This window comes from Pelodiscus sinensis, chromosome 18, assembly GCF_049634645.1.
Source record: "Pelodiscus sinensis isolate JC-2024 chromosome 18, ASM4963464v1, whole genome shotgun sequence".
NCBI lineage: Eukaryota > Metazoa > Chordata > Testudines > Trionychidae > Pelodiscus > Pelodiscus sinensis.
Window position 1 is genome coordinate 14958349 of NC_134728.1, and position 135474 is coordinate 15093822.

A 135474-nucleotide genomic window follows, 5' to 3' on the forward strand; every position below is an offset into this window, starting at 1 on the left:
TCCGTGCCAAGCTAGATGCTCTTTTCCGCAAATGCTTTTAACGGAAAACTTTTCTGCGGAAAATCATGCCAGTCTAGACGTAGCCACTGAGTGTAACTGTAACACCAGCATATCCAATTCTGTGGACCTAGCCTTGCTGTATAGCCAGCTAAGGATCTCTGTAAAAAGCACGGCTGAGGAGAAAAAATGAGCAGTGAACCATGGAGAAAATGTCTGATCCTGGATGTAACTGGTGGATTCTGACTGATCCCCCCCTCTTTTCTTGGAGGGGAAAAAAGTAATAAGTGGAGGGGAAAGCTTGTTCACTGCCAGAGAATGTTGTGAAGTCCACTACAACAGGTTCAAAAAGAGAGTTAGATAAATAGATGAAGGATAGGTCCATCAATGGCTATTAGCCAGGATCTATAGAAATGGTGTCCCTAGCCTCTGTATGTCAGAAGCTAGGAACAGGTGACAAGGAATGTATCACATGATGATTACCTGTTCTGTACACTCCTCAGGGGAATCTGGCATTGGTTCCCTACTTTTGGAGGACAGGATACTGGGGTAGATGGACATTTGGTCTGAGCCACTATTGTCATTCTTATGGAAAGGCCTATCTGCAAGGATTCATGCTGATGCCGAAGGAATGTGACTGGTTGTTGTATAGTTATGGAAGCCAAAATAAAGTGGGATTGTTAGTGTGAAATTTCCAAACCGGATGAAATTCATTTTCTTAAAGTACAGGCAGTCCCTGGGTTATGTACAAGATAGGGACTGTAGGTTTGTTCTTAAGTTGAATCTGTATGTAAATCGGAACTGGCGTCCAGATTCAGCGGCTGCTGAAACTGACCAGCGGCTGACTACAGGAAGCCCGAGGCAGAGTTGCTCTGCCCCGGGCTTCCTGGAACCAGCCTCTGATCAGTTTCAACAGGCTGAATCTGGACGCCCGTTCCGACTTACATACAGATTCAACTTAAGAACCCCAGGCGTCCCCAAGTCAGCTGCTGCTGAAACTGATCAGCGGCTGATTCCAGGAAGCCCGGGGCAGAGCAACTCTGGTCTGGGGAGACGTGGAGCAAAGCCGCAGAGCATGCGGGCAGCGGACAGCCCAGACGTGCCGCGGCTGTCCCGCTGCCGGCGTCCTCAGAGGCTTTGCTTCCCGTCTCCCTGGTCTGCTGGCCTCCAGCAGACCAGGGAGACAGGCAGCAAACCCCGTTCGTAGCTGCGGATCCGACATAAGTCGGATCCGCGTAACTCGGGGACTGCCTGTATTGTCATTTAGTAATATCCCCGCAAAATAATTTTTTCTCTGAACAGAAGATGGAACTGGGATTATCTTTATTGATTGAAATTGCAGTCATTGAACTGTGGAAGGGGAATTTTAATCCCACATCAAATGAAAAAGCTCAATAAAATTGGAGTTGCTACCAATGCCTCCATAATATTAGTTAAATAGATGGATACTTGATATAAACCCCATTTCCAGTGACGTCAATGCCGATGGGCCAGGATATCACCCTGTGAGTTAGATCATTTTCAAACTTGATCAAGTTTAAACAGAGGCAAGAAACCACCCTAATCACACTAAAAACTAGCTATCTGGAAGTTGCATTCCATTTTACAAAAATAAAGTTTTACTCTCTAGCAATAACTTGTTTTCCATATTTGTGAAGCCTTGTAACAAAATAAAACATTGCTCATCCTAGGACATGTTGATATCAGAGCCTCTGTGGATTGAAGTGCATTGAACGCCCTTTTTATTTTTGAATGTAACTAAGAGACTATTTGGCAAGCTTGCTACAGTTCGTAATCTCAAGTGAAAATATACCAACAGCAACTGTCATCTTGGCTGCAGAACAAGCAGGCCAAGACCCTAATAACAAGGACCCACTCACCTACTCTTGACAGCAGGCAGGGGGGTGTGCACATGCAAAAGGGCAACTGCCCTGGGCCTGGTGATTCAAAAGGGCTCAGAACTCCTGACTGCCGCTGCTGCAGCCGGAGCCCCAGGCACCAGCTCTGCCTGGAACGTGAAGGGTTACAGTGGGGAGTCTAATCTCCAACCCTGCCTCTTCTGAGGCCCTGCCCCTTCCAGGAGCACAGCCAGCCCTCCCCTCCTTGCCCCCCTCCCCCACTGCTAGCAGGCAGGCTGAAACAATTTGTATAGCTGGGGGTGCTGAGAGCCATTGTACCCAACTATAAACCTCGGATATGACGGGCACCATTTGAAGCTAGGAACAGGATGCAGGTTGTACCTCCCTCCCTTAACTAGGACTTCCTGGTCCAGCAACATCTGTGGTCCGACATGGACCACAGATGTTCCTGGACCACAGAGCCCAGAAAAAGGGAGGTCTGGCAGCAGGAGAAGGGGCACTGGTGATTCAGCCAGGAGCCCAGAGTGTGTGTGGGAGGGGTGGGGGAGAGGATGAGTGGCATGGCAGGGAGTTCGGGCCTCAGCGGAGCTCCCTGGCCCCAGCTGCTGGGAAGCTCTAGCCTGGCTGCAACCATAGACCTCCGGCCCCGGCCAGGGAGCTCCAACCCCAGCAGCAGCCAAGGAGCTCTGGCCCCATTCTAGCTCCACTGACTGGGGAACTCCAGCCTCAGCCTGGAAGCTCTGGTCTGGGCAGTGAAGATCTCTCTCTGTCCCTCTGTCCTGGCTGCAGAGCTCTGGCTCCAGCTGCAGAGCCAGGCGGCTTTGGAGCTCTGCCCCTGCACAGCTCTGGCTATGGTGCTCTGGCCCCAGCAGCAGCAGGGCCAGGGAGAGCCCCGGGGGGGCTGAGGCAACAGTGGGGGAAGGCTGGAGCCCTAGCCCGGTGGCAGCATGGCCACGAGGGGAGGTACCTTCCCTGGTCCAGCAAATCCCCTTGTCCAGGACCAGTCAAGTCCAGCGAAGCCCAACCTGTATTACAAAGGAAATATGTTAATCTGACTTGCATCTTTTTACAATGCTGTGCCTGAGCTGAACTCACTTAGGTTTGCAGTTGACTTGGTGTGTTCACTTTAGTGAAGCTGAATCGAGGCCAATCCTTCATGAAGATTCAGAATGGGAATATACCAGTTTCATTTACATGAGTACAAGTATCAGTGTGCTTGGAGCTTTGTGAGCATGCTGGAGGGGAGCTAGGATGGTGAATAGAATATACAGCACTGCAATTTAAGTTCACGAGACCATATTTGGAACAGGTGAATTGTGACCATATTTGGATTGTTGGACTATGGAAAGCTAGTTGCCAGGTTTCAGTGCGGTTCCCAGTCCAGAAATGGTGCTGTTGGCAATGGATTTTTATATTTTATCTTTTGGGGGAAAAGCAGATGTGATGTGAAATGTATTACACAACTGGCACTACCTGGAGCCTTTTAGCAGTCTCAGAAGACAGGTCAAAGTTTGATCTGCATGGAAACAGAATTAACTGCTTTTGAATCCTCCTAGAACAGAGTTAAGAACATAAGAGTGGCCATACTGAATCAGACCAAAGGTCCATCTAGACCAGTATCCTGTCCGCTGACAGCGGCCAATACCAAATACCCTAGAGGAAGGGATCACAACAAATAATCCTCACGTGATCTGTCTCGTCACCCATATCCAGACAGAGGCTAGACACATCATTCCCACCCATCTTGGCTGAAAGCCAATAATGGACCTAACCTCCATGAATCTATCTAGCTCTTTTTAAAACCCTGTTAAAGTCCTAGCCTTCACCACATCCTCTGGCAAGGCGTTCCACAGGTTGACTGTGTGCTGAGTGAAGAAAAACTACCTTTTGTTTGTTTTAAACCTGCTGCCTATTAATTTTATTTGATGACCTCCTAATTCTTATATTGTGAAAATGAGTAAATAACTTTTCCTTATTCGCTTTAATACCAGTCATGATTTTATAGACCTCTATCATATCCCCCCTTAGTCTCCTCAATTCTAAGCTGAAAAGTCCAAGTCTTTTTAATCTCTCTTCATATGGGACCCGTTACAAACCTCTAATAATTTTTCTTGACTTTTTCCTGAACCTTTTTCAATGCCAATACATCTTTTTTGACATGAGGCGATCACATCTATATGCAGTATTCAAGGTGTGGGCATACCATGGTTTTATATAGAGGCAATAATATATGTTCTGTCTTATTCTCTCCCTTTTTAAATTATTCCTAACATTCTATTTGTTTTTGCTTTTTTGACTGCTGCTGCACCCTGAGTAGATGTTTTCAGAGAACTATCCACAATGACTCCAATATCTCTCTTGAGTAGTTGTAGCCAAATTAGTCCCCATCATATTGCATGGATAGTTTGGATTATTTTTTCCCTAATGTGCATTACTTTACATTTATCAACATTAAATTTCTTGTGCCATTTTGTTGCCCACTCACTTAGTTTGGTGACATCTTTTTGAAGGTCTTCACAGTCTGCTTTAGTCTTAACTATCTTGAGCAGTTTGGTATCATCTGCAAATTTTGCTACTTCACTGTTTACCCCTTTCTCTAGATCATTTATAAATACATTGAATAGGATGGGTCCCAGGACAGACCCTCCTTGGGGGACCCCACTAGTCACCTCTCTCCGCTCAGAAAACTTACCATTTATTCCTACCCTTTGATTCCTGTTTTTTAACTAGTTATCAATCCACAAAAGGACCTTCCCTTTAATCTCACGACAACTTACTTTACTTAAGAGATTTTGGTGAGGGACCTTGTCAAAGGCTTTCTGGAAATCTAAGTATACTATATCCTCTGGATCTCCCTTGTCCATGTTTGTTGACCCCCCTCAATGAATTCTAGACGATTAGCTAGGCATGATTTCCATTTACAGAAACCATGTTGACTTCCCCTAACAAATTATGTTTATCTAGGTATCTGACAATTTTATTCTTTACTATAGTTTCAACTAATTTGCCCAGTACTGATGTTAGCCTTACTGGTCTGTAATTGCCAGGATCACCTCTAGAGACCTTTTTAAATACTGGCATCACATTAGCTATCTTCCAGTCATTAGGTATGGAAGCTGATTTAAAGTATAGGTTACAAACCACAGTTAATAGTTCCGCAATTTCCCATTTGAGCTCTTTCAAAACTCTTGGATGAATGCCATTTGTTCCTGGTGACTTATTACTGTTAAGTTTATCAATTTGTTCCAAAACCTCCTCTAATGACACCTCAATCTAGGACAATTCCTCAGATTTGTCACCTAAAAAGAATGGCTCAGGTTTGGGAATTTCCCCAAAATCCTCAGCCACGAAGACTGAAGCAAAGAATTCATTTAGCTTTTTGGCTATGACTATCATATCTGAGTGCTCCTTTAGAATCTCGATCATTCTACATTTTCTTTCACGTATAGTGCCATTACCACACCAGCACGACCTGCTCTGTCCTTCTAATATATTTTGTACCCTGGTATGACTATGTCCTATTAATTGTCCTCATTCCACCAATTTTCCGTGATGCCTATTATATCAATATCCACCTTTAAGACGAGGCACTCTAGTTCACCCATTTTACTATTGTTTTACTAAGTTGAGCCATTTTACTAAGTTGAATCACTTGGAGGCAATTCTGTGGGGAGCTTGCACTGGCACTACCTATGTTGTACCTGTAATGAGAACAAAGCAGTTTTCAAACTCCAAACTTCTCCAGTCCTTCAACTTTTATTAGCATTAAAACTCAAAATAAATCAATTGCAAAGTACTAACAAATAAGCAAGCACTCTCTCAAGCAAATATTTTTGTTTAATCAGTTAAAGATATACCAACTCTAGCTTCAATGGTCTAATTCAGTCTGCTAACAGAAATGTCATTTCTTTACAATCTTTTTTACATTAAGCCTTACGTTCTATAAACCAAAATAAGTTATGATGATGGATTACATTGGATGTCACTGCCAACAATGTTCCAAATTTTTTCACACAAATTTTTGTAAAGGGGAAGAAGGGGAAAACGCTCAAAACACACTATCTACAAGCCTTTTACAACTATAATTATAAAAGGTTTAATAAATCCTTCCACTAAGTTTGGATACTAAACTACCAAACAGAATTACCTTAAAAACTGAGAGAGTATTAAAAGCAGCATTTCAACTTCAGAGTAGAACAAATCTGCAAGAAGAGCAGAATGCGAACAGCCTGGTATTTATGAATGTTGAAGAACACTTTGATCAAATTATGAAAGTCATGAGTATATTATGAAATACATTATAAAAACAGGACGAGGGAAATCACCAAAATACCTCACATGAGCAGAGTGGATTTTGTCTAAAAGAATGATTTAAACCATGGTAGGGAAATCAGTGCATTCAACAAATAGCAAAATATTGTCAAGTAAAAGGGATGCAATATTGTGTGGTGTAAGTGCTATATATTTATAGTTCTAACATCACGTGGTCTAGCAAAGAAACAAGCAAGATAAAATTATCCTATTCTCACATAGGAGTACTACATATCATAATAATGTGTGCTTGCACACACTGATACTTATTCATTATCAAAGCAGTATTAAATTGCAGATAAAAAGACTGCCATTTTCTAATATGTACCATGCTGAACTCAATGTCTGTGCTTACATAATAAAGGAAAAAATGAAGAGAAAAAATACAGAAAAGGAAAGAACAAAGCTAATTGTTAGACACATATATTCATATAAATAGTGGATAAGTACTTCCTTAAAGCTCAACTAAACCTCAAACTCACTTGATTGTAATATTAATTGTATATATCCTATGTGTTAACATTTTGGACAACTGAAATGCTTACCATTTATATTTCATGACAAACTCTTGTGGAAATAATGCTAATTATGTCTATCACAATAATTACAAAATAGTATCAATTCCACTCTACACACACGAATCTCAAAGTCCACAAAGATAAGTATAAACAAATCATCTAAACTTCTAATTATTGCAGATCATAAAGGAAGACACTTTTCAAAATACATTAGAAGGCTAATTAATTATTGTCACACAGAAAAGTAACAATGTAACATCACTGTGCACTAGTTTTAAAAGCCTAGTGCTTACTAAATTCTAGGTTGGTTAATTTGAAAAAAGGCTAGAACATTTAAAAAACCCTAAAAGTAGCTTCCAGTTTTAATTTTAATCCCTTTAATATTACTGGATAACTGAATCATGTATTGTTAGGCCACTAAGTCACTAGAAGTGGAAAGTTAACATTTAAAGATTGCTAAATAAGGTTAAAAAAGGACCAGAGGAAAGACTATGAGAATGAAAGGTGACTGATGTCTAAAAGTTGCTCTATTCAAGCACTGACATGTACGTAGGCTACCATGAAACTTTGTGATGATATGACAAAATCAACCACTTATTTCAGTCAACGTTATAGGCACAGACTTGACCAAAATAACAGCAAGTCACTGTGCCTTGGGGTACATGCCCATAGAATCACCCGATTTTATGTAGGTAATTTTGACTTCGACTGAAATTAGACTGCCTAACACAGGGTGAAATATAAGTGGCCTGCGAGCTGGATACGGTTTACCAGGGTTAATCCCTGGCAAAACACCAGGTGCTTTATTTACTTGCACATCCATAGTACGGCCATTTGCAGCTCCCATTGGCTATGGCTCACCATTCCCAGATAATGGGAGCTGCGGGAACATATGCTAGGCTTAGAAAATAGCTTTAACCAGATGAACTAAATGCTTCTCCATCTTCACAAAACATCCAAACTTATGATACTAAGTATGTTCATATTTTTCAGTTTAGCTAAAAAGATTTGCATCCATCAATTTGTTTTAATTAAAAGTAAATTGCTACTTAATTTACCCAGCCTCAGTGCTATTTCAATTGAGAAGAAGAAAGCTCCAGCACAAGTTTCAGCATATGTTGACAGTTCTCCAGCATTCTCCAACAAAAAATGGAAGCCCAGACTTGATATTGCTAATGTGGGGGTATGTCTACCTTGCACTCTCTTTTGAGAGAGGGATGCAAATGAAGACATTCGAAATTGCAAATGAAGCTGAGATTTAAATATCCCGTGCTTCATTTGCATAATTGCATTATGGCGCTATTTCGAAATACAAAATGCAGTGTAGATGCTGTTATTTTGGGAGAACACCCTTCTTCCGAAATAACTGTTAAACCTCATTTTATGAGGAATAAGGGTTATTTTGGAAGAAGGGTGTTCTCCCGAAAACCACATCTAAACAGTGTTTTGTATTTCGAAATAGCGCCATAATGCGATTATGCAAATAAAGTATGGGATATTTAAATCCCGGCTTCATTTGCAATTTCAAATGTCTTCATTTGCATCCCCCTCTTGAAACAGGGTGTAAGTGTAGACATACCCTAAGAGGGAAAAAAACTAGAACACTTTTTGGGGGGAAAAACAACCATTTTGGAGGTTTTACATTTTTTTTTTTTTTACAGTAAACAACAAAACATGCTCCCCATTGACATTCTCTTTTTAAATGGAAGATGAGACTATTGTAAAAGTTTTTACTTTATTTCTGAGATGGCACCAAGCTTTCCAAATGATTCCACCCTGACACCCAACAAAGTAATCACCAGCACCTTTGAGAGAGAAGTGTACTGGTTTTGACTACAGCCAAATTAGTTAACGTAAGAAAGAAAATATTGTGGAGTTTTTTATTGTTACTAAGCAGTGTCTTAATTAATACAAAGAGAAGTACACTGGTTATTCAGAAGTTTATAAACAACTTACAAAGTGAGTAATTCCAGATAGCTTCAGAATACAATGAAATTCCTGCATCAGAGTTATACAGAAAAAGCCTCAGGGAAGAAAAGCAGCAATGACTGTTACAATTATGCAAAGTATTGTTTCAGAAATAGTATGCTGTGTGAGTAATCCAATTGGAAGACTCTTCCTTTGAGCGCTTTGCTGAGCTGTGTGACGTAAAAATAGACTTGTACGCCTCTGATTTCTCCTCACGGTCGGCAATGGATCTCTTGGTGGTGCCAGCTAACACTTTACTGACTTTTCCTGATGTTGAAGAACTTCCATTAGCTGTTAGGGAAGGAAAAAAATATATAGTTTTCTCTAATTTGCAAACCTAAAACATACCTAAGAGATAAAAAATCATTTTTGCACCTCTGAAAGATAAATTTATTGATGGCTTGATTCAGAAATCTGACCTGAATGTATAAGATAGCATACAAGATTCTAGTTTATGTAATTTGTAGGGAAGGAAGCTGTTTTTTAACAAATAGGGAGGAACTGGTTGAAAATTTGAAAGTGAAAGGCAGCTTGGGTGAAAGTGATCATGAAATCACAGAGTTCACAATTCTAAGTAATTATAGAAGGGAGAATAGCAAAATAGAGACAATGGATTTCAGGAAGGCAGATTTCAGTAAACTCAGGATATGTCTAGACTGCAAGCTTCTTTCAGAAGAAGCTTTTCCAGAAGAGATCTTCAGGAAAAACTTTTTTTGAAAGAGAACATCTACACAGCAAAAGCGCAATGAAAAAGTAATGTGCTTTTTCGAAAGACAGCATCCACATTGACTGGAAGCTCTCTCGCATTTCAGCTGTGAGTACTGTGGATGGAGTGGCCACCAGGGCACCTGTGCTTTTTCCTGGGGGCTCTTCTTTCGAAAAAACACTCTCTTCCACATCCACACATGCCTTTTTCCGAAAAAGCTTTTTCCAAAAAAAGCTTCTTCCTCATAGAAAAAGATTTACTGCTGTTGGAAAAACCCCTCCATTCATTCTACTTTGAGTCAAAAGAATGCTACAGCAGTATGGACGTAAGTGTAGTTTTTCCAGAAAAACTCTGCAGTGTAGACATATCCTCAGAGACCTGGTAGGAAAGATCCCATAGAAAGCAAGACTAAGAGGACAAACAACTGAAGAGAGCTGGCAGTTTTATAAAAGGGCCCAAAAGCAAATTATTCCACTGCATAGGAAAGAGAGAAAGTATGGCAGGAAACCACCTTGGATCAAACAGGAGATCTTGTATGATCTAAAAATAAAAAAGGAGTTGTATAAAAAGTGGAAACTAGATCAAATTACAGAGAATGAATATAAGCAAATAACACAGGTATGCAGAGGAAAGGTTAGAAAGGCAAAGGCATAAAATGAGCTCAGTCTAGCTAGAGATATAAAGGGTAACAAGAAGACATTCTACAAATATATTAGAAGCAAGAGGAAGACCAAGGACAGGGTAGGCCCATTGCTCAGTGAAAAAGGAGAAACAATAAGAGGAAACTTGGAAATGGCAGAGGTGCATAACTTCGTTTCAATTTTCGTCAAGAAGATTGATGGTGACAGGATGCCTAACATTGAATGATCATGGAAATGGGTTTGGTTTAGAAATTAAAATTTAAAAAAAGAACAAGTTAAAAATAACTTAGAAAAGTTAGATGTCTTCAAATTACCAGGACCTGATGAAATGTATCCTAGAATACTCAAGGAGCTGATAGAGGAGGTTTCTGAAGCTTTAGCTATCATATTTGAAAAATCATGGAAGGGAGAAGAGATTCCAGAAGACTGGAAAAGGGCAAATATAGTGCCCATCTATAAAAAGGGAAATAAGAACAACATAGGAAATTACAGACCATTCAGTTTAATATCTGTGTCAGGGAAGATAATGAAGCAAGTAACTAAGGAATTAATCTGCAAACATCTGGAAGATAATAAGGTGATAGGAAACAGCCAGGATGGATTTGTAAAGAATAAATCATGTCAAACCAAAGTGACAGCTTTCTTTGATAGGATATTAAGCCTTGTGGATAAGGGAGAAGCAGTGGACCTGGTATAACTAGACTTAGTAAGGCATTTGACATGGTCTCTCATGACCTTCTTATCAATAAACTAGGGAAATACAACCTAGATGGGGCTGCTATAAGGTGGGTGCATAACTGGCTGGATAACTGTTCTCAGAGAGTAGTTATTAACCATTCAAAATCATGCTGGAAGAGCATAACAAGTGTGGTTCCGCAGGGGTCTGTTTTGGGACCAGTTCTGTTCAATATCTTCATCAATGATTGAGATGATGGCATAGAGAGTACGATTATTAAATGTGCAGATGACACCAAGATGGGAGGGTTGCAAGTGCTTTGGAGGATAGGTTCATAATTCAAAATGATCTGGACAAACTAGAGAAATGGTCTAGGTAAATAGGATGAAGTTTAATAAGGACAAATGCAAAGTACTCCTCTTAAAAAGGAATAATCAGTTTCAGACATACAGAATAAGAAGTGACTATCTAGGAAGGAGTACTGCACAAAGGGATTTAGGGGTTATAGTGGACTGCAAGCTAAATATGAGTCAACAGTGTGACACTGTTGAAAAAAAAAAAGGCAAAAAAGCAGCAAAGATTATTTTGGGATGGATTAACAGGAGTGTTGTGTGCAAGACACGAGAAGTCATTCGCTCTACTCTGCACTGATTAGGCCTCAACTGAAGTATTGTGTCCAGTTTCAAGAAAGATGTGGAGAAACTGGAGAAGGTCCAGAGAAGAGAAACAAAAATCATTAAAGGTCTAGAGAACATGACCTATGAGGGAAGACAGAGAATTGGGCTTGTTTAGTTTCAGAAAAAGAAGACAGAGAGGACATGATAGCTGTTTTCAAGCATCTAAAGGGGTGTTACAAGGAGGAGAGAGAAAAATTGTTCTCCCTGGCCTCTGAGGACAGGACAAGAAGCAACAGGCTTAAATTGCAGCAAGGGAGGTTTAGATTGGACATTAGGAAAAACTTCCTGTCAGGGTGGTTAAACACAGGGAATAAATTGCCTAGGGAGGTTGTGGACTCTCTCTCACTGAAGATATGTAAGAGCAGGTTGGATAGACATCTATCAGGGATGATCTAACTGGTGCTTGGAAAATGCCCTCTTAAATATATGGAGAGGATTAATGGACGAAACAATGCTATCCAAATCCCAGTACCCATCCCTCCCCTGAAAAACAACTCCATGAAGTGATTTATCCTCATCTTGGAGAGCAAGAACTCCAAGATACCCACCAAGAATGACTACTGCACCAGGATATATAAAAGAATCAAAATGCGTCCTATAAATCCATGGAAATTTTAGGGTCCAACAGTAAGAAAATTAATTTCAACCCTACTCCTAACCTACTCAGGTTTTCTTCTCTCTTATTGGATTTTTTTCAATTCATTAATGCAATCTAGCCTACAGACATATAAAAAAATGACTTATTTCAAATAGGTCAAACAATTATTCCTTTACATAATGTGCACTGTGAAATTATTTTAAACAATGTTAGAGTTAGTATACTACTACATGTCTATTAGCAATAATAATAATTTGGGCTAAAATATTAATTTAAGAATAATCATTTATAAACTGAAGTGCTCAGTAGTTTTTTAGGAAGAGGCAGGGGTTAGACACTTGTAATGAAAATACTCTGCATACTTCACAGAGGCACTATTACTCATGATTTAGCTGACAATCTTGTAAATATCTCTGGATTCATCCAACATTAGATGACTTTCTCTTCAAAGTGTTTTCTCTTGAAACTTACATGATTCTGAGTCTCATTACTAACCTTTAAAATATGATCATTTTTATAGCTCTGGTTAAAAAGTCAATATGAATTAGAGACATTACATTATGCCATATGTATTACCTAAACTCTTACTGCTACTCTCTGGACTAATGGGTAGCCAAATATAATCTTAACTGCATGACTGCTGCTGAATACATTAGGTAGGTCCTTAAAGTTACTTTGCAGTGATCTGACATGTGGCAGAACAGCAGTAAAGTTATTAATATATCCAAAGCTGGTTAGTTTTAGTTTTATCGGAATGTCAAAAGATTTAATAGGAAATAAACAAATTTTCTGCAAATGTTAAAGATCCCGCATACACTTTGAATATTTATAATATGTTTACCAACAAGATAAATCCTAAAAAACTGGAATTGGAAATGAAAACCATGTATATTATTGTATATTAAGACCCCCTCTTCTAATGACACATTAAGCAAATATCTCAGACGGTCATATATTTTGAGAAGTGTTTTTACATTACTTTTAGCATAACAGATGTTTTTATGGTTTGAAAAGAAATATTTTCATTTGCTTGGTGAACTTTTTGGTAGTAAACAATCCTCTTCAACTCCTAAATAATGGCATTAGCACCACAAAGTGGAACTGATTGAGATATATTTGGTAAAACAGACACACAGAAAGAAAATATAGATTATACTATATACCTAATTGTCAGATTAAGGCTTCCAGTGCCCATGCAAAGACTGGATTATACTCTGCACAAACACTTGTACATTTGGAAAGTTTTAACACATCCATGTATGCACAAATGTTAGAATTTTACCTCCTACTGGGCTTCTAATACTGCACATGCTTGCATTAGAATTTTCAAGGAGTTTGAGCACACACAGGGAGACAAGGTAAAACCTAGTAGCTATTTAGGACCAAATTTCCCAAACAAAGGCGCTCTAATAATATCTGAACACAGGAAAACAGCTTATGAAAACTTTCCCAGTTAAACTGAAACACACACACCAACCTGTACTCTTTGTAAAGACAATCTGTTTCCTTTCTCCAAAATTAGTGTTCATGTCACCTTTTGCAGTCTTTACTTCTGATGGTCCTGGAGAATCTGCAGAAGAAAAAAAGCTAAAACTAAAGCTAATTTGTTAAAATATCCAGAAGCCAAATGTAAATTGTAGGTGTAACAATGTTACCTTCAGTGATGTCTTGTTGAGAGACCAATTCTGCTGATTTACATTTCTTTGATTTCTGAAATAATACAAGCAGAAAACTGAGGTTACATTTAGAATCTCCATATGTGATATCAAACAAAGGGTGCATTTGACAAAAATAAATCCCTTTGTTATGCTTATGTGTTTTATACATGAACATGCTTCTTTCCATACACTTTATGCTTTTCATACTACAGGCTAAACCTCTCAAAACCATGACTCTCTGGCACAGTAGCACCATGGATATTTCTGGACCAGGATGTCCTGGTGGCCAGGAGTCCAGCAGCAGGAAGCTGGAGGATTGGAACCCTGCAGGGGGTAGAAACTCTATCAAGCTGGCTGCAGCAGGGCTGGTGTCTGGCAGCTGATCTAGGGAGCCCAGCCAGGCCAGCGGTGACCTGCACTGGTCCAACAACCTTCCTTGTTTGGGACCGGTCAGGTCCCAAGAGTGCCAGATCAGGGAGGTTCAACCTGTATTTTAGTGTAGAAAAGTAATAATCTTTTATTAAAAAACAACAAATGGTCTGGTAGCACTTTATAGACTAACAAAACAAAGAACAATTCATAGGCTGAAAATATGCTGCCTAGAAGCAAGGCTTTTTTTGCTTATTTGGTTTCATCTTTTTTTAAAATCACAAAGACTAATTTTATGAGTAAAATGACAAGCTACTCAGTAATCTTATTCATAGACTCATAGAACTGGAAAGACCCTTGAGAGGTCATTGAGTCCTGCACTCATGACAGGACCATGCATCATTTAAACCACTCTTGACAGGTATTTGTCCAACCTGCTCTTAAAAATCTCCAATGATGGAGATTCTACCACCTCCCAAGGCAATTTATTCCAGTGTTTAACCACCCTAAACAGGAAGTTTTTCTTAATGTCCAACCTAATCCTTCCTTGCTGCAGTTTAATCTTAGTGGAAAATAAGTGACATAGCAAATGCTGCTCTTAGTCTTGTCCAGCAGGTGGTAGCAAAAGGCCACCATTATGAAGCCAGAAATAATCTACTATCATTTTGTTACATGGATGTAAACAGCACTTTCTCTTCACTATGCCTCCATCTTCACAATTATGGACAAGACAGACACTGAAATTTACAAGAATACTATCAGAGTGCTTCAGAAAAAAAACAGATTTTTATATTATAAGCTGTCTGCTTCAAACACAGAGCAGCCAGAGAGAAGGGATGATGTAAACAAAACATTTCCTCATTCACGGACAACTCTGCACACTAAATCTGATAATGGCTCACCTGACAGCAGCTGAGGCTTTCACATTTTAGTTCTTCATCCAATAAGCAGTCCGAATTTATGGATTAGAGTTAACATCTTAGAACAAACATACAGGGCTCGTCTACACTGGCCCCTTTTCCGGAAGGGGCATGCTAATTTCACAGGTCGTAATAGGGAAATCCGCGGGCGATTTAAATATCCCCCGCGGCATTTAAATAAAAATGTCCGCCGCTTTTTTCCGGCTTTTAGAAAAGCCGGAAAAGAGCGTCTACACTAGCCCCGATCCTCCGGAAAAAAGCCCTTTTCCGGAGGATCTCTTATTCCTACTTTGAAGTTGGGCAATTTTATTAATTCAAAGTAGGAATAAGAGATCCTCCGGAAAAGGGCTTTTTTCCGGAGGATCGGGGCCAGTGTAGACGCTCTTTTCCGGCTTTTCTAAAAGCCGGAAAAAAGCGGCGGACATTTTTATTTAAATGCTGCGGGGGATATTTAAATCCCCCGCGGATTTCCCTATTACAACCTGTGAAATTAGCATGCCCCTTTCGGAAAAGGGGCCAATGTAGACGTAGCCTGCATGTTCAGGGTAGGTATTAGCATTGAATATTCCTTTAGCTGCCCAACTAACAAGCTTGTCACACTTGCCTTCTTGCCAGTGAATTTTAAAAATTGCTATAAACCAGATAACCAAGTAGAGCTGTTAAACAGAAGCAGATGGAGCCATAATAATATTTACTGATACTATTGAACCAACACAGATTTGTGGGTTTGAACAACACAGAATACCTACAATAAATCAGGCATAAAACATGCTTCTCCCCTTCCACATCTCCATTTCAACAACTAGCATTATGAGGAAACTTCTTATTTCTGAAGCTATATGAGGAAGCACTACTACTGAAATGTAGATTGAAATAAGAGATTTATTAATTCAAATTTACATTACAAATTTGTATATTCTAAAGCATGTGACCCATGCAATTCTAAAGACTAAGGAGGCGCCACTTGAACCAAGGAGAAGATGCAATACAGAACACCTTATTTGTATTAAATACATCTTGTATAAAATGCTACTTTAATTCAGGCTGACAAGGATAAGAATAGGATGCAATCTACTCTCAGGAGAAAAGAACAGCAACCAAAGACTAAAATTAGATATCAGATGTTATTACTCAGATGGAATGAAAATAAGTTAAATGTAGAAACTAGTGCCAGTAAAATAAGTCTTCTTCGTTGGTATGGCTTGTAGTTGGCAACAACTACAAATTAGTAAAATATGGATTACTATAAATGGTAATAGTTTAATCTAGCATTTCTTAGCAGAATCTATTTATACCATGAGCTCAAGACATTATTGTAAAATATTGTGGAATGAAATCTGTAAAGGTTTAAAAAGCAACCACCTGTTTTAAACAACTGTTTTAAAGGATTTTCAAACTGTACCAAGTACAGTTCTGTTCCTATGTTATTAGAAACCCTTCTCTAAAGAGACACTGAAAAAGTCATCATAATAATACAAAAACAAATGCAACCAAGGATAAGTGACACACATAACTGATTAACACATTCCAAATACAAATGGCTGAACTCCAGCACAACAGCATTGAAGAAACAATCTTATTACCCTGGTTAGAGAATTAATTTTGCGTTCTGACATTTTCTTTAGCTTTTGAATAGGAAAGTTCTTTGAGGAGGGTCAATAAACATGTGGACAAGGGGGATCCAGTGAATACACTATACTTAGATTTCCAGAAAGCCTTTGACAAGGTCCCTCATCAAAAGCTCTTAAATAAAGTAAGTTGTCATGGGATAAGAGGGAAGGTCCTTTGTGGATTGGTAACTGGTTAAAAGACAGGAACCAGAGTAGGAATAAATGGTTAGTTTTCCAATGGAGAGAGGTAACTAGTGGGGTCCCCCCAAGACTCTGTCCTGGGACCCATCCTATTCAATTTATTTATAAATGATCTAGAGAAAGGGGTAAACAGTGAGGTAGCAAAATTTGCAGATGATACCAAACTGCTCAAGATAGTTAAGACTAAAGCAGATTGTGAAGACCTTCAAAAAGATCTCACCAAACTAAGTGAGTGAGCAACAAAATGGCACATGAAATTTAATGTTGATAAATGTAAAGTAATGCACATTAGGGAAAAAATGATCCAAACTATCCATGCAATATGATGGGGACTAATTTGGCTACAACTACTCGAGAGAGATATTGGAGTCATTGTGGCTAGTTCTCTGAAAACATCCACTCAGTGTGCAGCAGCAGTCAAAAAAAACCAAATAGAATGTTAGGAATCATTAAAAAAAGAGATAGAGAATAAGACAGAAAGTATCATATTGCCTCTATATAAAACCTTGGTACGCCCAGCTCTTGAATACTGTCTACAGATGTGGTTGCCTCATCTCAAAAAAAGATATATTGGCATTGGAAAAGGTTATTTATTCATCCCCACAATATAAGAACTAGGGGGTCACCAAATGAAATTAATAGGCAGCAGGTTTAAAACAAACAAAAGGTAGTTTTTTGTCACTCAGCACACAGTCAACCTCTGGAACGCCTTGCTAGAGGATGTGGTGAAGGCTAGGACTTTAACAGAGTTTTAAAAAGCTCTAGATCAGTGGTCTCCAACCTTTTTAAAGAAAAAATCACTTTTTGAATTTGTCAGTCCAAGATCTACCTCAAACCCAAATACTCCTGGCCCACCTCTTCTTCGAGGCCCTGCCTCTGCCCCATCCCTTCGCCAAGACCCCACCCTCCTCACTCTGTGAAGATAGGTTACAGGGGAGCAGGACAGGGAGACATCAATGCCCCCCTGCCTCGGTCTCCCCGACCCTACACAACAAGCTCCTAGGGGGCTCCTCTGAGGCTCTGGGTAGGAGCAACAGGGCAGTGGGGAGAAGGGCAGATGAAGTGCCTCCCAGCCAAACCAGTCAGAATCACCCGTCAGAGGCTCCAAGATCTACCGGTTGGTGACCACTGACCTAGATAGATTCATGGAGGTTAGGTCCATCAATGGCTATTAGCCAGGATGGGTAGAATGATGTCCATAGTCTCTGTTTCTCTGGAGATGGGTGACAGGGGAGGGATCACGTGAGGATTATCTATTGCAATCCCTCCCTCTGGGGCATCTGGTATTGGCCGCTGTTGGCAGACAGGATACTAGGCTAGATGGATCTTTGGTCTGACCCAGTATGTCCATTCTTATGAAAGATGACTCAAAACTAACAGCTGAAAGAAAGCAAAAACTGCACTGCAGTTAATTTCAAAATAAGCAGATGCAGCAATTTAGACTCATTAGGCCAATTATGACTTTTACTTCAGGGAGGTGGGATAGTGTTTAGGACTGAGGGTAGAAGGAAAGTATAAGTGCAAGAAGCAGCAAGCATAAAACAGCTCATATTATGGCAGATTCTAGCAGTTCTGGAGTTAAGGTTATAGAAAGATTTTGACATGACCTTTTCATTTGGATTCATTTTTGAAAAATCCTGCATTTGCATACATGCTGAATCCAAATGTAGTCACTTCCTTGCTTAAAAGCAACTACTCAAATAGGGGGGATCCAGTGAATACAGTATACTTAGATTTCCAGAAAGCCTTTGACAAGGTCCCTCAACAAAAGCTCTTAAATAAAGTGAAACGAGGAGTAACGGTAGTTCGGAGTAGGAAGCCTAGTCCGAACTACCTAGTCCATGCCGTGTGTAGCCGCGCGGCACGGAGTCCGCACTAGCGGACATTTAAAAATGGTGGCGCCCAGCGAGATGCAAATGAAGCCCGGGAAATTCAAATCCCGGGCTTCATTTGCAACTCCGGTTGCCTACATTACCACCCTAGTTCGAACTAGGGTGGTAGTGTAGACATACCCTAACAGGTGCCTGGATAGTGGGAGGCCACTTCATTGAAATTTAAATGGCTGCCGCGCTGAGCTGACAAACAGCTGATCAGCTGTTTGTCGGCTCAGCGTGCTAGTCTGGACGCTCTGCGGTTGACATCAAAGCCCTTTGTTGACCACCCCATTATTCCTCGTGGGATGAGGTTTACCGGGGTGGTCGACAAAGGGCTTTGATGTCGACCACGGAGTGTCCAGACTAGCGCACTGAGCAGAGCTGATCAGCTGTTTGTCGGCTGAGTGTGGCAGCCATTTAAATTTAAATGAAGGGGCGAATATTTAAATCGCCGCTTCATTTCCCTTTGCCCAATAAACAAATCTATATGGCTCCGTCGACGGAGCCATGTAGTCTAGACATACCCTTACATATCCAGGGGGGCTTTTTAAAACAGACTAGAATCATGAACCATGAAATCGTGCACATGTACCCAGGTAACGAGCAGTATTTTTCTCCCAGTAGCAGTGTCCCATGAGTGAGTCATGTACTTTTTTATGCAAAATGAGAATCAAGCAGTCTTTATGTAGAATTTCTGCAAATATGCTTTTCAACATATTTATTTCTATTGTGTTTTTTCCAATTATCTTTTTTATCATTTATATTGACATTACATTATGGTATGTCAAAGTGGCTGCCATATACTTGAATTGATATTGGTTGCTTTGGACTTGTAAGAATTAAAATATCTTTCTGGGACTTGGTCTGGAATAGACAGTTGAGATTACTGAACCAATTCTCCACCTTTCAGAAGTGGAAGCAGAAAATCAAAACTTTTTGCACTTGAAATGTTTTGTTGAGCTGCAGAAGAATTCTGTAGAAACACAGTCACCAGAAAACTACTAATACTTTAATTTGTTCTGGATAAAACTGAAGCACTCAGGTCAATAATCCAATGAGAACTAAAGAGATTTAGCAGCAAGAAATAAAATCTGGCTAGTTTAGAATGAATGTAGTTCACGCTGAGAATCAATGAAAAATCTTTAGTTGTACAAATTGAACTTTCATCTCTGAAATCTATTAATAGAAGATCTCACACAAAACTTCCTAGCACTTTTAAGTCTTTGTAAAATAATTACCTTTCCCACTTTACTCTTAAGTCTTCTATTCTCCATTCGTTTCTTCAGCACTTCAACATCTTCTTTATTACCATTAAGTATAATCACATCTTCCTCTTGAAAGGGAACACCACACTTTAACAGAAAAGACAAAAAGAAACAAAACTTAACTTTGCAAGAACTGAAACAGATCTGTATGCAGGATGATTCTTTTTTTAGAAAGCACAGTTTTTTTAACCCCATTTCAAAGAATTGCCAAATCCTTATCCTTCCTTCCCTCTGCCTTTTCCATGGTCATGTTCTCTCTTCATTTTCCTCTGTGTATATTTCTCTACTTTTAAACACTGATAAGCTGTAGTTTCTGCAGCAGAAATGGAATCATACTAAGTTCTTGCACAGAAGTGCTTCAACTCATGAGGGGGACTACAGAATGGAACTACATTTAGACTCTCAGACAAAGTATCTGCATGAGAATCCAGTGCTATTCTATATTTGTAGCAGATAATTGTATAGGTTGCCTTATACTCGTCAGCTAGGAAAATGGAAGCAGTTTATTGCAGGTCCATTACTTCTTATGCTTGATATTTATTCAGTACTGAATGTTAAACATTTACACATATGCAAATAAGTTTAATCTTCTAGACGAAAAGCATATATACATGTAAAGGTGACATGCAACCGAGTATGCACTAATTTTGCTTCTTTCCAATATATAAAATGAGGGCTAAAAAGATATTTAATGTTTTCCCCCTAAGCAAAGAGGAATTTTCCAGACTTCTTCTCATTCACTCTTTGTCAGGTGTTTGAGTTAAACAAGAATAGTTTTGAACAGTGCAACCAAAAATCCCTCTTCTGTCAATTGCTCCAATATTCTCTAGGTACCTGATCAGAATCCTCCTAGTTCTCCAGAGATTCATAATGTTTTCCACACAAAAAACATCTTAACAATAACTATATTTCTATTAGAAGGAAGAGAAGCTAAAATGTCAAGCCTTCTTCCTACATCAAGAAGAAAACAGAGCCTAAAAAACAGAAGTATCAAGTACTCTGAAGGTCACCTTTGAAAGACCTTTAAAAAGAGTGAATGTGGGTTTTAAAGTTTTTACTACACCAAAAGTCCCTGGGACCTTCCTGTGAGTAATCACATTATCAGAAAGAAAAACGAAAGAAAAAAAAAAAAAAGTGAGCCTTTTGTGTCAATCAGTTCAGAAACTTAGTTTAAATCAGTCAGTCCCTTGTCTATTTCACAAACAGGTTTAAGATGCCTTGTGCTGCTTTAGCTTAACTTAAACCTTTAAGGGGGACCAAACCAAAACTAAGCGACTGGTTGACAATGTACAGAACACTTGGCGGGACAGCTCATCATTGTAACAAATTAAGATTATACACACAGAACACATCTTTGAAGGGAATTTTGCTTCAGTGTTTTGACAGGTTAAAGCTTTGCTGTAGTTTATACAGATTACTCAATTAGCTTTTGGCACAAGAAGGGAGACCAAACATTTTCTAAGCTAAAAGGCAGTACTGTAATGAAAAAAAAAGTTGTGGTGGCAGTTCACTCTCCAATTTCCAAGAAATGTCAATGATTAATTGATTAGATGACGATCTTATTTTCAAGTATGGTTAAGGTTATGTCTAAGGTTACATGTAATTACCAAAAATCTTTTTCCTTTTTTTATTAATATTATAAGTATTAATATTCTTTGAAAAATAAAAAAATATTTTTTCCTTTTTAAGCTGCTCGATACATGAACGAACCATCTACTACAACACTGGATATCCCTAATCAGGGGCGGCCCATCCATATAGGCGAACTAGGCGGTCACGTAGGGAGCCAAGCTAAATGGAGTGCCAAATGGTGGCACAATATCATTGAGGGGTTTAGAGGTGGGGGCGCCGATTGCATGGTTTGCCTAGGGTACCAGTTGCTGGCAGCTAGTCTAGGCCTGCCCCTGCACCAGATCTAACATGAAGGGGAAAGAAATAAGCAGAAGAACTGGAGATTGCATGTGTGCGGATAATATACACTAACTAGACCAGAACCAACAGTGAGTATTATTGTTGTTGATTTGTATTGTCACATCATCCGTTTGCATTAGTGCCACAGTAACCACTCTGAACAGCTGACGCTCCCTCCCACGCTCCATCCAAAAAATCATTTGCTACTGGATTCTGTCCTTGCTGTCAAAAGTGTATTGTCATCACTTGGTATGTGAGTGCAATTTACATAGAAATTAGTTTTTAATTTGTATTAATAAAGCCTTCAGCATAAAGGATAGAAATGTAAACCATACCGACACAAGAGCTATAGTGGAAGGAATGTGATGCTATAGTACCAACTAGTAATTTATCTTAACAGGACAATGAGATTATTTTAATGAATTTCCACCATTTACCATAATCACAATAACCTGCTTTTCCTGTAATAGAAACTAAACTAGAAAAAACCATTGGCAATATTCCTTTGTTCCATTACATCAAAATAGGCAATTCTTATCTTACTTTCCTCCCCTCCTTTTTTTTTTTCAACTGCTAAATCAAAAGAAGAAAATCTCATTAAAAGCAGATGACAGGAAATGTTTTCTAAATACAAGAGAACGTACACAGCTATTAAACTACAGTCACCATGGTTTCTAGGACAGGATTAAACAACATTCTTTTGTTGAAACCTTTATTGTAATATATTTATTTAGCTACCCATTTAAAACTGTTTACATTCACAACTGAAGGAAATATTTCAGTATTTTGGTCTATTGCAGAAACAACTATCCCCACAGTACATCCAGTCAAATGGATAATATATATTTATGATTTCAGTGGTGAACCATGCACTTACCATAACTACATTTACAGGAAACTCAAGTATCTGTATCAATCTGTATAGCAAATTCTAAAGATATTCCAATTGTACTAGCAACAAGAAATCCGGTGGCACCTTAAAACCAACATTTTTATTATGGCATAAGCTTTTTGTGAGTTGCAACTAACTTCATCAGATGCATGAAGAAAAAAGAAACAGTAGGAATACAGAGATGGAAGTGCTACAGAGATAGTTCAGTCAGGGTGGATGTGGATAAGAATGATACATGATGGCACATATCACAGTAGCAGATGAGCCCCTTGTAATATGGCTGATGTGGTTGGGTCCTATGATGGTGTCACTAGCGTAGATGTGTGGACAGAGTTGCCAACAGGGTTTGTTGCAGGCACTGATTCCTAGATTAGCGTTTCTTTGCTGGGGTGTGTGGTTGGTAGTATGTGTTTCAGGTTTGATGGGGGAGGGAGGATGTCTGTAAGCGAGAACTGGCCAGTATCTCAAGTTCTGTGAAAACAAGGGATCGTCATTTAATAGGTCATATATCCTTGATGATGTGTTGGAGAGGTTTTAGCTGGGGCCTGCAGGTAATGCCCAGTGGCATTCTGTTGCTTTCTTTGTTGGATCTGTCATCACATCAGTCATATCATCAGAGGCTCATTCATCTATAAAACAAGTGGAAAAATTCACAGTGAGGGATGCTGTGATCCAAGTAGTGAGGGCAGTCAATACCCTTCTGCTAGGGAAGAACAGTGACTCTGGGAAATGTGCAGAACATAGTGGATGGCTTTGCTCAGATGGGGTTCCCTAACTGTGGTGGGGCAATAGATGGAAAACATATTTCTATCTTGACATCAGATCATCTTGCTAAAGCGTATATAAACCACAACAGGTATTTCTTGGTGGTGGTGTAGACATCGATGAATCACAAGGGCCATTTCACTGACAACCGCATGGGTTGGTCAGGAAAGAACATGACACATGCAACTTTAGGAACTTCCATCTCTTCAGAAAGCTGTAAGATGCAATTTCTTCCCAGGCTTGAAAATTACCATCTGTAACTGAATGTCCAAGGAGGTTAAAATGTTCTCCCACTTATTTTTGTATGTTACCATTCTTGATGTCTGATTTGTGTCCATTTATTCTGTTGTGTAGAGACAGTCTGTTTTGTACAATATACATAGCAGAGGGGTGTTGCTGGTGAATGATGGCATAGATCACAACAGTAGATGTGCAGGTAAATGGACTCCTGAAATGTTGAAATGCCGATAGTTATCCTTGGAGACCCAGCCTACCTCTTGCTTCTGTGGCTCATGAAGCTGTACACAGGCAATTTGGACAGCAGTTAAGGAGCTGAGTAAGGCTGAGCAAGTGCAGAATAGTGATGGAACATGCCTTTGGAGGCTTAAAGGGATGTTTTCAGAGTTTATTGACTAGGTCAGACCTCAGTGAAAGCAATATTTCCATTGTTGTGGCTGTTTGCTGTGTGCTCCATAATATATGTGAAAGTCTGGGGGAAAGGTCTCTGGCAGAGCGAGGGGGTTGAAGTAGATCACCCAGCTACTAATTATGAACAGCAAGATACCAGGGCAATAAGGAGAGCATGCTGAGGGGCACTGTGAATCAGAGAGGCTCTGAAAATCAGAATGACCAGACAGAGATGTGACAGTTATGTACAGGGCTCGCCGAACCGCGGTGAGCCCCACTCGCCAGCTGTGCTGTCTGGCTATCTGCGCATGCGCAGATCGCTCGAACCCGGCTCTTCCGGGTTGCCTGTAGCGAGTAGATTGTATTATTTGTTGAGCCCTGGTTATGTATGTTGCTCTTAACTAGGTACCCCCTGCAGTAAGTGTAATGGCCTGTAAACTGCCTTGCCTGCCATATGCAGTTGATATAAAGATCCTGATATTCTGAATTAGTGCATTTTTATGTAGCACATGGGGAACAGGGAGAAAAAAGGAATTCAGGGCCATGAGCTCTGATCAGGGATGGGGAGGACACAAGGGCAAGTGGCTTATTACAATCGTCCTGTGTAACAGTCATAATTGTGGGAATTACAGCCTTCTGTTCAAGGAGACATCCCTGGGAGTTGAGGGAAAGGCTATCTGTGACTTCCTTCCCCCTCTCCCATTCGAGATCACCTGGGAGAGGCAGCCATGGAATTTGGGGAGGAGGGCAAGTGGCTTATCATAGGGTGGAAGGGGACCCTGTGCTCCAGATGCTTTTCCTGCACCTCATCAGCTGTGTTTGCTCCCACATGAGCCTCAAGTTCTCATCTTGTGTTTTATGTTCATGTTCCCTGCATGCTCCCCTCTCCGCATGTTCAGTGTGTATGATCTGTTGCATCATTCTCTTCCATGCATTCAGTTTGTACTCTGTCGATGCTGGAAGGTTGCATTTGCTCATTAAATATTTCATCTTGTGTATTTTTTTCACTCTCTGATCTGTGATAACCCAAGTGCTGGAAAATCTGGGGGAATGGGTAACAGAGCCACTGTTGAAGCTGTGTTGGGGAGAGGGGGAAATCAGGGATTTAGGGAAGATAATCTTCTCTGTTTTACAGTGTAACTCTTTCACAATGAATGAAGAACTACACTGCAGAAAAGCCAAAGCTTATGTACAAGGCCAAAACTATCATTTTAAGCACCTAAAAGGCAGGTAGAATACTCTAGGGATGGTAGTGTATAGCTGTATAAATGATCAACAGTTAAGCCTAGGCTTACTGATTAATCCAAACAACTACACGGAACCCCACCCCCTTTGCTGTGTCTGTATTAGAGGCCGCAAGTGGGGGAGGCTGGAGCCAGTGCCCTCAGGGAGAAGCACGGGGGGAGGGGAAAGAGCATCAGAATGAGGGGTGAGAGGGTAGGTGGGAGCCGATATGTGTGGGGAGCCAGCTTTTAAGACAGCTCTCTGCGCATGCCAGCTCTGCACAGAGGCAGCAGGCGAAGAGGGGTGATATGTAGGCAGGAGCCAGTGCTTGGAGGGATGCCAAGCAGCCTCTGTCCACAGTGGGCCCAGGCTTGCTACAGACAATGGCTGCTCTATGGGATACTGGCGCAGCCTCTGTCTGTGGGGAGCTCGGGCCAGCCACAGACAAGGGCTGCTTCCCTGGAGCAGCCTCTGTCCACGGGTAGCCTGGGTCCCACAGACAAGGGATGCTGCTGCCCCATGCTGCTAAGTTTTCTCTATCAGGAAGGGTCTGCCTCCTGGTGCCAATATCTGTATTGGTGCTCGTCTTGATTAGCTCAAGTGTCACTATTTCCCTCCACTTTCTTTTCAGTCAGTACCATGTCCTCAGGGTTCAATGCTGATGAATATTTTGAGTCTTCTTTGCAAGATGACCCCATTTCATGCTCAGAGCTGGGCTTGTGCTCGGTGCAGATCTACTGCTCAGCACTTCTTAAAGTAGATGGCATATCTTCCAGGTCTCTTTATCCTAGAGTTGGTGCTGATGCACTCAGTACACTATCACAATGCTGAGGGTTATGGTGCTCGGTTCAGTTTCTGAGATCTTGGCACTATTATCAGTGGCTCTGGTGTCCTTTTAGAGGATTTCTTCTCCCCACTAGAACGGGGGTATACAATTGGTTACTTGGGCATTTGCCATGGGTAGTCTCCTCAATTCTGACTTGGTGCATCTCTTTTCCAGGATCAGACATGACTTTCACGGATTGCTCAAGCAGATGTAATTTGCGCCCTCATCTCTCTCAATTTTCAGATGTGGAACAAGAAAGAATGGCAAACTGCTGGGGATGTATCCTTTCCCAAGGCACAGTAAGCATCTGCCATCCCTCTCGGTTAAAGCCATAAAACATCACACAATGGACAGGCATAACCACTATGGGTTTAGATCGGGGTGGGCAATCATTTTTGACAGGGGGCCATTCCAAGATTTTGGAAAATGGTTGAGGGCCACACTCTTCCCTGACATTAATAGAGGAGATGCAGGGTCTGGAATGGAGGTTGGATTTGGAATGGAGCGTGGGGTAAGGGACTGGAGTGCGGGAGGGAGACTTCAGTCTGGGAAGGAGTTGGGATGAAGCAAGTGGTTGTGACCTAGGGCAGGGGACTGAAGTGCAGGGATTTGGGATGCGACCTAGGGTAGGAGGGGATTGTGATCTGGGGCAGGAGATTGGGGTGCTAGATTTGGTATGGATGTAAGAGGGGGACAGAGGGTTTGGGTATGTTGGGGGGGGAGGCAGAGAGTTGGGGCAGGAAAGGGCGGGGGTGCCAGAAGCAGGCTGTGGCCAAGGGACTTACTTGCCAGCTGCCAAACTAGCCTGTCTTCCTGCCTGCAGAGCTTAAAATGTTTCCCAGCCTGCCTGGCCACGTGCATCATGAATAACTAAGCCCAGGAGACTTTGGCTGGTTTCTATCAGAAACCAGCCAATGGGAATATGCTGGGGGCAGGGTGGCTCCTAAAATGTCCCTCCTCCCCTTCGGTTTCAAAACAGAAATGGAGCCTGCAGCTGCCTTCCTGCACAGTGCGCAGGGCAAGCTGGGGAGTCTGCCTGGGGTTCCCCATTGCCTCCACAGGCCAGATCCAGCCCGTGGGCCGTAATTGCCCAGGCCTGATTTAGAGTCTGCCAGGAAGGTGTTTGGGGGCAAAGAGCCTCACCTTACAGTACAGTGGCATACAGATACTACTACTCTGAAAAGATTCTAGGCTCCTGAGCATGAGGCATATGTGAATCTACAGATCTACAGCTGTATCCACAAGGACACTTAGGCCTAGCAAAATTCAACTTTTAAAATATAATTTCTAAGGACAATAAGAATGCTTATATTTTAAAGTATTTTTAAATTTTTAACTTTTTATATTTTTACAATTTCAGGAACTGTAAGGGGTCTACACAATAATTTAATGACACTACACACTGACATTCAAAAAAAATAAAGCTTTATAAATGTTAAAACACAAACTGTTATTACATGCCAAAATATACAAAGTAAACATCCTTAAATCAATAAGTTCTCAAGCAGGCTTTTCTTAATTTGCTTATCTGCTAAAGTCAAGGTATATCACACCCACTGACTTTCCCACGCCCACAGAGCCACTTACCTCATCATAGAAGCTAATCAGAGTGGTCAGGCACGACTTGCCCTTTGTGAATCCATGCTGACTCCTCCTAATCACTTTCCTCTCTTCCAAGTGCCTCAAAATGGATTCCTTAAGAATCCCTTCCATGATTTTTCCAGGAACCAAGGTAAGACTGACCGGCATATAGTTCCCTGGATTATCTTTCTTCCCTTTTTTGAAGATGGGCACTACATTTGCCTTTTTCCAATCATCTGGGATCTCTCCCGATCTCCACCACTTTTCAAAGATAATGGCCAAAGGCTCCTCAATGATATTTGCCAATTCCCTCAGTACCCTCGGATGTATTAAGTCCGGTCCCATGGATTTGTGTACGTTTAGCTTTTCTAAATAGTTCCTAACCCGTTCTTTACCCACCAAGGGCTGTCCATCTTCATCCCATCTTGCGTCACTTAGCGCATTAATCCGGGAGCGAACCTTGTCAGTGAATACAGAGGCAAAGAAAGCATTGAGTACTTCAGCTTTCCCCACATCATCTGTCACTAGGTTACCTCCTTCATCCAGTAGGGGCCCAACACCCTCTCTCATCACCTTCTTCTTGTTAACATGCCTATAGAAACCTTTCTTGTTATCCTTCACATCCTTTACCAGTCGCAATTCCAACTGCGCTTTTGCCTTGCTGATAACCCCCCGGCATTCTCGAGCTATACATATAAACCCCTCCCTGGTCATTTGTCTAAGTTTCCACTTTTTGTAAGCTTCCTTTTTGGGCTTAAGTTCACCAAGGATTTCCCCTGTAAGCCAATCCGGTCTCCTACCATGTTTGCATCTCTTGCTACGCATCGGGATGGTTTCTTTCTGTGCCTTCAATAAGGCTTCTTTAAAATACTGCCAGCTGTCCTGGACTCCTTTCCCCCTCATGTTAGCATCCCAGGGGATTCTGCCCATCAGGTCTCTGAGGGAGTCAAAATCTGCTTTTCTGAAGTCCAAGGTGTGTACTTTACTACTCTCTTTTCTTCCTTTGGTGAGGATCCTGAAATCTACCATCTCATGATCACTACTTCCCAGGTTGTCACCCATCTCTACTTCCCCTATTAGTTCCTCCCTGTTTGTGAGCAGAAGGTCAAGCTGCGCACGGCCCCTGGTTGGATCCTTCAGCACTTTAACCAAGAAGTTATCCCCAACATTCTCCAAAAACTTCCTGGATTGCCTGTGTACTGCCGTATTGGTTTCCCAACGCATGCCAGGGTGATTAAAGTCCCCCACGAGAACCAGGGCCTGCAATCTGGAAGCTTCTCTCAGTTGTCCGAAGAAAGCCTCATCTACCTCATCCACCTGATTTGGAGGCCTGTAGTAGACACCAACCACAACATCACTGATGTTGTTTGCACCTCTAAACTTAACCCATAGACTCTCAACAAGTTTTTCTCCCTCTATATACTGGAGTTCAGAGCAATCATAGTGCTCTCTTACATATAGTGCAACTCCTCTTCCTTTTCTCCCCTGCCTGTTGTTCCTGAACAGTCTATACCCCTCCATGACAGCGCTCCAGTCATGCAAGTCATCCCACCAAGTCTCTTATCCCAATTAAATCATATTTCTTGGACTGGATCAGGGCCTCCAGTTCATCCTGTTTGTTGCCCACGCTTCTCACATTAGTGTGCAAACACCTCAGAAAACCAGTTGATCGCCCTATCTTCTCCATTTGAATCAGGGGTCCTCCTTTGTTGCTTGTTCCTCTTTGCATTTCTTCCCGGTATCCGACTTTCCCATTCCCCTCAGGATTTTGGTCACCGTCCCCCAATGAACCTAGTTTAAAGCCCTCCTCACTAGGTTTGCAAGCCTGCCCGCGAAGATGCTCCTTCCTCTCTTGGTTAGGTGGATCTCATCTCTTCCTAACAATCCTTGTGCCTGGAACAGAGTCCCATGGTCAAAGAAACAAAAGCTCTCTCTGCGACACTACCTGCGCAACCACGCATTTGCTTCCTCGATTCGATGATCCCTGACCAGTCCCTTCCCTTCAACAGGGAGGATGGACGAGAACACCACTTGCGCTCCGGATTCTTGGATCCTTTTTCTCAGCGCTACATAATCCACAGTAACCTGCTCAAGGTCATTCTTGGCTGTATCGTTAGTTCCCACGTGGAGAAACAGGAAGGGTTAGCGAACTGGTTTGATCATTTTGGTAAGCCTCAGTCACATCCTGAATTAGAGCTTCTGGTAAGCAGCACAGCTCTTCAGATTCCAGGTCCAGACGGCAGATGGATGGCTCAGTCCCTCTCAGAAGGGAGTCCCCGACCACCACCATTCGTTGTCTTCTTTTGGGGGTGGTGGTCATGGAACCCCCATCTCTAGGACTATGCATCCCATGCCTTCCAGTAGATGGTGTTCCCTTGCAGTTTCTTCTTTATAAGGTCCCTTCCAAAGCATTCACCACTGCAGAGCCTGTGGAGAGAGCCTGAACGCGATTACTTACCTCTATAGCATTGGGGGATTCCTGTGCTGGCCTTTTTCCCCTTCTAGAAGTTACATGCTGCCAGTTCTCTTCCTGGTCCTGTACTGCCCTCTCAGTCTCTTCCGCCTGCCGTGTTTGCAAGATTAAACGCTGCCTTCTATTGAGGAAGTCTTCATCCTCTCTGATCAAGCGTAGGGTCGACACTTGGGCCTCCAGTCCTCTAATTTTTTCTTCCAAAATGGCGACCAGCTTGCACTTAGTGCAGATGAAATCCATTCTTTCTTCTGGGAGGAAGACAAACATGGCAGGTAACAGCAGACCTATCACCATCCATTCCTGCTGACCTGGAAAAAAGATTTAAAAGAAAGGCAAGAGAACCTCGCGCCCTTCTCTCTCAACTCCCTCTCAACTCCCTGTTAGCAAGTTCCTTGGTCGAACTAGGCTTAATCCTCGTAAAATGAGGTTTTCCTAGTTTGAACTAAGCGCTCCACTAGTTCGATTCAAATTCGAACTAGCGGGGCGCTAGTGTAGCGGCTATGAATGTTAGTTCGAACTAACGTCTGTTAGTTCGAACTAACATTGTAGTGTAGACATACCCCAAGACACTTCACGCCAACGTCAACACCACTAGGAAAATGACCTTCCAGACAAACGGGACAGGCAACAGGAGCTCAACAGCTTGAAGCTAGGAGACGACCAGATTAAGGTCCCAATGTGGAACAAGGGTCGTACTGTTGAGTAAAACCTCCGCCCAAGCCAGTATAATGTGAATGAATGACATGTAACTTTTTGTATTAAAAGTCATGTCCATTTCAGCCATTGAAAGTCATGGCTCTCTGCTACTGTATACCATACAACTCTCAGTTGTTCTAAGTTATGTCAATTTCTATTGTAAGCCATGTAGCTTTCATATGTTTCAAGTTCTGCAACTTCCTGCAAGCTTTGTAACTTCCAGATATTGTTTGTGCAATCTTTAAGCTCTGGAACATTCTATCCTGAGACAAAGGAGTGTGTACATGTGTGTAAGCGGTGTGAACTGGGTGATATCAGCACCTTTGGGGAGAGGAGCCATGGGCTAGATGGAGTCTGATGTAATCTCTGCTTGCACGTGAGAACGACAAGAAACAGAGGTGCAGCGAAGATGAGAAGGAATTAATATGCATGAGGAAAACGAAGTCTGGGTAGGCCTCTTGGTGACAGACACAGAAAAAGAACTCAGTGTGCATGACAGGGGCCTCCCAGCTCAATAAGAGAAGCGAGCACACAGACCACGGATCATGTGATTAGCTTTTGCCCAGATTGGTAACTGCAAGCAGACACACTGGACCCACTATGCTTAGCTTCTTCTGCACTCTCTGTGCAACCAGTCGTGTGTCTAAGTGAATGAGTGTCTGAATGTGTGTGTACATGTGTCCATTGAATGTGTGTGTACATGTGTCCATTCCCTTTTTGCTCTAGCCAATAGAGGCAAAGAATAAATCAATATTAGTGTAACCCTGGGTTGGTCTCCAGTGAAATTAGGTAACATTAACCAGGGGCTGAAATCTTGCAAGGTCCCCCTGTCATGTCATGAAAAAACATCCTCTGACCCTGGATCAAGCTGTAGAATACAGAGATGGCTAAAAGGTGCATTTTGACTGAAGAATGTGCTAGACCCTGGCTCTTGAGCTGCAGTAAGTAGTCCAAGATAGACTTCACTGAAGAACACGAGGGGGAGATGTCATACTCCAAAGCCCAGCAGGAAAACCTCATCCACTTGGCCAGGTAAATAAGCCTGAGGATTGATTCCTGCTTCCTAGGAGGACCAGTAGGATCTCCTCTAAGAAGGTGCACTCCTAACAGGTTCAACCACAGTACCTGGGTAGCTTGATAATCCTTCATGGTGTGAAGGACCTCATTTGTCAAGGATTTTAGCATGGTTCTTATGACTGTATTTGGTGAATAGTGCTACGTAGTTGGAGACCAGAAATTGAAGGGTAGAAGAAGCGTATACTTTTCATTTGAAAAGGGCTAAACGCTTGCTACCTCTGTTTGTAGGGATGGACCTGAAATGTTGCTGCCTGCCATGCTGTTATGCCTGCCACCTCCACTACCAGCGAGTTTGGAGCTGGGTGTGTGAAGAGGAATTCAGACCCCTTGGCATATAGTATTTACAGTTGGCTCATTTACAGGTAGGTAGGATAAAGGCAGGAATCTGCCAAACTGTTTTTGCTGGCTTCATTTTGGCAAGATTAACAGGGAGAGCTACTGAAGGATGAAGAGGCCTGCAGGATGCCGGTAAGCTTATGTTGGGATTCTGATAGAATAGCTCTAAAGTTGGGGTGGCCAACCTAAACCTGAGAAGGAGCCAGAATTTACCAATGTACGCTGCCAAAGAGCAACAGTTCAATGTCACCAGCCCTGATCATCTCTTCACCACCACTCTCAGCACATCCTGCCCACTGGCAGCCCCACCAGTCAGTGCCTCAGTCTCCTTTTCCTTCTGCCCACTGGGATCAGCTCTCTTTCAGTGGGAGACACTGGAGGGGGAGAAGCATGGGTGTGACAGGCTCAGTGAAGAGGGTAGGAAGTGGCAGATCCTAGGCGGAAAGGGGGGAGAGGAACAGTGTCTAGGGCAGAGCTGGGATTGAAGAGTGAGCACCCTCCAGCCCAGTGTAAAGTTGGTACCTCTAGCTCCAGCTCTGGATTTGGTACCTATGTAAGGAGTCGTATATTAACTTCTGAAGAGCCGCAGGTTGGCAATCCCTGCTCTAGAGGAGCTATTCTAAGTTCTGCTGCAATTCTCGTCAAAAAATCTTGGAAGTGTGAAAAATCATCTGCAGAGGGCGGAATCTGGAGCATATTTGTCTTGTCTGGAGACTAGGTCCTCTGGTATGTCACGACTGGCCCTTGAGTGTTCTCTTCCTGGTGTGCTGGTGAAAATGCACCTTCGTGTCCAACAGTTTTTCTCAAAGGGGGCCACTTTAAAGAAAACCACTAGTCGGCCCGTGCCACTTTGTTTACCTAAAGAGTCTGTAGCCACAGAGTATCGACTCCCATTGGCTCCAGTTTGCCATTTCCAGCTACGGAGAGCCACAGAAAAAGGTGTCACCCAGGCCACTAGTGGTTTTCCTACAGCAGGCCCTCAGCCCACTTTGAGAAACATTGGTGTAGAGACACCCGTGGGGAAGATCTAGGTTGGTGCCTAGGAGGTCTGGTATGCCTGACAGAATAAGCATACTCTTGATGCCAATATCTAAATTGTTGTTGAAGATATTGAACAGAACCGGTCCCAGAACAGACCCCTGCGGAACCCCACGTGTTATGCCCTTTCAGCATGACTGAGAACCGTTAATAAGTACTCTCTGAGAATGGTTATCTAGCCAATTATGCACCCACCTTATAGTAGCCCCATCTAGGTTGTGTTTCCCTAGTTTATTGATAAGAAGGTCATGCGAGACTATATCAAATGCCTTACTAAAGTCTAGGTATACCACATCCATTGCTTCTCCCTTATCCACAAGGCTTGTTATCCTAACAAAGAAAGCTATCAGATTGGTTTGACATGATTTGTTCTTTACAAATTCATGCTGGCTGTTTCCCATCATCTTATCTTCCAGATGTTTGCAGATGAATTCTTTAATAATCTGCTCCATTATCTTCCCTGGCACAGAAGTTAAACTGACCGGTCAGTAGTTTCCTGGGTTGTTCTTATTTCCCTTTTTATAGATGGGCACTATATGTGCCCTCTTCCAGTCTTCTGGAAAACGTTAGTTTTTAATGTGCTACCGGACTCCTTGTTTTCACTGACAGACAATCAGCTTTCCTGTTAAAGGCGTTGTCTGAGAACAGTAGAGGGCATGACTTCATGTAATCTAACTATGAATCAATTTATGAAACTACCTGCTTACAGCGATACTGAACATGCTCAACTGCTGCCTTTTCCTCTCTTTCCTCATTAAAACATCTTACAGAGAAGATATTCATAAATCAGAGGAAAAAATGAAGGAAATTCCCAGGGGTAAAAAAGCAGCCAATCAATTCTATACATGTGATTCAAGCTGCAACTGCTGAAAGGTAGGACATTGAATATAAGCAGAAAACAGGCCTGAAATGAGCAACATTATGGTTCAGTTGCTCACAATGTATGTTGCTTTTGTGTGAGTGCTCTCTTTATTTACAAAACATATCTAAATTGCTTTAGTCAAAATATATATTTGTGAAGTTACCTGATTTAAGATGGTTACAATAAACATTTATTTAAATGTGGGAGCAATAAACATCCCAAAACCTTCAGAGTCCAACTTTATAGATATATCAATATAAGCACACACTTTACAAAAATGGTAATTTCAGATTCTGAATAGGGATGTGAATGGTTACCCAGGAAGCAGCACCCTAATCACCTTAGTTAACCAGTACCTAGAAGGAGATTGGCCACTGCAGGCAGAGGGCTGCTCCAGCCCTGGGGGTCAAGAGCCACCTCCCCTGCTCAGCGGGATCGGGAACAGGAGCTTGGGGCTGGGGCTGGAGATGGTACTGGCATCCCAGTGCGTGGAGGAGGGGATAGCAGTGGGATCCCATTTCATTGGTTAACCAGTTAAATCTAAGGTTAACTGATTAATCTGGATTTTATATCCCTAACAGACCAAAAGCTAGATTAGGTTGTTTATGGTCTCCCTAAATGTATATACATTTAATTATTGAAAACATAAAAAGGGCCAGAATTCTCTTCCAGACAGTCTACAGCAGACCTTAAAATATACATCTCCATACCACTACCTGTTCCCACACACCGGCCACCCACTAAAAACAGAGCAAGAATTCAGAAAGGAGGACTGACCAGTGTCTTATTAGACCAGGATCAAACCATAGTTCATGTGTCAGCTAATCACAAGCTCTTTCAGGCTACAGCTACACTGCTGGTTTTTTGCGGAAGAGGATATGCAAATGGCGATCGCATTTGCATATCTTCTTCCGATTCTTTTTGTGGAAGAGGTTTTTCTGATAAAAAGCCCCATGTAGATGGGGCCATTTGTCGGAAAAAAATCCTCTTTCACAAGATCCTGTAAACCTCAATTTTTGAGGAATAAGAGATCTTGTGAAAGAGGGTTTTTTCCGACAAATGGCCCCATCTACATGGGGCTTTTTATCAGAAAAAACTCTTCCGCAAAAAGAATTGGAAGAAGATATGCAAATGTGAACGCCATTTGTATATCCTCTTCCACAACAAAACGGCAGTGTAGCCGTAGCCTCATTAACATTGTGATTCAGAAGATGATGAATAACTACTAGTTAAAAAAAACTTTTGCGAGGCCTTTATGTAAAGAAACCATTTCAAAAGACCGGTTAATTAGAAAGTAATTCAAGTACTGAAAAATTCGTTTTCCTCAGTGTGTGGGGAAGGAGAATAAGGGCAGGATGGTGGTGAAAGAAAAAGGTTAACAAAGGAAGAGGAGAAAAGACACTTTAAGCTATGAATTTGTAGAATTCAGATTTTCTAGTTCTTAAAAGTTGCTAGCAGCCTCTAACTGTGAACTAAGGTTGTAACTCTGCAGAAGACAGCTTTGGTCACTTGCTGCTGCTAAGCTTTCCAAAGCATCTACAAAGTAAAACTAACAAGAATCTTGTAAGTTTTGCAGTTGCTCTTCATAATCCTAAAGCAGTGGTTCCCAACCTTTTTTATACCACAAACCGGCAAACCCATTCACAAACTTTTGGTGGACTGGAAATATTTTATTTGCATATTCACATAGTCATTATACAAATAATGAATGTGCAAATATGTGAATAAAATGTTGCCTGTCCCCCAACCCACTCACCCACTGACCCTGTCTGGTCACTGCACATCTCTCTACCTCCAACCCCAGAACCTTCTCACCCCATCCAGCCAACCCTGGTACTCCATGTTTAAACCTGTCAAACCCATCATCTGATATCCCCTATATCTCACTAACCCCATTACCTCACAAGTCTGTTTTGCCAAGCCTGTGACCCTAGTGTCCTGCTTCCTAACACCCCCTGCTGCCAACTTCCATTTGTCAACCACCTCTGTCTTGCCTGGAGCCTGTCCTGCATTCACTGTCACTACCATCCTTGGCACGCTGTGTTCCAGTGATCCCCGACTTAAACTGACAACCTCCCATCTCCCTGGATCCTGTCCCACCACTCCCAGTGCTCCCTGATCTTGCCCCGCTACCCCAGAGCCCCTTGCTCCACAAACTCCATAACTGCCTGTGGTGCTGAGCCCTGATCCTGCCCCACTGACCCTGCAACTGCCTGTTCCACAAGCTCTGAGGCCCCTGTCCCTGCTCAGACACCCTCAGATCTGCTGCACCCTGAGACAGAAGCACGAGCTGAGCCACACCTAGCTCCATAACCAATGACCCACTGCGACCCACCCCCTCTTGCCCTTTGACCTTTAACCCATCTCCTCAGCCCCAGCCCTCTCTCTTTAACCCTGACCTAGCCCCTTGCCCCCAGTGCCTAACACCCTTTGACCCTCACCCCACACCCTGTGCCCTTTGACCTTTTAACCTGACCCCTACAGCCCATGCCAACACCCTCTTGCCCTGTGACTCCACCACACTCTCACCCAACACCCTTTTGCCCCCCCCTCCCACCGCCGCACCACCCAAAGCGATGCTGCTCCCTCTATGAAGCATGTCTGTTATTGCTGCATGGGCAGGGGGAGCAGCCATTGGTGGCGCAAGCGCTCTCTCCTCCATTGCGTCCCCTCCCTCTCCAAGCATGTCTTGCACCCCCATAGGTGGGGGGAGGGGAGCATGGAGTCCTGGCCAAGCTGCCATCTTATCTAGGTGGGAGGGAGGTTGAAGGAAGTGCCTGCTGCTCCACCTCTTCCTGCCACTACCTCGGCCCTAGCACCACTGCTCAGCAAAATCAGCCACCACGGCTGAAGCCGGCTTCAGTTCCAGCAGCCGCAGCAGCCAACAGCCAGAGGTTTGCAGCCTGGCACTGGTCCATGACCCAGTGGCTGGGAACTGCTGATCTAAAGAGTTTGTCTACACAGCCTTTTGGTGAAAACCTCACAGCGTGGGTTGACAAACTCAGCCTAGCCAGGCTCTTGCAAATGTTCTAAAAATAGCACTTTAAAGCTGGGTCTTGGGTTAGGCTCTGAAGCCTAGGGAGGCAGGTGGGGTTTTAGGCCTGAGGTCCAATCTAACGTGCAACTTTAAAGCACTGTCTACACAGCCATTTTTAAAGCTCTTAGCATGATCTACCTAGTCTAGGAGGTTTACTTGCAATTGCTCCAAGCTGCTGTACAGAGATATACAAATAGGCTTGTTAAATGTAGGATCTGTTATAGAGGCAGGCAGTGGAGATACACAAGTGGAGAAGAAACAGCTGAAACACTTCATTCCTTCTTCCAACTTTTGCAGGAGTCAGAAGGAAGGTAGGCAGAGTAGTCAATCCTTGCACACAGAATCACATGCTGTATTTTGTCTGAGGAGGGAGGAAGAAACTAGGGGGAGGCGTGAGAAAAGAGGAATTAAAGGATGATCAGAGGTTTCAAATTTGTCATAGGCTGATGCAAAAGGTCCTCAAGAAGAGTCTGCCTATAACACCCCTGTAAGAATAACAGCATCTTCCTCTTCCTGGCAGCTGGGAAGAGAAATAGGGTGTCTTCTTGGTGGGTCCCCATTTCCTCCTTTTTTTTACTGGCCCCTTTGGCTCATAGGCCTGGTAAATTGTTCAAGTCCTGCAGTAACCCTATGTCATCCAGGAGTAGATACTTCCTTTCCCATCAAGCCCCCAGATGGCTGAAGTGACCTCCAAATGAATTGTAAATACAAGCTCTTTGCTGAAATAAGAAAATATACTTGAACATAGTTGCTGAAAAAATTGTAGGGAGAAAGGCTTTCTTTGGAATGGTCTACCTCACTTTAAACCTAGGAGTAACCAGATCACCCAACAGCAACAACCAGTATAACACTCCTTCCAAGAATTCTGTGCTGAGCCAGCCAGCCTGAATGTCATCCTTATTGTGAGAAAAATAACCTGTGTATAAACCTTGCTAGGGAGGTTCCTCAGCCCTGCACAGGGCACACAGCCTTCAATTCTAGGTCAACGTAAAACAGGACCAGAAGCCATGGGAAGACTGACTGCCAGACTGTCTCAAGTAGTCTGGCATCTGTCACTTATATCATGTCCAGGACTAAATATATGACAAAAAAGTCTTAACACATAATTCTTTCAAACTGATCATCAGGAAGATTATGTGGTAAAATGATTGAATTCGATGGGTGGGGAGTGGAGACAAGAAAACCAGTAAAAACTCATGACAGAAACATACCATAGTTTAGGACACTGTCTAAATCCTGCAGTTCATTTCCATAGGATCCTTTTATGGAGCCCCATGCACATGAATTACAGATAAAACAAACTTTATTTTAGTTATGAAAGAAAAGGTCATCCAGCACATACAATATTCACTGAAGAGATGTGATAATTAACACATCTAGAATAGCACTATTGGTTATTAAGGACCCTATGCAGCAACTGTACACAGGGCTTCCTTTGAAGTCAGTACCTTTCATTTTTGGAGTGCCTGCAGCAATTTCTAGTCATCTCTAAACTTACTTCTGATCAACAGACTACTAGTTCAAAGTGACAAAAGTGCAGCTGCATGCTGACTCTCACTATTTTTAGACTGCAAATACACAAAATTCATAAAGTATTTTTTCTGTCTCTCTCAAGGCAGTTCTCATAACCAAAAGTCCTCAGTCCCTACCAGGCATATATGCCATCTTTTTACTTATTTAAAAAGTGTTACGTTTTATAAAAGCAGAAGGAAAATATTTAGAATAGGAGAAAGCAAAGAAAGGCAAGTGTTTCATCGAGGATTTTGGTTTTGTTTGTAAATGTCAAGCTGCTACGCATGTCCAAACACACCCCTCTTTTATACTCAGTTATCTGCTTGAATTGGAAAGTTTCAGCAGGCAAAGAGTTAACAAAAGCACAGAGGTTTTTCCACATTGGTGATAGCAACCCGGAGGTTAAAGCCATAGCAATACTATTTACTATCAGCTACAATGTAGTTTCTGCAGATCTCAAATCTCATTTTACTTCCTTAAAAGGCTGCATTGAGCAATGACAAACAAATTCAAGGAAGCTCAAGCGAGTCTCTTTCATTATTATACTAGAGGACATTGCTGTTTCTGAACATTAAGGAGCTACTGCAGAACAAATATATTTAAGCAGTTAAGTGAAGCTACATAAACCACTAAATGAAAACATTTCATGTTAATATTTAACTGATTTCACATGACATTTCCACATAAGGAACAAAATGAAGGATTTAGCTTGAATTTTCCCTGAAGGACAATGGATTACACATGGGATTTATTGAATTCTGCTGCAAATGTCTGGCTTCTCTTGTACAAGGTGAGTTTACATAAGCTGGGTGTTTAGATTTATTTGTTACAACTCTTAAAAATCTTTGAGAACAATAATGAATGCTTTAATTTTGACCAAAGCACAACTCAGTTTTAAGAGTGTTTTTCAATATATTATTTTTGTCTGAAAAAATACAGTTCCTGTTATGTATGTTTATGAGGAAAGGTCATCATATGTAAAAATCAGAGCTTTAAAATCTTAATAAAATTCAACATCTTGTAACTGCAATTTAACATTTCTAGCAAATAACTCATTTTCTTACAACTATGTAACCCAGTATTTTACAGCTTTTATAGTAATATTGCATTAAATTGCAGTGCTCAAAAAATTTGTGCAGTAAGAAAATGAAGAAAACCATTAAAATATTAGACTTCATAAACCTGTTTGATATTCTACTCAGTACTGATCCAATATTTCATCTTTTAGAGTTAAAAGGATTTTAACTTAAAAGAAAGGGTTTTTTGGGGAGCAGAATCTAGAAAAAATTTCATTTACCTCACTGATTGTAGGATAAGACCCATACTGGAAAATGTTTCTAAACAATTTATTTTACATACAGTTGTAAGAAGAAAGAATACAAGTGAAATGACATTCACTGCTATTACGTTCTTTCCATCTGTAGGGCATGTACTTTATAACATTTATTAGAACTTTAATCGCTCATTTCCCTATAAAACTACCACCATCTGTTGTATAACTTTCTCTTTGATCAGATAATAACCCAAGAACATATTAACAAAATATTGGAAAGGAAGCATAAGTACTTTTTAATGCCTTATTTTCTTTATAAAATATTTTCTCTTCTAATGACATTTGATTAACTGAATTATTAATATATACAAACTAAAGTTTAACTAAATTTTTACTTTAAATACATGAGTGCATATACAGTAGTTGATTTAAAGATACAGTGATATGGCACAGAATCTGAGTGAAGGGAGAGATGCTTATAAGCAAGATTGTTTTAATTGATCTGAATAAGTAATGAAATAACCAGAAGCTATGTACTGGGATTTTGATTAACTGAAACTGACTAGCACGTGGACATATGTCTGCAAGTAACGTTTTGCGATAGCTAAAAAGCAATGTGAATTTTTTTTCAAATTAAGACGCTTGAATTGTATCTTAGTCCAAAAGTTCCTCTTCCCCAATCCCATCCACACTACCCAGAAAAGTTACAATAAACAAACCTTGAAATTTTAACATATTAACCAACTTAGTACCTGAATTCAGCATCTAAAAAGTATCAGAGGTGTCAGCACCTGAAATACCCGTCTGAAAATACTGGCCAGAATATAATATGATACTCTGAATATCGGGTATGCAACCATGATAACTCTCTGCTTATGATGAATACTTGTAGATATTTTTTTCCTAGTACATGCAAATTCAAATCAAGTTCATCCAGATACAGAGGAAATGAGCAAAGGACCTCTGCATGAACTGCCAGAGGTAGAAATGGGTGGATCTACTTTGCAGGAGGTTCTCCAAAACGGCTCAGTATACTGCCTAGATATAATGGCTACAGGATATTCATATGCCCAGTGACCCAAATGTCCCACTGAGGGGCACTGAAAGAGCTACAACTTTTTTTCCAACTCCCATGCTGATGTGGTGACTCTAGAGGGCCTGTACTTTAGCCCTTTGGGCTCAAAAATAGGTGATGAGGAACTCTGTATTTTTCACACAAAGCCTACTATTCAAGTTTTCTTAAGAAAGGAGAAATTTCAACTTAATCATAAGACTTCATGCCAGTAAGTATAAGCATATTGAAAAAGTTTGCAGTACCTTTACAAAAAAGTAAATAACTGGCGCAAAAAAATGAGATTACAGAGAAGATAAACCACTGTCATCACTATAATTTAAAACTAAATACAGTCACATTCTCTAAGAGGACACTGTCAAGCTAAATACATCTACATATATTGTTAGCAGAGATTTGTGATATTTATTTTATTTAACTGATGGAAATCCTATATTCTTGTTACGGGTCTCTAGTCTTCCTACTCTCAATTCATTTGCTATAACTATTTGTTGCATTTTATTTCTTTTAGGCTGTAAACTCTGTGGATTAGGATTTTTTTTCTTCTGTACAGCACCTAGCACACCGGGTTCCTATCTGAATCCAATTAGTGCTACCATAAACGAGATTACTAGAATTTCCTTGAGAAAATGTAAAATGTGGATTTTTAATCATTTATGTTTACTTTTTACATTTAAATTTAAAATATTAACCATATTCCTACAATGTCTAATAAATACTTCTATACTGGGGAAGGAATCTTCTCTTTTTACATGTTTATGAGATGTATATATCTAGGATACTATGCAAAAAAAATTTTTTTAATAATATTTAGCTACTACAGTGCTAAACATTATAGGAAAAACCCAAGACAGATCCTAATAATCCCATAGAAAACTCCCTGGAAGATTCTACTTAATGTCTTCACTGTTTTAAAGTTGGTTTAAATCTAATAAACAGACTATAGTTTGATTCCTCAGTAACTTCCCAATTTTGAAATCTATTAAATAATATTTCAAGAAAAAAATCTTCCTCCTCCAGAGATGCTGCATTTCCTAAGCAGATTCTAAAATTATGCGCTACTGGATTTTCCAAACCTTTTAATAACTTTGCATTTCCTGTCCTTCAATGCAATTCTTATGCCGATGCCCAGCGCAGTGAATGTCCCATGTGACACATGTCCTAAAGATCCTGCCATTCACTAATTCAGAAAGACACTTCTGTTTCCTTTTCATCATTCACTCATTATAAAGCAGCTTTTTTTTGGGCTCTAATACAAAACCAGTGTCACCCTACTGTCACAAAACCCCTGCTCCATAATCCTTGCTACTGGGTTCATAATGACCATTATGTTAACTTATTCTTGGATCTGTTCATCAGTCGGCAGCAGGCTACACTTCTGGGGCCTGTCACATTTCATATCTGCTGTGAAAACGTTTGCATCTACCCTTCAAAAACATTCTTCTCCTCTTGCTTTCTCTACTACATCAAAAGGCTGATGCTGATGTGAGTGCTGAATTGTTCAGCTTCAAGAGATTAATAGGCTCACTTAAAATCAAGCTTGCATATATGTTTACGTAGTAAACATATCCCTTATGAGCTGCTAAGAAAAAATATTCTTCTGGGACTTGATTTCCTAATGTTGTTCTGAGGCCTGCGAGTTCAGTGCATACTGAAGAGCACTGCCGACTGATGCACAGTTAGGGCACAGAAGCAAAATGGATGAATCTTCCATCTAGTGTTCCAGAAAAATGAATTAATCTGCTGAAGGGGAAAAGTAAGACATTCTTGAACTTTGAAATCCTGTGCTCTCTAGTAAGGACAAGATGATAAATACATTATATGCCAAAAGTAGTAAGATTTAAAGATTATATATTATAGAAGATCTCCAATTTTCAACTTGGATTTTACTTGAGTTATGTTATCCTCTATTTGTAATGCTTTGGAAGATTAAAAACAAAATTACTGTGTTTGATCTTCTATTTGAAAGAAACTAGAAACTTTTTAACAAAAACATGAAATCTTGAGATTGTAAGAAATAACTATGGAAAGATCTAAATTAATTAAATACATCGATTTTCTGTTCTTGATCATGAGACACTGAGAAATTCTGATATCAAGTGGTGTTGACAGATGCAAAATGTTATGTTTACATGTGAAATATCAATATTTTGTTACAAGTGGTTAACTTAAATAAAGATTAAAGGTATTACATAAAGCAAAACAAAACATGAACTGTCTTTACAATTGTAAGTAAAATGGTTAGAAGTCCTAAAATAATATTTGTCATATTGTCAATTTCATTGAAAGTCTTTTCTTTCCTAGGAAGATATATATATCCTACACCAAATACTTCAGGATTGCATCTAATGGCTTTGGGAAATTGGACTACTATAATGTTCATGTTTAAGATCTGAGGTATCTGTAAAATATATTCTTTCACATAGAAAACATGAAATTCTAAACAATTTTGCTAAAACAAAACTGAAATAACTGATCTAGACACTTTAGAAAGTAAGTTACAGCTATTATCTTTTAAAGATAGGTTTAAGTAAGCTAAAAACAAAAAAATAAATTGTGCTTTCAGGTTTTGTATTCAAAAGCACTAATATAAAGACATTACAGACAAAACAAATAAATCATGTCTCACTTTTTAATTATAACGATGGTAACAAACAACAGGGATACCTTTGTAGATCATATTATGATCTTTGGCTCTTATTTTAATAGTTTTTCCACATTTAAACATTTCTCAGAGAGACAGAGAAAAAGAGAGATGAAGCTGTCAAAACATATCTGCTATGTCCTATCTACTCCTGTCAGAGGAGCATCCATTTAACAACAGCTGTCAAAAGAGATTTGAATATTTAGTAACTCTTGGCTGACATGGGAGAAAAAGCAAAACAAATATATAGTCAATGTATGTAATAACTAGACTCTAAGAATACAATAGCAGATATGTACCGCTTCTTGCTGTCAATCAAAGTGAGCAAAAGGCTGGGTAACAAAGATAAAATGTATTTTAGAATGTGACATTTATTCCTAACTGCCTTCCCATATTGGTGCTTGTGGAATTTAGCACTTCCATGCAACATTAAGAATACAATTCCTGCATCTACAAATACATTGTACCTTCATCATTTTAAAGAAATTTAACACACTATTTTCCCCCTTTTAGATATTTTCAACTATGTTTAATTGAACTATGGTCAGAAGAAAGATTCTAGAGGCAAAAAATGAACCAACTGGATGCAACAAAATCAGGATTTTTATTGTGCATTGGTGTCTGTATTTTCATCTGCACTTTTATCTATTTAAGAAACACACTTTCTAAGGAACCAAGTGAACAAAAATCCTTCCCAGATATAGCAGAATGTGGCTTTTATCCAGATGAGCTTTGTTCTGCACTTTTTGAGGGGAAAAGTGCTGCAAATCAAATTGGACATTTTTGTCAACAGATTAGTCACCAACCTGAAATGTCTGACTGCATAAGGTCTTCATGCAATTGCTCTACAGTCTTGAAAAGTCTGCATTTTATAACAAGACCGTTATCAGAAGAAGAAGGCAACTTCTCCTTGGCATACATCATCACAATTCACAAGGAGCTAGAAATGTTTGTGAAACTACTCAGAGCTATTTATCTGCCTCAGAATGTGTACTGCATACACATAGATGAAAAATCACCACAGGATTATAAGACTGCAGTGCAAACCCTGGTTAACTGCTTTGAAAATGTTTTTATTTCATCAAAAAGAGAAAATGTTGTTTATGCAGGATTTTCAAGATTACAAGCTGATATTAATTGTATGAAGGACTTAGTTAATATTAAAACTCAGTGGAATTATATTATTAATCTGTGTGGCCAGGATTATCCAATCAAAACGAACAAAGAAATTATACAATACATCAAAAGTAAATGGAATGATAAAAATATTACTCCTGGAGTGGTCCAGCCTCCTCATATGAAACACAGGACGCATGTTAGTTACAAAGAATATGTACATTCAGGAACATCCTATGTGTATCCCACCAAGAATATGAAGGATGATCCTCCACATAACTTAACTATATATTTTGGTAGTGCTTACTATGTACTCACTAGAAAGTTTGTTGAATTTACACTGACTGATGTGCGTGCAAAAGATTTGCTTGAATGGTCAAAGGATACATATAGTCCGGATGAGCACTACTGGGTTACACTGAATCGTTTAAGTGGTAAGATGCATGTTATTTATACTATGAATTGCCTACTTGTCCCACTTTATTAGACATTTCAGCCCAGGAAGGTAAAGGTAAAGAAGTTCCCTTTGGAACCTAATAGAAATGTAGCCGTGTCAGTCTGGTCTAGCTGAAACAAAAAACAGGACTATGTAGCACTTTAAAGATTAACAAGATGATTTATTAGGTGATGAGCTTTCGTGGGCCAGACCCACTTCCTCAGATCAAATAGTGGAAGAAAATTGTCATGACCATATATACCAAAGGATACAATAAAAAAAATGAGCACATATGAAAAGGACAAATCAAATTTTAGAACAGAAGGGGGATGGGGGGGGAGGTAAATGTCTGTGAGCTAATGATATTAGAGGTGATAATTGGGGTAAGATAATTAATGTCTTTGTTAAGACCTAGGCGTAAAGTGTCAAATTTAAGCATGAATGACAGTTCAGAGGATTCTCTTTCAAGTCTGGTGTTAAAATGTCTTTGAAGCAGGATGCAGGTAATCAAGTCGTTGAGACAATGCCCTTTCTGGATGAAATGGCAAGAAACTGCTTTTTTTTTGTGGTCCTAATATCTTTTTTGTGGGCATTGATTCTTTGGTGAAGTATCTGAGACGTTTGTCCAATGTACATAGCAGACGGACACTTTCGGCACATGATAGCATAAATTATATTTCTGGATGAGCTGAAATTTGATTTGTCCTTTTCATATGTGTTCATTTTTTATTGTATCCTTTGGTATATATGGTCATGCCAATTTTCTTTCACTATTTGATCTGAGGAAGTGGGCCTGGCCTACGAAAGCTCATCACCTAATAAATCATCTTGTTAGTCTTTAAAGTGCTACATAGCCCTGTTTTTAGTTCCCTTGGAACCTAGGGATGCCACTGAATATCAGCTGCGGAGGTTATTTCCTCCTACTCAGTAGATACACTGCAGTGTCCATATTCCCTGATAGTTTGGGAAACAAAAGATGGAATTCTGAAATATAACAATTCTCATGAATGGCAGTGCAGACCACTAGTTACTGAGCTAGAAAAATGCAGCTTTTAAGCATGCCTCCTATTCCCACATACAGATGACTTGCTCTGAGAGAGCAATAAATTGGGAAAACCTATTAAATATGTCTATTATCTGTTATTTTTAATATCTGTAAAATTAAGAAACAATAAGCAATACTTTTAAGAGGTAGCTTCAAAGAATCAGAATTTCTTATGTTACCCAGAAAAAAACACCTCTTTTCAACTTTCATTTAATTTTTAGATGCTCCAGCTGCCACACCAAATGCAGAGTGGGAAGGAAATATACGAGCTATTAAATGGAAAGATCAAGAAGGAGTTGTACATAATGGCTGCAAAGGTAATGTGATCACTGAAAACAGAGCTAGGCCTTTTCAAAACACACTGTATTTATGAAACACCATTAACAGATAAATTGATGCACCTGCTCCGAAATCCATTACAGAATACTCCTTATGTTTCATAATTATCCATGAAATGTCTCAGTCATGGATAATTTATTTTTAAGTATCAAATAAAAACTGTCATTTTAAATTATGCTCTTGTACCCAGTCCAAATATATTTTGACATCTTACAGACTGCAGACGGTTACAGTACCTATTTACTAAATCACTGTTTTTAGCACTAAGATTTCTGTGTGTCTATCATTGAGCTAATAATAATAATAATAATAATAGAGTTCAACATTTGACATTTCAGTAGCATTAAAGCTAAAAGCAATGTTTTTACAAGCCACAGCTCACTCCCATAATTCCCATCTATTAAATGATCATGTATCTAGTGCACTAACCTGTGTAGCCTCCTGTCCTAAACAGAAGAAAACAGATTTACTTGACTTCCATTGGAAAAATAGGCATGTTGATCAAATGAGTGTGCATGTGCCCACAAGTTAACCCAGAGTCAGCCTACATGCAGTCCAGCAATACAGGCAAAAATGAAGAAACAGAGTGATGTCTAAAGAGTAGTTTGACCCTAGCTAAGTATTCAATCACTTACTTTCATTTAAACCTGTAACTGCCATAAACGAAAACCAGAGGAAATATGGGCACAGGATAAAACAAAAAGAATGGATTGTTGTACCCCAGAGACTGGCATGGGACAGCCCACAAGTACACCTCTTTACCTAAAGTTTATAATCAGTGTGTAGTTCTTGGTTTTTATAACAGTAATAGTCTTTAAATTTACTTCAATAGTGCTTCTTCACATGCAGACATATCTATTTGTCATGTATTTTAGTAGTACCTTAAAGTATTTTAAAAAAATCTAATTCACTATTCCCCATTATGTATACCTTCTGCATTTCAGTCAGCTTGGAACTACTTACAATTTGTCTTTGCAGGTCATTACATCCGAGATATTTGTGTCTATGGACTGGGGGATTTACAGTGGATCATTGAATCACCTCATTTATTTGCCAACAAGTTTGAGCCCAAAACATACCCACTTGTTATGGACTGCCTAGAAAGACGCTACAGGCTTAAAGTACTGCAGCAAGCTGAAGTTGCACTAGAAGCCCACTGGTATTTTCAGGAAAGTAACTATTTTAATATGAAGTTGAATGTTTGAGCCTACTGAACATCTAAAATATTGAGGAGAAATAATGGGAGAAAATTATCAACATGTCTCTCAAAATAACAGACTTCTTTACTTAATATTATTTTAGGGAAGATGGCATCATCAATCCAATGCCTAATCTGTTGTTCACTTACTACCATCTCTGGGAACTTAATAACTACAGGTTGCACCTCTAAAATCCGGGATTCTCTGGTCCAGCAACATCCGTAGTCTGGCATAACCATGGATGTTCCAAGACCAAAGAGTCCCAGCGTACTGCAGGGAGGATAGGGGCCTGGAGCTGGTGATGGCTCAGTTGGGCTGCGAGGGTGGAGCCAGAAGCCAGCCCACAGATCAGCTAAGCTGCTGGGGTGGGGGGAGAAGCTGGCCCACGATTCAGCTAAGCTGCTGGGGGAGGTGGCAGGAAGCCGGCAGAGGGATCAGCTGGGTTGGGGAGAGAGTGTGCGGCTACCCCGGGCTGTGGGTGAGTGCCAGGAGCCAGCGTGTGGCTCAGCTGGACTGCGGAAGGGCCGGGAGCTGGCCAGGAAGTAGAGAGAGGGACATCAGGGAGGGCCCCTGAAATTACCTCCCCTGGTCCAGAAAAATCCCTCATCCAGGTCCAGTCAAGTCCCAAGAGTGCCAGACCAGAGAGGTCCAACCTGTATAACGTTCCTAGTGGTGTTATGAAACCCTTAGTTATCCGGCAGAGTACAACCACTGTCACTTCACTAGTGCCTGCTTTTGAGAAAGTTCAGAAGAATATGGACAAAAAGATGAGAAATAAAAGTTTTAATAGGGAAAGAAGTGACTCTTTTCTATATCTACAAAAACCATCATATGATTAAATATGAGACTTATCCAAGAAAAGCAGAAAATTCAAGCTACTCCTTAAAGTGATTGATTCAATGAGGAAATCATTGTTCCATGTGCTTCTGAAAAAAGCACCATTTATGTTTCTAAAGAAAATAAGAAGCAGAGACTGAACAAAAGACAGAATATAAAGATTTTCAAGTTGAATTAAAGTGATATCTAACTACATGACGTAGTAACATTTATTTTGAACCAAGGGAGAAGTTTACATTTTGAAGTCTTAAAGGGACAGTATAGGGTGAAAAAAATTGTGTTGGTGGTCAAGTGACACCTAGACTTCTTTCAATTTGTGAAATTAAGTATTTGACCTTATAAAAATGAGAGAGTGTGCATATGCAAGAACTATTTTCTCAGTATATTTCATGTATTTTTTGTGTGCACTGATAGCCTGTGCACTTCCTGGCTCATGCACTAGCTTTGTAACAGCACATAATCACTGCTCTGATAGATGCTTACATGCATGTTTATCAGCAACAGAGCTGCTAGTAGTTGAGTTTGGATAACTCTTTCTGGGATCTCTGAATTGAACTGAGAAATAATGGGAGCATCAACAGGGCAAGAAGATTGAGGTACAACAGACAGGTCCATTCTTCCATTCCACAGGGCATGTGCCTGGGGATACATGCAGGCAGCCCACTTCTTCCCAACACCAATCCACAGCCGTGGAGTTCAGAGAATATCTAGCATCACATGGATGTGCATACTACCCTCCAAATCCATTTGTGGACTAAATAAAGCACTGTTCTGCCTCAGGAAGGTGTTGTCCCCTTCTAGACTAGGGATGTAAAATCACAGCTAATCAATGAACCAGTTAACTGACTAAACAGGGGCAGGCAAGGGGCTTCTCCAGCCCAATTTAGCCGGAGCACTCCCTGTCTAACGCGAACAGTTGGAGTGCAACACCTCCCGTTGTGGTTAGGGGCTCTCCAACCAGATAGGAGGCTGCTCCAGCCAACCTGTTAACAATTCACATCCCTAGTCCAGACTCTATGAACAACCAAGAGACAGAAGTAATGGAGAAAGGATTCCATATGTTTGGGACAAAGACTGGTCTTCACTTCCTTGGACCCCTCAATTAGTTATGGGGAACAGAGCAGTTCTTCTCTCTTTAAGCCTGCCTAGCAGACCTTAACTCAATTCTGCTGCTGAAATGAACGATGGGAGTGTGGGGCAAAAGCAAATTTGGGTGTTGGTTGTTCTCAAATCTGCTCACACTCCCTTGAATAAGAAATCCATATACATAATCTAAGTAGTCCGTGTCCTGCAAAAAAATATGTGCAGTGGAACCTCATTCCCGTGACCCTCAATTCACTGCTATATTTCCTTAAAGTGAATTTTGATGTGATCTAATAAAATACATGCTATTATTTATACACTGCATATCTAGAGACTTCCATCTAGATACTATTTTATTCTATTACTCCAAATGGGTCCTCCTACTTGAAAATTGTAGTGGCATTCAACAAACCTTTGCCAACATCTGCCATTTATTTACATATGATATTTAATGAACTGCCATTCTTTGCCAAGCATTTTTTTATCATCTAATGCCACCACTTTCTGGCTTTCACCCAATCCCAGGCTCCCCATAATATTCTTCTGGGGAGTTTATAGGGACCACCCTTAATTTAACCCATTCTCCAGCACGGTACTAATTTCTTCACATTTAACTTCTGAAACTCTGTTAATGCCACTTCCCATGTGACCCTCCCTCCCCCAACAGCAGAGCTGACAGTTTCCACAAGCCCCTGCACAAGGTGGCTCCACACCCCCACAAGGGGCGGGGCCGAGGGCAGCCAGCTCTTGGCATGGCCCAGAGCGCCAACAGCAATTTAAAGGGCTCAGGATTCCAGTCACTGCTACTGCAGCTACAACCAGAGCCAGGAGCCCCTATGAATCACCAGGGTGGGGGAAAAGTTCTCTCTTTCCTCCTCCCCCTACCAATCAGTGGGCCCGCCCCCACACTGGAGTATACATTAAATACTCCAGATGAGCAAATCCAAGTCACAGCACCGCTATGCTGGTATTCCCCTAAGACCTCTTCCCTGGGTTTTCCAAGAAGTCAGTTCAACTCCCGTCTTGTCACTAAACTATCATACAGCAGAGCTGCACTGAGTTAATCAGACTGAGTGTCAGAGGTGGAGATAGGGCAACATCCAAAGTTACAAAGCAAAGCTCTTTTATTTAAATGCACCCATTTGCATTGCATCATACATTTTAGGATTGTTATCGTTACTTTGAAGAACGAATCCTTCCCTATACAGCACGTACTCTGTATGGACGACTTTTTACCTCATTTTATATTCTAGGCTTACCTTATCTTGTAAATGGTTCCCTGGGTGTTACCCCTTAACTTAGCTAGAACAGCCATTCTGTTTTTAGCTTGTTGATCCATATAACTCTCTAATCCTCTAATAAGACCTTATCCATATCAAGTGAGGCCTGTACTTGTGACACAGCAAAGTATTCCCCCTTTCCAGATGCAAAAAGTGAAACAGAGTAATATGTTCAAAGTGATTTCCCATCCAGGTTTTGAGTTTGGAACTGAGCCATACTATAGAACAGTTTCTTGCAGCCCAGTTTATTTGTGAAGAATTTTAACAAACACTGAGGCTATGTCTACACTGCAGGCTTCTTGCGCAAGAACTGTTTTGCGGAAGAGTTCTTTTGTTAAAGTTCTTGCACAAGAGAGAGTCCACATTGCCATGTGCTTTTGTGGAAGAGATGTGCTTTTGCGCAAGGGCATCCAGGGCAGTGTGTACGCTCTCTTGCCAAGAAAGCTCTGATAGTCACTTAAGCCATAGGGCTTACTTGCGCAAGAAACCCCTGTTGCCGATTTATACTGCCTTCTTGTGGAAGCTCTCTTGCACAAGAGGGCTTATTTCTCGTGGGAAGAGGAATAACTCTTGTGCAAGAAGCCCTGTTTTCTGACACTTTACTGTAAATTTATTTGCGCAAGAACGTGCACGCAGTGTAGACACTCTGCAAGTTTTTGTGCAAGAACACCTGTTTTTGCACAAAAAGCCTGCAGTGTAGACGTAGCCACTGTGTGTGTTTCCTTACTTATTTAGGAAGTTAAAAAATTCAACCTCAGCCTCCCTAGTTATCCATGGTATAAAACAAATTCAGAATACAACTTAATTATTTAAAAATACATTGCAGCATAAATGTAAAGAGTTTCATGGTTTAGAATCACAGGATAAACTAGCAAAATGCAGGACAATGTAGCACTTTAAAGACTAACAAGATGGTTTATTAGATGATGAGCTTTCGTGGGCCAGACCCACTTCCTCAGATCAAATAGTGGGAGAAAATAGTCACAACCATATATACCAAAGGATACAATTAAAAAAAATGAACACATATGAAAAGGACAAATCACATTTCAGAACAGGAGGGGGATGCGGGGGGGGGGGAGAGGAAGGAAGGTAAGTGTCTGTGAATTGATGATATTAGAGGTGGGGAGAGTGGGATGTCTGTGAGCTAATGGTATTAGAGGTGATAACTGGGGAAGCTATCTTGGTAATGGGTAAGATAGTTTGAGTGTTTGTTCATTCCTTCTCGGAGAGTGTCGAATTTTAACATGAATGACAGTTCAGAGGATTCCCTTTCAAGTGCAGGCGTAAAAGGTCTCTGTAGCAGAATGCAGGTGGTTAAGTCATTGAGGGTATGTCTACACTACCCCGCTAGTTCGAACTAGGAGGGTAATGTAGGCATACCGCACTTGCAAATGAAGCCCGGGATTTGAATTTCCCGGGCTTCATTTGCATAAGAGGGGAGCCGCCATTTTTAAATCCCCGCTTGTTCGAACCCCGTGTAGCGCGGCTACACGGGGCTCGAACTAGGTAGTTCGGACTAGGATTCCTATTCCGAACTACCGGTACACCTAGTCCGAACTACCTAGTTCAAGCCCCGTGTAGCCGCGCTACACGGGGTTCGAACAAGCGGGGATTTAAAAATGGCGGCTCCCCGCTTATGCAAATGAAGCCCGGGAAATTCAAATCCCGGGCTTCATTTGCAAGTGCGGTATGCCTACATTACCCCGCTAGTTCGAACTAGCGGGGTAGTGTAGACATACCCTGAGAGAGTGTCCTTTCTGGTTAAAATGGCAAGAAACTGTTTTTTCTTTGTGATCTTGTCTGATATCTGTTTTGTGGGCATTAATCCTTTGGCGAAGTGTCTGAGATGTTTGTCCAATATACATAGCAGACGGACACTTTCGGCACATGATAGCATAAATTATATTTCTGGATGCGCAGGAATATGTGTTCTTGATCTTATAGCTCACTTGATTAGGTCCAATAATGGTATCAGCAGAATGAATATGTGGACAAAGCTGGCAATGGGGTTTGTTGCAAGGGAAGGTACCAGGGTTGGTATTAGTGTGGTATTAGGATAAACTAGCAAATGCCTTTTTCCCAAGAAAATTCAATTAGAAAATTTTTCACCTTGTTTAGACTGACTGAAAATAGTGATTGTATTATGCATCAGTCATAACAAAATTAGCTTTGATCCTTCTCCTTAAATACTATTACAAAACTTTAGAGGTATTTATCTGCTTTGCACAGATGTTTTAGAAAATAACTGTAATGATCACAATCACTCTCTTATTAGATTCACAATAAAGGACTCATTGGGTACAGCTACATTGCTGCTTTTTTCAATCCTTTTGTCGGAAGAGGCTTTTCCGACATTTGGCTCAACTAGACTGGGCCAAATGTCGGGGGAAAAACCCTCTTTCGGAAGCCCGAACGAGGAATAAAGGGGCTTCCGAAAGAGCACATTTGCTCTTCCAGAAAAAAAAAAAAAAAAAAAAACCTAGAAGAGCAAATGCATCCCTGGAGGTGGAAAAGTTTTTCTGGGATGTCTCCAGTATCCCGGAAAAACTCTTGTAGTCTAGCTGTACCCACAGTGCTTACCTTGAAAGTTAGCAACCCAATCTCCCATCCTTACTTAGAATAAAAAATAGTTTTCCCTATAATTAATTAAATTAGTGGATTACTTGTGTAGCAAGGAATCACTTAATATCTGTATAGGTAGTAGAATTTGGCTCTAACTGAATAAAACAGGACGGAATCTTAGTTTACAGCTAAACTAAAAAAAAAAATTAAAAACCCTACTTAAAATAATATTAAGGTACAATTTAGGAATGGGGAAGCTAGATACTTCAGAGTTGAGGTTGATCTTTCCTTAAATGGCTCTTCTATATTTTATGTAATGTTAATACAAATAATACAGTTTACACTAAAAATCGTTGCAGGGAGGGCAAGAAGTCACACAATGTCAACACAATGGGGCAATTTAAGAAAAATATCCATCCCTAAAATCTGAATTAGCTCTATTTTGTTAAAGTAAAAGCCTTAACAGCTTTTTAACTGTGATTTTTCAACACCTATTTAAAAAAACCAAGTCATTAACGTGAATGGGAACTGAGAATATTAACAACACATATTTAGGGAAATTTATTAAAAGCACATTTTCTTTTACCAACAAATTGTTCCAGGTTGTTTTGGTCTCCTGTTAATCTGTACTTACTTTTAAAAACTGTTGAGTCAATAAACTTCAGTCTATCATGTAAATATGATTACATAGAAGAAAACAGTACACTGTATAATATAAGAGATGCACTAATTCTATGGATGAAAGGCATTTGTAGCACTTCAGAAAAAAAAGTTGTTGCTCGTACATATGCAGTAGCGGTCATAAATATGCAGAAAAGCATATCTGTATATGCGTAAAGGCATTAGTTCAAATAAGTAAAGTACTATATCAAGAATATATTAAAATCTATTGAAAATGAAACATTTTCAAAATAAAATATTAAAGAAATGCAAAAGATGGAATATAAAACCACCACCTTTTATTTATTCACATTTAATTTACCACAGTTTATGATAAATGTTATATTTTAAAAGATGCCCCTAGTATCAATTAGAGAGCCTCATATATATTGCAAGGATAAGAATACAATCCTAAGTATCATGGTACCAGAAGTACATTGTTCAAGGTTCTGCATGCTCTCCCCTCTCGTCCAATATACATATTAATCCCTTCACGTTCAGTCTTTCTTCTGCAAGAATGCTTGCACAATGTTGCAATTGTATGCATTACACAATCTTCCTAAGGAGTGCTTGATAAAGCTGTGATTGGCTGCCTGAGGTGATTCAGCACTACCATATTGCTTGACAGACACTTGACAAAATTACTGTACTTAGTTACCATAGTCCTTAACATTTTTACCACAGACACTTATGTCTGTGTATGGATACCATGCTGACTCCTGCTTGCTCATCATAGGGGTTTAACCAAGTTAAGAATCTTGGCTTTGCTTTTGACCATGGCCTGCCTCTGAAAACCTGCAACGTATCTGACACCGTACAAAAGTGCTTTTTTGATTGTGCAATCTGCATCCTAACTATTTGATGACCTCATAACAGCAACAAAAACTCCCAGTGACAAGCCTGGTTCACTGTAAATCCTTTGCCAGTCCTCTCATTGTGGTTACTTCTTCACCTGCTGTTTCTTCAGAATGTTGCATCACAATTGCTTAATGGACTGAGATACCAGGATCATATGCTCGTGCTGCTTCCCTTATAATTAGTTGGTGGCTATAAAGGAGCAGATGAAAAACCAACAGTCCCAGTTTAGAAGTCATTGTAGTCCCTAATGGTTTTGGGTGCTGATTATATCAAGTCCTGCTTACTACTGAATCTTATACTAATGCCTCTTATTAAATGTCTTAGAGATGGACACTATCAATTTCAAAACTCGTCATTTAAAAAAAAAATCAGTTAAAATAGTTTCAGCTATTATAGTAAAAGCTTTGTTATCCAACACATTGGGAGAATGAGGGATGCTTGTTAGTCAAATATTTTGGTTTACTAAGAGTTCAGAGTGTGGTTGGGGGCTCCAGGATGAGGAAGGGGAACAGGATATGGGAGAGGGAGAGTGTGAGGGCTTTGGCCGGGGTGGTGAGGGGGAGCTCCAGGGTAAGGCAAGAAATGAGGCAGTCAGAGTACAGGAAGGGGATCTGTGTTGGATGCTGGAGGGGGTGAGGGCTCTGGCTAGGGGGCCAGATTCTGAGGTAGGATGGGGCATGAGATGTCTGAGTATGTAGAAGGGTGGCTCCAGGTTGGAACCAAAAGGTTTGAGGTGTGAAAGGAAGTGCAGGGGTCAGGCTTGGGGAGAGCAAGAGGGTGGGTCAGAGCTGTGTGTTGGGGTGCAGAAAGGGTGTGGGGCATGGGAGGGGTTTCTTGGTGGTTCCCCATAAGTGGCAACATGTCCCTGCTGCTCCAAGGCATAGGCCTGGCTTGGTGGCTCTGGTTGCTGCCATCGCCTGTAGAAACTGACCCAGCAGCTCCTATTGCCTATGGTTCTCATTTCCCCCACTTAGGAGCAGCAGGGAAAGGTTGCCACTTCCAGGGAGCCATTCAGAGCCAGGTAGGGAGCCTGCCAACCCAGTGCCAACTGGACTATAACCCAAACTTTCAATGAAGATCAGAAATGCTGGATTATAGCACTTTTCAGTTGGTACCGGACCAGAGAGCACAGATTTTACCGTTTACTGATTATTACCGTTATCTCTGTAGCTTCCTTTTTTATGTTGTTTTTTTTTTTTTTAATTTCTATTGTTATATGAAACAATCACACAAAACCGGCAGACTGAGTACAGAAGAAGAGACTGAAAATGTCCATTATATGCGAAGTATAAGCTCATGAGGTAATGTCAGTCAGCATAGCTCTACTAAAGTTTGTGGAGTTACAGCTGGTGTAAAAGTGAAGGTCATGTCCAAGTTGCTAACAAACAAAATAAGGTGACAGGAATTTTTTCTTCTTTCAGACTCCAAATTTAGTAACACTAGTAGGTGAAAGAGTCCAGATCAATGTCCAACTTTGAAACTGAAAGCTTTTTTTTTTTTTTTTTTTTTTTTTTATTTCTCAATCATACAATTCCTTTGGAAGCTGACAGGAAATCATGTTGCTGTTCTGTTGGATCCTGCATTGTGGAACATACCTCCATAAAACCTTCTCATTTTGTCCAGTCCAACAGGAGAAAATGAAGTTTTGGCTAGACAGAGTTAAATTTTAGTAGAAGCAAACAGGATTATCATTTGGGTGATAAGAAAAAAGACCCAATTAATCGGTTTCTTAATACAGACTTGTATTTGACCTCTCATGTTCCAAGTGTTGTTCTACAGGTTTCACATTTTTAACAGCAGCTCTAAGCTGAAAACAAAGCTTCAGAAGACAGAAGTGTGAAGAATGGAAAAACAATTTTAAAGCTGCCCTACTGTGCGAGTAAACCACATAAAAAAATTGTCATATGTTAACTGATGCATAGTCTTTCCACTGAAAGTAAGCAGCAATGACAGTAGTTCCTTGTCCTGTTTCCTCTTTTGTTAGCAAAATAAAATATTAATTAGGACTTAAAAAATTGGCAGCTACAGCAGAATAATTTAGATGGGGTATTTTATTTGAGTTTTGCTTCACGCAAGGTATTTGCTAGGAATTAATTTGGTTACTTCAATGTTGGGAAACCCTTGTCAGAAAGGAAACCCAAAAGCTGCCACTCCTTTCCTTCCTTCCTTCTAAGTATCTAGATATTTCCGAAGCCTCTGAACAGGATATAATACGTACCTCACTGAAAAGAGCTGAAGCAACCTGAAATTTATTTTGTTATCTTTAATCTGACCCAAACATTCATTGCAAGCTGTTTTTGTGGTCCCGGATTTCAGACACACTGTACAAGACACCTTTTCCAAATATGGTCACCTAAGCTGCATGTGAAATTTCACACGTGCACTTTTACGGTGCAAGATGTGCATATCAATATGCAAATTGGTAGCTAGATACAGTTACCCATTCTTCCCATGTAAATTATATTTCTGCATATTCTATTTTCAAGTATAATTTAAAACTCCACGTTTGAAAAATATATGGTTGTTTATCTATTTGATCACAAAGAGTGGCAAGGAAAGTGTATTTGCTAATTTCTTTATCAGCTGGCTCAGAAAAGGGAAGTTAGACACTAAGCAAAAGGGTTGGAAGTGCATAACACGGAAGAATAGTTTCTGTAGTATTAGTATAGTTACTGCATGTTCTGGGGTTGACAATATATCCTCCCCAAAAGGAGATGTTGGCAACTTATCAAGAAAGATCTTGGAGTCAGCGTGGATAGTTTTCTGAAAACATCTGTTCAATGTGCCACGGCAGTCAAAAAATTAACAATGTTGGGAACTATTAGGAAAGGGATAGATAATACAACAGAAAGCATAATGAACATAAGAACATAAGAATGGCCATACTGGGTCAGACCAAAGGTCCATCTAGCCCAGTATCCTGTCTGCTGACAGTGGCCAGCACCAAGTACCCCAGAGAGGGTGGACTGAAGACAATGATCAAGTGATTTGTCTCCTGCCATCCCTCTCCAGCCTCTGACAAACAGAGGCCAGGGACACCAATTCTATCCCTTGGCTAATAGCCTTTTATGGACCTAACCTCCAGGAAATTATCTAGCTTCTCTTTAAACTCTATTATAGTCCTAGCCTTCACAGCCTCCTCTGGCAAGGAGTTCCACAGGTTGACTATACACTGTGTGAAGAAGAACTTTCTTTTATTAGTTTTAAACCTGCTACCCATTAATTTCATTTGGTGTCCTCTAGTTCTTCTATTATGTGAACTAATAAATAACTTTTCTTTATCCGCCCTCTCCACACCACTCATGATTTTATATACCTCTATCATATTCCACCTCAGTCTCCTCTTTTCTAAACTGAAAAGTCCCAGTCGCTTTAACCTCTCCTCATATGGGACCCGTTCCAAACCCCTAATCATTTTAGTTACCCTTTTCTGAACCCTTTCCAAGGCCAAAATATCTCTTTTGAGGTGAGGAGACCACATCTGTACACAGTATTCAAGATATGGGAATACCATAGTTTTATACAGGGGCAGTAAGATATTCTGTGTCTTATTTTCTATCCCTTTCTTAATAATTCCTAGTATCCTATTTGCCTTTTTGACTGCCACTTCACGCTGTGTGGAAGTTTTTAGAGAACTGTCCACAATAACTCCAAGATCTTTTTCCTGATTTATCATAGCCAGATTAGCCCCCATCACACTGTACATATAGTTGGGGTTATTTTTCCCGATGTGCATTACTTTACACTTGTCCACATTACATTTCATTTGCCATTTTGTTGCCCAATCACTCAGTTTGGTGAGATCTTCTTGGAGTCCCTCACAGTCTGCTTCTGTCTTGACTATCCTAAACAGTTTTGTATCATCTGCGAACTTTACCACCTCTCTGCTTACCCCTTTCTCCAGATCATTTATGAATAAGTTGAAAAGGATTGGTCCCAGTACTGACCCTTGGGGGACACCACTAGTTACCCCCCTCTCCATTCTGAAAATTTACCAGGGGAATGAGGAGCCCAGAGCCATTTAAAGGGACAGCGCATTTTTTTTTTTTTTTTTTTTTTTTGCTTAACAACTTTGGTCTCCCGCTTTTTTGTTGTTGTTGTTCAACAACTTTGGTCTCTTCCTCCCCCCTTTTTTTTCCGCAACAGAATTTTTCCCAGTGTTTATTTTGGGAGGGAGGATGGGGGGGAGGGGCGGGTGTTAGGTATTTTTTGTTAAACCATCTGGTAACCCTACATGGGAGTTGGTAAACCCGCACAAAGTGGCTTGGGTGGGGCTGCCACTTCTGGTTCCAGCCAGGACTGGAAACAGCCATGCTGGAGCAGCCGCAGCCCACTGTGGGGAGGTCTCTCCAACCTCTGCCTACTCACATTTAATCAGTTAACTGATTAAACTTAATGTTTAACCAGTTAACTAATTAAATGGGGTTTTACATTCCTAGTGGATAAAGAATAAGGAAGGGTCATTTACGCCTTCACATAACACTAAAGCTAGCAGTCACCCAATGACATTAAAAAGTAGCAGGGTTAAAACAAACAAAAAGAAGTAGTTCTTCATGCAACTTATAGTCAATAAGTTGAATTTGCTGCCAGAGAAGTTGTGGAGGCCAACATTATAACTATATTTAAAGAGAATTAAGTTCATGGAGTTCATCAATAGCTATTACCATGGTAACAGAGAGGGACCCCATGCTTTGGGTGTCCCCAGGCCTCTGAATGCCAGATACTAGAGGTATGGATCATATGATGATTTCCCTGTTCTATTAATTGCCTTTGAAGCATCTGGTGTGGTTAAAGTCAGAATAGAATACAGTCAGATGGACCACTTGTCTGACCTAGTATGGGATTCTTATGTTCTATTAGTAGAGCTCCCATATGGTTCTCTACATTCACTATCAAAGAACATATAGGTAGTGATCACAAGTGCCATCATTACTCCCATGATTTTTACTTGTGTGACTAGACCAAATTCTTGAGGAAGAGAGAAAGGTGGTATCCCTGTGTTTAGCAGAATGTTTATACAAAGATTTATGCTTTGTGAAATTCATGCAGAGCATGACTTTGCTGTCTACTTAGCAGAAGACAGGCTGGCTTTCTTTGCCTTCTTCATGACAGTGGCATAGGTTTGCAGAAACTCTGGGTCTCTAGGTCCTTATCAGCAATTTCTCTCACCCCTGGAACTAGTTTTCTTTCTTCTTATTTTTCTTGTTGCAGTTTATCCGTGAATAAATGATTTATGTGGTGAAGTAGAAAAGGTGCTTTGGTGGAAGTGTTTACCAGAAATATTCCACAATGGCTATAGAAATCCATTAGTTCTTATATTCCTTGGTGTCTTGGTGGGGGAAGAGTCTTCTATGAATACATTTGGGGATTTAGTGAGGTATGGGAATTTGGGGAACTAACTCATGATTGTCCCTTATTTGTATAATGGGTATAGTTTTTATTTTAGACTGGAGGAGGAAGGTATGAAGAGCATGCATGGAAGAATTAATTTTCTTCTTTTTCCTATGTACACATCTTGTCTGATGAACTAGTCCAGGGCATGACTGGCTGGCCATGCTTTCAGAGATTATCTTTCTTGAAATGTGGTGCCCAGAACTGGACACAATACTCCAATAGAGGCCTAATCAGCACAGAGTAGAGCAGAAGAATGACTTCTCATGACTTGCTCACAACACTCCTGTTAATGCATCCTAGAATCATGTTTGCCTTTTTTGCAACAACATCACACTGTTGATTCATATTTAGCTTGTGGTCCACTATGACCCCTAGATCCCTTTCTGCAGTACTCCTTCCTAGACAGTTACTTCCCATTCTGTATGTGTGAAACTGATTGTTCCTTCCTAAGTGGAATACTTTGCATTTGTCCTTATTAAACTTCATCCTGTTTACCTCAGACCATTTCTCCAGTTTGTCCAGATCATTTTGAATTATGACCGTATCCTCCAAAGCAGTTTTGCAAACCTCCCAGCTTCATATCATCTGCAAACTTAATAAGGTCAGGAACAGAGTGAATACCCAACCACCAGATGTATGGTGTATGGGTATGTACTTGTCTGCCTATTGTGTCCTGGGGTGACACAAAATAAGAAATCTCAGGATTGTCAGCTAGGATTTTAGAGCAAAGTGAAGGTTAAGACATTCATCTGTAATAAAATAGTAGAGATTGAAATACTTATTGACCAAAATGGAGTTATTTAAACTATGGATATGAAGAAAGGGAGTATAATCAAACATATGGCCTTTAAGTTATGCTGTAATAAGCTTACATTTCTCCTATACAGAAAAAATTAACCATTTAACATATAATCATAAGAGCCATGCTAGAACTGATCACTACTGCATCAGAAGTTGCTTCCTCTAAGAAAATGTTCACACTTATCTTTAAGATATGGGTTAACAAAACAGAATGTCTTTACATATGTCAGCTAGCACAACAGAAGCTGTCACCATTGGCACTATTTAGAATGTACCGTCCAGAATGTCTCTGTGGGAACTGGTAAAATCCAGAGCTCCAAATTGTGGAAGGCCTTGCGTTCCAAGAGACAGACTATACCAGATATTAACAAACAGTATTCCGACTAGTCAATCACTCACCAAAGAACATATTGTATACAGAAATTGACAGCTTTTTTATTTCATATTATCACATTCATTCGAATTTTCTCCTCACTACTGTACAAAGAAAAAAATTGCACCAGGGGAAAACAGCTAATTATTGCTTTCAATATAAACAAACCATTAACTACCAGAAAGCATAGAAACTAGCTCCCTTTGGACCCTATTTACTAAACTTCTGCTCACCTTCTTTGCTAAGACAAGTGGATCAAAGATCTCTCAGTATATATTTTGTTTCTTTTCTGAACATTTTACTCTACTCAAAGTACTTTGGTCCACATATCAAAAAGTGCAGGCCAAAATATACGGTCTGGTCTACACTTAAATATATTTATATATCAGTAAGCAGTGTGATTTTTGTCTTTCAACTAACATCGCTATGTCTGTAAAATTCAATATAAAAGATTTTACCAGTATAGCTAATGTTGGTTTCCTGAAAAAGCATAAACTACACAGATAAAAATCTTTTATATTGATATCAATGCATCCAAATTAGAGGGTTTTTCTGGAATAGCTATACTAGCAAATAACACCCAAATCCTCCTAGTGCAGACAAGGCCTAGAGTAGAGGTGGGTAATAAGTTTTGATAGGGAGCCACTGCAAAAATTTAGGTGGTCAAGGGCCACTCTTTTCTAGGATATTAATGGAAGGGATGAGGGATCTGGGATGGAAGTTGGATACAGGAGGGAGCTCTGGGTAGAGACCTGCAGGAGAGGATTCTGTTCTGGGGGAAGGAGTGCAGAAGGGGGCTGCATAATGTAGTGATTAAAGTGGGGTGCAAAGGGTTTGGGTTGTGAACTGCAGCAGGGAGTTGGGATTCAGGGGAAGGGTTATGGAATATGTCAGGTGCAGGCTCTGGCTGGAAGGGGCTTACCCTAGGTGGCTCCCAGCAAGCAGCCCAGCAGGACCCACAAGCAGGTTCCCTGTCTGTTGCACCCCCATATGCTGCTCAAAGTGGCCACTTGCTGGGGCTAGCAGGTATATTTGTGTACGGCATGCCCCTTGTGCTGCCCATACCTAGAACAATGTTTCTCAAAGTAGTCCACAGACCCACTCTGAAAAAGCTGCTAACCGGCTGCTTTGGTTTGTTTACTACCGGCTCTGCAGCCATGGAGCTGCTTCCCATGGCTCCCCTTGTCTGCAAACAGCGAACCGCAGCCAATGAGAGCTGCAAAGCTCCATGGCTGTGGAGCTGGTAAGTAAACAAAGTGGAGCAGCCCAGTAGCAGCTTTCTCAGAGTGGATTCATGGACCACTTTCAGAAACACTGACCTAGAAGCACAGCCTAGGCCGTTCCCAGGATTATGCTTCAGAGCGGGAAGAGTGTGTGGAGTCCCCCCACGTCCCCAAGGGACACTTTGTATAGATACACACATGCTGGCTCCAGCATTAACCGGAGTGTTGTGATCCAGACACAAGAAGTGATTCTTCCGCTCTACTCTGCGCTGATTAGGCCCCAATTGAAATACTGTGTCCAGTTCTGGGCTCCACATTTCAAGAAAGATGTGGAGAAACTGGAGAAGATCCAGAGAAGAGCAACAAAAATGATTTAAGGTCTAGAGCAGTGGTCTCCAACCTTTTTACACCCACAATCACTTTTTAAACGTCAGGGCAAGCCAAGATCTACCCCAACCCTTCCCCAAGACCCCACCCCTTCCTTGAGGCCCCGCCCTCTCTGTTCCCTTCCTCTCCCTCATTTGCTGTCCCCAGCCTTACTCACTCTCACTGGGTTGAGACAGGAGGTGCAGGTTCTGGTGTAGGAATGAGGGATTTAGGTGTGGGAAGGGACGGGAGGTGCAAGCTCTGAGAGGGAATTTGGGTGCAGGAGGAAGTAGAGAAGAGGATGCTGGCTCAGGGAGGGGGCTCCAGGCTGGAGAGTGTTCGGGTCAGGTGGAGGCTTGTGGATGTGGGGATACAGGAGTTTGGGTTGGGGTGTGTAAGGGGCTCAGGGCAGGGAGATTGGGAGTATGATGGACACAGATTTGCAGTGTGTGGATGGTGCAGGAGTGTTGTGGCAGAAGACTGGAAATGTGGGAATGTGATAGGCTCAGGACAACGGGTTGTGGTGTATGATAGGCTCAGGGTTAGGGTCTTGGCGGGGCATGCAGGAGTGTTATGATGCTGTGGCCAGATGGGTGCTTGGCTCCAACTGGGGACTTGTTGGCCAGGATTAATTTTTAAATAAAATAGTATGTCAAACACAATGTTTCAGCATTGTCTTTATTTATGAGAGGGGCGGGGAACCTGTTTCAGGTCAGTAGTCACTGAACCTCAGAAAAATCAGTAGGGGACCACACAAGTGAGATGCAAAAAACAACCCCTCCAAAAACCTCACGCCTCACTGATGTGGCCCCAACTGAACTTAATTCAAACTAGTGGAGTGCTTAATTCGAACTAGGTAAACCTCATTCTACGAGGACTAACGCCTAGTTCGAATTAAGTAGTTCGAATTAAGGGCTGTGTAGCCACTTAATTCGAACTAGTTGAAGGCTAGCCCTTCCCAGCTTGCCCTGGTGGCCACTCTGGGCACAACCAGGGAAACTTTTCTGCCCCCCTCCTGGCCCCAGAGCCCTTAAAGGGGCACAGGCTGGCTACAGTGCTTGTGCCAGTTGCAAGCCTGCCAGCACCCAGCCAGTAAACCCTGCACCTGGCACGGCACGAACCAGCCACCCGCTGCCACCCAGCCCTACGCCTCTTCCCAGAACCAGGCTGGCAGCTCCCAGGAGCCTGCCCGGGGCCACAAGACGCGGGCGCTCGCCTGGTCTAGTGCGGAGATCGTGGACCTCATCGAGGTTTGGGGGGAGGCCTCCAACGTTCACAACCTCCGCACTAGGCACAGGAATGTGGCCATCTAGGGCAGGATAGCTGCCAGCCTGGCCACCAAAGGCCACATGTGAACCCAGGAGCAGGTTTGCATGAAAATCAAGTTGGTCCAGTGAGACCCCCGACTCTGAACTTAGAACATAAGAATGGCCGTACTGGGTCAGACCAAAAGTCCATCTAGCCCAGTAGCCTGTCTGCCGACAGCGGCCAACACCAGCTACCTTGGAGGGGATGGACCGAAGACAATGACCAAGCCATTTGTCTTGTGCCATCCATCTCCAGCCTTCCACTAAAAGAGGCCAGGGACAACATTCCTACCCCCAGCTAATAGCACTCCATGGACCCAACCTCCATGAATTTATCTAACTTCTCTTTAAACTCTATTATAGTCCTAGCCTTCACAGCCTCCTGCAGCAAGGAGTTCCACAGGTTGACTATGTGCTGTGTGAAGAAGAACTTTCGCTTATTAGTTTTAAACCTGCTGTCCATTCATTTCATTTGGTGTCCTCTAGTCCTTCTATTATGGAAACTAATGAGGAACTTTTCTTTATTCACCCTCTCCACAACACTCATGCTTTTAAAGGCCACTATCATATCCCCCCTCAGTCTCCCTCATCGACTGATGCTGTCCCTCATCGAGTTAGACAAGCAAGTGGGGAACCCTGAGAACTGTTTGTCCGGGGTGGGGGTCGGGTCCCTTTAAGCATAGCCCTCGGCTAGCCCTCGGCAGCAGCTCCACACTCTAAATCCTGGTCCCGGCCAGCCTTAACTTCAGTTCAGGGTCCACTCAATGTGGACATACTAATTCGAATTAGTTTTTAGGTCTAGATGCACTAATTCGAATTAGCTTAGTTCGAATTAGTGCTGTAGTGTAGACCTACCCTCAAAGTTTAAACAGAAGAAAACAGTACACTGTATTTCTTAATATCATGAATTAAAACCATAAAAGCAAGAAAGTTTTCAGTTAAGGATTAAACAAAGAAAACCACAATAGAGGCAATTTAACTCAACTCCTACATTTTAATAGTTGGTGCTTATCTGAATAAGGATTTTAAACCAGATGAAATGTAAATAATCCGGTCTGAAAATCCCTGCATACAAACACAGCCCATAACTACACACTAACTCTGCATTTATCCAGAACTCTGGGGTCTTCTGGTAAAATGGACTAAGTTTGCTCTTAATTTAATTAGTTCAGTCTTTTGTTTGTGTGCAGGCAACTTCAACAGCTACCCCATAGTGCTTTCAGGTTGACTATTACTGACCTGTCTGGTTATATGCCCTCTGCTCTAATGTCAAGTTCCCAGGATGACCCTTCCACGTCTATATGAGGTAATAGAGTCAGAGGTTGCCCATTTGCTTCTGAATGCCAGTATATCATTTGTCAGGTAGTACAACCACATAGCACTCCAGAATCCCCACAACATTCCTATTTGGAACCCTGCCAAGACCTTGGAGTGCATCACTATCTGGAGAGAAGCACTGTTTCAGGAAGCTGTTGTGACTAGCCACCTGAATAAAGCTTGTGTACATGGCAGATGTTCACTAGGGATCACAAGCAGGTTGCCAACTGTTGCTGGAAACAATTCAAGCTACTCAGAAGAAAAACTAAAAAGAAAGAGAAAATGAGACAATCTGAGGGGAGGAGAGACATGTGAACTATGCTTTTTTGGATAAACTAGAAAGGATTCTACAAAAAAATAATGCCAGACAGTCCAGGCCTTATTTGGAGATCGGTGCCAGCCCTCTCCCCATATCGAGGAGGACTGATAGACCCACCGGGAAACAAGCAGGATCCTGGAAAGGAGCTGCTTCCTTTGGTGATTCAGGACCCTCATGACAGTAACTAAAAAGCCATCCCAGTTCTATCATGATAGAATGAAACCTAGTTCTTGCCCTGCATTGTCTGAGGCTGAGCACTAGGCTATAACTGAAGGGTTAGATCCCTTAGAGCAGTGGTTCTCAAAGTGCAGTACAGGCAGTCCCCGGGTTACGTACAAGATAGGGACTGTAGGCTTGTTCTTAAGTTGAATCTGTATGTAAGTCGGAACTGGCGTCCAGATTCAGCCGCTGCTGAAACTGATCAGTTTTAACAGCGGCTGAATCTGGACACCAGTTCCGACTTACATACAGATTCAACTTAAGAATCCCAGGCATCCCCAAGTCAGCTGCTACTGAAACTGATCAGCAGCTGATTCCAGGAAGCCCGGGGCAGAGCAACTCTGCCTCGGGCTTCCTGTAGTCAGCCGCTGGTCAGTTTCAGCAACGGCTGACTTGGGGACGCCTGGGGCAGAGCAGCTCGGGTGCTGCTGGGTTGGTCCAGTAGCGCGGCCGCTCCTCGGCACTACTGGACCAACCCAGCAGCACCCCAGCTGCTCTGCCCCAGTCGTCCTGATTCAGCTGCTGCTGAAACTGATCAGCAGCGGCTGAATCAGGACGCCTGGGGCAGAGCAGCTGGGGTGCTGCCGGGTTGGTTCAGTAGCGCCAAGGAGCGGTGCTGCGGGACTAACCGGCAGCGCCCCACCTGCTCTACCACAGGCCCCGGGCTTTGCTCCACGTCTCCCTGGTCTGCTGGGGGGGGCACTAGCTGAGTCTTTGCTCAGCGTCTCCCTGGTCTGCAGACCAGGGAGACGCTGAGCAAAGCGGCAGAGGACCCGGGGCCGGACCCACGGCGCTTCCAGATCAGCTGGAAGCACCGCGGGTCCGGCCCCGGGTCCGCCACCGCTTTGCTCAGATCAGCTGGAAGCGCCGTGGGTCCGGCCCCGGGTCCTCTGCCGCTTTGCTCAGCGTCTCCCTGGCCAACCTCCCGGCCAGACCCTGCACTCACACCCCATCCTGCACCCAATTTTGTCAACATGGGTGGTTGGTTGGCTGGTGGTCTGCAGAAAGTTCTGTGTTGATCAGGATAGAGCCCAGGCCAAAAAGTTTGTAAATCACTGCCTTAGAGGGAACGAGGACATCTATATACCTACCTTTACAATTTATGTTTTATTGTTACAGTTCGTGGATGTGAGCTAGGAGCCCCTACTTCCCTCCTACTCTGCCCTTGTGCTGCTTCAAAATGGCATCCCTTTCAGTGGAAATTTGTACCCTCACTCCTCTGTCCCCTCTCAGGACAACACACAGGATTGGGGATCAGAATTCTAGTGCTGAATCGGTTAAAATTGAACCAGCAGAGGCATTAAGACTTGATGTAGACCTACTGCAATCACAATTATATTGAAAGCAGTACTGCAATGTTAGCAGCAATTATTTATGAATACATTTTTATGGAAGCATTCGAGGCACATGAGCCTGTACCGGGAGTATCAAAATTATCCACTATATTCAGACCATGTCTGACTTTTGGACAAATCAGTGAATACTGCACCTGAGCTTCAACATCTGCAGAACCAAGACGGTGTCACGTACCCACCATGCTGTTATCAACTAAAAACTAATGCGGCAGCTCTATCTACATTCCAGCAGTCCACAGACCAAGCGTCCTATTCTCCTGGACTATTTAAGAGATGTACTACTAAAACAAACATGGAGTCTACCTGCTAGATCTTTTATATGTGAACTTTGTATACCTATGGTGCAGAATGAATATGTATTTTCATCAAGAAAAGCTTACTTATGTCATATTTTAACTGTTCCAGAAATGAGCACAATTAATAGATTTCAACACCAGAAGGGACCATTCTGATCATCTACTTTGACCTCCTGTATAACAGACAATAAAACTTTTCAAAAATAATAGCTAGACCGTTTCTTTTAGAAAATCATCCCATCTTGATTTAAAAATTGTCACTGTTGGAGAATCTACCACAACCCTTAGTAAGTTGCACCAATGATTAATTACTCTCACCATTAAGTATTCACAACTTATTTCCAATCTGAATTTATTTAGGTTCAGTTTCCAGACACTACTCAGTGTCGTACCTATTGTTAGACCAGTGGTTCTCGAAGTGTGGTCCACAATCACCTTGCAGATAGACTGCAGGCTCGGGGTTTGCTGCCTCCTCCTTCCCACACCGCAGCAGAAAGCCAGCACTGGCATTCCAGCCCTGCCCCTTTCCCTCCCACAAGGTTGGAGTGCCAGCAGCGGCTTCCTGCTGCAGGGGGGAGGAGCTCCAAGCTTCACAGGCCTGATCTGGCTTGTGGGAGTAGGAAGTGGATCTGCACGCTGCTTCTCCCCCTCTGCCCAGCTGGGGAAATGGCAGCAGAGGAAACCACTTGCCTAGGGGCTTTCCCCGCCGCCCCCATTGACTGGAATCACTGCCACTGGGAGAGGCTAGGGATGTGGAGCCAGGTAAGTGTCCCTGTCATTCTCATGTCCAGATTCCAGTACCCACATCACCCTCACACACGCACCCTTCCACTAAGCCCCCACACTCGCACCCTGCTCCTGCACCTTCCCTCCTGCCCAGACCTCCCACCCCCACCCAGACTCCACCTCCCACAGCCTCAGCCCACTCTGCACCCTATTTTCCACCAGACCCCCACCCGCAGCCTACTCCTGCACCCAACCTCCTTCCTAGATCTCCCATCCTCGGCCCACTGGTTGGCTAGTGGTCTACAAAAAGGTTTGCAGTGAATAAGGCGGGTCACAGGCCAAAAAGAGAACCCCTGTGTTAGACTGATGTAGGTACATATAATCAAGCTGAACAGATTGATCTCTGAGTCTATCACTAAAAGTTATTTTTTTTTATGATCCTCATGGCTCTTCTCTGACCCCTCTCCAAAAATCCAACATCTTTCTTGAATTGTGAATACCAAAATTGAACACAGTATTCCAACCGTGATCGTACCACTGCCTAATAAGGTAAAAAACAAAAACCCTACTCCTAGTTGAGGTTCCCAATTTTTGCATTAGTCTTTTATTCACAGCATCACATTGGGAGCAATGAAAAACACCAAACAAAAGTATCAATGGAATACCCTAAAATAAAGAAAATGTTATTTTTTGAGTTCACTAATGTCTTCAAATGCAAATCAAATAATGGAAGCAAAAATACAGTAAATAATTCTCCTATGCAGTCATATAATTGTTTCTATAAAAATATTAAGAGAAGAAAGGAAATCCATCTGCACCTTGAATTTATTCAAGAATTCACATGGGTGTTTACGTATGATTATACAGAGTAACGTAATATATACAGTGTTACTTTTTCATCCAGTGAGACTGCTGTATTAGTTTTCCAGAGTATTTCAAAATAACTTTTCTCCAGATTATTAAATTGTGAAATTATCTCAATTTTTATAGTGAAAGATGAGTTAACACAAGGTTAGTTACATGATTTTTAATTACTCCTTTCCAAAAATTAATTTAGTTGCATGTCTTATGGGGAAAAGGTTTGCCTACATGTTTCAATAATCCAGGGATTTACATACTATTTTCACATAGCATTGACCACACTTTAATAGAGCTAATCTATTTTTAGGTTTTTTTAATGCCATGTAGCAGCTGGAAACAAGGAGAGCCAGTACCATAGAACAAGCCAGCATTTCACTAACCAGAGTCCAAGATTCATTACAGTAATATAAGTCACTCTTGTTAGTACAAGGTTCAATACTGACTGTGACAGTGTAACAAGAAACCCCTTTGTTCATACTTGTTTGTTTAGTAGTTAATAAAATTGCACATATCCCTGAATGTTTGCAGAACTAGGGCTTCACTTAATCTGGTGGGGAAAAAAACGTCTAAACTCTGCTTCGGGTAAACTGCAAATCAAGAATGACACACATACATATAGAATAATAGAAAGAGATTAAAAGAAATACCCAAAAGCTATATGGTAAACAAAGAGGAGGGATTTCTCCCAGAAATGAGAGCAAAGAAGTGTCCTGAAAGAGGAAGAGGGGGACACTAGAACAACAGAAAGAGAAAAGAGAAAAGGTGGAACAATTGAAGCTAAAGATGGAGAGAAAGAGATGTCACAGCAATGACACTGAGATACAAATTAGAGATGTTAGAGTACAACCAATTTATTTTTTAACCAATAAGCTAATGTTTATCGGTTAATGGTGTTGGTTAAACTCAGTTGGCTCCCAGGGAGGCAGCCTTGCTACAGCAACCCACCTCCCCAGGAGCAGAGCTAGCAGTCTCTGTGGGTCAGGCTCTTGGGGAGCAGAGCCAGCAGGGTTTGGCTGACCAGCCCCGGGGGAGGAGGCTTTCCTGCAGTTTTATATTGCAGAGCATTAAGTTTTACACTGCAGAGCCCACAGCATGTAACCACTGAAAATCTCAGCAGTTACTAGGGATGTAAGCGACTAGTCAAATAGCTGAATCCACAACTATTCACGTCCCGTTCTCCCACCCAGCCCCCGCAGCCTCTGTAGCAGAGGCAGCAAGAGAGAGGAGGGAAGGAAGCAGGAGCCAGTGCTGGGGAAGAGAGGTGGGGAGGGGAGTCGTCAGCTTAAAAACCGGTCCATCCCCCCCAGCACCGTCTCTGAGGTGCTGCCTCCACCCCCCCATGCTGTTGCCTCTCTCAGAAGCAGCAGTTCAGGGTGGAGGAGTGGAGGCAGGGGAAGCTGCTCTGCATCCCGCAGAGCAGCCCCTCTCCGTGCTGCTGGAGCAGCCTCTGTTCACCGCAGCAGTCCCTGTCTGGGCGGGGGTCCCGCATGGACAAGGGTTGCTGGACCTGGCGTGAGACAGGATTGAGCAAGCCAGGATCAGTCTCAGCTTACACCGGGTTTGGGAGCTACCTGCTGCAGATCTGCATTTTAAATGCAGTAATAGCCAGGCAGCTCTTACTATACAGTATTTAAAATGCAGAGACATGGAGGTCCTGGATCATGCATGAACGAGGACTGAGCTGGGTTTGCTCAGTCCCAGCTCAAGCTGGGTCTGGGACCTACCCCCACTGCAGCTCTGCATATTTATTCAGTAAATAAACATTAAAAATAAATAACAAATGACAAGTATTCAGTAAATAAAATAAAGCTTTTTCCTGAACTGAAATTAAAAGACTAAACTGTCTGAAAAAATAATAAAACGAGCAAAAAGTTTTTGGAGTAAAGCCAAACTAACTTTAAGAATAGGGGTTTTAAGATGTACACTTTAAATAATTTCCTAAGACAATCACAGAGGAACTACTTCACTCAATTCTATTAAAAGGATATAAAAAATTATTTTCAAACTACTAGAAAAGTGAAACCTTTGAATTTTGCAAATGCAACCTCAATTTATAAGTGCAGCTGTTCAAATTTGTGCGTGAAGGAGTACGAATGTGTGTCTGGCACAGAGTATCTGTATATTTATGGATATATCCAAGCTATCGCCTCATTTACCACCACATTTTTAAATCAAAAACAAGATTTAAAGATTAAACTTACCCTGTGACAAACTTCTGTTTTAATTTCTTTAAGAGCACGTTCAGAGAACACACACCCACAATTCCGCAAAAAACAAAACCTAGGAGAAAAAAGTATATAATTGGAGTATTTTGATATTGATAGCGTAGAAAATGTAGGGTATCAGTAAACATTTTATACGTGTAGAAAATAAATAAAATCAATTCTGCAAATGTCAACAAGTAATTTACCTGTTAGCTTTTTGTGCACCCCCTTGTGTCCAATAAAGAGAAACACAAGTACGATGTAGCTATTTTGCATTTATGATGGCAAGGGTCAATAAAATTACTAATTAAACAAACATCATAAAACATTCTGAAATATACTATGTACTTTGTTATTTTTTTTTTTTTGTTATTTCAGTGAAAAACGGATTATTACAATCTCTTAAAAATTAATGAATTCTTTCAAGACCTCAGTACACTTTGCTGCTGAACCATGTAGCTTCCCAACATCCTAAGAAAACTAATCAAACACTGGTATTTGTATGATGAGCACTTTGCTGAGTAATTGACATGCTCCACCATGACTTTTCCCCATACTGACTGGGTATACGTCACCTCAGGACGGGATGCAGCGATACAATTTCTTGATATGTTAAATGACTGCTTCTTGGAGCAGCTGCTTCTGGAACCCACAAGGGGGGAGACTATTTAGTCCTAAGTGGAGCACAGGATCTGGTTCAAGAGGCAAATATAACTGGATCACTTGGAAATAGTCACCATAATGTAATAACATTTAGTATCACTATGGTGGGAAAAACACCTCAGCAGCCCAACACTGTGGCATTTAATTTCAGAAAGGGGAACTACACAAAAATGAGGAAGTTAGTTAAACAGAAATTAAAAGGTACAGTGACAAAAGTAAAATATCTGCAAAATGCATGGAAACTTTTCAAAGACACCACAATAGAGGCCCAACTGAAATGTATACCCGCAAATTAAAAAACACAATAAGAAAACCAAACAAGTGCCACCGTGGCTTAACCACCAGGTAAAAGAAGTAGTGACAGATAAAAAGGAAGTCAAATCCTAGTGAGGAAAACAGAAAGGACCATAAACGATGTAAAATTAAGTGTAAAAATATAAGAAGAAAAGCCGAAAAGGAGTTTGAAGAACAGCTATCTAAAAACTCAAAGTCTACGTCTACACTGCAGGCTTCTTGCGCAAGAACTGTTTTGTGGAAGAGTTCTTGTGCAAAAGGTCTTCCTCAAGAGCGCGTCCACACTGCCATGTGCTTTTGTGCAAGAGATGTACTTTTGCGCAAGGGAGTCCATGGCAGTGTGGACACACTCTTGCATAAGAAAGCTCTGATGGCCATTTCAGCCATAGGAGTTTCTTGTACAAGAAATTCATGTTGCCTGTCTACACTGCCTTCTTCTGGAAGAGCTCTTGCGCAAGAGGACTTACCCTCTTGGGGAGAGGAATAACTCTTCCGGAAGAAGCCGTTTTCCGACGCTGCACTGTAAATTTACTTGCGCAAGAATGCGTGTGCAGTGTAGACGCTCTGCAAGTTTTTGCGCAAGAACATCTGTTCTTGGGCAAAAAGCCTGCAGTGTAGACATAGCCAAGAAGTAATAGTAAAATGTTTTTTAAGTACATCAGAACCAGGAAGCTGGCTAAACAACCAGTGAGGCGCTTGGATGATCAGGGTGCTAAAGGAGCCCACAAAGATGATAAATTCATAGCGGAGAAGCTAAATGAACTCTTTGCTTCAGTTTTTAGAGCTGAGGATATTGGGGAGATTCCCAACCCCAAGCCATTCTTTTTAGGTGACAAATCTGAGGAATTGTCCCAGACTGAGGTGTCATTAGAAGAGGCTTTGGAACAAACTGATAAACTTAACAGTAACAAGTCACTGGGACTGGATGGCATTCACCCAAGAGTTCTGAAAGAACTCAAACGGGAAATTGCAGAACTATTAATTACAGTTTGTAACCTATCCTTTAAATCAGCTTCTGTACCCAATGACTGAAAAATAGCTAATGTGATAACAAAAAGGGCTCTAGAGGCGATCCTGGCAATTACAGACTAGTAAGTCTAATGTCAGTACTGGGCAAATCAGTTGAAACTATAGTAAAGAATAAAATTGTCAGACACATGGATGCATATAATTTGTTGGGGTGAAAGTCAACATGGTTTTTGTAAAGGGAAATCATGCTTTGTTAATCTGCTAGAGTTCTCTGAGGGGGTCAACAATTATGTGTACAAGTGAGATCCAGTGGATATAGTATATTTAGATTTCCATAAAGCCTTCGACAAGATCCCTCATCAAAGGCTCTTAAGTAAAGTAAGTTGTCATGGGATAAGAGGGAAGGTCCTTTTGTGGATTGATAACTGGTTAAAAGACAGGAATCAAAGGGTAGAAATAAATGATAAGTTTTCCGAGTGGAGAGAGGTAACTTGTGGGGTCCCCTAAGGAGGGTCTCTCCTGGGACCCATCCTATTCAACTTTTTTATAAATGATCTAGAGAAAGGACTAAACAGTGAGGTGGAAAAATTTGCAGAGGATACCAAACTGCTCAAGATAGTTAAGACCAAAGCAGACTGAAAAGCTTCAAAAAGATCTCACCAAACAAAGTGACTGGGCAACAAAATGGCAAATGAAATTTAATGTTGATAAATATAAAGTAATGCATAATCCCAACTCTATATACAATATGATGGGGACTAATTTGGCTACAACAACTCAAGAGAGATCTTGGAGTCATTGTGGATAGTTCTCTGAAAACACCCACTCAGTGTGCAATGGCAGTCAAAAAAGCAAATAGAATGTTAGGAGTTATTTAAAAAGATAGAGAATAAGACAGAATATATCTTATTGCCTATATAAAACCATGGCACACCCACATCTTGAATACTGCATACAGATAGGTCGCCTCGTGTCAAAAAAGATATATTGGCATTGGAAAAGGTTCAGAAAAGTGCAAGAAAAATTATTAGGGGTTTGGAACGGGTCCCATATGAAGAGAGGTTAAAAAGACTTAGACTTTTAATCTTAGAAAAGAGGAGACTAAGGGGGGATATGATAGAGGTCTATAAAATCTGACTGGTGTGGAAAAAGTGAATAAGGAAAAGTTATTTATTTATTCCCACAATATAAGAACTAGGGGTCACCAAATGAAATTAATAGGCAGCAGGTTTAAAACAAACAAAAGGTAGTTTTTCTTCACTCAGCACACAGTCAACCTGTGGAACTCCTTGCCAGAGGATGCAGTGAAGGCTAGAACTTTAACAGGGTTCAAAAAAGAGCTAGATAGATTCATGGAGGTTAGGTCCGTCAATGGCTATTAGCCAGGATGGGTAGGAATGGTGTCCCTAGCCTCTGTTTCTCTGGATGTAGGAGACAGGGGAGGGATCATGTGAGGATTACCTGTTGTGATCCCTCCCTCTGGGGCATCTGTCGGCAGACAGGATACTGGGCTAGATGGAGCTTTGGTCTGACCCAGTATGGCCGCTCTTACGTAGCTGCTGCAATGATCATATTCCTAGCCCATCACATTCCCAACCCATGTAATCTCTTCCTTTGCATACCTCCATGGGTCCTGTTTTCTCTATCACATCAAACATAAGCTGTATTCACTTTCAAGGCCCCTCACGATCTATCCTCATTTTATTACCTTTCGTTTACTAATGAGCCATTGACTCATCAGCCTCCATCACCTACTTGTTAAGTTTCCAAACAAATTTCTTTTAAAAATTTGCTTCCCCTCACACTTGTGAGATGCTCCCTGTAAACATGTACTAAGTGACCTCATTATCAATCTTCAAAACCTTTCTTAAAAGCGTTTAGGAAAAATATGGCAAACTGGAAAGAGTCCATGGGAAAGCTATAAAAATTATAAAAGATTTAGAAATCTGTTTTACGGGAAACGGTTAAAAAAACAACGGAGGGAGGAGCTGATAAAAGTATTTTAATATTTTAGGGGCCGCATATAAAAAGAAATGGGAGTAATAGTATTCCATGTTCGCTGAAGGTGGAAAAGGAAATAATGGGTTTAATCTGCAGCAAGGAAGCTTTAGATATTAGATATTTAGATATTAGGAAAAATTCTCTCACTACAGAGTAGTCAAGCTCTGGAACAGTCTTCCAAGAGAGTTCATGGAGTCCCCATCACTGAAAGCTTTTAAAAACAAATTGGACAAACACCTGTCAGACAATATCCAGGTTTATTTGATCCTGCAACAGTGCAGGGGGCTGGACTTGATGATTTCTCAAGGTCCTTTCCAGACCTGAATTAACGACTCTGAGGGTATGTGTACACTGCCACCCTAGTTCGAACTAGGGTGGCTAATGTAGGCATTCGAGCTTACAAATGAAGCCCGGGATTTAAATATCCCGGGCTTCATTTACACGTTCCCGGGCGCTGCCATTTTTTAAATGCCCCATAGTTCAAACTACCTGCCTGCGGCTACACACAGCACGGACTAGGTAGTTTGAATTAAAGCTCCTAATTCGAACTACCGTTATTTCTCCTAGTTCGAACTAGGGTGGCAGTGTACACATACCCTAAGATTCTACATCTATCAAAGATGGTTTAGATATACTAAATCCTGCCTCCACACAGATGACCTCCGGAGGTTCTCTCCAGCCCTCCATTTCTAAGGGCTTGTCTTCTTTATCCCGTGGATTGACAATGCAGTGATTGATCCATTGGTAACTGATTTATCGTGTCTACTTAGAAGACTTCCTGGGGCTCACCCTGAACCACTGAAGTTAATAGGAGCTCTGGAATAGATTTTCAGTAGGAAAAGGATTATAGCCCCATAATGTAATTATGACAATTTACTCCTGTTCAGATTCTGCCCTCCCGATATTTTAATAATTTTTACAATATATACAGTTCTAAACTCCAATTAAAGTTACATGTAGATTACTAACCGATGTCTTCCATTCATTTCCAAGCCCACCACAGGGCAAATAAAGCGTGCACACTGGATGTCATCATATTTATCACCTTTCGTATTCCCTTTATCACCATTCCAAGCTGGATTATCTGCAAGGTTCAGCTCTGTTACATTCTGAAAGAGACAAATGTTTTTAAATTGTTTTCTAATGATGCTTGAGATATTTTGAAGCCATGGGCAGTCGGTAATGTAGGCAAGGGAAGGCACAGCCTTCCCAAAACTGCCTACATGCCCAACGACCTAAGGCTGGGGCCACAGGGGAGGGCTAGAGCCACGGCCTAGCAGCCCGACTTTCCCCGGCAGCAAGGGGAGGGCGGGGGCTGTGGCTCAGCAGCCTGACTTCCCCCAGTCACCGGGGAAGGCTGGGGCCGGGGCTGCAGCATGGCAGCCCTGGCTCTTCATGTAGCCAGGAAGGATTGGGCTGGGGATGGATGGGGAGAGGCTTCAGGCAGAAGAGGCAGGGCTGGGGCTTGCCTTCCCCAGCTAGACTTTCACCCATCACCCATGACTGAAGTACTGAAATTCTTGAAGATATAATGAGCCATAAAGGAAAATGTATGAAGAAATGGTGAAATTCAAAGACAAATATAAAATACTACAGTTAGAAAGGAAAAATCAAAATGTGCAACTACAAAATGAGGAATAACTAGTTTTGTGGAGAGGGGCCCTATCGTATGGGCTTTGGGCATTAGAAGGTGGCTTTGGGCAAAACCTTGCATGCCACCTTCTAATGCCAGCTCTGCATTTGTGACACCCCAACCAAAACCTGTCCTATAACCACAGTCTGGGCTGCAAGCCCCAGGTCAAGAAACACTGATCTAAATGAGTTGAGTACTCACTAGGAGACCTCTGAGTACCCCAGAGGTACACATACTCCTAGTTGAGAACCACTGGTATAGAAAAATGTGACTGAAATCTGTTCCATTTATTCAGACCAGTACCGACTTCGGGTGCCTAGCAATTTGAGTATGTAGCCGTTCCCCTCTGCGCCTGCCCATGTGGAGCTTGGTGGCACCCTGACTGAGTACCATGGCCAACTGGCCGGGCAGCCGCTTTTCTTCGCTCCAGCCCGGCTGCCCTGTGGTCAGTCCAGAGGGAACATGGGTCGGAGGCTTCCCTCCGTGGCTGGTGTAGGGAACTCCCTGTCCCCAACTTTGTTCCCTCTCCTCTGCCCCAAACTTGTCCCCCGCCCTCCTGGCCCCCTCTTCCCTCTCCCTTGCCCCCCCGACCCTGCTGCAGAAACCTCCCCCCCCCCGCAGAAACTTGTCCCCCGGCACCCTGCCCCCCCTGAAGAAACCAGTTCCTTCTAGCACCCTGTCTCCTACTACAGAAACCTGTCCCCCCCCAGCACCCTGACCCCTGCTGCAGAAACCTGTCCTGGCACCCTGCCCCCTCTCCCCTGCCCCACTGGCACCCTGTTCCTTGCTCCAGAACCCACTAGCACTCCTCCCCAGTACTGTGTCCCCTGCTCCCAAATGACTTTTCTATGGGTCAGTGACCCCTGACTCAAGGCAGGTTCCCTGCCATTCTCATAAATAAAGACAATGCAGAAACTTTTTGTGTTTAACATAGTATTCTATTTAAAAATGAAGCCGGGCCAACAAACCCCCATCTGGCCACAACCACTCCTGCACTCCCCCTTCCCCAGACCCTAGATCTGAGCCTATCAAACACTGGAACCTCCTGCCCTCAGCCCCTCACATACCCCAACTCAAATTCCTGCACCCTCACATCCGCAAGCCTGTGGCTTGCTTAGTATCCCAACACTGCCCAGCCTGGAACCCCCTCCCCGAGCCAGTGTCCCCTTCTCCATCTCCTCCTGCATCCAGATTTCCTCCCAGAGCTTGCACCTCTCACCCTCTCTCACACCCAAATCCCTCATTCCCACCCCAGACTCCACACATCCTCTCTCAACACAGCAAGGGTCTAGCTATACTGCAGGAGTTTTTCAGGATTCTGGAGATATCCCAGAAAAACTCTTCTGCATCCAGGGTTGCGTTTGTTCTTCCACTTTTTTAGTGGAAGAGCAAACAGGCTCTTTTGGTCACCCCTCTATTCCTCTTTCCACAAGGAATAAGGTGGCTTCCAAAAGAAGGGGTTTTTTTCTGACATTTGGTCCAGTGTAGACAGGCCAAATGTTGGAAAAACCTCTTCCTACAGAAGAATTAAAAAAAAAAAAGCAGCAGTATAAGGACTGGGGATAGCAAGTGATGGAGAGGAGGAGAATAGAGAGGGCGGGGCTTCAAGGAAGGGACGGGGCAGTAGATCTTGGCTCGGTCTGTCATTTAAAAAGTGATCTTGGGTGTAAAAAGGTTGGAGACCACTGCTGTAAGCCAATACAACTGCTACCAAACTAACAGGCTACCTGGGGATGAGATTTACATGCTATACAAGATTTTGTAAAATTATTTGCTAAAGTTTTATTTTGAACAGGAAAAAGTGCCAGAACAGAATTTGAAAAATTAAGCTTTTAATTGCCTGATTTTTAGAATCAGATTTAAATTTTGGCATCCACTCACCTTAATGCTCTTGATATATGATGCAGCCTGCACAGGGGATTTATCAGATGACTTGTCCAGTAAAAATTCAATAATGGCATCTTTGTTATACAGCCTACAACATAAAATTTGTAGTAAAAATTCTGTGTCTTTCATAAACTACATTTATTCAAAAATTAATATTTTTATCAAGAAAGCTGAAGAAAAAAACAGTCATACCTGCCGAGCTCACAGGCTACAATTGGTCTCCTTAACTGTTCTTGACTGAGTGTGCAGTAGTACCACTGAGCTATTAATTCTGCATTTTTGTCAACCTGAAGGAGGAAAAAATACTAGTTTATTATTCAGATTTTCCCACTGTCAGAATTATCACTCAAACCTTTAAATTTGAAACCAGCACCCACACCCCACAAAAAAGCAACTCTCTGGGATTAAATTGACCAAATACATTAGAGTACCGCTTATCCGACCTTTGCTTATCCGACATAGCCGAACAAATCCTGGGGTTCAGCAAGAAATCCCCAGCAAGCCTAGAGTACCACGAGTATGCGACCCCCAAACAGGGCCGAACTAAGGGGTGGGCGAGCCAAGCAGCTGCCCGGGGCGCCAACCGATGGGGGGCGCCTGATGGCAGCTGTAAGGGGCGAGCAGCGTCCCTTATAGCTGCCATCAGGCGCCGCGCACCCGGCTCCCACAGCACTGGCCTCCCCCATCCTCACGGCGCCAGCCAGCAGTGCTCTTTTCCACACAGCCGCAGGGCCCTGCACGGCCAGGCACGGCCCACCCCAAGCTGCGCGCCAGCAGTGGTGGCCAGGTCGGGCTTGGAAGCACATGTGCCGTGCACCCCAGGGGTAGGCCCCGGGCTGCGCGCCAGCGGCCGTGGCCAGGCAGCGCATGCGCCATGTGCCCGGGGGCAGCGCCACGCACCCAGGCCCAGAGCGCCAAAACGGCTCAGGCCAGCCCTGCCCCCAAGGCCAGCTCCCCTGCACTGCCATGCCACATGCAGCCTCCCCAGCTGCAGAGGTTCTAGCAGCAGCCCCTGAAAGCAAAACTAAATCCCCACGCTGCTGCCGGCCGCCCGCCATGTGATCTACCATGTGATTAGGCCTGTTTCCCCTGCCCCAGCCGCTGACGTCCCTTGAATTGCAGCCCGCAGGTCGGAGCCTCCTGCCAGTGCTGCTTGGTCACAGTGCAGCTGGGGTTGTCCCCATCCTCCCCTGCCCCTGCCTCCCAGGGTCCCCATTCCTGCCTGGCCCCTTCTCTCTCTGCAGACCCCAAGAGCAGGCCAGGAGAATGGCCCCACTCGCTGCCCCGTCACTCTGGGCGCTGCTGCCGCTGCCGCCACCCTCGTTGGCGGTTTCCAAGTGGAACATCCCCAAAGTGCTGCTGCCCTTCTCCCAGAGCACCCGAATCAACTACAGGTAATGTTCTGTACTCTGTATTATCCAACATTTTCATTAATCTGACCACTTTTTGGTCCTGTTTAGGTCGGATAATTGGGACTCTACTGTAAAATGTTTGTTCAAAACCTTTCAGTGAAGATCCTGAACATTTGCTAGGTTAGGCCTTGATTTAGTGTTCTAGGAAACAAGTGTTTTGCCTATGTCTGACTTGGGGCCCAATCCTGTTAACCCTTACTCATGCGAGTAGCCCCACTGGTTCAACAGTACACCTGACAGGAATAAACGTTCATCTGCTCGTGTTACCACTGCAGGATCAGAATTTCAGATTATAAAATCAACTAGGAAGGTTCAAGGAGGGCCAGCAGGGAGAGTGTCTTCCAGAGCAGTGGTTTTCAACCTGTAGTCTCTGGAGTTCAGCAGGCTATGTGTAAGGAGTCTGTGACGAGCCCCCACTTGTAACCGCCACCAGGCAGATTTAAACCGGGGACCTCTGTAGCTTACTATAGGAGCCTCTACCCTTTGAGCTAAAAGCCAGTGGCTCTCAGCCCACGCTGTAGAGGTCTCTTGGTCGTGTCTGCTGCTGTGGTCTAAGCGCCACTGCATGGGACAGTGAACCACACTAGCTGTGTGGGTTACACATGCAGTAAGTGGCGCTCTCTGCCCGTTTTCCTGGCATAATATTTAGTTTCATTCCCATAACAAGGAGCCACAAAAAGTTGCCGCTCGGTCAGTGTCAGTTAAAGACCTAATCTCCCCAGGGAAAAACACAGAGAGACCCGGTGGAGCGGGAGCTTCCTTCGCCACCTCCGAGACTCGGGGCTGTTTCCCTAAGAGTCACTAACAGGATGAGCGCGCGGATCTCCAGGTGTTTTACTGGGAGGGTCCCCTGGCTTCCTGTTCAAACCCGGACTGCAGCCCCCGCTCCCCTCACTGCCCAGGCTTCCCACATCCCGGGGACGCCGACTCCCCTCCCGCCTCCTGCCTTCCGCGCGGACCGGGCCAGCCGACCCCCAGAGCTCACTCCTACCTTCTCGACCTTTCGCGGCCCTTTCACTAATTCGTGTCTCTTGGGGATGGTCCCCCCGTCGCAACCCATCGCTCCCCTCCAAACGGCACTTCCGCCTCGTCGCCTTCCACCACACACAACGTACTTCCGGCAGAATGAAGCGTTCTTCCGGCGCACGAGGATGACGCTCGAGGGACTCACGTTCCCCTAGCAACCAGTCACTCGAGGGGCGGGGGAAGAGGAGGAGGGTGGGTTGGGCTCAGTGTCCTTCCCGTTCCATGGCTGGTGGGAAAATCCATCCTGCACCCACACGAGGGCCTTGGACACACGTGCAGAACAGCAGAGCCCGACAGGCCCCCCAAATGTCACTGTGCACGCTCAGGCCCCGGGGCCTGGGCCCTGCCACACGGGAAAGCACTGACACCTAGGGCTGGGGCTGGGCACGGACACGCAGGGGCTGGGGCTGGGCACGGACACGCAGGGGCTGGGGCTGGGCACGGACACCTAGGGCTGGGGCTGGGCACGGACACCTAGGGCTGGGGCTGGGCACGGACACGCAGGGGCTGGGGCTGGGCACGGACACGCAGGGGCTGGGGCTGGGCACCGACACTTAGGGCTGGGGCTGGGCACGGACACGCAGGGGCTGGGGCTGGGCACGGACACGCAGGGGCTGGGGCTGGGCACGGACACCTAGGGCTGGGGCTGGGCACGGACACCTAGGGCTGGGGCTGGGCACGGACACGCAGGGGCTGGGGCTGGGCACGGACACGCAGGGGCTGGGGCTGGGCACTGACACCTAGGGCTGGGGCTGGGCACTGAGTCCCGGGGTGCAGATTGACACAAGTGCAAGGGGATGGGCACTGGAGTTACCAGGCCTCCCAGAGTGTGCTGGAGTTGTTAGGAATTAAGGATTCATGTGTCATTGCGGTTTAGATCATGTGATGAAGCCTCCAGAAACACATCCAAACAAAACGGGCAACTCTGTGGGCACTGAAGGATAAACTTAACTTTTGTCAATATGACCCCTGCTGTTAAAGTCTGGTCTTTGTAAAGAGGTACGTGCTTGAGCACAGGTATACAAAAGGAGGGGACAGGTGAAACTGGTTTGAACCTGTTGTAAGGCCTGCAAAATGACAGTGAGGGGACAAATGATGATTGGAGGGAATTTGGTGCAAAGGGGCATGACCTGTATATGCATGCAATTGTAAGTGGTCAGTAAAAGGGGGATAATTACCATGTAAGAAAGTACAAAAGACCTTGCCTTTTGTTTGGGCATTTGCAGAAACTTTGCAGAAACTTTTTTTTTCTCCTGAGTATCCTGGAGGTTTTTGCCCTGGAATGCATTCCTGAATAAAGCTGGTTGCTTAAGAAGGGTGTCTGGAATTGATTTGGTAGGGGTTTTGGGCCCCCATCCGAACCCTCGGATTAAATTCTCCGTCATTTATGGTGTCAGAAGTGGGATGGATCGGGACACCAGGTGATTGTGACGAGCCGGACCGGAGAGACTGAACAGAAAGGCGCCATACAAATCGGTAAGAGATCCGTGTTAAAAATCTCACTGTTCTGTTCCTCTCTCCTTGTCCTGAACGGCTGCTTTCACTGGCGGTAAGCGTCCACCCTACGTTAAGAACATCCTTCCCAAGCAACTGTAAGTCTTTCTCTTTTCTTTTTCTTTATTTTTTTTATTTATTATTTTTTTTTTTTTTTTTTTTTTTTGGTTTTGAATAAGTTTGTTATAAAGGGGACTGTGGGAAGACACAGAAACAGGGTCAGCTCAGGCTTGAAGCTGAGAGGAAGGCAGGTTAGTGCCGGATTGGAACTGTCTTATAGGTAATAGGACAGGGATTATGGGGAATAAAGGATCTAAGATAGATCCAAAAACCCCATTGGGTAAAATGCTGCAGATTTATAGCCAGCCAGGGAAATTGCCAGCAGGTCTTAAGCTCAGGAGGCTGGCAAAGCTCACACACGCGTGGAATGAATATACTTATGTAGAATCAGAATTGCAATTCCCAGTTCAAGGTACCTTTCAATTAGAGAAATTAAATTATTTAAAGGGTGTCTTAGAGTCCAGTCACCCCTCCCAGATGAATTATTGGCACCTCTGGGATGATCAGGCCTCTAAATTAAGAGATAAATCCATAATGGCTAGCCTAAAGGACTCAAATGAAAAACTAAAAAAACAATTGGCAGAAATAAAGGAGAAATCTGACTCCTCTAAAGTTTGTCCACCTCCGTACGTTCCTACACCAAGCGCGCCCAGCGGAATCTACCCATCCATCTCGAAACCACCAGCTCCGCTGCCAGATCCACCTGAAGATCTATTGGACCTGTGGGTCCCCAATTTCCCGGCTCCCCTTCCCACCGACCTGCCCCAGCATCACCAAATATTGCTTACCGATCATTCAGCTGCATCAGCCCAATTTAAATCTCCCGCACATACTCACACCTCTGCAGGGGCAGTGGGGAATGTCAACCTGGCCAATAAAACTTCAGACTGTGAGCATACTCAGAGTCCAGTAATTCTGAAGCAGTCAGAAGTCTCCTCAAAAATGCTGCAGCGGACATTGGCAAAAGACTTAAAGGACCTGGGGTTTGTTATAACTAAAATAGATCCCGAAAATAACTCAGTGACTATAAGTAATGAAGTAAATAAGGATGTGATTATTGAAGTTGGACCTAAAAGTTTTCCTGGACTGTTTAAAGAGAATATTAATCTTTTCCCACTAAGACAATTTCCTAATCCAGCAGGGGGCGCCCCAGCACTTATCCACGTCCCCTGGACACCTAATGACATCATGAATTTTAGGCTTACTCTCCCAAAAATAAGAGAGGATCCTGTGGGCTTGCAAAGGGAATTGCGCCAGATTTTTGAAGTTTATCAGCCTACCCACAGAGACATTGACATGCTACTCTCGGGAATAATGGAACCCCATGAGAAGCAAGCTCTTTACACCCAAGCAAGGCGAGGCCCTGGGGATACTCCTGCCCACCTGGGTGAGCAATGGCCCCAAGATTTGCCAGGAATTCCTGCTACGGCTGCAGAACGTACCAGGCTAGCAAACGACCGTACAGGTCTCCTGAATGCAATTACCGAAATGGTTCCAGTGCAAACTGATTGGTCTAAAGTATATAACTGCAAACAGAAGCCAGATGAAAGCCCTGTTGATTTTCAGGCAAGGCTCTTTGCAGCCATGAGAAAGTATAGCACCTTTAACCCAAATGATGCCAATATGCGCACTATGGTAGTAACCACCTTTGTGCAGAATTTAAGACCAGAAATTGGAGACAAGATTATTAATAATATGATTGGATGGAAAATGGAAACTACTGAGAAAATTTTGGAAGCTGCAACTCAGTTCTTTGACAACTTGCAAATAGAAAAACAAAAGAAAAAGGAACTTAAAAATACCCTAATGGCACTACAAATACAAGATTTACAAGGCCACGGGCAACCAAAAGGTCAGAGGGAAGGCCCAAACAGACCCCGGCGTGGCCCCCAACCTAATGATGTGTGTAATTACTGTGGTGGGTTTGGCCATTGGAAAAATGAATGCCGTAAAAGACGACAAACTAGATTTAACCAGGGCTCCAACAGACAGTCCGGACCATTGCCACAAGGACAGAGGTGGCCCAATACTAACCCCTTTCCAGCAGGTGCACCCAACAGAGACTACCCTCCGGAGGACCGACAAAGGATTAATCCGTTCTGACTATGCCCAGAGGTTATTGATAAAACATTGCAATGCTCTCTGTTACCTTCTGTCTCTCTTTCTGCTACACCTGATGCCTTAGTTTCATTTTCCGTTAATGGAAACAAACATGAATTTCTAATTGATACTGGTGCCTCTCTTTCCACAATAAGAGAGGATGAAGCTCCCAGTCTGGCCAGAACTGGAGAAATAGTAAATGCTGTGGGGGTTGGGGGAGTAACTATCCCCCATGCAATGAGTGAACCGTGTTCCTTAACCATTGGGCCTTTGACAGAGGAACATGCCTTTCTGTTATCTCCCAGTACGCCTGTAAACTTGATGGGTAGAGATCTGCTGTGTAAATTGAATGCTACAATTTATTGTTCCCCTGAAGGGGTCTTTGTTGATATACCCCATAATCAGGCACCAAATTTCCTCATGATGTTAACAACAGACGGACAAGGTATAAACCCAGACTCCAAACTGGAGAGTGTGGAGCTGGACCAGGTACCAACGTCTTTGTGGGCTTCTCACTCCAATGAAGTTGGGAAACTGTTAACAGCAGAGCCTGTACGGATCAGGTATAAACACGGCCGGCCTTACCCTCGAGTGTCTCAGTACCCCTTGTCCCAGGAAGCGGAGGAGGGCATAGCGCCTGTAATCTCCTCCCTGTTGGAACAAGGAGTGCTCATAAGAACGCAGTCTGTGTGTAATACCCCAATACTTCCAGTCAAAAAGGAGGGGAAATTTGATGATCAAGGGAGACAGATATATAGATTTGTGCAGGACCTAAGAGCTGTAAATCAGTTTGTTATCCCCAGATTTCCTGTGGTTCCTAATCCAGCAACAATATTGTCCTCTATCCCTGCAGGTGCTAAATGTTTCTCTGTCATAGATTTATGTTCAGCCTTCTTCTCCATTCCCATTGATAAGGATTCACAGTTTTTGTTTGCTTTTTCCTATAAAGGGGAGCAGCTGACCTGGACCAGACTTCCTCAAGGGTATACTGAAAGTCCCACCCTTTTCTCACAACTGTTAAAAAGGGACCTTGATTCAATTTCTCTGCCAAAAGAGTCTACCCTTGTTCAGTATGTTGATGATTTATTGATAGCCTCACCTAATCATGAAGCATGTAAAACGGATACTGTACATTTGCTGTGTGAATTAGCAAAGAGAGGTCACAAAGCCTCCAAGGCAAAGCTCCAGTTCTGTAAAGCAGAGGTTGAATATTTGGGTCACCTCATATCCCAAGAAGGGCGAAAGCTTACTGATAAACGCATAACCTCTGTTCTTTCTCTCCCTCGCCCAGTAACTAAGAAACAGGTTCGGTCTCTCTTAGGTGCTGCTAGCTATTGCAGACAATGGATTCCTAATTTCTCTGGTCTTGTAAAACCCCTTGTATCTCTGACATGTGACAAGGTGAAGGATCCCATCCCGTGGACAGAGGAGGAAGAAAAATCCTTTCAAAAAGTGAAAGCTGCTTTGGTCTCTCCACCCTCTCTTGGGCTCCCTGATTATGATAAACCCTTTACTCTTTTTTGCCACGAACAGGATCAGGTCGCTTCGGGAGTATTATGTCAGCCATTTGGAAATCGCCTTCGTCCTGTAGCTTATTTTAGTGCTCAGCTTGACCCAGTAGCAAAGGGTTTCCCCCCGTGTCTTAGAGCTGTGGCCGCAGCTGCTGTACTATTAGAAAAAAGTCAATGCCTGGTATTGGGTCACCACCTGACACTTGCTGTACCCCATGCAGTGCAAGCTTTGTTGAATAAGACTAAGACCCAGCATTTGTCAATGCAAAGACTGACTAACTATGAGAAAGCCCTTTTAGGAGCCCAGAATGTCTCTATAGTACGCTGTTCTACTTTAAATCCTGCCACCCTTTTTCCTAACCCTACTGATGGAGAGCCCCATGAGATGGAACCCCACGATTGTTTAGCATTGGTGGACCTCACTTGTACCCCACGATCTGATCTAAGGGACATTCCTTTGTCCAATCCTGATTTAGTGTATTACACTGATGGGTCATGTAAAAGGGATGAAAGGGGAAACCTTATAAGCGGGTATGCTGTTGTTTCTGATCATGCAATAATTGAAGCTCATTCTCTTCCAGGGATAAAAAGTGCACAAGCCGCTGAACTAATTGCTCTCACTCGTGCCTGTATTTTAGCTACTGATCAATCTGTTAACATTTATACTGATTCAATGTATACTTTTAATATCTGTCATTCTGTAGGTCAGATTTGGAAACATCGAGGATTCTTAACATCCTCGGGAAGTGCTATTTCTAATGGATCCCTTGTTAATGACCTCTTGCTTGCTATTCAATTACCTTTTGCTATTTCTATTATGCATTGCAGTGCTCATACTGATAAAACTGATACTATATCAGTAGGAAACAGACGGGCAGATTTTGCAGCCAAGAATGCAGCTGCCAGTGGACCTCCAGCTCCATTTCAAATCCTGGTTGCTGTTTCTGTTCCCCTGACTCTAAATGATTTATCCCTGTTGCAATCTAGGGCACCTGAGAAGGAACAACACAATTGGTACAAAGCTGGGTGTCGTATTCAAGATAATAACATTTGGCTTTCACCAGATGGACGACCTGTGGCTCCTTCTACGTTGGTGTCCCACTTGGCTACCATTACCCATGGATTAGGACATATGAACAAAAGGGGGGTAGCAGACCAGATTCTGAAGCATTGGTATGCGCCCGGGATTCACCAAGCTGCTGCTAAAATCAACAGCAATTGCGCTACTTGTCAAAAGTTCTCTACCCAGGGTGGAGAAAAGACTACTCTGAGTGCTCATACTTGGGCCTATGGACCCTTCCAATATTTGCAGATTGATTTTATAGAGTTAACCCTTTCCTGTGGATTCAAGTATTGTCTGGTTATTGTATGTGTGTTCAGTGGTTGGGTGGAAGCTTTCCCTTGCCGCCGAGCGGACGCCACTACTGTGGTGAAGAAATTAGCTACTGAGGTGGTTCCCAGATTTGGAATCCCTTTAAAAATTGACTCGGATAAGGGAACCCATTTCACAGCCAAAATCCTGCAAGATCTGTGTAGAGCCCTCCACATAGAACAACGATTCCATACTCCATATCATCCCCAAAGTTCAGGGCATGTTGAAAGGAAAAACCTCGATATCAAACGGAAGTTAAGCAAGATTATCTCTGATACTGGACTCAAGTGGCCACAGGCATTGCCCCTTGCCCTCATGCATATCCGAAATACCCCAAACCGCAAACATGGTCTCACCCCTCATGAAATCCTATTTGGGAGGCCAATTTTACTTGGATTTGAGCCTCCTGGAAAAATTAATCCTTCTCACTTGTCTGAATGTTATGACGAACTACTTCAATACTGTATACATCTGTCTAAAATTGCTTTTAGTCTCTCCTCTCAGGTTGCAGAAGCCTTACCTGTCCCAACTGATGTGCCTTGCCATGATGTGCAACCAGGAAACTGGGTCCTGATAAAAGAATTCCGGAGGAAAGACTGCCTATCTCCAAGGTGGAATGGTCCCTTCCAGGTCCTGCTGACTACCAACACGGCTGTGAAGGTAGCCGAGCGAGATTCTTGGATACACGCAAGCCACGTGCGCCGCACCGTTGACCCTCAGAAGTTGTGTGAATTTGCCTCTCCCGACATATCGCCTCCTACTGAACCTGTCAGCCCAGAGCCAGAAGAGAACGACTTTCTACCGCTTTCTGAGAAAGAAATCGAATCACTTCTCCTGAACGAGGGATATACATCATCGGAAATCAAAGACCTGGACCTCATTCACTACGCTCTCACTACAGGCCAGATCCCTTCTGGTCCTATTAGTCACGTTGACATTCCACAACAATCTGCACCCGACCTTGCCATTGACCCTACCGGCATTTTGTCAGAGGACGGTGGGTTTTCTACTTATAACCTCCGTCCGCGCAAGTGCTGAAAGGATTACAATCCTGCACAATGGCTAAACTCTTGTTCCTCCTTTGTATAGGCCTTATTTGGCTCCAAGGGGGGAATGGTATTGGTACTAACACCTTTCTGCAGCTGGCAGAAGGTATGGCACGAGCCGCAAACAAAACTAACTGTTGGGTGTGTGCCTGGGCACCACAAAGTGCGCATAGTGGATACCCAATAGGTGCCCTTCCGTTAAACAAAACTGGACTAGTAAGTGATGCATTACTGGAACAAAATGACCAAACTGTGTGGTTCAACCAGACTGGGTGCATCCAATTATCATTCAGTGGTACAAGCCCCCTATGTAGGAATCTTACAGGTACCACCTTTGTCGGGAAATCAAGCTGCACACACATTATAACAAAGCTGAATGGGACACATGTATGGCATAATGGTTCCACTATGTCTACCGCAAACCTTTGGTGCACCCTATTCAAACCAGAAATAACAACCATATGGGGAGGGGCCACTAGTACAGACCTTTGCAAGGAAGGTAACACCACCTTTGGGAACCGAGCCATGATGACATATCAGTCTGACTCGTGGAACATGTATAATTATTGGTGGATATGCGGTAAATTTGCCTATAAAAGGCTTCCGCAGAATGCCTCAGGGTTTTGTTACCTCGGTCTTGTGACACCAGCTATGAGAATTGTTGACACTTTGCCACCAGGGCATATCAGGAATAAGCGGGATGGGTCTTGGGAGAAAGCATGGAACTGGATAGAACAAACTGCCCTTGCAGTAGCTGAAACTACCATTCCATGGGTAGGGCAGGCAAAAACAAATCATGATTTAAAAACAATGTCCTTGCTTATGGAAAAATTCATGAATACCACAGAAGGGGCATTAGGTGTGGTACAGGATAATTTAAATGAATTACGAATCTTTACCCAGCAAAACAGACTGGCTCTTGACTATCTACTAGCAGCTCAAGGAGGGGTATGTGGATTAATAGGCCCAGAGTGTTGTGTTAAAGTTTCTGATGTGAGTTCAAACCTAACCACAAGGATAAAGGAAATCCAAACATTGTCTGTCCAGACAAAAACATTTAGAGAGCAGTTGCAAGACTGGAATCCTTTGAATTGGTTGGGAATAGAGTTAAGCGAACTCATGAAGAAAGTGGTGGGAGGAATATTGATGTTCCTTGTCTTAATATGCTCTATATACATAATGATACAGCTAGCCTTATGCTGTATTAAAAGGTGCTTACAAAAGATAGAAAATGTAGCAGAAAGCAAAGTACAACAGATGCTTCTGCTAAATGTACAGAACCCTCCCAAGAAAGACTACAAAGACACTTGCACGTTTGAGGATGAATGGGAAAGGATGCTTCAGATTAATTGTGATCCACAAGTGGATCAAAGGGGGGAATGAAGGATAAACTTAACTTTTGTCAATATGACCCCTGCTGTTAAAGTCTGGTCTTTGTAAAGAGGTACGTGCTTGAGCACAGGTATACAAAAGGAGGGGACAGGTGAAACTGGTTTGAACCTGTTGTAAGGCCTGCAAAATGACAGTGAGGGGACAAATGATGATTGGAGGGAATTTGGTGCAAAGGGGCATGACCTGTATATGCATGCAATTGTAAGTGGTCAGTAAAAGGGGGATAATTACCATGTAAGAAAGTACAAAAGACCTTGCCTTTTGTTTGGGCATTTGCAGAAACTTTGCAGAAACTTTTTTTTTCTCCTGAGTATCCTGGAGGTTTTTGCCCTGGAATGCATTCCTGAATAAAGCTGGTTGCTTAAGAAGGGTGTCTGGAATTGATTTGGTAGGGGTTTTGGGCCCCCATCCGAACCCTCGGATTAAATTCTCCGTCAGCACTGACAGATGGGGCGGGCAGTGGCACACAGGAATGGGAGCTGGGGAGACCTGCCCATGGAGGGAGGGCAAAGGAGGCAACAGCCCCGGAGCTCAGCAATTCTAAAGGGCCCAGGCGTCCTGGCTGCTATCACTGCTACTGTGGCAGCAATAGCAGCCAGAGTTCCAGATCCATTAAATCGGGCACTCTCTGCGGCTCTGAGGCATGCTGCTGGCATGGGGGGGTGGAGCACGGCGCTGAGGGCTGGCTGCCCCACCCCTTCTGCCTGAGGACCTGCCCCTTCCAGGAGCACAGAGTTACCCCCACCTCTTACCCAGGGATCCAAAAATTCTGTCGCCCCCCTCTCCCCCATCACAGGGATGGGCACTGATGTACAGGCATATGGAGGTAGTGGGCACTGAAATATAGGCACTCTAGGATGGCTCAAACATATGCGGATGGGCACTGACATGGAGATAGCATGGGCCTCTTAGGATTGTCACCTGTCCAGGTTTTCTCAAGATCATCTCTTGCTTTAGGTAGCTATCCTGGGTAATTGGTAGGAGTCCTCAGTATGCACTGCTAGCTGTCATGTTTTTATGGGGTCAAGATCATCCTGGACAAATTCTAACAGTAATTATTGCAGGGGGAATTAAGGGAAAATTTCATTGCAGTATAAACAAGTATTGCAAGTATCACATTCAGTTACAAGAAGAGTAAATTAAAAAAAAATATTCAAGGCTCTTAATACAATGAAAATTATTTATAAAAGAGTCTAGCCCAGGGTTTGGTAGAAACCTATAGTATGTTTTATTTCTAGGCTGCTTGTTTAAATTCAGAATGTTTTCAATTTTTTTTTCAGTTACAGACTAACACGGTTACCCCTCTGAAACGTTATGTTTGTTTAGTTAGTAACTGTGTTGACTCTTGCTATCATAAATGCAAAATAGCTACATTGTACTTGTGTTTCTCTTGATTGGCCACATGGGGGTTGTCTAATAACAAAAGGAAGTACTTTTTCACACAATGCACACTCAACCTGAGGAGCTCCTTGCCAGAGGATGATGTGAAGGCCAGTACTATAACAGGATTAAAAAAAAAAGAGCTAGGTAAATTGATGGAGGATTGGTCCATCAATGGCTACTAGCCAGGATGTACAGGGATGGTGTCTCTAGCCTCTTTTTGTCAGGAGATGGATCACTGGATGACAGGAGATGGATCACTGGATAATTATCTGTTCTGTTCATTCCTCCTGGGGGACCTGGCATTGGCCACTGTCAGAAGACAGAATACTGGGCTAGATGGACCTGTAGACTGATCCAGTATGGCTGTTCTTATGTTTATGTTCTTATAATCCCCATATGCCCTAAATTAGCCACCTTTGACGTACTTGTCCATATTACATTTGGTAGTTGCCCATTTTATATTTGAAAATCCTCACCTTAAGCATGTATCCTTTTCCTATACTTTTCCATTCTTTCTTTGTAGATAAGAATAACAAATAGTAGTATTATGTTGATGTTCAGGTTCTTTCAAGAGAAAATACTACTTAAACTTCCACATCAGAGGACCTATTTCTGCATTGGATTTATACATATAGTCAGGGCTCGACAAATAATGCAATCTACTCGCCTGTGGCAAGTAGATTTCAACCCGGAAGAGCCGGGTTTGGGTGATCTGCGCATGTGCAGATCGCTGGACAGCACGGCTGGTGAGCTGGGCTTGTCGTGGTTTGGCGAGCCCTGCATATAGTGTATTAGATGTTTTTCTGGTTGTTTCTCAGGCACCTTTTAGAAAGCTACAGCTCAGAGTCACAAAACTCACTTAATACCGTTGTTTAACTGATTCAAAGCAAATTTTGTTTCTTTTTGTTTTTGTTTCCTGTTTTGGTAAGACGGTTCTAAAATTAAAATACTTTCAATAATACAGCTAGGAAAATATGAGGAAATGAACAAACAATTAGTTCAGATATTAGTCTCAAGTGACAGGATCAATGATAGCCTCATCACTACTTGTTCTGTTCTCTGTCCCTTTTCTTGCGTCAAATAACTGGGAAGAGATACCTAAACGGAGTACCTCATCTCTTGTTCTGCCCAATTAAGGCTGTGGAACAGTCGTTAAGGATATAGGCACAAAATCATTTTTTGCAATGGTATATTGATACATTAAAAATAAGTTATCAACATATTATTTATTAATGTTTTGTGAACTACAAAAACGTGAAAACTAATTCAAAAGGCAAAATAGAAAAACAAAATTAAACATCAAAAATATATAGAACAAATTTCTTCAGATATCAGGCCAGGACAAAATATATACATTATACTCAAAATAAAAAAACGGCTTAAATACTTTTTCTTTGCACTTAAATTGTAAATGTGTGTGAAAGCAGCTGTTTCAGCACTCTACTCTGTTGCCTGGTGGAACATTACACTGATTCACATGAATGAACTTAATATATAAAGAAACAGGATGACCTTAAAATGTAATTAGCTGCATTTCAGTATTCAAAGGCAGAACTATTTAACTATTTCTACAGTTGAATAACATAAGTATATGTAAGATGGTGCCTGCAATGAGTACACAAAATCTGTTACTATAGGGCTATATTTTCTGCTGAAACTTAACCCAAAGTTTCTTTACAGGCACAAAATATATCCAAAATTTTATATTCACAAATGAATTATGGCTGCAGATACCAGGAAAACTAACTGCCTGGTTATACACATACAAATTATACCTGCAAAAGGAAGGCTAGACTTGAAAATGTAACTCATATTTTTAAAAAATAAATTAATTGGTAAAAAAAAATACAAAACAACACACAAAAATAATGTAAGTATTTATATGATCCCCATCATTATAATATCTGAGCAACAGAGAGAGAAACCATACAAAATTAATTGGATCAAATTTCTGAACTATGCAGAAGTATTCTCAAACTGAAAACACATGTATCCTGCAAGAAAAGCATTACTGTGCACTCATATTCTGGCTGGCAGCAACCCAATAAATTTATTATTGATGTCCTGACATTCACCCTAATTTTGCATGAACAACCTGCATGTATCTTACATGCTTAGTAGCCATATGTTCCCTAAACATTCAGGCCAATTCTGTAATATTCCATTATAGCTTTTCTCATGGAAGAACTTCTCAGTCACTCCATGGATTTAGATGGGAGCCAGAATGGGAAACACAGCTTTCTCTGTTGTGCTGGGTATGAGTTTTCTGAGGCCTGTCTACCTATCATCTGCCAGAATTTGTCCCATAACATGCTCATTACATTGTAATATGAAAAATCTATATGTGACATTTTATATAAAATTCTGCAGTTTAAAACAAATGCAGTAAACCATCATTTGGAAAAGAGAGAATGATGATGGCTTCACATCATAATGTATTACTATTTATATCTTGGTCTGTTATCAGGAAAACCAGTAAAACACTTACATTTGCAAGTGAAAAAGAATAGAAAAATATATTTATCTATTTGTTTGGAAAGATAAGAAATCAGACAAATAATAAAATAATTTTGTACCAATGCTCTGTGAAAATTTTTGCTGAGCCACCCCAAAGAAGCATTAGAAGGGTTGACTCAGCATCTTGCAGACATGCTCTAAACTGTGGTGTGGAAAGTACAAATTATATTCCTGGTCATACTGGATATTGCTACATGGTCCATGGGAATCAGACTCCTAGTGCGGGGTGATAGACTTGGGGCAGCTGGCTTTCACTAGCACTTTAATAATAATTGTATAGACAGTGCTTTCAAATTGCAGCTTGACTACAGCACAAGCGCTGAAGTGTAGGGAAGCTGTGTTTCTCTGTCTGAGCTCCAGCCCAAATTGCCACATCAAAATGCTGTTTATATGTCTGTTTTTAGAGCACCAGAACAAACCCCATTAACCCAAATCTGTCAACCCAGTCCTGGAGGCTCACTGACACAGGGATTTGGAACACCTTTCATTGCTCAATAGCAACCTGTACAGGATATGGCTGACTTAAGACTGGCATTGGGATTCTTTGTGGAGTCCTTTCTTCATCAGCCCTCAGGATGCTATAGTTGAGGGGTAAGCCCCCAGAAATATGGGAAAATCCTAATGGTTTCACCAAGACTCTCTTCTAAGAATGGGTAGACTTCTTCATTCCATCATTGCTCTAAATTGCTGAGTGTATTTAGACAGCTCATCTGCTTGATTTCGAAGTTCTTGAACCGCCTCTGTATTTGGATACTGCACTACAGCATTTTTGGTAGCAACAGCCAAGTTCTTCAGCAGGCTACAAAACTGGCTGCTGCTGCGGAGGATGTCATTCCGAATATCCTTTTCTTGAGTTTCCTGACACAGAGAATCCACCAGCCTTTGTCCCACCATAATGATCAATTTACTCTGTGCTATGAAGACTTCAGGTGGTTGGCTATTGCTAAGACTACTGGTAAATACACAAATGGCTTTCTGAAGGCCACCAAAATACAGTCTACAGTTTTCTGAGAGAGAGATTTTCTTTGCCAAGTCCATATTGCTCTGAATATTATCCTTTTTTGCAGGTGGGAAAACCTAAAAAAAGTGGAAAAGAAAACATGAAAGACATTTAGCTTGGTAACACAGATTGTTTCCTTATCCACTTTTTCCTGTATTCTCCTACAATTTCATTTAAATTAAATCATTCTTCATACCTCACAGCTGATTTGCCACAGCCACAAAATTGTAACAGCCTGGAGACCTTTTGTAATTATAAAGCACGTTTTCTAGTTTTGGTAGGCCATGAAATATCAGATTTTAAAATGATATGATCCTAACTTCAATTTACCTTTTGCCCACATACACACACTTCACCACATACACACACTTCACTTAAAACATGATTTTAGTAGCTGATGTCACAAGAACGGTTGGAGTTAAAAGACAATGATTTAAAAAGGCTGACCACTTGGAATTCTAGTTTTCAAATGCTAAAGCATTTAAGCCTGATTGTGCAAGGTACTGGCAAGGTACAAGGCTTCCATCTCTCATTGAGGCTTTTGAGATATTAGCTGTCTCAGCCATACCCAAAATAAAATGAAAAAGGCAAAATAGTAAATAATGCCACGATTTAAAATTACAAGATCTTATGACATGAGGAGCAGAAGCACTTCTCTGGACTTGCATAAATGCTTTCAGAACTTATCAATTCTTCCAAGCACTGTTCCCAGACAAGAGATCAGTTTAAAACAAAAGATCCCTACATAAAAATGTATTGTTCTAGGCACATTCTAGGTGTTAATAAATATTAACAAGGTGTAGAAGCCACATATAACTTCAAGGAACAAAACCTTTACTAGCAACAGTTTTCCAAATCAGAAATACCTTTGTTTTTAAATCAGCAGTCTTCTTTGCTACCTCTTTAGCTGAAAGGGGTTTTTGTTCCTGTTTCAACACAAATGACTTCTGAAAAATGAAAACACTTGAAATTATTTATATAGTTTCAACATACTAAGCAAAGTTTTGTTTTACATAATGTCATCAGAATTTTTGTCATGCAGCCAAAATGTTGCTACTGTAAACAATGACACCTGCTGTTAGAAATATAAATGATCAGCTGTAATTTCTACTACAGAATTTAGAAACTGACTCTGAAAGGAGTAATAGGAATACACCTCATATCAGTGAACTACTTCCAGCTAATGTTGGTATATGTTATGACAGAGCCATTTATTGTCTGATACTTATTATTTTTACTCTGTTCCCAGATTAAGTTCCAATATTTAAGTCCAGATATTATTTCCTGGCATTTGTTTTAAATACACACTATCTCTTTCTCTCTCAGGATTTTATACTGCTCCCCAAAATATCTGAGTGACTTCCATGCTAAAGCAATAGCAAGAACAATATTCTTAGTGGCTGTGTCTAGACTGGCCAGTTTTTCTGGAAAATCAGCCACTTTTCCGGAAAAACTTGCCAGCTGTCTACACTGGCCTCTTGTATTTCCATAAAAGCACTGATGATCTCATGTAAGATTGTCAGTGTTCTTGCGGAAATACTATGCTGCTCCCGTTCAGTGCTCCTGAAAGAGCTGGGGCCTTACACAGAAGGAATGGGACTGGGGAAGCCATCCCCCAGCGCTGCCTGGACCATGCCGCCCCTCCCCCCAGCCTCACAGCCACCCAGAGCATGCTCCGTGGGGCTCTGAAGTGAGCCACCTGGCACTCTGGCAGTGATTTAAAGGGCTCTGGGCTCCAGCCACCACTGCTGCTTCAGTAGTGGCAGTGGCCTAGAGTCCCAGGCCCTTTGAAATCACCCAGCCTCGGGGCATTTCCCTCCTAGTCCCCCCATCAGTGGGTCTGCTCAAGTGACAAACATCTGGAAAATAAATAGATCAGTTAATCTCCAGTATGAGATGAAGTTGTTTAGATCATTTGGTTTATGTGTTAACACCTTTTGGAAATTACCCCTACACCTCAAAGTTACATTTTCTAACAAATCACAAACAAGGAAGCTGACATTTCCTGCAACTGGGAACCCTATCTGATATTGTGCCATAAACATTATGCTGACAAGAAACAAATATGCCCCAAAAGAAACACCCTGCTTGAAGCTGGGCTGAAAATTTAGCTCTTAGAAGATCTGGACGGTGAGATTCAAAGAATTGCTCTCCATGACTGGACAATCCCCATGTCTCTAGTCTTTCCTATATTCAACTGGCACTCATGGGTATGGTTGCTGTAGGGATGTTAAATTTCAATTAATCAACTAATCGAGTGGTCAGTGGAATTTCCATTGACCACTCGATTAGTCGATGGGATGGGGGTGCACTTGCTATCCCACTGTGACTCTGCTTTTGAAATGTACAAGAGCCACCCGTGGTTCTTGTACATTTCAAAGGGAGAGGCTCAGCGGGGACTGAAGCAGTCCCTGCTCACGCGGGGTCCCGACTGCTTTGTGGCTCTTATACATTTCAAAGGGAGAGATTGCTTTGTTCCCCACTTGCTCTGTTTCCCCTGTTGTGCCTCTGCCTCCCTGCCGACCCCCCACAGAATGGTGCTGGGGGGAGCTGGCTTTTAAGCTGGCTCCCTCCATCCCCAAGGCAGCAATTGAAGGGAGACTAGTTGAGTAGTGACTTGAATACCCAATTAGCTTGGCATATCAGATAGTCAACTAGACAGCATTCCTAGGCTGCTGTGACATACAGGCAGTCCCCGACTTACGCGGATCCGACTTATGTCGGATCCGCAGTTACGAACGGGGCTTTTCTCGCCCCAGAGGACACGGACTGTGGGACCTCGCGGTCCCGCCGCCCGTGTACTCCGGGGCGAGAAAAGCTGCTCCGCGTCTCCCTGGTCTGCAGACCAGGAAGACGCAGAGCAAAGCCACGGAGGGGCTCGGGCAGCCGGGCAGCCCAGGCGCGCCTGGGCTGTCCCGCCGCCAGCTTCCCCCGAGGCTTTGCAAAGCCGCAGAGGGGCTGGGGCTGGGACTGCGGGGCAACCCAGGCACGCTGCGGGCGTGCTCCAAGGATTTGCTCCCTGTCTCCATGCAGACCAGGGAGACAGGGAGCAAAGCCGCGGAGCACGCCCGCAGGGGGAAGCTCAAGCGCGCCCGGGCTGTCCCGCTGCGTGCGTGCTCCAAGGCTTTGCTCCCTGTCTCCCTGCAGACCAGGGAGATGGGGAGCAAAGCCTCGGAGCATGCCAGCAGTGGGACAGCGCGGCGCGCCTGGACTGTCCCGCTGCCTGCGTGCTCTGCGGCTTTGCTCCGCGTCTCCCAGGTCAGCAGTCCAGGGAGACTGAGCAAAGCCGTGGAGGACTTGGGCATCCTGCCACCCCCGTCTCTCTGGTCTGCTGGGGGGGGGGGGTGCAGCTCTGCCCCAGGCGTCCCCAAGTCAGCCGCTGCTGAAACTGACCAGCGGCTGACTACAGGAAGCCCGAGGCAGAGTTGCTCTGCCCCAGGCTTCCTGGAATCAGCCGCCGATCAGTTTCAGCAGCAGCTGACTTGGAGACGCCTGGGTTTCTTAAGTTGAATCTGTATGTAAGTCAGAACTGATCAGTTTCAGCAGCGGCTGACGCCAGTTCCGACTTACATACAGATTCAATTTAAGAACAAACCTACAGTCCCTATCTTGTACGTAACCCGGGGACTGCCTGTAGTGTAAATGCCACCGGGCGGATTTGAACCTGGGATCTCTGAAGCTGAGTATAGGAGCTAAAAGCCAGCTGGCTCCCAGCCCATGCTGTAGAGGTCTCTTGATCTTATCTGTTGTTGTGGTCTAAGTGCCACTGCATGGGTCAACGAACCACACTATGCATGTGGGTTACATACTTCCCCTAGGTGAGGAAGGTGTCTGAGCTTCAGAGACCCAGTTGGTATCTTGGACGAGCCCCGAGCTTCAGATACCCAGTTGGTATTCTGGACGAGCCCCCACTTGTAACCGCCACAGGGCGGATTTAAACCTGGGGTCTCTGAAGCTGAGTATAGGAGCCTTTACCCTCTGAGCTAAAAGCCAGCTGGCTCCCAGCCCATGCTGTAGAGGTCTCTTGATCTTACCTGTTGCTGTGGTCTAAGTGCCACTGCATGGGTCAGTGAACCACACTAGGGCTATGTCTACACTGGCGGGTTATTGCGCAAGAACGGCTGTTCTTCCGCAGAGCGTCCACACTCCCCACCCACTCTTGCGCAAGAAGATTTACAGTAAACGGTGGTAGGAGAGGTTTTCTTGTGCAGGGCTACTCTCTTTTCTTACAGGCGTAAGGTCTCTTGCGCAAGAGTGCAGTGTGGACGCGCGGCAGGGGTTTCTTACGGAAGAAAGCCCTATGGCTAAAATGGCCATCAGAGGTTTCTTGCGCAAGAGAGCGTCCACACTGCCATGGATGCTCTTGCACAAAAGCACATCTCGCACATGGCAGTGTGGTTGTGTTCTTGCGCAAAAGTTCTTGCACAAGAACCCTTGCACAAGATGTTCTTGTGCAAGAAGCTGCCAGTATAGACATAGCCTAGGTGTGTGGGTTACAATAGCACTTCCAAAAGCCTGGGGGTAGGCAGTCAGGCTAGCAGGTGAAAGTGAATATAAACCAAAGCAAGGCTTGTGATAAGGCCAAGTTAAAATAATGCAAGTAAACCTATCTGCAAACAAAATGAAGCAGAAAATCAGTAGCAAATCACATTACACTGACCTGCAGTTGAACATAATCACAATCTTCAATGGCATTTTCTCTTGATTTCTCAGAAGAGAATTTAATTTTGTTTGGTTTATTGAAAGGATTGCTTTGGAGTGAATCTAGTTCTATTCTTCTATGTGTTGAGATCTGCTTTGCCATTTTATGGTCTGTGCCAATGTTTGGTGGCTTGGTCTCTTGTTCCTCACAATTCTTTCTAAAGAGAAGCTTTCCATTTGCTATGATGATAGATACAAATCTCTTGATATCATCTGGAATTGTGCGGGCAACCATAACAAACCGATCAAGATCATCTGGGCTCGTCTGAGGTTTCTTAATGACCAAAACTTCCAGTGACCAGTTGCAGTTATTCAGTGCTTTCCTTGTTTGTACCAAGATCTGGAATGAGTCTGTAAGAATTTTCAGCTGTTTATTAATTCTGGTTTGAAGGTTATTGTCAGTGGCACAAGAAGCATTCATCTTGATGGCCTGAGCAAAGTCCAAAAATTCACCCAAAGATACTTTTATGTGATCAATTGCTCTATGGATTTCCTCGAGGTTTGTCTCCAGGTGTTCTTGGAATCTCCACTTACTGCTTACAAAGATCATCAAACTTGCAATTGAACTGGATACACTGTGCTGTAGCTTAGTCAGTGTCTCTATGGCTACATCAAGCTCCAATTTAATTTCTTTAGCAGGTTCTTCTGATGAAGACATAGAAGAGGACTCAGCAGAAGTGGTTGATGATGTCGATAGGGTGCTGGTCCTGCTATCCATACTGGAAACTGATAATCTGTCTTGTTCTAATTTGGCATCTTTTGACAGCTGTGGGGGAATGTTGTAAGTATGGTTTCCAAAACTACAGTTGTTTTTCTCAGTGCCTTTCCCGTGCTGTGAAGCCACAGGGAGCACTTTTGGAATATCATAAACATTTTGTACCAAGTTCTGTGGCTCGACCTTTGGAATCAGAAAGCTTGGAGGAACATGATAGTTACCATTTTGCCGCAAAAGTAGCATGTCCCGTGAGGATGGTACATCATAATGAGGGATATCATTATGAGGGAAGGTCAATTTTCTCTGTACTGGTGGGACATCATACACTTGTGGGCTCACCAATTTGCTTTTGATATTTGTTGATGGAACATTTTGCAAGGTAGCACCATATCTGGCTGGTGGTATATCATAGAACACCTGCTTCTCCGGGGAATGATCAGAAGGGTCTTTTTTTAAACCTGTTTTTTCAGATGATACTGGAATATCATAAATCCATTCTGACTTCCGTGGATTTGGCAAGGTATTATAATGACCCAAACATTTTCTTTGAGACATATTTTGTAGTGAAATGTCATGGTCTCGAGCAGTTGTGGGGGGGACATCATATACCTGGAAAGCAGCACACAACGGTTACAGCTGGTATTTAGAAATATATGCTCAGATCCAGAGTCTCTGCAAATCAACATAGGTCCACTGACGTCAATGGAGCTACACCAGTTTACATCAGTTGAAGCGTTGGGACATAGTTCTAATTCTGTTCCCTCTCTGAAATGCACAATTATATTGCTAATATGAAATATCTAATATATTGGCCAAGTATATTTTTGTCATATCCATAGCTTATCAACTACAATATAATGTTAATCAAAGACAGTTTTTTATAATGCAGCAAACAAGATATCATGAGCTTCTTAACTAGCAGAACTGCCACAAACTCACACATGACAATTTAAAAAAAGCACAGCTGATCACACTAAAATAATTGCACTGTATTTACATTTTCAAAGGCTTCCTGAGATGCATAGTGATTTGATTCAATGTGGTACAACAGCTTCTTGTGCCTAACTGATCTTAATGATCTGAAAAATGCTGATTGATTCTGGTGCAATAAGTAAGAATAATATATTATACTTTGGGCCAGATGGTGCCTGGTTGTTTCACAAGAGTGGTGGGGAATGATGGAAAGATGAAAAAGGTGTGTGTAATCCCTGAGCACAAATGCAGGGTCTGAGATTTGCCACAGTTTCCAAGACTGCAAAGTACATCAAAAAGTGGAAAGGAAGAGGTGGGTCTCTGACTTTCCCCCTCTCATTGGTCCATGCATCTGGCCAGGTATACAGGGGCTAGGTCTACGCTATAGCCTTTTTTCAGAAAAAGCTACTCGAATTGCACTTCACAATTTGCGCAGCTTTTTCTGATTGCTTTTCCGGAAAAGGCTTTTCCACTATTTGGCCCAGTCTAGATGGGGCCAAATGGTGGAAAAGCCTCTTCTTTCAGAGGAGCCCTTATTCCTCATAGAACGAGGTATACAGGGCTCCCCGAAAGAGCACGTTTGCTCTTCTGCAAAAAAAAGCAGGGAAAAAACCCACAGTCTAGACATACCCTGGGTGTGGGCAAATTGCACTTCTAATGGCTTCCTCATGCAATGGGATGCACACTGAGGAAGAATCCCTCTCAGAATGTACACTGCGGTATGCTGCAACACGCTAGCCTCAAAACAGGCCAGTGACGAGACATCACAACTTAGCCTGAAGTTTAGACTAGAGAAAAAAAAGACCAAGTAGAGGACTTGATAAAAAGTCTTCAAATATGTTACAGGTGGCTATAAAGAGGATCGTGATCAACTGTTTTTCTACCATGGAAGGTAGGAAAAGAAATAATTGCAAGGGCAATGTGAGGGGCACGGGTGGGAGGGGAAAGGGGCCACTAGCAGCCAGCAGCAGCAGAGTCCCTGGGACTAGCAGGTGATGAGAGAGGCATAAGGGGACACATACCTCCAAATGCCATAGGTGGGAGGGGCAAGGGGCTGGCTAGCAGCCATCAGGGCCAGAGTCTCTGGGCATCTCGGGAAATAGCAAGTAGGCCTGGCACCACACCAGGGGTCTTTTCCCCCCACTCACCGGCAGTAGCAGGGGAAGTGGAGAAATGTGGCCCCAGCTCGCTCTGCTTTCCCAGCATGTCACTCAGGGGAGGGAGCAGGATCAACCCCCGCTCACCAGCGGGAAGTGGAGCGATGCATCTAGGGGGGCAGAGTGAGATGGGGCTGCATTGTTCTGCTTCCTCCGCTGCTGCCAGTGAATGCAGGAGGGCCAGACACTCTCCCCGCTAGTCCCCCCGGCTGCATCACTCAGGGGAAGAGGCAGAGTGGGGATGGAGCAAGTGCATGGAGAGACAGACCAACGGCTGGGAGAGGCAGGGCCTGGGATGGAAGGGGGTTGTCCTGGCCCTTCTCCAAGCTGGGGGCGGGGCAGTCACATGGCCGGTGGCCTTTTCTGTCTCCCCTAAGCAGTTGCCCCTGAATAATGGGCTTAATCTGCAGCAAAGTTATAACACAAAATTTTCCAATTATAAGGACAGTGACGATCTGGACGAGGTTACCAAGAGAGGGTGTGGAATCCCATTGCTGGTGTTTTTAAAGAACTGGTTAGACAAACACCTGTCAGGGATCATCTAGAACAAGTGCACTTGGCCCTGCCTCAGTGCAGGGGGAGGGGGTAGATATTCCTCACAGTCCCTTTGTATGATATTATGGTATTAAATAATCTAACATTCAAGCAGTGCTGTTTTAATGTCTTGAAAGATTGATGGCACTTAGCTCTCATGTTGGTGTCCCATCTCCCATCAATGGCATGCCCAGCATAGCCGTATGAATTCTGCTGTATGAGTATCACAGTATTAATGAGAGGCTATTCTCTGCCATTCAGTGAGTAACACTTACACTGCCCACTGGAGAGTCTTGCTGGACATGGATTTTTGCCTTTTCCAGGCTGGAAGGGATGTCATAAAGCTGTTGCTTCTCTGTCTGGCAGTATTCTTTGGAGAGGATCGGCACAGAGCCCTTTCTGGTTGTGGGTGGAGTAGCATAGATCTAATCAAATACAAAAGTCAGGTTGAGTTAAATATTATTTATTGCAGCACCAACTGGAAACTTAACTGCCTTGAATTCATGCACAGAATATCCACTGGCATCAACAGATACTCCGTGCATGGACACAGAGCAGGATATAGTTCTTAGAATCTGTTGGACTGTTGAAAGAAATCTTCATTGTATAACAGTGCTGTACAGAGGGGAGATGAGCACAAGGGGGCGCAGTGGGATGTTGCACAATTTTGTCCAGCTCATCTGAGGAAGTGAGTTTTGCCCAGGAAAGCTCATGATCCTATATATTTTTGTTAATCTCCAAGGTGCCACAGGATGACTCATTGCTTTTAAAGATACAGGCTCACAGGGTTGTTTCTCTGAGACAATCTTAAAAGACAGTGAAATGTGTATGGTTTTAAAACTTTCCTGATCCCATTCTCTATCAATCTTTTTGCAGAATTAAAAAAAAAAAAAAAAAAAAGGGTAGAAAAGTTATCATTTACATTTATAGTGCATAGTAGAACTGCTGCATTTGTTAAGGAACTCAGAAGTCCTGAATTCTTAGTCCCGCTTGATGGACATATTCAGGGACATGACAGGACTCACCTGAGTGAATAAGGCCATCCGGAGTTGTGGTGATGGAACATCATAAACCTCACTTCTTATATTTGGTATGGAGGCCCGAGACGCTGTGGGAAGAGTAAACAGGTGCTTGAGGGAGAAAAAAAAGAGAAAGAAATGAGAATGTTGAAGTGACCTTGGGGTATCTATGAGAGATAATAATGAGTTTGATGGCCATTGCTGGAAGAATTCCTTTTAGGATGTTAATTAAAAAGCTTCTGTCAAATATTCCTGCCATGAGTGCAGCAGATTAGACTTGATGATCTCCTAGGGTTCTTTCCAGTTCTAGTATTCTATGATTCACTGCCCCCTATGCTTGAAAACTGCTTGTTGTCTGTGTGTTAAACACACAGGCTTAGTCTACACTGCCGGTTTTGCCAGCGGTGAGCATGCAAATGAGGCCAAGATTAGCATATAATCGTACCTCATTTGCATAATTTATGTGAGCCGGTTTTGTGTAAAGGGTTTTTGCAGAAAAAAAAGTAGTGTGGACTTTTCCTTTGCGCAAAACCCCCGTTTTCCGCAAGATCCATTTTTCGCAAGATGCCTCTCTGAGGCATAAGAATCTCGTGGAAAATGGGGGTTTTGCGCAAAAAAAAAGTCCACACTACTTTTTTTTCCACAAAACCCCTTTGTGAAAAAATGACTTGCATAAATTATGCAAATGAGGCACACCAATATGCTAATACGGGCCTCATTTGCATATCCACTGCCAGAAAAACCGGCAGTGTAGACGTAGCCACAGGTTTATTTTTCCTGTAACCCCTTTGTACTAGTATTCTCACTGTTTCAGAGATGAATTATTGACATATGAAGGCAGGACTACTCAACATGTGGCCCACAGCCCATTTGTTTGCAGCCCACGGTGTGGATTGGGTTTACACAGGGCTCACCACATGGCCCTTGGGTGGGATCTGTTGAACATGGCTAACTTTGTATTTCAGAATAACGTCACTGCTATGTAGACATAGCCTTACGGATTTATTTCATTGTTTACTTGCAATATTGTTTGAAGAGGGATAGGAATGAAAATACTGCCCTGACTGGAGGTGCAGGATATGTGTAGTTAAAACATTAGCAGAATACTGAATAGATATGAACATGGGGAAAAGGATTTTTCACTCATTCCAAAATTTTTGTCTATTCAGCAATGAGATGTCTTTGGGACTCTACATTTGGTTAAGACATAAACCATTACAACTCTAAATTTCTAACTCAAAGTAGCTTCCACTGAAGCTTTATGTTACCATATGCTATTTAAAAGTGAGGGGCAGTATTCCTTGTCATACTCAGTCACATCCACCAAATTTAGAGCAATGGAGTGACTCATAGTGTATGGTAGGACAAAACCCCATCTTTTTATCTACCTGTTTCATCTTTGAGAAAGACCTAAATGACTGAAAAGTTGGTTTCTAGAAAGGAAAGAAAATAATTAAATGACCTTGAATTTCATTATTATTCTGCAAAAGAAGCCAACTCTCTTGCAAAACCATCTATATCAACTGACCTAGGACAGACTTTGTTTTTCTGCAAAGACTAGGTAAGAAGGTAGGTCCAGCTAAAAGGGTCTCATTTGGCTCCAACCTACTGTCAGACACAGATAATCTTATCTAGTGGATGGTAAAATGTGAATCAGTGACTATCACACCTTCTGACTAGATCTGCTACCAAAAAGAAATCCTTTTGTATATTTTCAAGGTCAGGTAGGCTAAGAAAAATGGCAGAAATTTTTATTGCATGAGAAGTAAAACAATTACAATCTTTAAAATGTAGGTGGAGAGTCCAGACAGTTTTTTTTTCTGAGGGGCTTATTTTTCTCAATAAGAGTCTCTCAAAGATTTAGCTTCACCCAGCTGCGGAGAGAACAGCTGAACATATCAGAAAATATGCCAGTTGTCCCATACCATCTACATGGGGTAATCTAGGATACTGCAGTTTGTACCACTGCACTCAAACGGGATGTCTACTTCTACACCTTCAAATGCATGTGTAGGGGTGGCTGTGAACTCCTGTGGTACAGTTGTTCTTTGTAGTAGCAACTGAGGTGTAGCTCAGGCAAACCTGAATGTGTAAATATTAGAAACATCATAAAGATTTTACAGTATTTTTTCTTTCCTTGTTAAAGAAAAAAAAATACTGCTGAAAAGATAGATGCAACACAATAGCATAGCAGCTTAGCAGGCATTGAAGGACAGCAGAACAGAAAGAAAGAAAGAAAGAAAGAAAGAAAGAAAGAAAGAAAGAAAGAAAGAAAGAAAGAAAGAAAGAAAGAAAGGCCACGTATCTCTCAGCTTGTGCTCTAAATCAATGGAAAATGGGTCTGTGACAGTTTCAGGGCCTGATGTTTTTAAAAGTGGGGGCATGGCTGCATACGCAAAATGCTGAATTTGTGTATGCATTCTTTGAGATTAGTTGCATAAATCAGCTCATTGCCTGTACAGAAGGCAAATTATGTTCTTCTGCATATTCAGTTACTCATTTTGATTGTGCAATTATGGTAATCTCACACAAAACAGAGTGCAATTTTGAAAAAAAACCAGACCACAGTCTCTCAGACACACTAAGGTCACTTAGCATCTGTTGAAATTTATGGAGATTGCCTATCTCCTAGAACTGGAAGGGACCTTGGGTCATTGAGTTGAGTCCAGCCCCCTGCCTTCACAGCAGGACCAATTTTTGCCCCAAATCCCTGACAATTTTTGCCCCAAATCCTTAAATGGCCTCCTCAAGGATTGAACTAACAACCCTGGGTTTAGCAGGCCAATGTGCAAACCACTGAGCTATCCCTTCCCCCATTAATACACCTGATAATACACAGAGCAACACTGTAGTCACTTTATCCTGCCTTTTGATGCAAAAGAAAGGAAGATAGCTAAAGGAGGTAAGTGGAGTGAAACAGTGGCCCAGAATAAATGATTAGATGAATCTCTTGCATCCGTTATAAGATGACTTAATATGTAGATAATTTAACCTTTATAACATGAGTTTCACTTAGGGGATGATCCATGTGAAACTCTGGAAATCAAGAACAAAACATAAAGTAAAATAAACTGTAGTGAATGGCATGGATAAATGCCTGCTATTACTGCTCATTTTTAATTAGAAAGACCTTCCAGGTAATTATTTGTTATAATGGCTGTAGTTTTCAACTGCCTACATTATAGTACTCAATTTACATTTAATAAAAATAATATTTGGCCCTTCTACATGCTGTTGGAGTGCCTGAGCACATGTGGGATTACCCACATGTGAACTGGGTAATCATGCATTCAAGGCTAAAGAAAGAGTGAGCAGAGAAAGAGAGGGTCCTTCCCTGAGAAACTGAAAATCCATGTTTAAAACCAAGGGGACAATTTTGAAGTGAATCCTGAAATGGACAGGGACTCGGGCTATGACAGCGCTTTTTTATGCAAAAACCTCTTCTGCAAAAATGATCGAAAGAGAATATGCAAATGAGAGTGTGAGATATGCAAATGAACACTCCATTTGCATTTCCTCTTCCGAAAAAATTTCTTAGTATAGCCGTATCCTCGGGGTATGTCTACACTGCAGAGCTTTTTCGGGAAAATGGCCATTTTTCTGAAAAAACTTCACTTACGTTCACATTGCTATCACATTCTTTCAAAAAAAAAATTGAAAGAACAGAGGGGGGGTTTCGACATTGGTAAACCTCTTTCTATGAGGAAGTAGCCTTTTTCCAAAGAGCTCTTTCGGTAAAAAGCATGTGTGGATGGGGAAGAGGGAGTTCTTTCGAATGAAGAAGAAAGAGGAAAAAGCAGAGGTGCCCTGGTGGCCACTCCGTCCATAGTAATCACAGATTAAATACGAGATAGCGTCCATTCAGAGTGGACGTCATCTTTCAAAAAAGAAGATCTCTTTTTCATTGTGCTTTTGCTGTGTGGACGCTCTCTTTCGGAAGAAGTTTTTTTGGAAGATCTCTTCCAGAAAAGCTTCTTCTGAAAGAAGCCTGCAGTCTAGATGTAGCTTCAGTGGAGAAGTTGGTGATCCGGGGCATGAGAAAACTGGTAGCAACAGTCTGAACTTGCTGGAGAACTGGGACATGGAGAGACTAAAGGGAGGAGAGTTGCAGCAGACTCAGTGAGAAGATGACAGTCTGGATGAGAAGTTCTATATATAACCATATTGTTACAAATTATCTTCTGGATTATCTTTGGGAGGAGTGTCAAATCCCCATAAATATGAAGAAATGTGTGTCTGTGCATAAACCATCAATGGTTAAACTCTGGAATTTTATAGCTTCATGAATTTTAGTGTGTGTTTGTAGGAACTGTAAATCAATTCTATATTCTACCCAAAATCATAAAACCATTATTATATTCCTCTTTACTTCCTGTCTTAAGTGGTTGGGCACTTACATAGCTGCCACTTACTATCATGGACATGGGCTGTATTACTGTGATGGTGGGTGATGTGGTTCCAGAGATTACTATATGGCTGTGTCTACACTGGGCACTTGAATTTCCACAAGAACACTGACAATCTCATGTAAGAAATCAGTGCTTCTTGCGGAAATACTATGCTGCTCCCATTCGGGCAAAAGGGCCAGTGTAAACAGCTCAGAATTGTTTTGCGCAAAAAAGCCCCCATCGCGAAAATGGCGATCGGGGCTTTTTTGCGCAAAAGTGCATCTAGATTGGCATGGATGCTTTTCCGCAAAAAGTGCTTTTGCAGAAAAGTGTCCGTGCCAATCTAGACGCTCTTTTCCGCAAATGCTTTTAACGGAAAACTTTTCAGTTAAAAGCATTTGTGGAAAATCATGCCAGTCTAGACGTAGCCTATATGTTTTATAGGACTATTTACAATGGAATGATACAAATATAGTCCAGTATTTATTCAAGTAGCTGAAACAAAGCACCGTTTACTTGGCTGACTTCACTGAATCTTCAGCTGAAATTCTCAAGTCCTTAAGAGTCTGCTGAAAAGGTAGTGGCCATCAGGCTTTTCCCACCTCTCACTGGTATTTTCCAGCACTTAGCACCTTAATATTTGCTTATACTCTTACCTGATTGGTTAGGCTTTGGGTCTTTTCGCTGAGTAACTGTGCAGCCAAAGCTGGCACTTGATATATTTCTTGAGTAGGTGGAGAAGAAACTGAAGAAGGAGGTGGCTTAATCCAACTGTCCATCCGTTCATATGTAGGTGACAATGTGGAAGGCTTGGGAGCTGATGGAACCTGGTAGATATTTTGTTGACCAATGGGCAATTCCTGAGAATCATGCTCAGAAGAGGGAGAATCAGTCAGAAGCTGGAGACGATTAGCAGGAGCTAGACCTTGTCTTCCATGGAGGGAACATTTCCACCACCCCTCACTCTCTAAGACATTCTGCTCGAGAACCGTTAGGATGTCTCCTTTGCGGAAGGCTAGCTCATCTGAACACTCAGCCTTGTTGTCATACAATGCCTTTGCCAAGGTATTCTAGAAAGGAAAAACAAATGCAGTGACATCCGCCTGACTTGTACTCTGCAGAAATGTTATGTGGAGGTACCAGATTAACATTTTCTCAGTACCTCAATTCATGCAATATTAATATAGAACTGCTAATATTTATCCTAAGGGTCAGATCTCAAAGCATCGGTTTTACAAAGTTAAACCTTTTAAACATTTGCCTGCCATGTTTCAGGGTGCTACAGAAATAAATAATACCATAATATTATTTTGCTTTTTTTTAGCAACTTCCCTCTGAGGCTCTCAATGCAAATATTAATTATATTAACCTCATGTACCCCGCTGCAAAGTATCATGAGCTGAGTTTTACTGATATAGGAACCGAGGTCAAACTATAGACACACAGGAAGTTTATTGTGGATCCATGAATAGAACTCTCCCCACCTAACTTCTGTCTAATCAATTTATCTACCTACACACTATCACACATGGTGTCCAAGTGCCTCGCTGCTAACCTCGTCTGTTAACCACAGAACCATCCTCTCTCTCTTTTCACAGAAAACACAGCACTGGGGGTGTTATTATTCATTTCCTTTCTTACTGGATCCAGATAGTGACTACCCTGAGGATTTCCTGACAGCATCCACTGGCACTAGCAATGGTAGATATGAGAGCTACTGGTGGTTTTATTGCTATATCCTCTCATCCAGCTGTTCTGGATGTAAAAGTACAGTAAAGACTTGATGGCCAGTCTACACTAGCATTTTCACCACTGTGAGAACTGGGAAAGCAACAGCACTAGCACAGTGAGGGGAGATTTCCCTAAAATCTTCAGAGTAGACAAGGCCCCTGTGAACACGAGATTAAGGAAATTTCAAGTCAGTGAGCATAATAACAGCCCTGAGAATAGTGATGCTGCTAGTTTCTTTACTGATGGAAGATGATGTCCACCTGAGATACTTTATATGGCCCCCATTATGATAGTATCCGAGCACTTTACAACTTCCAATGTATTCATCCTCACTGCACTTCTGTGAGGTCAGGAAGTGCTATTATTCCCATTTTACAGGTGGAAGCTGAGGCACAGGCACACTACACCTTTATGACAGAGCAAGGAGTTGAATCCAGGTCTGCCCAGTCTTATGCAGGCATATTAATCAGAGAACAAGCTTTCCTCTCTGTCTAATATTTGTGGAGATCACCTGGATGTGGTTAAACATGCTTTGTTCATAGAACTCATAGGTATTTACGAAGCAATTTATTTTACTATTCTTAAAATAACCAAAAAGAAATAGCATATATGGCCTTAATCATGTGAGGTATTTTTGTACAATTTACTACAGCTGATGAAAGGATAAAAAGAAGTATGTAGAGTCTATTTCCCAACCAACGCCATGGCTTTATTTTCATCTTCAAAATAAGACCAGCCACTTTCCCCAGGGAATGTGGGTCAGGAAAAACAGTTTCATATCCAGAACTGTAAATAATGTCCAAAGAGATAGCGTCTGCATTGGAAACATAACGCCTTGTATTTTTATCCAGTGCATTTGCCACAAAGCAACAGCTGGTTTGAAGTATCAGGAGAAGAAAATCAATTTGTCAGCTCAGCTGATGAAAGTGGCCTGTTGTTGGTAGCATACATTTCTTCATAGGGAAGGCAGGGAACAATGGCTCTTTTATGATATGTGGGTTTCTCCATGCACCCTGCACTAGCAACTGTCAGAGATGGACAGCAACAGACCCCCTTACCTTGTGTCATAGTTTGATTTAAATGGTCTTATTGCTTTGTACGTGTCAGTTCCAAATTGTACTTTGACGATGCCAAATGTTAGGACCATCTGTGTTTAAGTGAGACATTCTGTAATCTCATCATACAGTATAACCCAGGCATTTCACATTGTCACAATTGTGAATAAAGGCTTGAGTTCCTTGCTAGCACTGAGCAACTCCAACCAACACTAAGGCACTTTGCTAGGCACAGTACAAACATCCAGTAGCAGATTGTCCCTACCCTTAAGAACTTGTGAATTAAATAGAAAGGATGGACAAAGAGAATCTTTATATAATGTTTTTGTAGATGGAGGCAACTGAGACATAGAACTATTAAGTGACTTGTCTAAGTTCTCTCAGGAAACCTGTAGCAGCCCCAGGGAAAAACCCCAATTAAAGAAGGAGTTCCAAATGGGAGCAGTAACCATAAGCTCATCCTTCCTAGTTGCACCAATGTAAAAGAAAGGGGATACCCATGGTATGGCTTGAAACGACATTTGGCGATCAACCTGTCGGTAGGTCATTATTTATTGGGAAAATGCCATGGTAAGCATTTTTATGCCCCGAGTCTATGGTTGCAGCACACGTAGTGTAAAGCTTTCTGAGGATTACTGATTTCAGGAGGGTTGAACCCACTTACAACCTTAAGCTTGGCCCATGTGTTTCTGTAGGAATCTCTGTAGATAAGAAGCACAAGTTATGGCCCATGATATATGAATGTATGAAATAACAATTATATCATCTGTGACTCAGAGACACTCAAACATGATTTCAGCAAGTATTTCTGGGGAAAACATGCCAAGTCCTCTCTAATCTGCTTGCATGGGGATAGATAGGTCTTCTCCTGTAAATGTACACGGAAAGACAATCCCAGTACTAGAGATGACACTAAAGAGTCCTAAATCCACACCCTTTATTCTTGTATCTTAAAGCTCATTCTGCCGCAAAAAGTTTTGCAGAAAAGTTTTATAAGATCTGAAACAATAAATGTTTCATTTGGTGAATCTTCATTAAAGTCCAATAATAACAAAGGGGAAAACAGACACAAAAATTAATTGGGCATTTAGCAAAAATGAGACCTTGTGTTCTAAAAATATAGGAGTCAGTTTGTCTCTTGATACACAGCTATTGGCATTGTTAATAAAATGGTGCACACGGTCTCTATAGTGTGTTATAACTTCTAAGCAAACATTTATATATATGATTACTTATGTTCCGTGGCTAACTTATATGGGTCTATATTTTCAAAAGTGGCCTCTACATTAGCGCCATAGACATGTAAAATTGGGCACCCCAATTAGGCACCTAAAATTAGAGAGTACTTTTGAAAATCTGACTCGTAAATAATAAATCTGTTGTTCTCATGGATCATCTTGTATTCCATTTGAGAATTCCATTCTTAATAGATGAACTCAATAGGTGAATGCAGGAGAAATGCCCAAAATTTCTGGAACAGCTTTATTAGGCAAGATGTAATTAAATTGAACTAGTGAATGATTGAAGGAATTGGACCATGATTAAGTGACTGATATTAAACATTGGTTTTAAAAGCATATTTTTTAGATTGGGGAAGGCAGTAAGTTTGGAACAAATAAAAACTAGAATAGAATCATAGCACTGGAGGGAAGGAATCTTGAGAGGTCATCTAGTTCAGTCCTCTGTACTCATGGTAGGACTAAGTATTATCTAGACCAGGGGTGGGCAAAAGGGCCTCCAAGTGGGTAGATTGGGCCCGCAGAGGCCCTGCTGCTCCCCTGCCCTCAGGCCAATTAGCACCTGAAGCTTTCTCCTCTCTGCCTCCACCCTACGAGCAGTGTGCAGCGCTTCAAAGCACCACACACTGCTTACAGGGCGGGGGCAGAGCGGAGAAGGCTTCAGGCCTGGGGATGAGGAGCATGCAAAGCCTCCTCCTGCCCTGCCAGGAGCATGTGGTGCTTTGAAGCGCCCTTGTGCTGCTTGCAGGGCAGGGGGAGAGGGAGGAGCATGGGGGGGGGGGGAGAGCGGAAGAGGTTTCGCACTCTCCCCCACCCCCAGGCCAATCAGGGCCTGGGGATGAGGGAGCTGTGTGAAGCTTCCTTCACGCTTCCCCAGCCCTGCGAAGAACCCATGGCACTTCAAAGTGCCACATGCTCCTCGCAGGGTGGGAGGAGGCTTCCCGCGCTCCCCGCCCCCAGGCCCTTGGCAATGTCGGTATGTCTAATTTACACCCCTCTGGCGACAGAGTGATGTAGTCTAGACATACCCTTGGAGCTTGAGCTTCAGATAAATGGTCAGCACTATGGGAATCAGGAGCAGATTCCTTTCCATCCCCATATTATGCATTGCACATTCCGGAGTTACAGGATTTCTCCATATACTGTAGACTTCCGATAATCTGGAACCTATGGGACCTAGGTGGTGCCGGATTATCAGATATGCCGGACTATCAGGAGGTACTATAAGATGGTTATATATATACTGTATACATTATATACTGTATATAAAGTGTTCCTAGCCCTTTTTATTGTACATACTGTATACAGTATACTGTAATGTTTTCATTTTTTAAAGCCTTTTTTACCCTTTTTGCTCAGTTCAGCTGCTGCTGCTGTTACCTTGTGACTCATTTTTTGCCGAAGCTCACTCACAAGGCTCTTGCCATTTTGATGCCAGACTATCAGTAGTGCCGGACTACTGGATGCCGGACTATTGGAGTTTTATTGTACCTCTCTCCTGGAGCAAAGGTATTGGTCACTGCTAAAAGTCTGATTCCAGATTACAGAGGCCTGTGATCTGATTGGTATAATAAATCTTATGTTTGTAGGAGTTATTGTCTGCTTATCCATTGGACGATAAGTTGTATAATATGTTCAAAAGGTATGGAAACAGCCTGGGTTTATTAGTGAGTATTTTAGACCTATTTGCCTTAGCACTCATATTTGAAGAGATTTTAGCAGCATGCACAATTACAAAACCTTATAAATATACTACTAGATTATTACAGGTTATTATCCAAACTCTAAATGTTTGTTAATTTATTGTTGTTATTTTAGTCTTCTGGCACAAGTTCCTGCCATAAATTGTAGAGCATTTTGCATCTAGATCTTGTTGCAAAAACCCAACTTCCTCCCTTGAAGGGTTTCAGATCTCTGTATATTTTTGGTGTCCACAGTAATGAAGGACCATGGGAAAACCACAGCAGCATACCGTTACACTAACAACAAAAACACAAAGCCAGTGAGGTAAGTTGTTCTGCAATTAACCCCTTGAGCTCCAAAAAGCAAAGGAAAGAGACCAACAGTGGACCCAGAACTTCAGGATGAAGAAGGATACCTTCCTCAAGCTCTACAAGTGGCTCGCCCCTGCTCTGCAGCGATGGGACACATGCATAGGGCATGCCATTACCCTCCATAAGTGGGTGGCCATTGCCTTATGAAGCTTTCCACGCCAGGCAGCTACCGATCCATCGGCAACCAGTTCAGCGTGGGGAGATCCACTGTTGGAGTGGTGCTCATGCAGGTATGGCAGTCACTGGCCTCTGGGTCAGGAGGGGGGGCTGCAATGAGGAGATGGGCTGCCCCAGGAAAAACGGTGGGGTGGGGGGTGGTTTAAGTGCCCTCCCCGAGAGGGTTCGGTCTGTCTCAGCCGTGCTACCGACGGCCCACGGTGGCCAGGATTGCAGCGGGGGTTGCTCCTGGGAGTGGGGCGCGGGGCAGTGGTGGGGAACGAACACGCCCAGCCAACCAGGCACCCCAGTGACCCTCGGTTTTGTGTCTCTCTGCAGGTGGTCAAGGCCATCAACAGGGTGCTGCTCCACAGAGTCGTCCGCATCACTGACCTGGATGTGGTCATCAAGGGAGTCGGCACCATTGGCTTACCCAACTGCAGGGGGACAATCAACGGGACTCACATCCCCATCCGTGCCCCGGAACACCAGGCCTCCCTCTACATAAACCACAAAGGGTACTTCTCCGTGATCCTGCAGGCTGTGTCTGACCACCGGGGCCAGTTCATGGACATCAATGTGGGCTGGGCTGGCAAGGTGTACCGCAACTCCTCCGTGTGCCAGAGGCTGCACACCGGGACTTTCTTCCCCAGCTACCACATCAGGGTCGGGGACGTGCACATGCCAGTGTGCCTGGTAGGGGATGTGACCTACCCAATACAGCTCTGGCTGATGAAGCCCTACACGGGACACCTGAACCCCTCCCGGCAGGCCTTCAATGCCAGGCTCAGCAGGGCCCGCATTGTGGTCAAGGGTGCCTTCGGCCAGCTGAAGGCCCAATTTAGATGCCTCCTCACCCACCTCGATCTCTCCTAACACAATATTCCGCACGTGGTGGCAGCGTGCTATGTGCTCCACAATTTATGTGAGAGGAAGGGGGAGGCTTTCCTGCCACGCTGGATGGCAGAGGCTAACCACCTGGCTGGCCAGTACACACAGGCCTGCATGGCTGCCATCCGGGAAACCCTTCAGGGGGCTGTCCGCATCCGGGAAGCCCTGTGGGAGAGCTTCCAGGCGGAGGAGGAGTGAAATCCTCCTGGCGTGCCCCACTGGGGCCTTGTGCCTTACATTCCACCCCCACCTCCTTCCCCTTTCCCCTCTCTAACTCTCCTTCCTGATGTAAAATAAAAACACCCGTGTTGCCACGAAAAACTCTATTTAACATAACTGGGGTGGGGGGATGGGAGGAATGTCTCTCCCCGGGGTCAGGAGCCTGTCACGTGCCTTCATGCGTAGATGCATCTGGGGAACAGGCCAGGGCCCCTGCATGGCACTCAGTTGGGGCCACATGTCCCGGCTGGCATGGCCGATGCACAGGTTGCTGCCTGCTCCGTAGTCAGCAAGGACCATGCACACGGTCCATGGGCTCCCCCTCCCCCGCTGCCCCACATAACAGGACTGAGATGGCACTCACATGTGGAGGCCTCCCCGGCCTCGGATGAGACTGCTGACGGGCTCTCTGGTATGGCTCGGGGGTCCTGAGTGCAGGGCATGCTCCCTGCAGGCTCCTGTGGCTCCTACTACAGTAAACTTCCAATAATCCGGCACCTTTAGGACCCAGGGGGTGCCGGATTATCAGATATGCTGGACTATCGGAAGGGGGGGGGGCTATGAGGGGTCTGGAGTGGGGTGGGAGGGGATGTCACCCCAGACCCCTCAAAGCCCCCCATTCTGATAGTGTGGCTCTGCCCCAGGTGTCCCTGATTCAGCCGCTGCTGGTCAGTTTCAGCAGCGGCTGAATCAGGGACACCTGCAGCAGAGCAGCTGGGGTGCTGCCGGGTTGGTCCGGTAGCGCCGACCGTTGGCGTGGTGAGACCAACCCGGCAGCATCCCAGCTGCTCTTGGGGATGCCTGGGGCAGAGTAGCTGGGGTGCTGCCGGGTTGGTCCCGTAGCGCCACTCCTTGGCGCTACTGGACTAACCGGCAGCACCCCAGCAGCTCTGCCCCAGGTGTCCCCAAGTCAGCTGCTGCTGAAACTGATCAGGGACTGATTCCAGGAAGCCTGAGGCAGAGCTGTTCTGCCCCGGGCTTCCTGAAGTCAGCCGCTGGTCAGGTTCAGCAGCAGCTGAATCGGGACACCTGGGACAGAGTAGCTGGGGCACTGCCGGGTTGGTTCCCGCAGCGCCGCACCTCGGCGCTACTGGACCAACCCGGCAGCCCCCCAGCTGCTCTGTCCCAGGTGTACCCAAGTCAGCTGCTGCGAAAACTGATCAGGGGCTGATTCCAGGAAGCCGGAGCAGAGCTGCTCTGCCTCGGGCTTCCTGGAGTCAGCCGCCGGTCAGTTTCAGCAGCGGCTGAATTGGGGACAGCTGGGGTGCTGCCGGGTTGGTCCCGCAGCCCCGAGGGGCAGCACTATGGGACCTACCCGGTGGCACTCCAGCTGCTCTGCCTCCAGCTTCCCCGATTCATCTGCTGGTCAGTTTTAGCAGCGGCTGAATCGGGGAAGCTGGGGGCAGAGCAGCTCCAATGGTCCGGCTGCCCGGAGCACTTCCGGGTTCCTGTTGGTGCCAGACCATCAGGAGTGTCGGACCATCAGATGCCGGACCATCGGAGTTTTACTGTATTTCAAATTTGGCATTACTCCTCAAAGAATGAGGTTTACCAAAGTCAAATTAAGCACTCCACATTCATTGCATAGCTTAAGTTGAAGTATCTTAACTCAAATTTTGGCACTGTCCACTCTGCTGGAAGTCGAAGGGAGCACACTCTCCCTTTGACTTCCCTTACTCCTCATAGAAGCAGGACGACCGGAGCTCCCTTTCAGTGCGAATTAGCGTGTCTTCACTAGACGCACTAGTTTGAACCCCAGAAGATCGACTGTGGCTGCTTCGATCTTATCTGTAGTGTAGACGTAGCCTCACAGCATAGAATACAGCACTGAGCTCCTTCCTTCTCTAATTTACCTTTACTCGGAGAAGTATCGTGAATTACTAAGCAGTCACTGGTTGCTCTAGTTGTTCCAAGATGCTTTATTCTTAAAACAGCTCAACCTAGTTCCGGAAATTGTGCCCATAGTAACTGTGTGTAATTTTGTCACTGTAAATAACAACTGACTCATTTTTTTGAAGTACATGACATGGTCATTCAGAGTGGAAAAATACCTTTTTTGGTGCAAAACCCGTGAGAGCATCTACACTTGCCCATGACTTTTGCCAGGAAACTCAGCAGTTTCATCAGACAAAGAAAACCACCTCTGTGAGAGGCGTACAGCTCTTACCGGTGATGTAATAGTGAAGACATGTTCTTGCTATACACAGAGCTTTTAGCCACTGTAGGGTATCCCATTGTGCTTAGGTGACTACTCGGGCCATCTGCTGCTCCAATGCCAGCTAAACAGATGTGTGGAAAGCCCTGGGAACTTTGAAACTCCCTTTCCTATTTTCTTGGCAAGTGCTGTCTTCTTATCTGTCCAGGTGAGAATGCCTACTAAATGGAGCAAATGATCCCCTGCATGCAGCAATGCTGAGCAGGGAGAGGGACCCCCGAGCTGTGTCTACACTGGCAAGATTTTGCGCAAATACTTTTCACGCAAGAGTTTTTGCGTTAAAGTATTTGCGCAAGAGAGTGTCTACACTGGCAAGTGCTTTTACACAAGAGATGTGCTTTTGCCAGTGTAGACGCTCTCTTGCGCAAGAAGGCTCTGATGGCCATTTTAGCCATCGGGCTTTCTTGTGCAAGAAATTCATGTTGCTTGTCTACACTGGCCTCTTGCACAAGAACAGTTGCACAAAAGGGCTTTTTCCTGAGCGGTAGCATCATAATTCTTGCACAAGAAGCACTGATTTCACATTAGAACATCAGTGTTCTTGCGCAAGAACTTCCCGCCAGTGTAGACAGGCAGCATGTTTTTGCACAAAAGCAACTGCTTTTGCGCAAAATCATGCCAATGTAGACACTGCCCCGGATTTCTTATGATCACCTTCCCCTTCCCAGGAAAGCTGGTCTGTGGGGCTACATCTAGACTTCAGGCTTCTTTCGGAAGAAGCTTCTCCGGAAAGCGGGCGTCCACACTGCCAAAGAGCATGGAAAAAGCGATCTGCTTTTTCGAATGATGAGAATCCACACTAAATGGATGCTATCTCACACGTAAGCTGAGATTGCCATGGATGGAGGAGTGGCCACCAGGGCACCTGTGCTTTTTCCTCTTTCCTCTTCCTTCGAAAGAACTTCCTCTTCCCTGTCCACCCACACCTCTTTCCAAAAGAGCTCTTTCAGAAAAAGGCTTCTTCCTCACAGAAGGAGGTTTATCAATGTTGGGAAAATCCCTCTGTTCTTTCGATTTTTTTCAAAAGAACACGATTGCAGTGAGGATGCAAGTGAAGTTTTTTTGGAAAAACGGATGTTTTCCAAAAAAAAAACCTCTGTAGCATAGCTATTACCTGGGATAGCTGCTCTCAAAACACTGCTCTCGTTGGGGATGGAAGTGCTGCAATGTAAACACTCTCATGCTTGTGACCTTAAGTGAGTACACAAACCAGTGCTTTTCTTTTACTGGTTCTCCATTGTTGGTGAAACTGACAGCGCAAGAACTCTGAAAGTATTGACGTAGCCTCAGACACTTGACAACCTGATCAGCCAGTACAGTCAGGCTGTAAGATATATGTGTGTCATCAACTGTATATGCAGCTGTTTGTCCAAGATCATTTCTAGGTACGTGATTGGGGGCACCAAACCTGAGATAATTTTTCAAAACCACGCTTCAGAGGCTATGTGTACACTGCAGGCTTCTTGCACAAGAAGTTTTTAGCAGAAGAGATAGTCCACAAAAACTTATTGTGCAAGGATGCATCCACACTGCAAAAACGCACCGGAAAAGCATTGCGCTTTTGTGCAAGGGAGTGTCCAGAGTGCGTGGACGCTCTCTCTCAAGAAAGCTCTGATTGCCATGAACAGAATGGCTACTAGGGCACCTGTGCTTCTTTTAATAGGTAGGTTTTTTTGCAAAAAAAAAACGTTTCCCGTCCACACATACCTTTTTGTGCAAGAGCTCTTGCACTAAAAGGATTTATTCCTCGTAGAAAAAGGAATATCTATACCACAAAACCCCCTCTGTTCTGTCGATTCACTGTAAATTTTCTTGCGCAAAAATGCACTCGAGGTGTGGACGCTCTGTGAGTTTTTATGCAAAAATGGCCATTTTTGCACAAAATCTCTGCAGTGTAGAGATAGCCAAATAGTCCTTCATGCTTGCCTGGGACATGGGTAAAGATTCAGGATCACAGGCCCTTTCTGTTATTTGAGTAGAAATGCTCCCTGAAGATCATGTGTATGTTTATTAGCCAATCATTCCCACGATCACTAAGACCTCTGGGTGGCTGGAACAGGAGATAGTTCTCTTTTGATAATTTGGGAATTCCATTTTTTGTTTGTTACCAAAAAACAGGAAACTGGCTGTCTAACACCACTGGCCACAGAATGCTGATGAGGCCAGATGTGTACAGTTCTTTGATAGTTTTATGTGATCTCTATACTTCTCTTTAATGTGCATGTGTAATAATCAATCCACTATAAACACTAAAGCAGCAGAGATGAGATCAAAGTATTTTTGTCTATGTTTTTTGTTGCTTCTTAAAAGTCCCATGTTTCCTGAGAATGCAGTACTTCAAGGACAGCGACATCTCAGATGAAGATTCTCAGAACTAGGCAAATTTTAGGACAGTGTGACCATCATGCCCAAGCCCATTTTGAGAATTTATTCTTCTCTGAATATGTATATATAACCTCTATGTATAACCATGTGAGTTAATTACATAGTCTGAAGGGTGGAAAGGCACATTAATGGCTGATAATGGAGATGAGAAGCGGCAGTTTTAGCTCCCTGACAACACAAGTTGGAATCCTACTTCAGTTAACACAATCTTCCATCCTTTTGAAAAAGTAACTTAAATTCTTCCATATCGCAGTGCATTTGATCAGACAAAATCTGAAAAGGTGAGGTTTTGCACAGATCCACCAGGCTGCTAACCTCCACCCCCAGCCAGAAATTATTTCTGGATGCACAGTAGAAAATTTAAGAAACACTTTGGGATCCTAGAGAATGAAAGGTGATATGTAACCGTATGCTTATTAATGAAAAATAGTGGGAAATAACGTTAAAAGTCCATAAAGCTGATGATGCAATTATTTAACCTCAAGTAGCTGTAGCTACATATACATAAAACCCCATATATTTGTAAATAAAGGAATAATATTATTTCACCATCTGATATAAAATTAATATTTCCAAGAACTAGATGATACAAAAATGTTACTGAAAATAAAATCTAGTATAAATAAGCAAATGCCACTAGCAAGATCTTGCGTGTTACAGTAGTGAACATAGTGGTTTTCCAGTCAGACCCAGCTGCCAAAGTGCAGGCATTTTACTTACGAAAACCTGTGAGTTGTATTTGAAAACCCTTATTAATTATTAATACAACCCAAAAGCATGCAAAGCATTTGAAAGGATCTTAATTTCTAGAAAAATAAATAAAAATATTTTTTCCCTTCCATTGTCTTTAATTTGCTTTGAAAAATCTTGATCGCAGATTTTTAGTTATGGGTATTTCATCGGTAGATTGAAACTTACATTCTTAAAAGATGTAGCCATGTTTTAAGTGTCCTTTAAAACCTTGAAAGTACTCTTTAGTGAAGGAAAATATGGCTTAAAATATTTGAGAAGTAAAAGAAAATACAATTAAAAGCTGTGGATAGTTTGCAAAACAATTATACTGATGTATCAGTGACACCTCTTGGGTTGTTTACTGAATTGTTTCCAGTTAATCTAGTCGCCTCTGAAAAGAGCTGAACAAATAAACATTCTCCACATGCCTTTTGAGATGTGGAATGAGGTTCCCAGCCGAGTTCTTTTTAAACAGTAGCCTAAGTTAGGCCAATTTAACTTGACAAATTCAATTAATTGTAGACTGTCAGCAGTTAAAATATACTAACACATGCAGAATAAAAGAAAAAAAATCTTCAAATTGTCTGACGTTTCTCCAAATATACAGGCTTTCTTTCTGATTCTTTCTTGACAATAAGTGTTTATTGTTGGTGGAGATGTGTAATATTTTTATGGGACACGAGTGATCTCAGATGCTTTCATTTAATCTGTTGATCTGTTTGTAGTTAATGTAACTAGAAAATGTAGTAAACCATTAACTAATTATTTTGATTCAACACTTGTTCTATCTACAGAAGTCCCATGCTCTTGCATTATATATATTTTATTCTCTATGCAAATAGTTATCTAAAGTGTTAGAGGACCACTGAGGGATCTAATTACCTGTTCATTTCCTGTTTTTTTAGTGGTGAGTGTTATTGAACTCAAGGTTTTGGAAGGGCATGAGACAGCACAAGGCACCCATAGCTCAGCATTAATGAAGGCATTTTTTTTTTTGTCACGAATGTGAGCATCAAGTTTAGAATTCCAAGAACTACTAATTTTAACCCCAGAAGGATGGATTCTCTACCTTTTCCTTTCTGAGTCTCTTCCTCACCTCCCTGGGCAACATTTTATAAAAACTCCTTGTGCCACAACAAGTATTTTTCTGCATATAAAAGCCAGGGCTGGTGTTAGGGGTAGCAAGCAGGACAATTGCCCAGCGCCCCTTGTCATAGATAGCCCCACACAACTAAGTTGTTCAGGCTTTGGCTTCTGCTGCAGGTGGTGGGGCTTGAGGCAGTGGGCTTCAGCCCCACCTGGAGAGGCTGTGGCTTTCTACCCTGGACCACAGTGAGTGTTAACACACCTGCCCTGCTTTGCTGTTCCCCTGAAACCTGCTTGTGGAACTCCCACCTCTGGCAGAGAACCATCCACTGGACTAGAGCATCATTAAAGGAGGGATATGGAGCACTGTTCTCTGAGCTGTATACCTGGGTGGCCACCCAAGAGAAATTCAAATGCTGCCCTGCTGATCAGTAGAGCACCTAAAACCAGCATCATATGTTTCTAGTCGTGGTGCACATCTGCACACAACAAAATTTATTCCGCACGTGGATGGAAAAAAAATTAGAGGGAACGTTGCTATGGAGAGGAGGCACAGAAAAGATCTCTGTCCTTTGCCTAGCCAGGAAGCTTCTAGGCCTGTGGTGTCCAACCAATTCTGAAGCAGTAGCCACTATAGTGGCTACAACTATAGCAAACTAACCATACTCAAAAGGTCAAATAGCTACATTGTTCAAACCAAGTAGCCACACATGTGGCTAGTGGCTGGAGTGTTGGACACCACAGTTACAGGCACAGCAGTAGAAACTGGAAGATAACTCAATTAAGAACTGTTTGTTTTTCCCCAACTCTAGCTCCTATGAGTCCATGCTCTCTCTGCACTACTCCTTTTAAAAGCTCAAAATGTTAAAAACTCTGGAAATTGAACAGTGAAGGGATTCAATCTGTACCCTAATCTCATATATTGTATTCCTTTATCACACACTTGATGTAGAAGAAATTGAGTCACAGTAGTGACGTTGGGCCATGTATTGAATCACAAAGATTTTATTTAAGTTGTTGCTATATTTTGTTCCCCTTTGTGGCGTAATGGTGATTGCATGCTACAGCACATGACCATATCACATTTAAAATAGGATGATAGTGACTATCTGAACTTGGTCAGAATTAAATTTGAAAGCCAAATTTAGAAAAGAAAAGAAAAGAAAAGAAAAGAAAAGAAAAGAAAAGAAAAGAAAAGAAAAGAAAAGAAAAGAAAAGAAAAGAAAAGAAAAGAAAAGAGGCTCAGAGATTAATCAGTACCAGAATCAAGACTAGAACACACATCTCTTAGCTTCCAGATCTCCTTAGACAGACATGCCAGAAAACGCCCCAGAGCCCATTAGAAAATGCAAATGAAAGGAAAAAATGGTTAAATTCCCAAATTTTTGTTTAGCATTCCCAAAAGGCTTTTATTGAAAAAACTGAAAACATTTTAGGAAAGTAGGTTCTTCTTGTGAAACTTTTCATTAAGTTGAAAACCTAGCTTTTCCATTAAAAAATGGATGGATTTTTTTTTTGGCCAGCCATAATCATTTAATCATACTTCCTCCTAGATGCAGAAACATAATTAGAACATGTTGAAGCAGCTGATGTTAGCACACCCTTTATGTGGTAACAAGGGAAGGGGGAGGGGATAGTTTCCTAAATGACAGCTGCTCTGGGCCACCTTTATGTGCTAGACTTAGACTGGAAGATGGCAAGACTATACAGTTTTCTAATTTGGGGCAGTTCCTATTTTTCTGCACAAAGGAAACTAATGCTAGAAGAAGCTATTCCATCTGGCATCATGGGCTTTATAGAAAAAATGTGGTCTGCAGAGGATGGTCTTTTTAAGGCAGGGACTGGTAACCTGGACAATGATGATGTCTTCCCAGCTTCGTTGCTTGTTGGGCAAACATTTAACTTTCTGTACCTCATTTTGTCCACAGATAAAATGGGGAAACTAAATACTGTTCACAAGACTTGCTGTGAGGACTGATAAATCTTTGCAAATGTTTTGAGCAAAAGCAAATAGAAGGAACAAGGGCAAACAGTGTTTATTACTAACATCTGTGGTTCCATTTTCCATCGCTAATTTAGAAGCCCAATTTTAAAAACTGCAACCTACATGTCAAACAAGACATTTGTAGATGCTGTTACAGAAAGCTGGAATGGACAGTGCTTACAATCCAGACCAAAATATCAAGATTCACTTACAGCAGATATTAGATCACCCTGGCTTGGGGCTGTGTGTGAAAACAAGTGTATTCAACACTTTCCAAAGACAAAAGGAACTGAGCATTTTGTTCTATTTTCAGTCCAGTCATTATGGCAGAATAAGATTTTAGGATGTGCTTAATTATTCACAAATATTTTGCCCTCTCTGCACACATATAATTCTGATTCATATTACTTTATATTTGTACATGAAGGGGCGAATCAGCCCATAGGTTATATTTGAACAGTTCCATAAATCATATATTTGTCTTTTGAAGATGAGATGCAATCACTTGCAGTCATTAGAAATCCCATGTTAATTATTAAGGCAAAAGAGCCAATTAGACATCTAATAATCTGCCATTTTCATAAACATTGCTTACCAATATAGTATAAATATCACTGTATAATTCTTCACTTATAGAAGATTGAGTCAAACCTAACTTCTTTAGACAGAAACACTGCCCCTCTTCTTGATAAAACAGAATATTTTTTCAGGTAACTATGGACTGCATGTTACAAATTAAGATTGTATGTTACAAAGTATTATGCTAGTAACTGATAAACAGGAATAGAGTGTGCTTTAAACAGAGACTAGCAGATGCAGCTATACATTCCATATACATTCTCACAAGAAATAAGATACCATTAAATAAAATACAGTAGAGGTAATCTGGTACTTACATTGACTTTCATCTTGTCTTTTTTCTGTTATTCCATTACTTACATATGCATAATACACCCTCCCTTTCTCCAAGTGAAGTTCTTCAGCAGAGTGAAGTACTGTGAGGTTTGGCTAAACGCCTGGAGATTACATGTTCATCTTACACCTACCAGGGCTGGACTTGCTGTGAACCCTGCCCAGGGTGAAGTGAGCAGCCACTGAATGCATGGAACTAATTACATAGTAAATTCTCTCTAAGATTACGTAGCCGGCAGCTATGTTCATGTAAATGAAGAAATGGAACAGGGAGAAGCCTCTGGGAAGAAAAGGCAGAAACCAAGAGAAATTCAGATATTGTAGAGATAAAAGAAGGTCATGTGGACACTGCAGTGAAACTAAGAGAGATAGTGATTTGAGGGAATTTGGGGGCTTTTTCCAAAGGCAGTATCAGTTCTTCTTCCTTGTCAGTTTGTATTTAAAAATACTTTGATTTTGAATGTTTCATGTTCAGGTCCTAGAAATGTCATAGCTCAGCGAGATCTTTACAGCTACATAAATCACTGCAGAGTAACCACACATTTTAAAGGTAGAATCTGAGATAACAACACTAATGAGATTGTATTTAACATCTGCTGTTTACGATTTTCACAGGTTCCTTTATACAAGAAGTGATCTTGCCTACATTGTTTTCCTTCCTCTTTCTATATAGTAAGCACATTCTCTTTCCGCCCAAATCTTTAAAAATGCTGTGTCTTGTAGGCGGACAAAACCTTTGAAAAAAAAACAACCCACCCTAAATTTTAACCCTTTGCACTTGGACTGGACTTGGTAATAAAGAATCACTCAACCACCTTTCTAGTCTTGTCAAGTGTCTAGTATAGTGACACTTGCAATAATTTCTGATCTTTTCAGAATTGTTTTTTTCAGAAAAAACTCCAATACAATCTGACAAAATGGTTTTTGCCCATGATAGCTTATGTCCCATGCTCTTGCACTAAATATATTTTATTCTCTATGCAAACCGTTATCTAAAATGTTAGAGGACCACTGAGGGATCTAATTAACTGTTCATTTCCTGTTTTTTTTAGTGGTGAGTGTTATTGAACTCAAGGTTCTGGAAGGGCATGGACACCACAAAGCACCCATAGCTTGGCATTAATGAAGGGATTTTTTTTTTGTCACGAATGTGAGCATCAAGTTTAGAACTCCAAGAAGTACTAATTTTAACCCCAGAAGGATGGATTCTCTACCTTTTCTTTTCTGAACCTTTTATAAAAACTCCTTGTGCCACGACAACTATTTTCCACATATAAAAGCCAAGGCTGATATTAGGGGTAGGAAGCAGGACAATTGCCCAGCGCCCCATGTCATAGGTAGCCCCGCAAAACTAAGTTTTATGTCATATAGCAGCTATTGGCATTATCATTTGTGAATGTGCAAGAAGAGACTTCAGCTTAGAGAAACTGCACAAATGTTATCTCCACACAACGTAGTTTTTAAAAATATATTTTAGCACCAACAATAATCTTGTGTCCTCAGAGCTGCCGTAAAAGTAGCCTAGTTGACCACAGGAAGATGACCCCACGGAGGGACTCTTTAATAGCTTAGCTCATACACTAATCAACAGCTCCCTCCAGGGCCGCATTATGACTTTCGTGGGCCCTAGGCACTTTTGCCTTCGTGGGTCCCTTCCTCCATAATAATATCAATATTAAAAATTATTTTTGATACATTTTTTTCTGTTTTAGGAAAAATTTAATAGATTTTCGTGGGCCCGAAAATTTTCATTTTTTTCTGATGTGAGAAAAAATTAAAACATTTTCTTTGGCCCTAAAAGTTCATTTTTTTCCTTCTGATTTTAAAAGAAATTAAAACATTTTCGTGGGCCCCTAAAAGTATCGTGGGCCCTAGGCACTGTGCCTACTGTCATCCCTGGTTCCCTCTTACACTAGTAGGGATGTAGTGTAGAGAAAGAGAGCAGGACTGTGAATTCTAAAAACCCACATCTGCCCCTCATTCCTCACAGCCTTTGACAAGTGGTGCAAGTTAGGCTGCTTTAACTTGCTGCTGGTGGCTGACTGGCACGTAGCCAGGCCAGGCTCCGAGACTGCAGAGATAGCTTACAGTCTTTACACAATTCACAGCAGAGGCTGTGAGGTTGCTGCACAGTTGCACAGTGAGAGTAGGCAAATAAAATTCTAAACACTGGGTGTTCTCGTCGGTACTCATCAGAAGTAAGTTTTAGCCTTCTGTAAGCTCGATCACTTACAAATATGCAAGGTAAAACAAAAAGCAAACACATACTGAGCATGTCATCAAGGAGAGACACATTTAAGAGTAGGCTTACACATGTCTAACAGGTGCTTAGCTATGTGCATCTTTGTTCTCACTTCATGCTGCTGCTAGACGGGAGCAACATGGCAGCTACCCCCCAGAACTCATTAATACACAACGGAGCCCTGGCGCAGATGCTGTGTGCCCGGCCAACTCTTTGTACTTTGCGCCTATGGGACTGTGCATGGTGCACAATCAGCCCTCAAAACACATACTCAAAAAAAAAAAAATTAACAAGATGTCCATAGAGCATTTTAATACAAGGGAGTCCTTTACAGAAGCAGTTTATCCTGCCTGGCGAAGGGTGGCGGTGGTGGTGGTAGTGATGAGGGGGAAAAATAGGGGGAGAGGAATGTCTCAGAGCTGCTGGAATAATAGGAACAAATAGGTCACTTTGCATGTTGCATCAGAAACTTGTACCCCTGATTTCTTATCATACTTCATTTCCATAAGGCAGTGGCGTTCAAACTATGGATTGCAGCCCAGTACTGGGTTATAGAATGTCAAGCACTTGGTCTTGTTGCTGCAGGGTGATCAGCTGAGCAGTGGGGGTGCTAAGGCAGGATACCTGCCTGTCCTGGCACCTCAGACTATGCTGCAGTCCAGAGGCTGCCAGCAACAGGCCTGGCTCCTATGTGGGGAGGGGAGAGAGAGCGCACACAGGACTCCATGCACTGCTCCTGGATGCTTCTGGGGTACAGCATGGTCTGGGTGCCAGGGCAGGCAGGAAATTGCCTTAGCAACCCCTCTGCACCACTGACCGGGAGCTGCTCAAGGTAAGTACCTTCTGCCCCAGCCCTGACCTCCCTCCCAAAGCCAGGGCTGCCTCCTACACTCCAAAGCTTTCATTCTGAGCCCCACCATGGAGCCTACACTCTAGTCAAGTTGTGTTGGGTTGCAGGCATCAACTATTTTCTTCAACTGGGACATGAGAAAAAAAGTTTGCAAACCACTGCCGTAAGGTGTGTGGATTTGTAAAAGGGCACTGCTCAGAATGCACAAGTCAACTTGATATTGCTAACTTTAGAAAGCCACTAACCTACTTTGAAATCTATGACTAAAATATCACACCTGAAATTTGCTAAATTGGAAATAAAAGTGGTAGGAGCCAATCTGAATATATGAGCTTCAAAACAAACAGGTCGAACTGTCATCCCAGTAATACACAGGAAAATGTGTCCCATTGTCTTTTGATGGACTTGACATTGAAAAAATTGTCCTCTCTTATTCCAACAGACATTGACAGAAAACTCTGAACACACTACAAGATCCATGTACTGCCCATTGGGTGCGTTTCCTTACATTTCTGGTATCAAACTCCAACCCAGAAGAAACAAAAAATATCCTATATCGGGGGTAGCCATGTTAGTCTGAATCTGCAAAAGCGGCGAGGAGCCCTGTGGCACATAGACTAATCGAAGTGTTGGAGCATAAGCTTTCGTGGGCAAAGACCCACTTTGCATCTGACGAAGTGGGTCTTTGCCCACGAAAGCTTATGCTCCAACACTTCGGTTAGTCTATAAGGTGCCACAGGACTCCTCGCCACTTTTTTAAAAAATATCCTGAAATGATATTTACATTCAGTACTGAGATCGCAGTCACTCATCTACAGGTTGGACCTCCCTGGTCTGGCATCCTCAGGATCAGAGGGAAGTCATTTCTGGCCCCCCTACCCAGCTCTGCTCCTGGTCTGGCTGCCAGCCTCCTGGCTGGCTCCTTCTTAACACTGGCCCAGCTGGGCTCATGAACACAGCAGGGCTACTCTCTGTCCTCTCTGTCAGCTACCCTCCTGCCACCAGCCCTGCCATCCCTGCTGTGGCAGCCTGCTGCCCAGTTGGAGCCCCTGGTGCTCTAGTTGCCCTGCCACCAGCCCACCTGGGCTCCCACAGCAGGGCTCCCTGCAGCCAACCCGGTTGGGGCTCCCAGCCCCTGCAGAACTCCTGCCTCTGGCCCTCCACCAGGAGACATTGGTCCAGCAACATTCATGGCACTACTAGACCACAGATGTTGCTGGACTAGAGAGTCCTGGTTTGGAGAAGTCCAACCCATACAAATTATTACATTAAGCTGCCTGATAGACTGAACATTGCATTGAGAGTCACGAACTCCAGCATTCTCTTTAACTCTGACACACAGTCTTTTGGCAAACGATTTGCATTACAGTTGTGCTCACATTTGCTAGGTGGAGTACAAACATACAGACAAGTTCCCTAACACCGAAAAGCTTACAAACGGATTTCATCCTAATAAAAAAATCCTCAGTAAATTATTTTATACTGGCTGTAATATAGGGAACTAACTTACCTACCTTACACGTGTTGTGTAGAACAGTGTTTCTCAACCTTTTTTTATAAAGTACCCTTTTAAAAAAAATTATAAGTAGCCCCAGTACCTACAAGTTTTCAGACATAATTTTTTTTTCTACCATTGCAACACATTTGTTTAAACAACTTAATCGTAGCTGGGCAAGCAATGAAATTTGTGTGTGTAAAAAGTACAAAAATAATAAAGCGTATAAAACTTAAAACAAAAATTCAGTTTTTTCCAAATTTCAGTTGTGTTGACGTACTCCCCCAGACTTCTGGTACCTAATGGTACTAATACCACTGGTTGAGAAACACTGGTGTAGAGTACTTAGTTAATAATAATACATTATTATATAATCAAATAACTTTACAAAGCAGTATGAACTAATAAGAGAGGCAGTAACCCCAAGATAGAAGCTGGGGCTTACTTCATTTTTGTCAGTATAATTACTGCTTATAAAATCTCTTAGGTTTCCTTTTATTCAAAGTTCCATCAAGGAGAATTTTCTTCCAACTTCGACAATGCTGCCACAGCTAGGTCTCCAATAGCAGAAATACAGGCAAACATCAGGTACCTTAACATCCACACCAAAAACTCCCTTTCCACAATCAGATGATAAAGACATAAAATGTTTATGATACTACAAAAGTAATTCTGAACTTAAAAAAAAAATTACTCATTGCAGCTCCATTATTTTAAGTCACTAAATTCTGTTCTCATAAATCATCAACCTACCTTTTCAGCTGTGTTGATTCTGGTGTTTTTATCCATAGCTGTCACCAAGCAGCAGTGTCTCTTTGAATATTATAAATAATCAGCACAATGTTATACAGAGCTCAGTTCTGCAAAGTCACAATGTGTCAGGAACTATTTCTCAAGAAAAAAAAAGTCTAACAACTATTGGTCTGAAAGCATTTAGGAAGCTATACAAAAGCTTTCCCATAAAAGTCATTTTCTGTGACAGCAGATAAGATTAAAACAAACAAAATAGCCCTAACTGTGTCTACAATGGGAATAACATGTCTACAAAGTGAAGTTTTCCTTGATCTATCTGTCACAGCCTTGTTGCAAATAACCAACCACACATACAGAAAAAAAAACCAACAAAAAACAAAAAGACACCCTTCTGCTTTGTTACATGTTCCTGTAGTTCCTAATTTAGAAGCTTGATGGAAGAAGAGTTTACTACAAGAATTTGCATAGCACTTTAATGAAATAAGACTGTCACAACTGTATGAATGTAGGCTTTCTATTCCATATTTTCCCACATCTTGCAAAATTCTCTCACAATTGACTACAAAGCATTTATTAAAGCTTTGTGTTGTAACAGCCTGTAAACTCTGTGAGGAATATGGGTTCTTATATACCTATAAGGCACCAACCATACTACCATGTTTTCTGAGGTACATTTTGTATGAAAGACACTGGAAGTTTTAAGCATTTTGACTCATCCCAGGTGATTCCTCACATTTTAAGAGGAAAAGTGGTGGACTAATTTACTCGTGTCTGTTACCCAGTCACCTGGATTTTTTCTCTGACCATTCAGGCAGACATCAAGTAGGTGCAGCACCAGCACAAAATGTTAATTGAAGTGTTTGAAAAGTATCTGTAGAACTAAACAAGCTGAATGAAAAATTTTAGAAAAGTAGTTACTTAAATTGTGCTTCGATTGGTGTTGTCCATGAGTATTCTACTTCGGGTGTGTATGAGCCGCATGAAAATGAGATCCACTTCATTTGAACAGCAATGAAGGTTCCTCAGTTCCTTTACCAAACACAGAATCTCTCTGATTCTCAGACTGTAAAAACCCTAAAGGAAGGTGAGATCCAGAATCCATATGGACCAGTTACTGTAGGAAAACCATTTCTTTCTCAGCGACCGCAGGACTAAATGGCCATCCAATTTAGAAGATTCTGCCCAAGAGTAGGGACTTGTAAAGGTCTAGACTGAACTTCATGTTGCTGCCCACAGATTTTGGAGAGAGACACATTTTTCAAAACAGGGAGCAAAAGCTACCTAAGCTCTAGTTTAGGGATGGAAAAGCCCCCCGGTTGCCTGAATCTCACACCTGAGACATAGGGCATCCCCCAGCATCGGGGAGCCCATGCTGACACTCCAGCTTCACCACAGTCCCCAACTGATTTTTCTGTGGGTAAGCAATCCCTGACCCAAAAAAGGTTTTCTACCCCTGCTCTAGTGGAATGAGCTCTAAAGTGGCTATGTGGCTCTACCCTCGCTAACTTGGAAAACATCCTGATGAAATCAGAATCCCACCCAGAAAATCTTTACAGTTCCCACTTCTTAACATCTGCAAAGGTCCCAATTGATCACGTTTGGCTTCAAAATTAGGCTCAAGACAAATCTCTAAAGGCCAACTACTTACATACCTCATAGCATGTAAGAATTTACATAAAGGCTTATCTACACATACAGCTGCATCACTTAGCCGAAGTCGCTATCTATGCTGATGGGACAGCAATCGTCAATGGCCTGAATGGCCTGAGAATCTTACTACTGTATATTTGTGACGTTTAACTTCCTCTGGGGATGAATGACACTCTGGAAAAAATGGGGAAGTGAACTTATGGGGGGAGGGATAGCTCAGTGGTTTGAGCATTGGCCTGCTAAACCCAGGGCTGAGTTCAATCTTTGAGGGGGCTATTTAGGAATCTGGGGCAAATCTGTCAGGGATGGTACTTGGTCCTGCTGTGAGGGCAGGGGACTGGACTCTATAACCTCTCAAAGTTCCTTCCAGTTCTATGAGATAGATAGGTATAAAATGCTGAAATAGATATGGGCAGGAACTTAATGACCCTATCTTTACAAAATGCCATATAATGAGCTAACGTGGTGTCCCAAATCTTTTCTACTCTTTCAGCAGAGGTAATCGCTACTAAAGAGGCAGTCTCCATTGTCGATGATAGAAGGCAGTGGTAGGCAACCTGCAGCCCAAGGGCTACATGAAATGCATTGGGGTTCTATGCATGGTCCACAAGGCATTTTGTTTATCATTGTCCACGCACAAGGGTTGCAGATTCTGCTGGTTTTCGTCCCCATTGTTCTTCTTACCAGCATTACAGAAGTGACACACACTTAATGCAAGGGCATGTGAAGTGAGGTGCATGCTGACTATACCCAGCATTGAAGGAGAGCTGCGTGCTCCCTCTGAACTCTGAGTGCACTTTGGATGTAATCAGTACACCCTGCAAATTCTAGGTACACAAGTGCCGTCAGCAAAACTACTCTATCCCGGGAAACTGTGTTGGATACAACAACCTTGCAGCTAATGATATGAAGGAGGCCCACTCACTAGTCCAGGTTGCCCATTGCCGGTATAGGGGAGACCCATCAACTAGAGAGGATGCTCCTCCACCTGGGGAAAAACATGAATCAAGGCCCTAAGAACATTTGCCACTGAAGGGAAGGAAAAAAAGCATGTAGGTGGATATTGCTGAACAGGTGCTTATAGAGCTGATCGAACTTTCTATTTGTTCACCTACCCTGACATAGTTGGAAAAATCAAAGCAGTTACTGGGCCCTTTACTGGATTCTAGACCTCATATCTTGACTTGCTGGAAGTCAGATGACACATATGGGCTTTGTGAGCTTGGTACAGATTAGCTGCGTGCATAAGAATGGCCATATTGGGTCAAACTAAAGGTTCATCTAGCCCAGTATCCTGTCTTTTGACAGCGCCACGTGGCCCAGAGAAAACAAACAGAACAGGTAATCATAAAATGATCAATCCATCCCATCACCCATTCCCAACTTCTGACAAACAGAGGCTAGGGACACCATTTCTACACATTCTAATAAGCATTGATTGTCCTATCCTACATAAATTGATCTAGTTCCTTTTTGAACCCTATTAAGGTCCTGGTCTTCACAACATCCTTGGGCAAGGAGTTCCACAGGTTGAATGTGTTGTGTGAAGAAATACTTCATTTTGTTTGTTTTACACCTGCTACTTGTTAATTTCTTTTGATATTCACATAACATAAGAACTAGATATCAAGTAAATAACTTTTCTTTATTCACTTTTCCCATCCCAGTGATGATTTTATAGACTTCTAGTATATTTCCCCTTATTCTTCGCTTTTCTAAGATGAAAAGTCCATTTTATTAATCTCTCCTCATAAGGCAGACATTCCATACCCGTAGACAGTTTTGTTGCCCTTTTCTGAACTTTTTCCCCATGCCAAGATATCTTTTTTGAGATGAGGTGACCACATCTGCGTGCAGTATTCAAGATGTGAGCGTACCATGGATTTATATAAAGGGAATAAGATATTTTCTGTCTTATTCTCTATGCCTTTCTTAATGAGTCCGAACATTATTTTCTTTAAAAAAAGTAAACAGACTGCTGCTGCACACTGAGTGAATGTTTTCAGAGAACTATTTACAATGACACCAAGATCTCTCGAGTGGTAATAGCCAATTAGTCCCCATCACTTTATACATATAGTTGGGATTATGTTTTCTAATTAAGGATGTGAACAGTTAACTGGTAAGTAGTACCCTTACCACATGATGCTTACTGGTTAGGGTTCATTGGTGGGCTGGAGCAACCTCTTGCCCATTGTAGGAAAGGAACTGGCCCAGCTAGGCAAGGCCCACCACACCGTGCACAGTGGTGCTCCAGCTTGGCTGGAGCAGCTCGTTTAACCAGTCAAATATAATCTTTAACCGGTCAAATACAATCTTTAACCAGTTAACTGATTAACTGGGATTTTACATCACTATTTTCAGTATGCATCACTTTGCATTTAGTAACATTAAAAATCATCTGCCATTTTGCTGCCTTAGGTTTGTGAGATCCTTTTGAAGCTCTTCACAGTCTGCTTTGGACTTAACTATCTTGCACAGTTTAATATCATCTGCAAATGTTGCCATCTCACTGTTTATGCTTTTCTCCAGATCATTTGTGAATACATGAATCTGACTGGTCACAGGATGGACCTCTGTGGGACACCAATAATTATCTCTTTCCATTCTGAAAACTGATAATTTATTCCTATCCTTTGCTTCCTATCTTTTAACCAGTTATCAGTCCATGAGAGGACGTTCCCTCTTATCCCATGACAGCTTATAT

The 135474-nt window shown here is 42.6% G+C and overlaps 3 protein-coding genes across 4 annotated transcripts; 1 reads left to right on the forward strand and 2 right to left on the reverse strand.

The window, feature by feature from the left end:
* Positions 1-8321: 8321 nt before the first annotated feature.
* On the reverse strand, positions 8322-81877 carry RTF2 (replication termination factor 2). Its single transcript, XM_006129396.4, has 9 exons — positions 81724-81877; positions 79513-79607; positions 79315-79408; positions 76770-76909; positions 71871-71949; positions 19822-19935; positions 13607-13661; positions 13429-13521; positions 8322-8944 (listed from the first exon to the last, which is right to left on the reverse strand). The coding sequence occupies exons 1-9, from the start codon at positions 81790-81792 to the stop codon at positions 8760-8762; spliced, it is 924 nt and encodes a 307-aa protein (XP_006129458.1). The 5' UTR covers positions 81793-81877; the 3' UTR covers positions 8322-8759.
* LOC102455649 (putative beta-1,3-galactosyl-O-glycosyl-glycoprotein beta-1,6-N-acetylglucosaminyltransferase 7) lies at positions 39092-52414 on the forward strand. Its single transcript, XM_006129395.4, has 5 exons — positions 39092-39495; positions 43355-43447; positions 44208-45244; positions 46513-46608; positions 47609-52414. Exons 3-5 carry the CDS (start codon positions 44266-44268, stop codon positions 47833-47835), a joined length of 1302 nt encoding a protein of 433 aa, XP_006129457.1. The 5' UTR covers positions 39092-39495; positions 43355-43447; positions 44208-44265; the 3' UTR covers positions 47836-52414.
* A 9655-nt stretch (positions 81878-91532) lies between the features above and the next one.
* On the reverse strand, positions 91533-131454 carry CASS4 (Cas scaffold protein family member 4). 2 transcript variants are annotated; one of them, XM_006129397.3, is made up of 7 exons: positions 131118-131454; positions 109776-110189; positions 104738-104842; positions 103988-104137; positions 100294-101658; positions 96500-96580; positions 91533-95710 (listed from the first exon to the last, which is right to left on the reverse strand). In XM_006129397.3, the coding sequence occupies exons 1-7, from the start codon at positions 131151-131153 to the stop codon at positions 95297-95299; spliced, it is 2565 nt and encodes an 854-aa protein (XP_006129459.2). In that variant the 5' UTR covers positions 131154-131454; the 3' UTR covers positions 91533-95296. The 2 variants fall into 2 exon arrangements, with proteins under 2 accessions (XP_006129459.2, XP_006129460.2); XM_006129398.4 differs by lacking the exon at positions 131118-131454 and adding an exon at positions 125762-129445 and having other exon boundaries at positions 91534-95710.
* Between the last annotated feature and the right edge of the window lie 4020 nt (positions 131455-135474).

Coding starts and splice junctions, on each gene's coding strand:
- LOC102455649 (XM_006129395.4), top strand. CDS start 44,266: ATGAACCAACTGGATGCAACAAAATCAGGATTTTTATTGTGCATTGGT. Junction 45,245..46,512: donor TACACTGAATCGTTTAAGTG/GTAAGATGCATG, acceptor TTTAATTTTTAG/ATGCTCCAGCTGCCACACCA. Junction 46,609..47,608: donor TGTACATAATGGCTGCAAAG/GTAATGTGATCA, acceptor TTGTCTTTGCAG/GTCATTACATCCGAGATATT.
- RTF2 (XM_006129396.4), bottom strand. CDS start 81,792: ATGGGTTGCGACGGGGGGACCATCCCCAAGAGACACGAATTAGTGAAA. Junction 71,950..76,769: donor GAAATGAATGGAAGACATCG/GTTAGTAATCTA, acceptor TTTTTCTCCTAG/GTTTTGTTTTTTGCGGAATT. Junction 19,936..71,870: donor AAACAGAAGTTTGTCACAGG/GTAAGTTTAATC, acceptor TTTCTGTTAAAG/TGTGGTGTTCCCTTTCAAGA.
- CASS4 (XM_006129397.3), bottom strand. CDS start 131,153: ATGGATAAAAACACCAGAATCAACACAGCTGAAAAG. Junction 104,843..109,775: donor CCCAAAGCCTAACCAATCAG/GTAAGAGTATAA, acceptor TTCTCCCTCAAG/CACCTGTTTACTCTTCCCAC. Junction 104,138..104,737: donor GGATGGCCTTATTCACTCAG/GTGAGTCCTGTC, acceptor GTATTTGATTAG/ATCTATGCTACTCCACCCAC.